General features: G+C 42.7%; 1 protein-coding gene across 1 annotated transcript; it reads right to left on the bottom strand.

Annotated features, from left to right (window-relative positions):
• Positions 1 to 25,976: 25,976 nt before the first annotated feature.
• Positions 25,977 to 111,550, bottom strand: EFNB3 (ephrin B3). The gene is made up of 5 exons (XM_063449711.1): positions 111,095 to 111,550; positions 69,777 to 70,072; positions 49,466 to 49,558; positions 31,487 to 31,585; positions 25,977 to 29,643 (listed from the first exon to the last, which is right to left on the bottom strand). Exons 1-5 carry the CDS (start codon positions 111,211 to 111,213, stop codon positions 29,255 to 29,257), a joined length of 996 nt encoding a protein of 331 aa, XP_063305781.1. The 5' UTR covers positions 111,214 to 111,550; the 3' UTR covers positions 25,977 to 29,254.
• Between the last annotated feature and the right edge of the window lie 8,145 nt (positions 111,551 to 119,695).

The following is a 119,695-nucleotide window of genomic DNA, read 5'->3' as shown; positions in this document are numbered from 1 at the left end:
GGGAGAGCGAGGTCAGAATGTTCAATGAGATTTGGCACATTTAGTTTAAAGTACAGTGAGCAATGGAACGGCTGGCACTGCCGCAGCCTGCACTGTACCTGTACTGTGTATATATATTATGGTGTAGTAGTGTGGTGCGAAGCTGGCATTGCCGCAGCATGCACTGTACCTGTACTGTGTATATATATTATGGTGTAGTAGTGTGGTGCGAGGCTGGCATTGCCGCTGTTTGCGCTGTACCTGTGCTGTGTATATATATTATAGTGTAGTAGTGTGGTACGAGGCTGGCATTGCCGCTGTTTGACCTGTACTGTGTATATATATTATAGTGTAGTAGTGTGGTACGAGGCTGGCATTGTCGCTGTTTGCGCTGTACCTGTACTGTGTATATATATTATGGTGTAGTAGTGTGGTGCGAGGCTGGCATTGCCGCTGTTTGCGCTGTACCTGTACTGTGTATATATATTATGGTGTAGTAGTGTGGTACGAGGCTGGCATTGCCGTCGTTTGCGCTGTACCTGTGCTGTATATATATATTATAGTGTAGTAGTGTGGTGCGAGGCTGGCATTGCTGCTGTTTGCGCTGTACCTGTGCTGTGTATATATATATTATGGTGTAGTAGTGTGGTACGAGGCTGGCATTGCCGTCGTTTGCGCTGTACCTGTGCTGTGTATATATATATTATGGTGTAGTAGTGTGGTACGAGGCTGGTATTGCCGCTGTTTGCGCTGTACATATATATTATGGTGTAGTAGTGTGGTACGAGGCTGGCATTGCCGTCGTTTGCGCTGTACCTGTGCTGTGTATATATATATTATGGTGTAGTGGTGTGGTGCGAGGCTGGTATTGCCGCTGTTTGCGCTGTACCTGTGCTGTATATATATATTATGGTGTAGTAGTGTGGTGCGAGGCTGGCATTGCTGCTGTTTGCGCTGTACCTGTGCTGTATATATATATTATGGTGTAGTAGTGTGGTACGAGGCTGGCATTGCCGTCGTTTGCGCTGTACCTGTGCTGTGTATATATATATTATGGTGTAGTAGTGTGGTGCGAGGCTGGCATTGCTGCTGTTTGCGCTGTACCTGTGCTGTGTATATATATATATTATAGTGCAGTAGTGTGGTGCGAGGCTGGCATTGCTGCTGTTTGCGCTGTACCTGTGCTGTGTATATATATATTATGGTGTAGTAGTGTGGTACGAGGCTGGTATTGCCGCTGTTTGCGCTGTACCTGTGCTGTATATATATATTATGGTGTAGTAGTGTGGTACGAGGCTGGCATTGCCGTCGTTTGCGCTGTACCTGTGCTGTGTATATATATAATATGGTGTAGTAGTGTGGTGCGAGGCTGGTATTGCCGCTGTTTGCGCTGTACCTGTGCTGTGTATATATATATTATGGTGTAGTAGTGTGGTGCGAGGCTGGCATTGCCGCTGTTTGCGCTGTACCTGTGCTGTATATATATATTATGGTGTAGTAGTGTGGTACGAGGCTGGCATTGCCGTCGTTTGCGCTGTACCTGTGCTGTGTATATATATATTATGGTGTAGTAGTGTGGTGCGAGGCTGGCATTGCTGCTGTTTGCGCTGTACCTGTGCTGTGTATATATATATTATGGTGTAGTAGTGTGGTACGAGGCTGGCATTGCCGCTGTTTGCGCTGTACCTGTGCTGTGTATATATATTATAGTGCAGTAGTGTGTTGTGAGGCTGGCATTGCTGCTGTTTGCGCTGTACCTGTGCTGTGTTTAGATAATGAGATGATAATAAATATGGCCTTTTTCCAACCACGCATTGTGAATACAGTCCGTTGCCATGGAGATATCCAGAGCGATTTTGCTGCTCCCCTGCAGATGATCTTACCTCTAAATGGTCATCTGAAGGTGCGCAGTCTCCGCGGTGCACAAAGCGTGCCCTTTGAGAGGTGACCTGTGAAACGTGTCCGGCTTGTGTAATGCTTTCACCCTTTCAGTGCCGGGTAATGGCAGGTATTAGGTTTGCTGTAAAATAAGCCCCCCAGGTTTAGCGTCAGATTGGGTGCCCCTAGAATGGTGCTGTTTACTCAGCAGCCCTAGAGCTGTCATAACAAACACTCTGATGTAGAAAAAACACTCAGTTATAAAAGAGGCGCAAGTGAAACATAATTAGCACTTATGTACAAAATAATCCCCTCCAAAAATAGGGAGCGGTGTTGCAACTTTGTGAAAACCGAGATATTCGGTAATTATTATTTAGCAATTTAGTTGCAAACGATGCATGAGAAAGATTAGTGCCCATTTTTAGCTGACTTTATTGCACTACAATTCCTTTCCATCCTGTATCAGGCGCAGTCTGCATAGTATGGGCACCTTTACTTAAACTAAATCCCACTGTACCTGCCATGTGTCCCGCTTTTTATCGAACAGTCCCACATCAGAACCTGTATCCTTCTTATTTAGATATGGGCACTGTGCCCTGGTGATGCTACCGGAAGTGGAGGTACACCTTTGGTAGCAGAGGGTTAATCTGCGTATGTGAAGTTTCAGGCACCATCACCACTTCAAATCACTGAAGTGGTTATAGTGCTTGGAGTAACCCTTTAATATTTAGCACAGTGCTATTAATCAAACTGTACATATAATGCAAAATAAACGTGTAGTCAAATAATTATTTAGAAATAATTGCCACTAGCTATGAAAAGGAAAAGAAAATATACAAACATAGTGAATATACAGGGATTTGATGAAGTAACATTTTTTTTTTAGTCCACAATCACCCATTCTGGAGCCCTCGGCTAGCAACTGAAATAATAGCTAGCCTTAGGTCGTAGGACAAACACTCCTTCATGGATGGGCTTTCACAGAATCCTACTCCTGTTGAAGTGGCTAAACCTCTCAGGGTTAATATACTCTTGTTTGTGTAAATCGTGTCCTGAATTGAATATAAAGTATGAAAATTATGAATGTAAACAAAACACAGCTCAGTCAGCCTCTTACATGAAACACTGCTCATAAGAGTGTCTAATTATCTCAAACCAACTCACAATAATCAAAGCATCACTGGATCATCAGAGGTGCAACGTGGGATGGATTCTATCTATGAGGGCACAGAGGTAGTTGATCAATATAATGAGATGGCTGCTCTTGATAAATTTGGGCACCTTATTAGGGCACCTTATACATAGTAAGACTGTCCCATAAGACAGTACCTGGTCAAAAAAAGACTGACCATGTGTACCTAGACATAATAAGACAGCTCATGTGTACCTAGACATAATAAGACTGTCCCATCAGTACCTGGGTAAAAAAAAAGCCTGTTCATGTGTACCTAGACATAATGAGACTGTCCATGGGAACCTTGTCATAATAAGACTGTCCATGGGTACCTATACATAAAACTTCCCATGGGAACCTTGTCATAATAAGACTGCCCATGGGTACCTAGACATAATACGACTGCCATGGGCATGCCCTAGAGCTGTCATAACAAACACCCTGATGTAGAAAAACACTCAGTTAGAAAAGAGGCGCAAGTGAAACATAATTAGCGGCTTCACTTATATACAAAATAATCCCCTCCAAAAATAGGGAGCGGTGTTGCAACTTTGTGAAAACCGAAAAAATTCAGTAATTATTATTTAGCAATTTAGTTGCAAACGATGCATGAGAAAGATTAGTGCCCATTTTTAGCTGACTTTATTGCACTACAATTCCTTTCCATCCTGTATCAGGCATGCCCATGGGTACTAAGACATAATAAGACTGTCCATAGGTACCTAGACATATTAAAACTTACCTTGGGTACCTATACATATTAAAACTTCCCATGTGTACCTAGACATAATAAAACTTCCCATGGGTACCCAGACATGATACGACTGCCCATGGGCATTCAGACATAATACGACTGTCCATGTGTACCTAGACATAATACGACTGTCCATGTGTACCTAGACATAATAAGACTGCCAATGTGTACCTAGACATAATAAGACTGTCCATGGGTACCTATACATAATAAAACTTCCCACGGGTACCTAGACATATTAAAACTTCCCACGGGTACCTAGACATAATAAAACTTCCCGTGGGTACCTAGACATAATAAGACTGTCCATGGGTACCTAGACATAATAAGACTGTCCATATGTACCTAGACATAATAAGACTGCCCATGGGTACCTAGACATGACTGCCCATGGGTACCTAGACATGACTGTCCATGGGTACCTAGACATGACTGTCCATGGGTACCTAGACATAATAAGACTGTCCATGGGTACCTAGACATGACTGTCCATGGGTACCTAGACATAATAAAACTTCCCATGGGTACCTAGACCTAATACGACTGTCCATGGGTACCTAGACATAATAAAACTTCCCGTGGGTACCTAGACATAATATGACTGTCCATGGGTACCTAGACATAATAAGACTGTCCATATGTACCTAGACATAATAACACTGCCCATGGGTACCTAGACATGAGTGTCCATGGGTACCTAGACATGACTGTCCATGGGTACCTAGACATGACTGTCCATGGGTACCTAGACATAATACGACTGTCCATGGGTACCTAGACATAATACGACTGTCCACGGGTACCTAGACATAATACGACTGCCCATGGGTACCTAGACATAATAAAACTTCCCATGGGTACCTAGACCTAATACGACTGTCCATGGGTACCTAGACATAATAAAACTTCCCGTGGGTACCTAGACATAATACGACTGTCCATGGGTACCTAGACATAATACGACTGTGCATGGGTACCTAGACATAATAAAACTTCCCATGGGCTCCTAGACATAATACGACTGCCCACAGGTACCTAGACATAATAAAACTTCCCATGGGTACCCAGACATAATGTGACTGCCCATGGGCATCCAGACATATTAAGACTGCCCATGGGTACCTAGTCATAATAAGACTGTCCATGGGTACCTAGACATAATAAAACTGCCCATGGGTACCTAGTCATAATAAGACTGCCCATGTGTACCAAGACATTATAATACTGCCCATGAGTATCTAGACATAATACAACTTCCTCTGGGTACCTAGTCATTATAAGACACTCCACTGGTTCCTAGACATAATAAGACTGCCCATGGTTACCTAGTCATAATAAGACTGTTCATTGGTTCCTAGTCATAATCAGACTGCCCATGGAAGCCTAGACATAATAAAACTGCCCATGGGCTCCTAGACATAAGACTGCCAATGTGTACCTAGACATAATAAGACTGCCCATGGGTACCTAGACATAATCAGACTGCCCATGGGTTCCTAGACTTAATAAGACTGCCCATGGGTTCCTAGACTTAATAAGACTGCCCATGGACACCTAGCCTTAACAAGACTGCCCATGGTAGCCTAGACATACCCATAGGTATATAGACACAATAAGATTGCCCATGGGTAACTAGACAGAATAAGACTGCCAATGGGTACCCAAGCACTCAAAATCTGGTGGACAGATTAGGGTTTTGTTCCCTTGGTCTTCAAAAATACTTTGTCCAGGAGAATAACCTACATCTCAGCTATCTGGAGTGTTGTCCGCTGTAGGGGTGAGAAGGAAACGATCTATAACATCTGCCGGTCAGTTGAACAATACTTCCATAGTTTTAGTCTTACCTAAGCATGTTATAGTATCCCTCTCAAAAGGTGAGCTGGCCAGGTAGGGATGAAAACATATTTTTACACTTTTTGAAGTAGATTCCTCCATATTAGACTCAAAATTGTGCTGAGAAGAAGTGTTTCCACTGAATTCGAAGTCCAAGTGACTCATTCCAATCTCAGTTAATGACTAGTTATTATCTGATGCCCCTTTCCAGTTTGGAGGCCAAGATAGACATCATGGGTCAATCAGTCCATATTCATTGTGTGGGTCAACTTGACTGGTTAAGACAATCTGGTCTCCACAACCTGCAATTTACCCTGCATATTGTCACGATTCTGGGAACCAAACACGCAAACACACACACAGAAAAGGTGCAGTACCGGACCTTAGAGTGGCCGGGCTAAGAACACAATGAATAGTCAGGAGACAAGCCGAGTAAGGGGAACCAGAAGACAGAATAACGAGAGACAAGCCGAGGTCAAAGGGTAGGAGAAAGTCGCAAGGTCGGATAAACAAGCCAGAGAGTACGTAACCAGAGAGAAACACAAGTAGATCAGCAATACTAGAAAGCAAACACAACAACAGGGCAGAGAGAGACAGGAAAGGTAAGTATGTAAACCCATTGATTCATTCTGATTGGATAATTTCCAATCAGAATTAACAATCACACGTGGGAGATATCTATACCTCCCACTGTGATTAAGGGCCTTTAACGCCGGGTCAGGTGGCTGACCCCGGCGTTTACAAAAATGGGCGGTCTCCCAGCGTGCAGCGTCATGCATGCTGCCGCTGGGGGACGAAGAGGAAGACGCGGGCGGCATCCGAGGCTGGGAGGATGCCGCTCGCCGAGCGTACGACGAGAAGGGGACCGCGGACGGCTGGAGGGTGAGTGCCGCGAGCGGACTGCAGCCTCCCCTCGCAGCCACCCGCGGGATCCTGACATTACCCCCCCCCCAGAGGGCAGGAAGCAGAAGGCTTCAAAGGAAACCGGGCATGAAAGGAGCGGACCAAAGAGGGAGCGTGCAGATCAGAGCTCAAAACCCAAGACTGCTCCTCAGGGCCGTACCCCTTCCAATCCATCAGATATTGCAGCCGACCCCTAGAAAGACGAGAGTCGAGGAGGGCAGCCACTTCGTACATGTCACTAGGGACAGTGCGAAGGGAAATGGGCCGTCTGAGGGGACGAGAGAACCGGTTACACAGCAAGGGCTTCAAAAGTGAGGCATGAAACTGTCAGGGTCTTACCTGAGTTGGGAGTCTGTAGCGCAGATATTTTGCTCACCCTTGCAGATAGCCACAGGCCAAGGTGGTCAGGTAAGAATTCACCCGGCCTGTGGGTCTGTGCACGGGGGCTGTGCAGGATGCAGTACCAAATACGCAGGACAGGCAAGGACGGAACCAGCAGCAGAGTAGAGGGATAGCCGAGGTCAAAGGATGCCAGAGGTCAGGAACAACGAGGAGTAGCCGAAGTCAAGGGATGCCAGAGGTCAGAATAAACGTAGTCAGAAGCCGAGGTCAAAAATACGAAGCAGATAAACTGGAACACTGGTACGACACAGGAACACTAGATCAAAGACTTGACACTGAGCACTGGGCGAGGCTGGGTTTAAATACCCTGCTGATGATCGATCAGAGTCAGGTGAGACACAGACAAGTCAAGGTGCAGCCCCCGGTGTAGTAGCCTTGCCAGGGTGAACAAGACCGGAATCAGTAGTCTCTGGTAAAGCTGCTGTGGCTCAGAGGCAGAAAGCAGGACTAGGATAGATAAGTTCCCCGGTTCAAGTCCCCTGTTGGGAATTCCAGGAGTGACCACGTCTGGCCGTCTGTCTCACAGGTGAGAACCCTGACAGTACCCCCCCCTTTAAAAACGACCTCTGGGCGTAAGTAGGTTCTCCATTGAAATAATCCGCATCTACAGAGTCACTATCAGAATACATTGAGTCCCCATAGTGAAAGTCCTCAGAATGGAATCCCTTATTAGGTCGGGATTTCCCAGTACCAGCTTCTGGTACGGCTGACAATCTGTCCAGGTTTTTTAGGTTCCGGGTACAGGTGGCAGGAACTTCCACAACTTCGGCAGGAACAGTGCTCGTAGCTAGCAGTGCCTTTTCGAACACTTCTAGGTCTTTTTTACAGACCGTAGTGCCATTAGAAGCAATGACACAATCCATAGGTAAGTCCTTTTCAAGAGGACAGGAAGTAGTGGTGGTACTACAGGAAGTAGCTTTGGTAGTAGATGCAGACGACTCTGGAGCAGGAGGTGTAGTATTTTCCATGGAAGCCATGCCTGGGCAGGAATAACGGCTCCCTTGTAGCTCTTTAGGCTGATATGCGGTGTACACTGGACGAAGGATATTATTACCCAGCCGGAGAGCTGGAGGTCTAGGAGGGCGAACAGGACAAAGCGTGATGAAGTGCCCACTTTCTCCACAGTAGAAACACAGACCATGGCTTCTCCTTCGGTCCCTCTCCCTAGGTGTGACTTTGCAGTGGGCAAGTCCAATTTGCATAGGTTCCTCAGGGTCAAGTGGAACACAGGATACCTCTGGAGTTTTCCTTGGAACTGGATCATAAGAGGACATCACTGGGGTGTGGTGATAGTACTCGGTTCCTTGGTTACGTAGACTCCGCAATTTTTTTAGTAGGTGGAGCTGGCTTGGGCTTAGTGGTCCTGCACTGTGAGTCCATAGCAATAATAAAGGACTCCCAGCTGACAAGGACAGGACTCTTCCTCTGCAACATTTGGTAAGACCAAACTTTGATGCGTCCAGACAACAGGTTGATAGCTGCTCTGACCCTGATGAAATCCGTGGCGTAAGTTCGAGGCTTTAAAGAAAACAATACCTCGCAATCCATCCTGAATGACTGAAAGGACGTGTAGTTACCATCAAATCTGTCGGCATGATGACAAAGGGTTCCGGAGCTGGATGTACTGCGCCTTTAAGAGAAAAAATTTCTTGCTGCAACTCCGAAACAGTTTGGGCCAGGCTGGACACTTGCTGGAGTGAGGGTGAGCACATTTCTGCAGACTCCATATTGGTCAAGTCTATTGTCGGGGTCTTACCTGAGTTGGGAGTCTGTAGCGCAGATATTTTGCTCACCCTTGCAGATAGCCACAGGCCAAGGTGGTCAGGTAAGAATTCACCCGGCCTGTGGGTCTGTGCACGGGGGCTGTGCAGGATGCAGTACCAAATACGCAGGACAGGCAAGGACGGAACCAGCAGGATAGTAGAAGGATAGCCGAGGTCAAAGGATGCCAGAGGTCAGGAACAACGAGGAGTAGCCGAAGTCAAGGGATGCCAGAGGTCAGAATAAACGTAGTCAGAAGCCGAGGTCAAAAATACGAAGCAGATAAACTGGAACACTGGTACGACACAGGAACACTAGATCAAAGACTTGACACTGAGCACAGGGCGAGGCTGGGTTTAAATACCCTGCTGATGATCGATCAGAGTCAGGTGAGACACAGACAAGTCAAGGTGCAGCCCCCGGTGTAGTAGCCTTGCCAGGGTGAACAAGACCGGAATCAGTAGTCTCTGGTAAAGCTGCTGTGGCTCAGAGGCAGAAAGCAGGACTAGGATAGATAAGTTCCCCGGTTCAAGTCCCCTGTTGGGAATTCCAGGAGCGACCACGTCTGGCCGTCTGTCTCACAGGTGAGAACCCTGACAGAAACGTGTTAGGCAAATCCAGGGAGTATGAAACGGGGTTAATCCTACGTAACACCTTGTAGGGACCAAGAAATCTGGGAGCAAACTTCATTGAGGGAACCTTGAGACGGAGGATCCTGGAGGACAACCAAACCCTATCACCCAGAGCATAAGAAGGGGCCGCACCCCTACGGCGATCAGCAAACTTCTTTTGAGCAGCTGCTGAACGAGACAGCGCAACATGGACCTGATCCCACATCTCCCGCAAAGAAGCGAGGTGCTGGTCCAAGGCGGGCATTCCCCTGTCGGAGAACGCACCGGGAAGGACAGAAGGCTGAAACCCATAAGCAACCACAAAAGGACTTAAGCCAGTAGACGAATGAGACACCGTATTCCTGGCAAATTCAGCCCACGGAAGGAGGCGAGACCAGTCGTCCTTGTGCGCATTAGTTGATCAGCGCAAATACAATTCCACAGACTAATTAGCACGTTCGGCTGCACCATTAGATTGCGGGTGATAGGAGGAAGAGAACGACAAGGAGACCCCCATCTCAGCACAAAAGCCCCTCCAGAACCGAGAGACAAATTGAGGACCCCTGTCAGATACGATATCCTGAGGTACCCCATGTAAGCGGAACACTTCCTTGGCAAACACCTGAGCAAGCTGAACTGCAGAAGGCAGTTTCTTAAGCGGAATAAAGTGCGCCATTTTGGAGAACCTATCCGTCACAGTCAATATCACTGTCTGCCCATCAGAAGGAGGAAGGTCTACAATAAAATCCATGGATAAGTGGGTCCATGGTTTCTTGGGTACAGATAGAGGCATCAGTAGACCCAGGGGTCTCACATTAGGAGACTTACACTGCGTACAGACCCGACAAGCCTGTACAAAATCCACCACGTCTCACTTAAGTGATGGCCACCAGAACTGTTGAAGGAGGCCCTTATAAGTCTTGGTAACCCCCGGATGACCAGCAGTTTTGGCGGTGTGAAATAAAGTTAACAACTTCTTTCTGTCATTTACTTTAACGTATAGTTTACCAACAGGCGTCTCAGGGGGTGCTTGGGTTTGGTATGTCTTAATACTATCAAGGAAAGGAGATGAAATAACCAAACGGGTAGCAGCTATTATCTGAGACGCGGCTACAATAGGTTCGGGAGTGAGGTTAACAGATTCTAAAGGTTCATACTGTCGAGAGATAGCGTCAGCGTTGGCATTACGGCAACCAGGTCTATATGTAATAACGTATTGGAAGCGCGGAAGAAATAGAGACTATCTAGACAACCTTCTAGCATCAGCTATATAGGAGAGGTTCTTATGATCTGTTATAACCATAATTTTGTGTCTAGAACCCTGTAATAAGTACCTCAATTCCTTAAAAGCTAACACAATAGCTAATAGTTCCCTGTTCCCAACATCGTAATTCTTTTCTGAATCAAACAACCTTTTTGAAAAGTAACAACAGGGATGGAGGGGTTCGTCATACAATAACCTCTGTGACAGTACTGCTCCCACACCTGATTCAGAAGCGTCTACTTCCATAACAAAGGGAAGAGAAGGATTAGGATGGTGTAGCACTGGGGCAGAGGCAAATGCCTTCTTGAGAGTTTCGAAGGCTGTGGCGAAACCGACCTCGCCACGTGTCCTTGGAGGGGGCTGCTTGCCCACCTCTTGCCTTTGGACTATGGCCCTGGGAGATTGGGCCCTTTTACAAAACGTATTCGGCCCTAACAGAGTGCATGTCACTCATTCTGGCCCTTTAAACACAGTGGGGCCATTCGGTACTTGCCCTGTGTGAGCAGTGATACCCCCAGATAGCTATGCCATGGAGCCTATTCATATAATGAAAGACTATGGGAAAGACTTTGGCTCCATGGCAATTAAACTGTACTTGTGTGGTCTGCGTGCCATTCACCTAATAATGTGCACGCAGACCTGAGCTATCTGGGGATATGTTACATGTCTGTGTTTAAGGTATAGAAAGCAACTTCATATATTTTAAAACATAATCCTGTATTTAGGTCCCCACATGTGTAATGGAGTTTTGTCTTTGACCTGGGAGATAATTGGATTACTTCTCCAATTATCTCCAGGGCAGAAGGGAGGAAACCAGGATGCATTGTGGGGATGTTTTTACTTTTACTGTTTGAGCCAGATTAAAATACTGCCAGCCAGGGGGAACAAAAGATACTTTTACTAACTTTTGAACCCCTGGTCTGATTCATGCCATTTTTTAATATGTTGTTCCCCTGAATGGATTGATTGTGGATATGTATTTTTATGTAAATGTGATGTATGGTTTTAAAGTTACAGAGTATGTGTGGAAACTGTATTTTTACTGTATGTAATAAATTATGTTAACTGCTTATCTGAGGGGAGGGGATGTGTGGGTTGTTCTATTACTTGATTGGTTGTTTTATGCCTCCCCCTGGGTGTCTCCTGTATGTGCACAACTGTAATAAAAAGCAGGCTGGGTGTTCCAGACCTCAGATTCTGCTTGACCCTCAAACCGATGTGTCGTCTTGTTTTGGGGGGAATTGGATTGTATGCTGACTGCCAGGAGTGTAAGCGGATTGTATGCTTTTCCTGTTCGGCTGATTCCAGGGTTCATGTGTTTCCAGTTCGGGAGTTTCCAGAATTTGTACAGTTTGCAGTTCGGGAGATTGGTGATTGCAGTAGCTGCTGGTCTATGGAAAAGGGGGATATCGACTAAACTGGGTTTTATCCTCTTGTAAGTGAAACGGTCCGTTACAAAGGCCTTAAGGGCTTCGGGCGTCCAAACCCTGGGGTGTAGACCTTTTTTAGTCAGCTTCGTGATAGGGAAGATAAGTGGTGAAAAGTTTTTTATGAATTTTCTAGAATAGTTGGCAAATCCTATAAAGCATTGGATAGCCTTACGTCCTTGGGGAAGTGGCCAGGACAGTATGGCTTCCAATTTAGAAGGATCCATACTGAAACCCTGTTTGGAAATAATATATCCTAGGAATTGCACAGAGGTCTGATCGAACAAACATTTTTCTAACTTACAATAAAGTCCGTTCTGTAATAATTTTTTACGCACCATCCTAACATGATTATGGTGTGTCTTCAAATCAGGAGAATGTACAAGTATGTCGTCAAGGTACACCACGGCACAGACATGCAATAGATCCCTAAGGACATCATTTATGAGGTCCTGAAATACAGCAGGAGCATTACACAGTCCAAAAGGCATGACCAGATATTCGTAATGCCCACTACGTGTATTAAACGCTGTCTTCTATTCGTCATTCTCCTTGATACGGACAAGGTTATAAGCCCCCCTGAGGTCTAATTTAGAAAAGTACTTAGACCCTTTAACACGATCGAACAACTCAGTGATGAGGGGGATAGGGTAGGCGTTTTTAACCGTTATATTGTTCAGACCCCTGTAGTCTATACATGGCCTTAGGTCACCCTCCTTTTTGGCAGCGAAAAAGAAACCAGTCCCAGCAGGAGAGGAGGACCTTCTGATAAAACCTTTACTTAAGGCATCCTGTATATATACTCCTCCATGACTTGGTTCTCTTTTTCGGAAAGAGGATATACCTTACCCCTAGGTGGCATAATACCCGGTAAGAGGTTTATGGCACAATCATATTCACGGTGCGAGTGCAGTTTATCTGCCTCCCTTTTTTCAAAAACCTTTGTTAGGTCTGCATACACAGGAGGGACAGAAACAGAAAGTGGTTTGGCTGTGGGCACATTAAGCAAGCTAACAGGACAAACACGGATTATACAATCTCTTTGACAAGATTTTCAAGTATTGGGTTGTGTTTAACCAACCAGGGGAAGCCCAAAACGATAGAGGCTGTAGGAGAGTCGAGTATTGGAAAGGACAACCTTTCCTTGTGCAAGGCACCCACAGACATAACCAGTTCTTGGGTCTCATGGGTCACCAGAGATTTTTCCAGTGGTCTACCGTCTATGGCCTCCACGGCCAAGGGAGTAACCTTTTGGATCAGAGTCAAAGATGCGGTTTTAGCAAAACTCTCATCCATAAGATTGTCAGCAGCCCCTGAATCTATCAAGGCTTTGGTAGTCACAGTAGTATTCCTAACTAAAAGGGTAACCGTAATAAACGGTCTAGCAATGGGGACATGAGGCCGACCCCTCTATAGGCCTTAGGTGCTGAAGTGTCCCTGCAATTCAGGGCAGGTTCTTAGAAGATGTCCCCTTTTCCCACAGTAAAAGCATAACCCTTCCCTTCTTCGAACACCCGAGGCCGACCCCTCTATAGGCCTTAGGTGCTGAAGTGTCCCTGCAATTCAGGGCAGGTTCTTAGAAGATGTCCCCTTTTCCCACAGTAAAAGCATAACCCTTCCCTTCTTCGAACACCCGAGGCCGACCCCTCTATAGGCCTTAGGTGCTGAAGTGTCCCTGCAATTCAGGGCAGGTTCTTAGAAGATGTCCCCTTTTCCCACAGTAAAAGCATAACCCTTCCCTTCTTCGATATGATTTTTCAACCTCAGTTAACCCAGTAGCACCCAATTGCATGGGTTCAGGAGGAGGTTGGCTAGAAGGGGGTAATGCTAGTAGCGCAGTATTTGGCAAAGCAGGTAACATCTGTGTATTCACACGCCTCTGACTACGTCTCTCTCTCTAATACGATTATCAATACGGATGATATAATCAATAAGATCATCCAGAAGGACAGGCAATTCCCTGGACTCTATTTCATCCAGGATGTAAGCGGCCAAGCCCTCCTGGAATGCTGTTACGAGAGCGTCATTATTCCAAATCTATCCGGGAAAGCTTTAGCATGGGCTAATCCCATATGGGAAAATACGTCCCCTACATCCTTTGCTAAGTTTTTGACAGCCTTTAAACGTACTTTCGATCTACCCGGTAGGGTTGCTTCTGCTGGCAAAGCTCTGCTTAGGGTTCGACAAGGGAACAGATCGGTAGCGGATTACACTATTGAATTCCGCACTTTACCCCACTCCCTCTAACATGTAAACTCACTGAGCAGGGCCTCAATCCCTCTGTTACTGTGTCACTATACCCCAATCCCTCTAACATGTAAGCTCACTGAGCAGGGCTCTCAATCCCTCTGTTACTGTGTCACTATACCCACTCCCTCTAACATGTAAACTCACTGAGCAGGACCCTCAATCCCTCTGTTACTGTCACTATACCCCACTCCCTCTAACATGTAACCTCACTGAGCAGGGCCCTCAATCCCTCTGTTACTGTGTCACTATACCCTACTCCCCCTAACATGTAAGCTCACTGAGCAGGCCCTCAATCCCTCTGTTACTGGGTCACTATACCCAACTCCCTCTAGCATGTAAACTCACTGAGCAGGGCCCTCATTCCCTCTGTTACTGTGTCACTATACCCCACTCCCTCTAACATGTAAACTCACTGAGCAGGGCGCTCCATCCCTCTGTTACTGTGTCACTATATCCCACTCCCTCTAACATGTAAACTCACTGAGCAGGGCCCTCAATCCCTCTGTTACTGTGTCACTATACCCCACTCCCTCTAGCATGTAAACTCACTGAGCAGGGCCCTCAATCCCCCTGTTACTGTGTCACTATACCCCACTCCCTCTAACATGTAAACTCACTGAGCAGGCCCTCAATCCCTCTGTTACTGTTTCACTATACCCCACTCCCTCTAACATGTAATCTCACTGAGCAGGGCCCTCATTCCCTCTGTTACTGTGTCACTATATCCCACTCCCTCTAACATGTAAACTCACTGAGCAGGGCCCTCGATCCCTCTGTTACTGTGTCACTATATCCCACTCCCTCTAATATGTAAACTCACTGAGCAGAGCCTCAATCCCTCTGTTACTGTGTCACTATACCCCACTCCCTCTAACATGTAAACTCACTGAGCAGAGCCTCAATCCCTCTGTTACTGTGTCACTATACCCCACTCCCTCTAACATGTAAACTCACTGAGCAGAGCCTCAATCCCTCTGTTACTGTGTCACTATACCCCACTCCCTCTAACATGTAATCTCACTGAGCAGAGCCTCAATCCCTCTGTTACTGTGTCACTATACCCCACTCCCTCTAACATGTAAACTCACTGAGCAGGGCCCTCAATCCCTCTGTTACTGTGTCACTATACCCCACTCCCTCTACTATGTAATCTCACTGAGCAGGGCCCTCAATTCCCCTGTTGCTGTGTCACTATACCCCACTCCCTCTAACATGTAAGCTCACTGAGCAGGCCCTCAATCCCTCTGTTACTGTGTCACTATACCCCACTCCCTCTAACATGTAATCTCTCTGAGCAGGCCCTCAATCCCTCTGTTACTGTGTCACTATACCCCACTCCCTCTAACATGTAAATTCACTGAGCAGGGCCCTCAATCCCTCTGTTACTGTGTCACTATACCCCACTCCCTCTAACATGTAAACTCACTGAGCAGGGCCATCAATCCCTATGTTACTGTGCCACTATACCCCACTCCCTCTAACATGTAAACTCACTGAGCAGGGCCATCAATCCCTATGTTACTGTGTCACTATACCCCACTCCCTCTAACATGTAAACTCACTGAGCAGGGCCCTCAATCCCTCTGTTACTGTGTCACTATACCCCAATCCCTCTAGCATGTAAACTCACTGAGCAGGCCCTCAATCCCTCTGTTACTGTGTCACTATACCCCACTCCCTCTAACATTTAAACTCACTGAGCAGGGCCTCAATCCCTCTGTTACTGTGTCACTATACCCCACTCCCTCTAACATGTATACTCGCTGAGCAGGGCCCTCAATCCCTCTGTTACTGTGTCACTATACCCCACTCCCTCTAACATGTAAACTCACTGAGCAGGGCCATCAATCCCTATGTTACTGTGTCACTATACCCCACTCCCTCTAACATGTAAACTCACTGAGCAGGGCCATCAATCCCTATGTTACTGTGTCACTATACCCCACTCCCTCTAACATGTAAACTCACTGAGCAGGGCCCTCAATTCCTCTGTTACTGTGTCACTATACCTCACTCCCTCTAACATTTAAACTCACTGAGCAGGGCCTCAATCCCTCTGTTACTGTGTCACTATACCCCACTCCCTCTAACATGTATACTCGCTGAGCAGGGCCCTCAATCCCTCTGTTACTGTGTCACTATACCCCACTCCCTCTAACATGTAAACTCACTAAGCAGGGCCTCAATCCCTTTGTTACTGTGTCACTATACCCCACTCCCTCTAACATGTAAACTCGCTGAGCAGGGCCTCAATCCCTCTGTTACTGTGTCACTATATAAAGTATACAATAGTGAGTAGGCGCTTCCAAAAATGGAATAAAAATGGATATACAGCAGTAGTGGATGATACAGCAGTGTTTCCCAGACACTAAATCAAAGTAAGTATAGATAGAAAATGTGTATCAAAAACCACATAGGGAGTGAAAGTCCCAAAAACAAATGTAATGGTGATAAGTAATCATAACATACAACCTGAAACATAGGCAGCTGGCAAAATGTAATCTACAAAATATAAAAAACAAAACATAACATAGTGTGTACTGTATAATACAAGTATATGCTGAAATAAAGGTGGACTGCCACTCACATTTGGCAGAGCCGTACCAGGCTCTGTATAATAAGCTCAAGGGTGCCAATTCAGGCTGACAACACTCCAAGAAATGGCTGGACAGGTTCCGTAGTAGAAAAAACGTATATTTATTTGAAGATCACTTTATATTTTTATCTTCAAATAAATATACGTTTTTTCTACTACGGAACCTGTCCAGCCATTTCTTGGAGTGTTGTCAGCCTGAATTGGCACCCTTGAGCTTATTATACAGAGCCTGGTACGGCTCTGCCAAATGTGAGTGGCAGTCCACCTTTATTTCAGCATATACTTGTATTATACAGTACACACTATGTTATGTTTTGTTTTTTATATTTTGTAGATTACATTTTGCCAGCTGCCTATGTTTCAGGTTGTATGTTATGATTACTTATCACCATTACATTTGTTTTTGGGACTTTCACTCCCTATGTGGTTTTTGATACACATTTTCTATCTATACTTACTGTGTCACTATAACCCACTCCCTCTAGCACGTAAACTCACTGAGCAGGCCCTCAATCCCTCTGTTACTGTGTCACTATACCCCACTCCCTCTAACATGTAAGCTCACTGAGCAGGGCCCTCAATCCCTCTGTTACTGTGTCACTATACCCCACTCCCTCTAACATGTAAACTCACTGAGCAGGGCCTCAATCCCTCTGTTACTGTGTCACTATAACTCACTCCCTCTAGCATGTAAACTCACTGAGCAGGGCCCTCAATCCCTCTGTTACTGTGTCACTATACCCCACTCCCTCTAGCATGTAAACTCGCTGAGCAGGCCCTCAATTCCTCTGTTACTGTGTCACTATACCCCACTCCCTCTAACATGTAAACTCACTGAGCAGGGACTCAATCCCTCTGTTACTGTGTCACTTCACCCCACTCCCTCTAACATGTAAGCTCACTGAGCAGGCTCTCAATCCCTCTGTTACTGTGTCACTATACCCCACTCCCTCTAGCATGTAAGCTCACTGAGCAGGCCCTCAATCCCTCTGTTACTGTGTCACTATACCCCACTCCCTCTAACATGTAATCTCTCTGAGCAGGCCCTCAATCCCTCTGTTACTGTGTCACTATACCCCACTCCCTCTAACATGTAAACTCACTGAGCAGGGCCCTCAATTCCTCTGTTACTGTGTCACTATACCTCACTCCCTCTAACATGTAAGCTCACTGAGCAGGCTCTCAATCCCTCTGTTACTGTGTCACTATACCCCACTCCCTCTAACATGTAAACTCAATGAGCAGGGCCCTCAATCCCTCTGTTACTGTGTCACTATACCCCACTCCCTCTAGCATGTAAACTCACTGAGCAGGGCCCTCAATCCCTCTGTTACTGTGTCACTATACCCCACTCCCTCTAGCATGTCAGCTCACTGATCTGGGCCCTCAATCCCTCTGTTACTGTGTCACTATACCCCACTCCCTCTTGTATGTAAGCTCACTGATCTGGGCCCTCAATCCCTCTGTTACTGTGTCACTATACCCCACACCCTCTAACATTTAAGCTCACTGATCTGGGCCCTCAATCCCTCTGTTACTGTGTCACTATACCCCACTCCCTCTAACATGTAAACTCAATGAGCAGGGCCCTCAATCCCTCTGTTACTGTGTCACTATACCCCACTCCCTCTAGCATGTAAACTCACTGAGCAGGGCCCTCAATCCCTCTGTTACTGTGTCACTATACCCCACTCCCTCTAGCATGTAAACTCACTGAGCAGGGCCCACAATCCCTCTGTTACTGTGTCACTATACCCCACTCCCTCTAACATGTAAACTCACTAAGCAGGGCCTCAATCCCTCTGTTACTGTGTCACTATACCCCACTCCCTCTTGTATGTAAGCTCACTGATCTGGGCCCTCAATCCCTCTGTTACTGTGTCACTATACCCCACACCCTCTAACATGTAAGCTCACTTATCTGGGCCCTCAATCCCTCTGTTACTGTGTCACTATACCCCACACCCTCTAACATGTAAGCTCACTGATCTGGGTACTCTACACCTTCTGTTCTTGCACGTCCAACTCGTCTTGTTATAAATACTTGTCTGTTAGTCCACTCATTGTACAGCGCTGCAGAATTTGTTGGCACTTTTATATATAATAGTAATTATATATGAAATGTGTCATGTTCGGTTTTTATTCTATTTTTCTGGCACTTTTCCTGTTTGTGCCAAAGTTCCTGTTTTTTCCAAATATTTCTTACTGCTCCTCTTTTTTCAGCTTGAAACATTTCTGCTGCTAATGTATAACAAAGAGTGCGCTAAATGTTTACGGCACTGTCAGACTGGCAGATATTCGGTGACGGGTAAGTACCTTTCAAGATCTTTATTTTTTGTGAAGCAATAAAAAAATCCTTCAAGTCAATGTCAATGCTCCTCCCCCCCCTCTTCCTCCAGACAAATAGCAACAAATTAAATGGAAGGGTACAAAGTAGCAGAGAGACAGACTATTCTGGAGCTTTACTGAAAAATAATATTCATCAATGTATACAGGTGGACTAACAGTTTGATATAAACGAAAATGGTTCATTCGCACAAAACCGATGCAAACGTGAATGTGAGTGTGATCATTTTTATAAAAAACAAACAAACAATGTTTCACTTTTTCAAATGTCATACATTTTTTAAGGCTGGTGAAGAGATCAGTCACTTGGGACACGAATAGTGGGACACTGTTTGCTGCCTTTCTCCCCTTTGCTGTTCTATTTCTTTGCTTGTTGTCTGTTGTTGTTGTTGTTGCCTTTTGTTTATTCACAGCTTGTGTTATTTCTCTGCCCAAATCAGTTTAAGGAATGGTTGCCCAGTCTGGACCTGTGGAGCAGAGGCTTGCAGTTGGCTGATGGCAAGGAACAGGCTTGCAGGAGCCCAGGGACAATGGTTACATTTACTGTCACCCCAGCAGCAGCACGCTCGTTTGGGATGAAATTGCTGCCTTGTTTGTTAATCTCAGACGTGACTTGGTAGTCATGTGTTGTTTGTGTGGGTCAACGGGTGATAGGTACATGTTACGAGTTGGAGTGGGTGGTCATTTACCATAAGATGGCTAATGATCCAGGAGTGAGTAAAACAGTTGGGGCCCATACACAACCGGGTACAGAAATATCCTTCTCAAATAGGCAGAAGAATATATTGATGATATTTTTTTAAAATAAACTAACTAGGGTGTTCCTCCATCACTTGTTAACAGTAACACACAGTTGCCTACATAGCCCAAAGAAACCTTCCCCATCATGTCTATCCGGGCTCCCAAGACACATAGCTAAATGTGAATTCTGATATGAAGGGGCAGTAGTGGGAATGTCTGGGGAACAGGCTTGTCTGTCACACAGTATAACATCACTGGTGACATGTGGTGTCAAGAGCTTCCAAAAATGACCGTTAGCCATACTCATCTGGCCGGCAATAATAGGCTGTGAGCGATGGGTGGCTTAGCCAGCTCCCAGAGTCCCATTGTGGGACTTCTTTTACAGAGAAGGCTGGAGTGAAACATTCCCATTATCCTGGTGGCAGCAGAGGGGCCTGGCTACGGGTGCCACTCGCAATGGAGGCATAGCCTAAGACTCATTGCACCATAACCACAGCTCGAAGCTGTTATGACTCTTAGAAAGTCCCTTAAATGTGAAGAGTGACCCAATGCACGGACTGACTCTCAGCCAAGTGAACCCAGTGCACGGACTGACTCTCAGCCAATCAGAGCAGAAGATGGGGTAAAGTAACAAGTGAAACCTTAAAGTCCCCCCATGGGCGCATATAAACACCTTGCTGTGCACTCTTTCCATATCTCAGACTCTGTATATTATTAGTTGGCTTCCCACTAATTTCTCTTTCTCTTCTCTCTTTGTCCTTCATATTCCCATCGGTATACCCGCCTTTATTTATCCTCTCGCCGCAGCCCCCACCTCTCCTTCTCTCACTATTTCTTCTTGACATGATTACATCTCTTTACTTTCTGTCGCCCCTCGTTCCCAGCACCGGGGGTCAGCTCAGGGACCCCTCAGCGTGTGTGTTTAGTAGCTGCACTTGACCCTTCCACGTCTCCCCCTCGAAATAACAGTTGCACAAACACAGGACACACACACACACACGGCTCCGGGTCTACGTGGCTACTTGGAGCCTATTGTTGTGTTGCCAAGGAAACCGGTTGCTATGGATACTACTCTGATAACACAGTGGCCATTAATCACTGTGGCATTGTGTTATTAACACACACACACACAACATTGTGTCATTCTCCCCTGGCAGCCAGAATCTCACTGACTCACAAAATTTGATTGCCAATCTAGTGAAATGTCATGTACACAACATTGTATGAGAACAAAACAGGGAGACAGCTCATAAAGCACAGCCGCTCACAGTCTCACCATTAGAAATAGCATTTATTTTTATTATTAATATTTTTGTTTGTTTGTGTATAACCAATCCACATGTTCTCAGACAGTCTCCCTCCCTGTACAATTATTTAAAAGACATCTTCCATAAAACCCTAGATACACAGATTCCCAAAACGGCTGTGAATGTGGAGAAACCTTTTATTATTTTGCAAATGCAAATTTCCCTTTATGAATTTTGAAGTCGGCACTGGTTCTCTCCATGTTATTAGCTATTATTTAAAGGGAAAGGACCCTTTTTTTTGGCTTTCTGGACAGCTGCTGTGTAGATTTCGGGTTTAAATAGTGGAGGCTTTTTTAGATCGCAGCACCCGTGATTGCTGTTTACTTGCGTTCAGAGCCCTTATCAGAGCATTGTGCTAGAAAATTGAATTATTTGTGTTAGATCCAGGGGGAGCGGACTCTTAATGAAGTCTTACAGAAATAGCACTAATCATGCTCCTCGATAAACTGGAATTAAGTTGATATTAACCAATAAAAACAACGAGCACCATACTGGCTTTTACAGCACGGTGTCTGATTCAGCCCAGATTGCAAAGATGTTCACGGCATTTCAAAGCTACAACTGGAGGCTGGAGGGTTCTCTCCAATTTTAGGAGATTTTTAAGAAAAATGGTCAGATTCCCAAGATGAGGACAGATTATTGGTTTTCAGGGATATTGTACAGATTATAAAGATTTAGTAGATGAAATTATCGGGATAAATGGAGAGATCCTGGTGTCACAGGTAGAATGGACAGATTATCGGGGTCTTAAAGGGTTTCCAAGCGAATGGGGCAGTTCTTCAAAGTAAACCAGAAAAGCCACAAGGTTAAAGCACAGATTGTCAGGGGAAATAGGCAAATTCTCAAGGTAAGGGGTAGACTGTCAGGTTGAAAAGGCAGATTATCAGGGTGACTAGGTATATTTTCAGGGCAAACTGCAAGGTAAATAGGCAGATTGCCAGGGAAAGTGCAGACTGTCATATTAAATAGACAGATTTCCTGAGTAAGGGGCAGATTGACAGTGTGAATAGGCAGCTTCTCAGGGCAGATTGACAGTGTGAATAGGCATATTCTCAGGGCAGATTGACAATGTAAATAGGCAGATTCTTGGGGTAAGGGACAGATTGTCAGGGTGAGTTGGGAGAATCTAAGGCTACGGGGAAGACTGACACCGTGAATAAGCTGATTCTGGGCGTAAGGGGAAAATTGACAATATGAACAAGCAGTTTCTTGGGGTAAGAGGCATATTGTCAGTGTGAATAAGCAGATTCCCAGGATATGGGGCAGTTTGACAGGGTGAACAGGCAGATTCTCAGGATATGGGGCAGAGTGACACAGTGAATAGGCAGGTTCTCGGGCTACGGGTCAGATTGACACAATGAATAGGCAGGTTTTTGGGGTATGGGGCAGAATGACACAATGAATAGGCAGGTTTTTGGGGTACAGGGCAGATTGAAACAGTGAATAGGTAGGTTCTCGGTGTATGGACACAGTGAATAAGCAGGTTCTCGGGGTACGGGGCAGATGGACACAGTGAATAGGCAGGTTCTCAGATTACGGGGCAGATTCTCAGGGTACGGGGCAGATTGACACAGTAAATAGGCAGATTGACAGGTTGGACAAGTAACATCTTGGAAGGAATTGGCAGTTTCTCAGTGTGAAGAGGCAGCCTATAAAGCCCAGTGAGGGTTCTATTTCCGAGTACAGCGAGGACCCCCAGAATGGGTTATATTGGTACTGTGCACAGAAACACATTCAGACTCCCTTTATATTAGCCCAGCCAAACAATAAATCCTCTCATTCTGCAGATTTAGAAACTCTCCCAGATTAAAGTTCGCTTGCAGGTAATAACGGTTCAGAAATAGTTGGCGTGCGGCAATACTATGACAGCCTCTAACGTCTTTAAACCAGTGCTCCATGCCTCACTTACATTTAATTAAATATATACAATCTCCTAGATTGTTTGAGCAGAGCCTTCGTCACCTCTTGTGTCTGTCCACATTATTTCTGTCTGCCAACTGCTCATTGTTAAATAAGCCCATTGTATACTTGTACAATGGGGAAAATATATTAAAATGCTAACATTTATAATATTGCAATATATTATTAGGCAGTGATTGATAATTATTTTCTGTGTTCTAAAAGTGCCTCTATATCCAAGTTAGAGCTTCCAAGTGCCTACATACTAGCTTACCTACCTGTCCAGGAGTGTTTTCCATCTCCGCAGGTGGTGTCTGCATGAATCTCGTTAACCTTAGGAAGAGGCTGTTAAGAAAATCTAGAATCATTGTGGCTCTTTCTGCTCCACATTGGACCCTACTGCTGATAACACAGAACTCCACAGCCTAATTCTGTCATTTATTAACCACATCTCCTTTACGGTTGAATACAATCGGGTTCGTATTTTGAGACACCTTCATGTAAGCTTACTAGACAAGACACAGAGTATAGAAATCCCCACTCTGCATTTCAAATACAAAGTGAGATCTTATGGTATCTGGAAATATGAGCAGGTCAGCAGCGGAGAATTCTTTCCATTCCTCTTTTCATAGGACAAGAAATGGATAGACCTCAGTTAAAAGGCAGAGAAAACAGACAGGTGTAGACACGTATTTGGGGCAAAAACCTGACATTCAAATGAAAGTGACGAGAGCTAAATACTGCTTCCTCTTGCCTATATTGTTAAGCCTTGGAGTCAGAGATATCTGCAGAAAGATGTCCAGGTCGACAAAAGCCATAATGTGTATAGGTACCATCACCCTTAGACCCCACTTTAATTAAAGGAAAAGCAAATTCTAGAGGAGTGTGAACTGCCTACTTTTCCCCTGTGATGCGGACACCCACACCTGGATAGCCTACCAAGAGCAGCCAAACAGAATTGGGCAGAGCAGAACATCACAACCTCTCGCCCTAAGCATTGCCCAAGACACAACACTTTTAGCTGATATACCTGAAGTCTCCCGTCCATTCCATTCCATTTTCCGCAGCCTCCAGGAACCAGGACAAATCAGAAGAGCTGCACCCTCCTTGACTGCTGATCAGATGCCAACCCGCTAAAGGAATCTGTCCATTCCCACCAACGCACAGAGGGAGAGCTCTGGTTAGGTGCCAGTTTCTTGCATAGAACACGTCAAATTGTTTTTGTTAGTTTTCCTCGCCAGGTCCAGCTCATTGTTTTGCTGCACTATATTTTGAGCTACTTTGGAAAAAGTTAAATAATATTTGTGTGTTATTTTGGAACCTTGTTTTAGAACCTACTAGCATTTTGCTTGTTGCAAATTGATGAAAGTAACACATCTACAGGAATTTGCCTTTGAAGAACTTGTACCATTTTTTTGACCATCTGGGGACAAAGAGAATGGTCTATTCAGTAGACGCCAAACAGCAGCTGAATGCTATATTATTGTCCCAATTCAACAGTTTCAACCCATTTAGCTATTTATAAAGGACAAATTCAATTATTTCGACCAAATGTCTACTTCCATTTGACTACACTCCAGCTGTCTGCGGGAATCAGTGGAATCTCGATATAACATGGGTGATTTGCCTATTCACAAACAGCCCGATTGCAACCGAATTGCCCTCATTCGTTTTTTCCAAGTCCTCTGATACAGACCAGGGACATTACACCTACAACTCTAAGCCCCCTAATTCCAAATCACTCTAATGTGCCCCAACACCCACCTGACCCCATAAAAACACCCCAAACCTAAATCCTACTTTTACTGCTACAAAAAACAATTGTAGCAGTAAATTACAGTTACAATTTAGCTGCAATTTGAGCTTTTCCCGAATAAATTTTACTGCAATGAGATCTATTTAAAAATAGAGATCTAAGCGGCTCAGTTAAGTTAGCATTCATTTGTTAGTGAATACAGTGAACTATGAGGAATTTTGACAACAGAAAGCAGGAGAATCGATTTCATATTAAATTACCGGTAACTGTAGCGGCGATAGCAAGTTCAGTATTGAGTAAATAGAGCCTATAGTCATATACCTAACTTTGAAATGAATTGACCTGCTCCCCTGATATGCACCTTGTTTTAGAAATGTTACGTTTTAGCTAAAACTCATATTTTGTTTTTAAAATATAATTCCTATATGCAAATAGAGGCAGGGTACTTTACAAGCCAATGCTCCAGCGATTCTGTCACGGATGATCAACATGTAGTTAGCTATTGTAGAAAATTGGCTCTTACCATACTTAGCCAATCTTTGGTCACCTCTTGGGTCAGTCGTTTCCCTGTGGTCCTTTTACAATGCTCTGATCGCTACATAAAAACCCACAAATAAAGGGGAAATTTAGTTTAAGCTGACCACATAATCTTGTCGTTTATGCTTATATTTATTTGTCATACATCACATGCATTTTTCTCCCCATTGTACAGGGCTGCAGAATATGCCCGTTCTTTACAGATATCAAATAATGAAATCATAACTTTTTATTTGCCATACAAACATATTTTAGTACATAGTTCTCAAGAAATGAAGACCACAAAATATTATTTTTATAAAACTTTTAATTTGTTTTTTGTTTTTTTTCCACAAAGAAGCAAAAAAAAAATCCCTTTGGAAAAAAGGGTAGATGTGCTAATTACATTTCAAAGGCGCTAACAATATTCTAATTAGTTCATAAATTATTTCTATCACTGGCTTTTTTTTTTCATGTTTAAAAATAATCCCCCTTCTAAATTAAAATCTTACAAAAAGACTAGTTTGTTTAAAAAAATCAAAAAATCTACAAAAAATGTAAAATATTTACAGATTTTTTTATTTTTGAGACACCATGGGGGGAGGGGGAGGATTTCAAAAAGGCAACAATACATATTTATTTTTTTATTTTTTAAAAATTTGTTATTTTATTAGGAATGATAAAAACACTTGGTTCAATTTTAATGAATAAATCCGACATCTAACCACATTTCCAAATCCACTGAAAATGACGTAATGAAACTTCGTCTGAGGGCGATCATTTTTGGGGCTGGTAGGAGAAATAGGTCAGCATGCACGTGAAGCCTTGAGCAAACAGATGTTAATCTTGCATAAAAACCTGAGCAAGTATTGTAGCGTTATTTTTTATTTTTTTAATGTTCATGTTTTAATTGTTTGGCTTGTGTGGAAGTTAAGGCATAAGGGTATTTATCTCTAGGTTACTACTGAACTGAGGCCTACTCGGTACCATGAAAGCCTGAGGGAAAAGCTAGAAAAATCTATTTTTTAAGGGAGGTAAAAGCCCAAAAAAGTTTGAGGCACAGGCTACTCCACTGTCATAAAGGCTTCTCTCAAGATGAAGAAAAACTAAATTCTCTTGTTACGGTCAAAACAATATATATAAAAAAAAAAATGTGTATTTTTAGTTTGTGAAGATTTGAGGGGAAAGCTATCTGGAATTGCAAAATATACTTTCGAATGAATAACGTGCATCAACGTTAATGTCATCGTTAATCAACACCGACTATTTTAGCTATACCCAGCAAAGTAATCTCCCAAGGGCGACACGTTGGTTTCCTTAATTTATAGTAAAACGTTCCCTTTGCATTCTGTTAAACAGCAGCGGCAGGAGCAAAATATAAATCTTGCGCAGTTTAAGGTGGTTGTATAATGTTTTTTTTCCCCACATTATTCTAAAATAGTAAGAATGAAATAATATACAAAGTTTAAATTGCACGCTTATTTGCTACCCCCACTGTCAACAAGATTTCCCACCTATTTTTAACGATAATGTGACTAAAATTAATAATGCGCTTAGACACAGTTTATAATAAAAAAAAAAAATAAAGCTCTAAATATGAAAATGATGTAAAAAGTTAAGAATTTTTCTTTTTTCTCTACATTTTCACATATTACATGATTTTCGGCATGATTTAAAATTTTCCTTATATTTTCCGTACCATATCTACGTGTGAACGAGCACAATATAAATATATGAGATGCCATTGGTTTAAACAAAGTAAAATATAATTATGCAGGGCTGTAATTTTTAGGGCATTCCCTATTCAAATGTAATAATGTGTGCTATTATTTTGCTAATTTCTTCCCATAATCCTTAGCTGCAGCGTCTGCCAGTCATCATAAATGAAAATAAAATACAATTAATTATATAATTAACGCAGTCATTTTTTTTCTATTTGCGTCATTTTGACAATTTGTTTTGGTCTCTTTTGTGGTGATTTAGCACATTCATGACATCACATACTATTGTCGTGGCAAAAACAAAAATACGGTGTTTGTGTTTTAATTTTTAGCCTCCTGAGGACACAATAAACTCAAAAACAGCAGATGTCACTTGGAGGGTTAAACAACTGCTCGCCATAAGGTGGGAGGGTGGTCCGAGTACTACGACGAAATTTATGAAAAATATTTCAGTCCGTATCTTATATTTTGTAGCATTTTAAATCACGGGACAGGTGTACATTACAATGTAGTTACTTGTTTTTTGTTTTTTTTTGTATACAGGCTGTAGACAATGAATTATTTTGACACATAGATAGAGACATCAAATTAAGAGGAATTTGGTGTAAAAACTTAATCAACGTGTTGGCAAGGCCTATGAAGCCAATATCAAACCCAGAACCAAACGTAGCCCTTTCTCTCCCACACAAACACGAGCCTCAAAAATCGAAATACTCAAGCTAAGTACAGCGTTGCCTCATAGATTTTAATATGTTTTAACAATTGTCCTGCAGGTTCTCAGGTTGGCGTGGGAGCTAAGGTTTGGTTCATTTTCACAGGCTGTGATTTCATTTGAAAGTGGGGGCTAGAGACCGTCGTCAGGCTTAAAAATGGACCTCCCGCCCTGCACGGCCCATCCTTTATCAAGTGTATTTACTTGTGCAGCTGACATCTTCAAATATCTCTCTAACACTGAGCCGTAAAACTACATCTCCCCCTTTTTTATCGCTCATTTTCGCTATCTGTCTCCCTGGCGACCGACACTTTAATGCCACGGCGAGGAGAGAGAGAAGCAGACATGGGGAGGAAAAGGGGGGAGAGAAGCTCAAGAGCAAGTAGGCCCGATCTGTCGTCATGGATACGAGGCCTATCTTAATTACGCTCCGTTTTCTGTTCATTCCCCCGTTTTCCTCTCCCTGTGCCCCCAGCCGAGGTGCCATATTTCAACATGTCCCAGCGCGCGGACACAGTGGGAGCGTGTATCTGTGAGCGTCTTATTTCTTTTCGCCTCACTCCGGTTATATTGTTTTCAATTTCGCTCTTAGAGAAACACAAATATAAAAGGACTTCAGAGGCCATATTATCTCAGGATTTTTAACTCTCTCGGAACAAAGAAACAGTTACAAGGGAAGGTGTTATCTTGCCTGTATTTAAAAGGCACACGGGGTCTAAACACGAATAAGGTCATTATTTCATAACGTGTGGGACATTTCAAAGAGGATTGGCCCTAAAACATTTGTGCAAACTTCGGGAGAAAAGGGAGCAAAGATGGCACATGTCACAATTTAAGGCGTTGGGCTGGAGATACAAAAATTGTTGAGGACAACAGAAGCTGCTATTTTGTTCAACGGTAGCTGGCCCCTCTTCGTCACGTCAACACGTGACACCAATACCAGCAATAACAAACCAGACATCTTCTTGTATGAATTTGAAATGGCTATTTTCAGTCTCTTGGGCACAAATATTTTCTCTTCATCCTCCAAAACGTTCTACAAACCGTGAGGTTTGACATAGAATATGGTAGCTGGCTCAGCTTATCCGTCCAGTCCAGCCACCATCTAACCCAATCCCTTCATGATGCTGAATGCTCATCTTCCATTTCAAGAAGAAGATATAGATGACCACAGCTTGACTGTCTTAAGCATGTCTGTTGCCTCTGAAAACATTAACGGACACACCTCACGACTAAAAATGCTGTGGAGGTTGCGCAGAGGGGAAATGCAAAAACTGGTGGGTTGAATAAGCAACCCTCTATCCTCTTCACATTTAATGGTAATTTTTCCTCCACCAAATCCAAAATACATCCTACAATAAGCCCGCAACCCTTACCAAAAAAAAATAAAACGCTACAAGAAGAACAGAAGGTGGTGGCTCTTTTCATACTTTGTAGTAGATATTGGCGGGGCTTTGGCTAGCCATGTCCTGCACAATATATACAGGGTGTCCGTAGTCTCCACTGACCTTCTCATAGTGAGGACAAAAGGCACCCCCTTCTGACGGTCGAAGAGGCATAATGATGTCGCTGGGTTCGTGACCATTGTTGTTACCTCCTCCCCGCTTTGGTGATGTTAACGAACCTAAGGAAAGAGGAGGGTGCCGGGTGTCACTGTGTTTTGCTTGTCGACGTCGGTGGCAAGCCCATCCAACCACTCCAAAGACCAGCAGTAGGAGAACGGCCCCACCAGCCGCTCCTGCTACAAGAGGAACATGGGAGTTCGGAAGGGGACCGTTTTCACCAGTTTTAGTTGCATTACCAGATGTTTCTCCTGGAAAAAAAAAAATGCAGTGATTTTATATATATATATATATACATAATAGATAAACAATAGTGTCTACCACACATTTTTCTTATGTATGTGTACCATGAAGGAACTACAAAATTGCCCTGCAGGGTGACACAGACAGAAGGAGCTATGAGTCTGTCCCTCCCCCTGCAGGGTGATACAGTGACACAGACAGAAGGAGCTATGAGTCTGTCCTTCCCCCTGCAGGGTGACACAGTGACACAGACAGAAGGAGCTATGACTCTGTCCCTCCCCCTGCAGGGTGACACAGTGACAGACAGAAGGAGCCATGAGTCTGTCCCTCCCCCTGCAGGGTGACACAGACAGAAGGAGCTATGAGTCTGTCCCTCCTCCTTCAGTGTGACACAGACAGAAGGAGCTATGAGTCTGTCCCTCCCCCTGCAGGGTGACACAGACAGAAGGAGCTATGAGTCTGTCCCTCCTCCTGCAGGGTGACACAGACAGAAGGAGCTATGAGTCTGTCCCTCCCCCTGAAGGGTGACACAGTGACACAGACAGAAGGAGCTATGCGTCTGTCCCTCCCCCTGCAGGGTGACACAGTGACACAGACAGAAGGAGCTATGAGTCTGTCCCTCCCCCTGCAGGGTGACACAGTGACACAGACAGAAGGAGCTATGAGTCTGTCCCTCCCCCTGCAGGGTGACACAGTGACACAGACAGAAAGAGCTATGCGTCTGTCCCTCCCCCTGCAGGGTGACACGGTGACACAGACAGGCACTCTGTGGTAGGTTTGAGATTCTTTGCTGCTCCTCGTGTGTATTTTGGTCCCGTCAGCCAGAATAAAATAAACAACTTTAATTAAGTCTAATTAAAAAGATGGAATCTGCACTTTAATTGGCGGAGCGCATTAAATCAGTGAGTTGCCAGGGGTAGTGAGAGAAACTGGTGGGGGAGCAGCCCAGTCTTGGAGACACCAGGCAAACTAGGCTTTTTTCATCTCTCTTGCTGCTTTGCCTTCTGTCCAAATTGCTGAGTTTATGAAAGGGTATCGTTCAAACTGACAGCTGTGTAACTCCCTGGCGTGCGTTGTGTGCAGGCAGCGCTGCCATAGCCCCTCAAACACCCTCCTCTGCCTGTCTCTTTTTCCTTGACTCTGCAGTGTATCCCTGTCCCAGCTGAGTGCGGTCCGCTAGTAATCAGCCCTACAGAACAAGATCTGTGCAGTGAACCCGCTCGAGAAAGATCACACTGTCCCTATCTCTGCGAGCCCCCCACTGTCCCTATCTCTGCAAGCCCCTCGCTATCATCTCTGAAATCCTTGCTGTCCAAATCTCTGTGAGACCCTCACTGTCCCTATCTCTGTGAGACCCCCACTGTCTCTATCTCTGTGAGGCCCTCGCTATCATTATCTCTGTGATACCCTCACTTTCTCTATGTCTGCGAGACCCCGATTGTCCCTATCTCTGTGAGACTCCCACTGTCCCCATCTCTGAGCTGTCCCTATCCCTGTGAGACCCTCTATGAGACCCTCACTATCACCATCTCTGCAAAACCTCACATTCGTTATATAAATGCAAGACTTTTCCTATTCTTGCGGGACCCCCACTGTCCCCATCTCTGCAAGACCTCAACTGTAACCATCCCTGCGAGACCTCACTGTCACTATCCCTGCAAGACCCTCACTGACCCCATCACTGCGAAATCTCACTGACACCATCACTGCGAGACCCTCACTGTCCCCCCCTTTCAAGCTGCCACAAATAAATCCAGAAAACCCCCAGTGCCAGACCCACACTGTCCTTACTAGACTACCGCTGTCAGTACCCCAGTAAGATCCCCATTGTCACATACAGGGTTGACATACCTCCTAGGTTAGGGTTGTCAGGGTTTGGCACAGACGGAGAGAGACCAGCATCCTTTCCTGAAGAGGACGGTTTGCGGGGTGGCGTTCCACCATCAGGACCTGTAAGATAAGAGTAAACTCAGACTCTGTAATGGATAGTGCAAAGCATGTGTCTCAAAATTAAACCGTACACACAGACATGATAGGCACAGCATGGACTACCATCACAGCATGGACTACCACAGCATGGACTACCAGAGAACTATCACAGCATGGACTACCACAGAGCCAGTACTATCACAGCATGGACTACCACAGAGCCAGTACTATCACAGCATGGACTTCTACAGAGCCAGTAACATCACAGCATGGACTACCACAGAGCCAGTACCATCACAGCATGGACTACCACAGAGCCAGTACCATCACAGCATGGACTACCACAGCATGGACTACCAGAGAACTATCACAGCATGGACTACCACAGAGCCAGTACCATCACAGCATGGACTACCACAGAGCCAGTACTATCACAGCATGGACTACCACAGAGCCAGTACTATCACAGCATGGACTACCACAGAGCCAGTACCATCACAGCATGGACTACCACAGAGCCAGTACCATCACAGCATGGACTACCACAGAGCCAGTACCATCACAGCATGGACTACCACAGAGCCAGTACCATCACAGCATGGACTACCACAGAGCCAGTACTATCACAGCATGGACTACCACAGAGCCAGTACCATCACAGCATGGACTACCACAGAGCCAGTACCATCACAGCATGGACTACCACAGAGCCAGTACTATCACAGCATGGACTACCACAGAGCCAGTACTATCACAGCATGGACTACCACAGAGCCAGTACCATCACAGCATGGACTACCACAGAGCCAGTACTATCACAGCATGGACTACCACAGAGCCAGTACCATCACAGCATGGACTACCACAAAGCCAGTACTATTACAATATGGACTACCAGAGAACTAGCACTATCACAGCATGTACTACCACAAAGCCAGTACTATTACAATATGGACTACCAGAGAACTAGCACTATCACAGCATGGACTACCACAGAGCCAGTACTATCACAGCATGGACTACCACAGAGCCAGTACTATCACAGCATGGACTACCACAGAGCCAGTACTATCACAGCATGGACTACCACAGAGCCAGTACTATCACAGCATGGACTACCACAGAGCCAGTACCATCACAGCATGGACTACCACAGAGCCAGTACCATCACAGCATGGACTACCACAGAGCCAGTACTATCACAGCATGGACTACCACAGAGCCAGTACTATCACAGCATGGACTACCACAGAGCCAGTACCATCACAGCATGGACTACCACAGAGCCAGTACTATCACAGCATGGACTACCACAGAGCCAGTACCATCACAGCATGGACTACCACAGAGCCAGTACCATCACAGCATGGACTACCACAGAGCCAGTACCATCACAGCATGGACTACCACAGAGCCAGTACTATCACAATATGGACTACCAGAGAACTAGCACTATCACAGCATTGACTACCACATAACTAGCACTATCACAGCATGGACTACCACAGAATTAGCACTATCACAGCATGGACTACCACATAACTAGCACTATCACAGCATGGACTACCACAGAACCAGCACATTCATAGCATGGACTACTACTGAGCCAACACACTCACAGCATGGACTACCACTGAGTCAGTATTATCACAGTATGGACTACTACTGAGCCAGCACATTCATAGCATGGGCTACCACTGAACTAGCAGTATCACAGCATGGGCTTCCACTGAACTAGCAGTATCACAGCATGGGCTACCACTGAACCAGCAGTATTACAGCATGGACTACCACTGAGCCAGCATGGATTACTACTGAGCCAGCACATTCATAGCATGGGCTACCACTGAACTAGCAGTATCACAGCATGGACTACCGCTGAACTAGCACTCTCACATCATGGACAGCCAGTAAGCCAGTATTTGCATTGCATGAAATACAGAGCTGCACTCTAAGGATAGAGAATGTCATGGAGGCAGCACTCTGGTGGTATGGCCTATCACTGCAGCAGGACTCTGATAATATGAACTACCACTGAGACATCCCTGTTTGACATGGACCTTCAGTGAGACAGAACTCTCTTTCCATGGACTAATGAGACTCTCATAATATGGTGTGTCACAGACATAGGGTATTTATAATGGATAATGCAACAAGAACAGCACTCTCAACAAGAGGATCTCTCTAACTCAGACACCACCAGAGCAGCAGTTCATCATGAACTGTCAGAGAGTCCGTGTTACCACGAGACAGCATGCCATACATTTATACATTTCTCTTATAAGGCAGAACGCCAATCAATCTCACTGCCAGAAACACAACTCATTACAACATACACAGGGGTCTGATACCACAAACTGCCTGCCACGGAAACCAATCCCCCCCCCCCCCCCGTAACACATTACCATTATCACTTATCTCAACAAAGCCCCATCCGCCACAAGCAGAGTGCGCTCATAGCATCGACTGCCAGAATTCCTCTATAACATCAAACACACCGAGACAGAGCTTTCATATCGTTTTATCAACTGTCAATGAAACCGCACTTTCACACTAACTACCACTGACTCCAATAATATCACTTTACATCCAGATATCATCTGCCACAGGCATAAACCTCGAAAATAAAACGGCACACCGATAGGGATCCGAGACACACGAGGAACGTAGAACTAAATAAAATATATTATAGCATTGCTTATATTATGATCCAAAATTGCAAAATATACACGCTCTTTATCTGAAGAGTCTACCACATTCCAAAACGGAGATATTAAGCTTTATTTCTTCAGTACTGGGACAGAAATTGACCAAATATTACTTTTTACAAATATATGGATTCAATTTACTCCCTGGTGTCTGTAGGTAGGTACCAGACACAGTTAAATAGTTTTAAAGTGCCACTGTCGTTTTTGTTTTTTCCTTTCAATTTGCCTTCGCTTATGTCCCTTGGAATTTTAAAATTACACCCACTTTGAGATTTGTATTTATTTATATTTATAACGTTTACTTCCTTCCACCAGATCCTAATACCTGGGTGACTCCACGTTGTTTTCCTCTGTCTATGATATGGGATTCCTTTGTAATTATTAATGGAATCGCGTAATCAATACAATAATAGCAAAATGCTATTGAACGTGGTCAAACTACTTCCAAGCTCCCTTTGCAAGGGGTTTTTCATTCGCTCTGAAGCAGCTGAAGTTACAATGCAACATAGTTACATAGCTGAAATGAGACTTGCGTCCATCAAGTTCAGCCTTCCTCACATATGTTTTTGCTGTTGATCCACCAGTGGTAAAAGTGGTAAAAGCATCAGCTCTGTTGGCTTCCAATATCACTTCTATGCGGATGACACGCAAATCTATCTGTCCTCTCTTGACATCTTGCTATCATCTCCTGCCTTGACTACTGCAAGGCTACTAATCCACTTCTCACTGTCCCGTTACAGTCTATAATGGCGGTGAGGCTCATCCTCCTGTCTGCCCTCATCTACCACCACACTCCCTCTGTCAGTTCCTACACTGGTTTCCTGTAAGATATTGAGCTCAATATAGAATTCTGGTACTTGTTTACAAATCTCTACATAACTCAGCTCCTACCTATCATCCCTAGTACACAAGTATGTCCATCTAGGCCCCTACGCTCTGCCAAAGGCCTACATGTTTGTACTCCTATCTCTGACACTCACCTTCGAAACATCTCTAGGGCCGCACCGTTCCTGTGGGAACGTCCCTTCCCTGCTCCACTAGACTCTCACCCAGTCTCCATTCCTTCAAACGATTATTAAAAACCTCACTTCTTTAGGAATGCTCTTTGTAAAAACATCGCCTCAGAGGGCATATGATAAAATTATACAAATATTTTTGTGGCCAATGCAAACCATCGTGTGGAAATCTATTTACAAACGGGACATTACATAGGACACAAGGCCATGCGTTTAGACTGGAAGAAAGAAGATTTCGTCTAAGGCAAAGGAAAGGTTTTTTTTTTTTTTACTGTAAGAACAATAAGGATGTGGAATTCTCTGCCTGGAGAAGTGGTTTTATCAGAGTCCATACAGATGTCCAAACAGCTACTAGATGCATACTTGCAAAAACAGGATATAATATTTCAATGTAGGGTAATAGCTGCTTGATCCAATGATTAATCTGACTGCCATGCTGGGGTCAAGAGGGATTTTTTTTTCCTAGTTTGTTGCAAAATTGGAAGTGCTTCAAACTGTTTTTTTTTGCCTTCTTTTGGATCAACAGCAAAAAACAAATGTGGGGAAGGCTGAACTTGATGGACACATGTCTCTTTTCAGCCTATGTAACTATGTAATTAAATTGTTAATAGCTTTTCCTACCCGCACTTTGGTAACCCACCTTACTCCCTCTCCTAGAACTGTGTCATCCTCAAATACTAAGCCTTCATTGTAAGCTATTCTAGTAACCTACTGTTCCCATACATGAAATACATCCTACCATTCCCACTTGTGTCTCTACCATTTACCCCACTGCCTCTAGAATTTAAGATGGTTTGATAAGGGCCCTCTACACTCTCTGTTCCTGTGCGTCCAACTCGTCTTGTTACACATACTTGTCTGTCCACCTATTGTACAGCGCTACGGAATTTGTTGGCGCTTTCTAAATAATAATAATAATATTTATAAATAATGTTCTATTCTATAACACAGCACCTAATCTATATGGTCGTATGTTTAAATTTGCGTCTGTACGAAATGAATTGAGGTTTCTCAATGGGTTTCACACAACAGAGCAAAATGGGGCGAATTTTCCAGAATGTTCTCTCAATGATTAGCCTTTTTTTTACTGTGCAGATAAATGGTCTGTGTGACTATCTTTATACACAATCTGCAATATAATAATGACATCATAATTAGATTGCTTTTCTATTTTGCCGCAACTGGCGCAGAAGGGCATATTTGTGGCGAGAATCCTTTTATACATAAACGCTGACACTAATTGTGTCGCCATTCCACCACTTTTCTCAGGAAATTTTTTTTATACAAAATCCTCCGATGTTGATTCACGAAATTACAACATCACCATGGCAACACAGCAGTTTTCACTAATGGAGTTGAATGTGATACGGTATCGCTGTATGCAAGTGTACATGGCACTGGCATTCAGGGGACAACCCCAGCTGTGCCGACTGTCCCTTGTTCAATGCACTGCATTAGAATTATGAAAACACAAATATTTAATGTTTAACCATAGAATACGGAGCCCTGTACAATCCCTACGTTCTCTCTGCTCAGTACTACGTCATTAAACAGTCCAGTACACCTGTCCTTGCTTTCAGAGCAAACCTAGGCGGCCACCATTTGCTTGTCCCCATTAGCAGGGCCGGATTAAGAGCCCATCGGGCCTGGTACTGACAGTTATGATGGGCCTAATTACAGAATCTCATCGACAGAAAACACTAAAACAGTTATACCTCCCAAGCGACAGGTATCTGATGGAGATGGTGCTGGAGGGAAACTCATAGGATGCCGCTATAAGAAAAAACATACAATCTCTCGCGTTCATATTTTAAGTAAATCCATACCCCTTAACAGCAGTGTCTGATGAAGCAGTATTTCAGTGGGCAGGGCAAAAGGATGGTCCACTGATGTGAATCACGTAACCAGGACCCAAAGGGCCGAACATGCCCCAAAAGGGGGCGTGTCTGCCTGAAGAATTAGATGGATGCACGTCAATATTGTGCAGACAGCACCCTGAGCTTGATATAAATGTCCAATGATGTTCTCGCTCTACGCTTTCTAAGGACTGTCCCCTAGCACTAGCTGGTCCTCTCGTCTCCTAACCTTCTTATTAGCAGGCAGAATCTCCTGTTATACATTCTGGGACAGAGAACAGGTGGGTGTAGTGAGTGTAGAAGAAAGGGAACATGCAACAGTGTTAGAGAGACTGAATTAACAAGACCATGCGTTTAACCCCTTAAGGAGACATGACATGTCATGATTCCCTTTTATTCCAGAAGTTTGGTCCTTAAGGGGCTAATCAGCAGGTGGATTTTGATGATGCCGTCTTGTAGCCATGTGACCCAGGGGAAAACAGGGTCCCTGGCTCCTTGCTAGCCCCCTCCTTCTGACATCTGTTAGCCAATGCTAAATCAGTATGTGTACACCTACTGTGTGAGCCACTAGGCTGCCCCAGCCATTCAGACTAACCCAATCATTTTCACCTGCACATAATAGGAGATCTCACTTCAAATATGTTTTTATTCATTAAAGTAACTTTTCTAATGAATATTTACTTTGTTTAGGATAACTCGAGCGCTGTAACATGTCAATGATACCACAGCACGTGTCGGTGCATGTAAAGAATATACATGTTGGTGTGAATACATGTATGATTCATGATGTGCATGTGTATGTCAAAATCAGTGTAAATGTGTGTATAAATCTGTATGCATTTATTTCTATATCCATGTACCTGTATATGTGTGCCTCTGTATTTATCACTGTATCCATGTACCTGTATGTGTGTGTCTCTATATTTATCACTGTATCCATGTACCTGTATGTGTGTGTCTCTATATTTATCACTGTATCCATGTACCTGTATGTGTGTGTCTCTATATTTATCACTGTATCCATGTACCTGTATGTGTGTGTCTCTATATTTATCACTGTATCCATGTACCTGTATGTGTGTGTCTCTATATTTATCACTGTATCCATGTACCTGTATGTGTGTGCCTCTGTATTTATCACTGTATCCATGTACCTGTATGTGTGTGTCTCTATATTTATCACTGTATCCATGTACCTGTATGTGTGTGTCTCTATATTTATCACTGTATCCATGTACCTGTATGTGTGTGTCTCTATATTTATCACTGTATCCATGTACCTGTATGTGTGTGTGTCTCTATATTTATCACTGTATCCATGTACCTGTATGTGTGTGCCTCTGTATTTATCACTGTGTCCATGTACCTGTATGTGTGTGTCTCTATATTTATCACTGTAGCCATGTACCTGTATGTGTGTGTCTCTCTATTTATCACTGTATCCATGTACCTGTATGTGTGTGTCTCTATATTTATCACTGTATCCATGTACCTGTATGTGTGTGTCTCTGTATTTATCACTGTATCCATGTACCTGTATGTGTGTGTGTCTCTATATTTATCACTGTATCCATGTACCTGTATGTGTGTGTCTCTATATGTATCACTGTATCCATGTACCTGTATGTGTGTGTCTCTATATTTATCACTGTATCCATGTACCTGTATGTGTGTGCCTCTGTATTTATCACTGTATCCATGTACCTGTATGTGTGTGTCTCTATATTTATCACTGTATCCATGTACCTGTATGTGTGTGTCTCTATATTTATCACTGTATCCATGTACCTGTATGTGTGTGTCTCTATATTTATCACTGTATCCATGTACCTGTATGTGTGTGTCTCTATATTTATCACTGTATCCATGTACATGTATGTGTGTGTCTCTATATTTATCACTGTATCCATGTACCTGTATGTGTGTGTCTCTATATTTATCACTGTATCCATGTACCTGTATGTGTGTGCCTCTGTATTTATCACTGTGTCCATGTACCTGTATGTGTGTGTCTCTATATTTATCACTGTATCCATGTACCTGTATGTGTGTGTCTCTCTATTTATCACTGTATCCATGTACCTGTATGTGTGTGCCTCTGTATTTATCACTGTATCCATGTACCTGTATGTGTGTGTCTCTGTATTTATCACTGTATCCATGTACCTGTATGTGTGTGTGTCTCTATATTTATCACTGTATCCAAGTACCTGTATGTGTGTGTCTCTATATTTATCACTGTATCCATGTACCTGTATGTGTGTGTCTCTATATGTATCACTGTATCCATGTACCTGCATGTGTGTGTCTCTATATTTATCACTGTATCCATGTACCTGTATGTGTGTGTCTCTGTATTTATCACTGTATCCATGTACCTGTATGTGTGTGTCTCTATATTTATCACTGTATCCATGTACCTGTATGTGTGTGCCTCTGTATTTATCACTGTATCCATGTACCTGTATGTGTGTGTCTCTATATTTATCACTGTATCCATGTACCTGTATGTGTGTGCCTCTGTATTTATCACTGTATCCATGTACCTGTATGTGTGTGTCTCTATATTTATCACTGTATCCATGTACCTGTATGTGTGTGTCTCTATATTTATCACTGTATCCATGTACCTGTATGTGTGTGTCTCTATATTTATCACTGTATCCATGTACCTGTATGTGTGTGTCTCTATATTTATCACTGTATCCATGTACCTGTATGTGTGTGTCTCTATATTTATCACTGTATCCATGTACCTGTATGTGTGTGCCTCTGTATTTATCACTGTGTCCATGTACCTGTATGTGTGTGTCTCTATATTTATCACTGTAGCCATGTACCTGTATGTGTGTGTCTCTATATTTATCACTGTATCCATGTACCTGTATGTGTGTGTCTCTATATTTATCACTGTATCCATGTACCTGTATGTGTGTGCCTCTGTATTCATCACTGTATCCATGTACCTGTATGTGTGTGTCTCTGTATTTATCACTGTATCCATGTACCTGTATGTGTGTGTGTCTCTATATTTATCACTGTATCCATGTACCTGTATGTGTGTGTCTCTATATGTATCACTGTATCCATGTACCTGTATGTGTGTGTCTCTATATTTATCACTGTATCCATGTACCTGTATGTGTGTGCCTCTATATTTATCACTGTATCCATGTACCTGTATGTGTGTGTCTCTATATTTATCACTGTATCCATGTACCTGTATGTGTGTGCCTCTGTATTTATCACTGTATCCATGTACCTGTATGTGTGTGTCTCTATATTTATCACTGTATCCATGTACCTGTATGTGTGTGTCTCTATATTTATCACTGTATCCATGTACCTGTATGTGTGTGTCTCTATATTTATCACTGTATCCATGTACCTGTATGTGTGTGTCTCTATATTTATCACTGTATCCATGTACATGTATGTGTGTGTCTCTATATTTATCACTGTATCCATGTACCTGTATGTGTGTGTCTCTATATTTATCACTGTATCCATGTAACTGTATGTGTGTGTCTCTATATTTATCACTGTATCCATGTACCTGTATGTGTGTGTCTCTATATTTATCACTGTATCCATGTAACTGTATGTGTGTGTCTCTATATTTATCACTGTATCCATGTACCTGTATGTGTGTGTCTCTATATTTATCACTGTATCCATGTACCTGTATGTGTGTGCCTCTGTATTTATCACTGTATCCATGTACCTGTATGTGTGTGTCTCTATATTTATCACTGTATCCATGTACCTGTATGTGTGTGTCTCTATATTTATCACTGTATCCATGTACCTGTATGTGTGTGTCTCTATATTTATCACTGTATCCATGTACCTGTATGTGTGTGTCTCTATATTTATCACTGTATCCATGTACATGTATATGTGTGTCTCTTAATTTATCACTGTGTCCATGTACCTGTATGTGTGTGTCTCTATATTTATCACTGTATCCATGTACCTGTATGTGTGTGTCTCTCTATTTATCACTGTATCCATGTACCTGTATGTGTGTGCCTCTGTATTTATCACTGTATCCATGTACCTGTATGTGTGTGTCTCTGTATTTATCACTGTATCCATGTACCTGTATGTGTGTGTGTCTCTATATTTATCACTGTATCCATGTACCTGTATGTGTGTGTCTCTATATTTATCACTGTATCCATGTAACTGTATGTGTGTGTCTCTATATGTATCACTGTATCCATGTACCTGTATGTGTGTGTCTCTATATTTATCACTGTATCCATGTACCTGTATGTGTGTGTCTCTATATTTATCACTGTATCCATGTACATGTATGTGTGTGTCTCTATATTTATCACTGTATCCATGTACCTGTATGTGTGTGTCTCTATATTTATCACTGTATCCATGTACCTGTATGTGTGTGCCTCTGTATTTATCACTGTGTCCATGTACCTGTATGTGTGTGTCTCTATATTTATCACTGTATCCATGTACCTGTATGTGTGTGTCTCTCTATTTATCACTGTATCCATGTACCTGTATGTGTGTGCCTCTGTATTTATCACTGTATCCATGTACCTGTATGTGTGTGTCTCTGTATTTATCACTGTATCCATGTACCTGTATGTGTGTGTGTCTCTATATTTATCACTGTATCCAAGTACCTGTATGTGTGTGTCTCTATATTTATCACTGTATCCATGTACCTGTATGTGTGTGTCTCTATATGTATCACTGTATCCATGTACCTGTATGTGTGTGTCTCTATATTTATCACTGTATCCATGTACCTGTATGTGTGTGTCTCTGTATTTATCACTGTATCCATGTACCTGTATGTGTGTGTCTCTATATTTATCACTGTATCCATGTACCTGTATGTGTGTGCCTCTGTATTTATCACTGTATCCATGTACCTGTATGTGTGTGTCTCTATATTTATCACTGTATCCATGTACCTGTATGTGTGTGCCTCTGTATTTATCACTGTATCCATGTACCTGTATGTGTGTGTCTCTATATTTATCACTGTATCCATGTACCTGTATGTGTGTGTCTCTATATTTATCACTGTATCCATGTACCTGTATGTGTGTGTCTCTATATTTATCACTGTATCCATGTACCTGTATGTGTGTGTCTCTATATTTATCACTGTATCCATGTACCTGTATGTGTGTGTCTCTATATTTATCACTGTATCCATGTACCTGTATGTGTGTGCCTCTGTATTTATCACTGTGTCCATGTACCTGTATGTGTGTGTCTCTATATTTATCACTGTAGCCATGTACCTGTATGTGTGTGTCTCTATATTTATCACTGTATCCATGTACCTGTATGTGTGTGCCTCTGTATTTATCACTGTATCCATGTACCTGTATGTGTGTGTCTCTGTATTTATCACTGTATCCATGTACCTGTATGTGTGTGTGTCTCTATATTTATCACTGTATCCATGTACCTGTATGTGTGTGTCTCTATATGTATCACTGTATCCATGTACCTGTATGTGTGTGTCTCTATATTTATCACTGTATCCATGTACCTGTATGTGTGTGCCTCTATATTTATCACTGTATCCATGTACCTGTATGTGTGTGTCTCTATATTTATCACTGTATCCATGTACCTGTATGTGTGTGCCTCTGTATTTATCACTGTTTCCATGTACCTGTATGTGTGTGTCTCTATATTTATCACTGTATCCATGTACCTGTATGTGTGTGTCTCTATATTTATCACTGTATCCATGTACCTGTATGTGTGTGTCTCTATATTTATCACTGTATCCATGTACCTGTATGTGTGTGTCTCTATATTTATCACTGTATCCATGTACATGTATGTGTGTGTCTCTATATTTATCACTGTATCCATGTACCTGTATGTGTGTGTCTCTATATTTATCACTGTATCCATGTAACTGTATGTGTGTGTCTCTATATTTATCACTGTATCCATGTACCTGTATGTGTGTGTCTCTATATTTATCACTGTATCCATGTAACTGTATGTGTGTGTCTCTATATTTATCACTGTATCCATGTACCTGTATGTGTGTGTCTCTATATTTATCACTGTATCCATGTACCTGTATGTGTGTGCCTCTGTATTTATCACTGTATCCATGTACCTGTATGTGTGTGTCTCTATATTTATCACTGTATCCATGTACCTGTATGTGTGTGTCTCTATATTTATCACTGTATCCATGTACCTGTATGTGTGTGTCTCTATATTTATCACTGTATCCATGTACCTGTATGTGTGTGTCTATATATTTATCACTGTATCCATGTACATGTATGTGTGTGTCTCTTAATTTATCACTGTGTCCATGTACCTGTATGTGTGTGTCTCTATATTTATCACTGTATCCATGTACCTGTATGTGTGTGTCTCTCTATTTATCACTGTATCCATGTACCTGTATGTGTGTGCCTCTGTATTTATCACTGTATCCATGTACCTGTATGTGTGTGTCTCTGTATTTATCACTGTATCCATGTACCTGTATGTGTGTGTGTCTCTATATTTATCACTGTATCCATGTACCTGTATGTGTGTGTCTCTATATTTATCACTGTATCCATGTAACTGTATGTGTGTGTCTCTATATGTATCACTGTATCCATGTACCTGTATGTGTGTGTCTCTATATTTATCACTGTATCCATGTACCTGTATGTGTGTGTCTCTATATTTATCACTGTATCCATGTACCTGTATGTGTGTGTCTCTGTATTTATCACTGTATCCATGTACCTGTATGTGTGTGTCTCTATATTTATCACTGTATCCATGTACCTGTATGTGTGTGTCTCTATATGTATCACTGTATCCATGTACCTGTATGTGTGTGCCTCTGTATTTATCACTGTATCCATGTACCTGTATGTGTGTGTCTCTATATGTATCACTGTATCCATGTACCTGTATGTGTGTGTCTCTATATTTATCACTGTATCCATGTACCTGTATGTGTGTGTCTCTATATTTATCACTGTATCCATGTACCTGTATGTGTGTGTCTCTATATTTATCACTGTATCCATGTACCTGTATGTGTGTGTCTCTATATTTATCACTGTATCCATGTACCTGTATGTGTGTGTCTCTATATTTATCACTGTATCCATGTACCTGTATGTGTGTGCCTCTTTATTTATCACTGTGTCCATGTACCTGTATGTGTGTGTCTCTATATTTATCACTGTATCCATGTACCTGTATGTGTGTGCCTCTGTATTTATCACTGTATCCATGTACCTGTATGTGTGTGTCTCTGTATTTATCACTGTATCCATGTACCTGTATGTGTGTGTGTCTCTATATTTATCACTGTATCCATGTACCTGTATGTGTGTGTCTCTATATTTATCACTGTATCCATGTAACTGTATGTGTGTGTCTCTATATTTATCACTGTATCCATGTACCTGTATGTGTGTGTCTCTATATTTATCACTGTATCCATGTACCTGTATGTGTGTGTCTCTATATTTATCACTGTATCCATGTACCTGTATGTGTGTGTCTCTATATTTATCACTGTATCCATGTACCTGTATGTGTGTGTCTCTATATTTATCACTGTATCCATGTACCTGTATGTGTGTGTCTCTATATTTATCACTGTATCCATGTACCTGTATGTGTGTCTCTCTATATTTATCACTGTATCCATGTACCTGTATGTGTGTGTCTCTATATTTATCACTGTATCCATGTACCTGTATGTGTGTGTCTCTGTATTTATCACTGTATCCATGTACCTGTATGTGTGTGCCTCTGTATTTATCACTGTATCCATGTACCTGTATGTGTGTGTCTCTATATTTATCACTGTATCCATGTACCTGTATGTGTGTGTCTCTGTATTTATCACTGTATCCATGTACCTGTATGTGTGTGTCTCTATATTTATCACTGTATCCATGTACCTGTATGTGTGTGTCTCTATATTTATCACTGTATCCATGTACCTGTATGTGTGTGTCTCTATATTTATCACTGTATCCATGTACCTGTATGTGTGTCTCTCTATATTTATCACTGTATCCATGTACCTGTATGTGTGTGTCTATATATTTATCACTGTATCCATGTACATGTATGTGTGTGTCTCTTAATTTATCACTGTGTCCATGTACCTGTATGTGTGTGTCTCTATATTTATCACTGTATCCATGTACCTGTATGTGTGTGTCTCTCTATTTATCACTGTATCCATGTACCTGTATGTGTGTGCCTCTGTATTTATCACTGTATCCATGTACCTGTATGTGTGTGTCTCTGTATTTATCACTGTATCATGTACCTGTATGTGTGTGTGTCTCTATATTTATCACTGTATCCATGTACCTGTATGTGTGTGTCTCTATATTTATCACTGTATCCATGTAACTGTATGTGTGTGTCTCTATATGTATCACTGTATCCATGTACCTGTATGTGTGTGTCTCTATATTTATCACTGTATCCATGTACCTGTATGTGTGTGTCTCTATATTTATCACTGTATCCATGTACCTGTATGTGTGTGTCTCTGTATTTATCACTGTATCCATGTACCTGTATGTGTGTGTCTCTATATTTATCACTGTATCCATGTACCTGTATGTGTGTGTCTCTATATGTATCACTGTATCCATGTACCTGTATGTGTGTGCCTCTGTATTTATCACTGTATCCATGTACCTGTATGTGTGTGTCTCTATATGTATCACTGTATCCATGTACCTGTATGTGTGTGTCTCTATATTTATCACTGTATCCATGTACCTGTATGTGTGTGTCTCTATATTTATCACTGTATCCATGTACCTGTATGTGTGTGTCTCTATATTTATCACTGTATCCATGTACCTGTATGTGTGTGTCTCTATATTTATCACTGTATCCATGTACCTGTATGTGTGTGTCTCTATATTTATCACTGTATCCATGTACCTGTATGTGTGTGCCTCTTTATTTATCACTGTGTCCATGTACCTGTATGTGTGTGTCTCTATATTTATCACTGTATCCATGTACCTGTATGTGTGTGTCTCTGTATTTATCACTGTATCCATGTACCTGTATGTGTGTGTGTCTCTATATTTATCACTGTATCCATGTACCTGTATGTGTGTGTCTCTATATTTATCACTGTATCCATGTAACTGTATGTGTGTGTCTCTATATTTATCACTGTATCCATGTACCTGTATGTGTGTGTCTCTATATTTATCACTGTATCCATGTACCTGTATGTGTGTGTCTCTATATTTATCACTGTATCCATGTACCTGTATGTGTGTGTCTCTATATTTATCACTGTATCCATGTACCTGTATGTGTGTGTCTCTATATTTATCACTGTATCCATGTACCTGTATGTGTGTGTCTCTATATTTATCACTGTATCCATGTACCTGTATGTGTGTCTCTCTATATTTATCACTGTATCCATGTACCTGTATGTGTGTGTCTCTATATTTATCACTGTATCCATGTACCTGTATGTGTGTGTCTCTGTATTTATCACTGTATCCATGTACCTGTATGTGTGTGCCTCTGTATTTATCACTGTATCCATGTACCTGTATGTGTGTGTCTCTATATTTATCACTGTATCCATGTACCTGTATGTGTGTGTCTCTGTATTTATCACTGTATCCATGTACCTGTATGTGTGTGTCTCTATATTTATCACTGTATCCATGTACCTGTATGTGTGTGTCTCTATATTTATCACTGTATCCATGTACCTGTATGTGTGTGTCTCTATATTTATCACTGTATCCATGTACCTGTATGTGTGTGTCTCTATATTTATCACTGTATCCATGTACCTGTATGTGTGTCTCTCTATATTTATCACTGTATCCATGTACCTGTATGTGTGTGTCTCTATATTTATCACTGTATCCATGTACCTGTATGTGTGTGTCTCTGTATTTATCACTGTATCCATGTACCTGTATGTGTGTGCCTCTGTATTTATCACTGTATCCATGTACCTGTATGTGTGTGTCTCTATATTTATCACTGTATCCATGTACCTGTATGTGTGTGTCTCTGTATTTATCACTGTATCCATGTACCTGTATGTGTGTGTCTCTATATTTATCACTGTATCCATGTACCTGTATGTGTGTGTCTCTATATTTATCACTGTATCCATGTACCTGTATGTGTGTGTCTCTATATTTATCACTGTATCCATGTACCTGTATGTGTGTCTCTCTATATTTATCACTGTATCCATGTACCTGTATGTGTGTGTCTATATATTTATCACTGTATCCATGTACATGTATGTGTGTGTCTCTTAATTTATCACTGTGTCCATGTACCTGTATGTGTGTGTCTCTATATTTATCACTGTATCCATGTACCTGTATGTGTGTGTCTCTCTATTTATCACTGTATCCATGTACCTGTATGTGTGTGCCTCTGTATTTATCACTGTATCCATGTACCTGTATGTGTGTGTCTCTGTATTTATCACTGTATCATGTACCTGTATGTGTGTGTGTCTCTATATTTATCACTGTATCCATGTACCTGTATGTGTGTGTCTCTATATTTATCACTGTATCCATGTAACTGTATGTGTGTGTCTCTATATGTATCACTGTATCCATGTACCTGTATGTGTGTGTCTCTATATTTATCACTGTATCCATGTACCTGTATGTGTGTGTCTCTATATTTATCACTGTATCCATGTACCTGTATGTGTGTGTCTCTGTATTTATCACTGTATCCATGTACCTGTATGTGTGTGTCTCTATATTTATCACTGTATCCATGTACCTGTATGTGTGTGTCTCTATATGTATCACTGTATCCATGTACCTGTATGTGTGTGCCTCTGTATTTATCACTGTATCCATGTACCTGTATGTGTGTGTCTCTATATGTATCACTGTATCCATGTACCTGTATGTGTGTGTCTCTATATTTATCACTGTATCCATGTACCTGTATGTGTGTGTCTCTATATTTATCACTGTATCCATGTACCTGTATGTGTGTGTCTCTATATTTATCACTGTATCCATGTACCTGTATGTGTGTGTCTCTATATTTATCACTGTATCCATGTACCTGTATGTGTGTGTCTCTATATTTATCACTGTATCCATGTACCTGTATGTGTGTGCCTCTTTATTTATCACTGTGTCCATGTACCTGTATGTGTGTGTCTCTATATTTATCACTGTATCCATGTACCTGTATGTGTGTGTCTCTGTATTTATCACTGTATCCATGTACCTGTATGTGTGTGTGTCTCTATATTTATCACTGTATCCATGTACCTGTATGTGTGTGTCTCTATATTTATCACTGTATCCATGTAACTGTATGTGTGTGTCTCTATATTTATCACTGTATCCATGTACCTGTATGTGTGTGTCTCTATATTTATCACTGTATCCATGTACCTGTATGTGTGTGTCTCTATATTTATCACTGTATCCATGTACCTGTATGTGTGTGTCTCTATATTTATCACTGTATCCATGTACCTGTATGTGTGTGTCTCTATATTTATCACTGTATCCATGTACCTGTATGTGTGTGTCTCTATATTTATCACTGTATCCATGTACCTGTATGTGTGTCTCTCTATATTTATCACTGTATCCATGTACCTGTATGTGTGTGTCTCTATATTTATCACTGTATCCATGTACCTGTATGTGTGTGTCTCTGTATTTATCACTGTATCCATGTACCTGTATGTGTGTGCCTCTGTATTTATCACTGTATCCATGTACCTGTATGTGTGTGTCTCTATATTTATCACTGTATCCATGTACCTGTATGTGTGTGTCTCTGTATTTATCACTGTATCCATGTACCTGTATGTGTGTGTCTCTATATTTATCACTGTATCCATGTACCTGTATGTGTGTGTCTCTATATTTATCACTGTATCCATGTACCTGTATGTGTGTGTCTCTATATTTATCACTGTATCCATGTACCTGTATGTGTGTCTCTCTATATTTATCACTGTATCCATGTACCTGTATGTGTGTGTCTCTATATTTATCACTGTATCCATGTACCTGTATGTGTGTGTCTCTGTATTTATCACTGTATCCATGTACCTGTATGTGTGTGCCTCTGTATTTATCACTGTATCCATGTACCTGTATGTGTGTGTCTCTATATTTATCACTGTATCCATGTACATGTATGTGTGTGTCTCTGTATTTATCACTGTATCCATGTACCTGTATGTGTGTGTCTCTATATTTATCACTGTATCCATGTACATGTAGTATGGGCATGGGCGACACAGTATAATCTTTAGAACGTGATGATACTTACTTTGTCCCACTTTTAATGTCACCTTCATGCCTTTGGTTTCACAAACACCTCCTCGAAGGTTCTCCAGTCCTTCAAGAGTCCCGTCAGAGGTGGCTAGAGACAGAATAAAACATTCAGATCAATCTGCCATCAACTACTACAGCGTCACTAATTGCTATATATAATAATACTGCGTATCTAAACACTGATAATAAACCGCTCTGTATAATAATAAGAGTATCTAAACACTGATAATAAACCGCTCTGTATAATAATAAGAGTATCTAAACACTGATAATAAACCGCTCTGTATAATAATAAGAGTATCTAAACACTGATAATAAACCGCTCTGTATAATAATAAGAGTATCTAAACACTGATAATAAACCGCTTTGTATAATAATAAGAGTATCTAAACACTGATAATAAACCGCTCTGTATAATAATAAGAGTATCTAAACACTGATAATAAACCGCTCTGTATAATGATACTGAGTATCTAAACACTGGTAATGAACCGCTCTGTATAATAATAAGAGTATCTAAACACTGATAATAAACCGCTTTGTATAATAATAAGAGTATCTAAACACTGATAATAAAACGCTTTGTATAATAATAAGAGTATCTAAACACTGATAATAAACCGCTCTGTATAATGATACAGAGTATCTAAACACTGATAATGAACCGCTCTGTATAATGTTACTGAGTATATATACACTAATAATGATCACACCGCTCTGTATAATGATACCAAGCATCTATACACTGATAATGAACACAGCGCTCTGTATAATGATACTGAGTATCTATACACTGATAATGAACACACCGCTCTGTATAATGATACTGAGTATCTATACACTGATAATGAACACACCGCTCTGTATAATGATACTGAGTATCTAAACACTGATAATGAACCGCTCTGTATAATGATACTGAGTATCTATACACTGATAATGAACACACCGCTCTGTATAATGATACCGAGTATCTATACACTGATAATGAACACGCCGCTCTGTATAATGATACCGAGTATCTAAACACGGATAATGAACACACCGCTCTGTATAATGATACCGAGTATCTATACACTGATAATGAACACACCGCTCTGTATAATGATACTGAGTATCTATACACTGATAATGAACACGCCGCTCTGTATAATGATAATGAGTATCTATACACTGATAATGAACACACCGCTCTGTATAATGATACTGAGTATCTATACACTGATAATGAACACACCGCTCTGTATAATGATACTGAGTATCTATACACTGATAATGAACACACCGCTCTGTATAATAATAATGAGTATCTATACACTGATAATGAACACACCGCTCTGTATAATGATACTGAGTATCTAAAAACTAATAATGAACACACCACTCTGTATAATAATACTGAGTATCTATACACTGATAATGAACACACCGCTCTGTATAATGATACGGAGTATCTATACACTGATAATGAACACACTGCACTGTATAATAATACGGAGTATCTATACACTAATAATGAACACACCGCTCTGTATAATGATACTGAGTATATATAAGCTGATAATAAACACATCGCTCTGTATAATGATATCGAGTATCTATACACTGATAATGAACATACCGCTCTGTATAATGATACCGAGTATCTATACACTGATAATGAGCACACCGCTCTGTATAATGATACCGAGTATCTATACACTGATAATGAACACCCCGCTCTGTATAATAATACGGAGTATCTATACACTGATAATGAACACGCCGCTCTGTATAATAATACTGAGTATCTATACACTGATAATGAACACACCGCTCTGTATAATGATACGGAGTATCTATACACTGATAATGAACACGCCGCTCTGTATAATAATACTGAGTATCTATACACTGATAATGAACACACCGCTCTGTATAATGATACGGAGTATCTATACACTGATAATGAACGCGCCGCTCCGTATAATAATACTGAGTATCTATACACTGATAATGAACACGCCGTGCTGTATAATGATACTGAGTATCTATATCCTGATAATGAACACACCGCTCTGTATAATGACACTGAGTATCTAAACACTGATAATAAACCGCTCTGTATAATAATAAGAGTATCTAAACACTGATAATAAACCGCTCTGTATAATGACACTGAGTATCTAAACACTGATAATAAACCGCTCTGTATAATGATACTGAGTATCTATACAGTAATAATGAACACACCGCTCTGTATAATGATACTGAGTATCTAAACACTGATAATGAACACACCGCTCTGTATAATGATACCGAGTATCTATACTCTGATAATGAACACACCGCTCTGTATAATTATACTGAGTATCTATACACTGATAATGAACACGACGCTCTGTATAATGATACTGAGTACCTATACGCTGATAATGAACACACCGCTCTGTATAATGATACGGAGTATCTATACACTGATAATGAACACACTGCACTGTATAATAATACGGAGTATCTATACACTAATAATGAACACACCGCTCTGTATAATGATACTGAGTATATATAAGCTGATAATAAACACATCGCTCTGTATAATGATATCGAGTATCTATACACTGATAATGAACACACCGCTCTCAATAATGATACTGAGTATCTATACGCTGAAAATGAACACACCGCTCTGTATAATCATACTGAGTATCTATACACTGATAATGAACACGCCGTGCTGTATAATGATACTGAGTATCTATATCCTGATAATGAACACACCGCTCTGTATAATGATACTGAGTATCTATACACTAATAATGAACCGCTCTGTATAATAATACTGAGTATCTATACACTGATAATAAACCGCTCTGTATAATGACACTGAGTATCTAAACACTGATAATAAACCGCTCTGTATAATAATAAGAGTATCTAAACACTGATAATAAACCGCTCTGTATAATTACACTGAGTATCTAAACACTGATAATAAACCGCTCTGTATAATAATAAGAGTATCTAAACACTGATAATGAACCGCTCTGTATAATGATACTGAGTATCTATACAGTAATAATGAACACACCGCTCTGTATAATGATACCGAGTATCTAAACACTGATAATGAACACACCGCTCTGTATAATGATACCGAGTATCTATACACTGATAATGAACACACCGCTCTGTATAATGATACTGAGTATCTATACACTGATAATGAACACACCGCTCTGTATAATGATACCGAGTATCTATACACTGATAATGAACACACCGCTCTGTATAATGATACTGAGTATCTATACACTGATAATGAACACGACGCTCTGTATAATGATACTGAGTACCTATACGCTGATAATGAACACACCGCTCTGTATAATGATACGGAGTATCTATACACTGATAATGAACACACTGCACTGTATAATAATACGGAGTATCTATACACTAATAATGAACACACCGCTCTGTATAATGATACTGAGTATATATAAGCTGATAATAAACACATCGCTCTGTATAATGATATCGAGTATCTATACACTGATAATGAACACACCGCTCTCAATAATGATACTGAGTATCTATACGCTGAAAATGAACACACCACTCTGTATAATCATACTGAGTATCTAAACACTGATAATGAACACACCGCTCTGTATAATGATACCGAGTATCTATACTCTGATAATGAACACACCGCTCTGTATAATTATACTGAGTATCTATACACTGATAATGAACACGACGCTCTGTATAATGATACTGAGTACCTATACGCTGATAATGAACACACCGCTCTGTATAATGATACGGAGTATCTATACACTGATAATGAACACACTGCACTGTATAATAATACGGAGTATCTATACACTAATAATGAACACACCGCTCTGTATAATGATACTGAGTATATATAAGCTGATAATAAACACATCGCTCTGTATAATGATATCGAGTATCTATACACTGATAATGAACACACCGCTCTCAATAATGATACTGAGTATCTATACGCTGAAAATGAACACACCGCTCTGTATAATCATACTGAGTATCTATACACTGATAATGAACACGCCGTGCTGTATAATGATACTGAGTATCTATATCCTGATAATGAACACACCGCTCTGTATAATGATACTGAGTATCTATACACTAATAATGAACCGCTCTGTATAATAATACTGAGTATCTATACACTGATAATAAACCGCTCTGTATAATGACACTGAGTATCTAAACACTGATAATAAACCGCTCTGTATAATAATAAGAGTATCTAAACACTGATAATAAACCGCTCTGTATAATGACACTGAGTATCTAAACACTGATAATAAACCGCTCTGTATAATAATAAGAGTATCTAAACACTGATAATGAACCGCTCTGTATAATGATACTGAGTATCTATACAGTAATAATGAACACACCGCTCTGTATAATGATACCGAGTATCTAAACACTGATAATGAACACACCGCTCTGTATAATGATACCGAGTATCTATACACTGATAATGAACACACCGCTCTGTATAATGATACTGAGTATCTATACACTGATAATGAACACACCGCTCTGTATAATGATACCGAGTATCTATACACTGATAATGAACACACCGCTCTGTATAATGATACTGAGTATCTATACACTGATAATGAACACGGCGCTCTGTATAATGATACTGAGTACCTATACGCTGATAATGAACACACCGCTCTGTATAATGATACGGAGTATCTATACACTGATAATGAACACACTGCACTGTATAATAATACGGAGTATCTATACACTAATAATTAACACACCGCTCTGTATAATGATACTGAGTATATATAAGCTGATAATAAACACATCGCTCTGTATAATGATATCGAGTATCTATACACTGATAATGAACACACCGCTCTCAATAATGATACTGAGTATCTATACGCTGAAAATGAACACACCACTCTGTATAATCATACTGAGTATCTATACACTGATAATGAGCACACCGCTCTGTATAATGATACTGAGTATCTATACACTAATAATGAACACGCCGCTCTGTATAATGATTCTGAGTATCTATACACTGATAATGAACACACCGCTCTGTATAATGATTCTGAGTATCTATACACTGATAATGTACACGCCGCTCTGTATAATGATACTGAGTATCTATACGCTGATAATGAACACAACGCTCTGTATAATGATACTGAGTATCTATACACTGATAATGAGCACACTGCACTGTATAATGATACTGAGTATATATAAGCTGATAATAAACACATCGCTCTGTATAATGATACCGAGTATCTATACACTGATAATGAACATACCGCTCTGTATAATGATACCGAGTATCTATACACTGATAATGAACACACAGCTTTGTATAATGATACAGAGTATCTATACGCTGATAATGAACACCCCGCTCTGTATAATGATACTGAGTATCTATACACTGATAATGAACACACCGCTCTGTATAATGATACTGAGTATCTATACACTGATAATGAACACACCGCTCTGTATAATTATAGTGAGTATCTAAAAACTAATAATGAACACACCGCTCTGTATAATTATTCTGAGTATCTATACACTGATAATGAACACACCGCTCTGTATAATTATAGTGAGTATCTAAAAACTAATAATGAACACACCGCTCTGTATAATGATTCTGAGTATCTATACACTGATAATGAATACGACGCTCTGTATAATGATACTGAGTATCTATACGCTGATAATGAACACACCGCTCTGTATAATGATACGGAGTATCTATACACTGATAATGAACACACTGCACTGTATAATAATACGGAGTATCTATACACTAATAATGAACACACCGCTCTGTATAATGATACTGAGTATATATAAGCTGATAATAAACACATCGCTCTGTATAATGATTTTGAGTATCTATACACTGATAATGAACATACCGCTCTGTATAATGATACCGAGTATCTATACACTGATAATGAGCACACCGCTCTGTATAATGATACTGAGTATCTATACACTAATAATGAACACGCCGCTCTGTATAATGATTCTGAGTATCTATACACTGATAATGAACACACCGCTCTGTATAATGATTCTGAGTATCTATACACTGATAATGTACACGCCGCTCTGTATAATGATACTGAGTATCTATACGCTGATAATGAACACAACGCTCTGTATAATGATACTGAGTATCTATACACTGATAATGAGCACACTGCACTGTATAATGATACTGAGTATCTATACACTGATAATGAACACAGCGCTCTGTATAATTATAGTGAGTATCTAAAAACTAATAATGAACACACCGCTCTGTATAATGATTCTGAGTATCTATACACTGATAATGAATACGACGCTCTGTATAATGATACTGAGTATCTATACGCTGATAATGAACACACCGCTCTGTATAATGATACGGAGTATCTATACACTGATAATGAACACACTGCACTGTATAATAATACGGAGTATCTATACACTAATAATGAACACACCGCTCTGTATAATGATACTGAGTATATATAAGCTGATAATAAACACATCGCTCTGTATAATGATACCGAGGATCTATACACTGATAATGAACATACCGCTCTGTATAATGATACCGAGTATCTATACACTGATAATGAACACACAGCTATGTATAATGATACTGAGTATCTATACGCTGATAATGAACACCCCGCTCTGTATAATAATACTGAGTATCTATACACTGATAATGAACACAGCGCTCTGTATTATGATACTGAGTATCTATACACTGATAATGAACACAGCGCTCTGTATAATTATACTGAGTATCTATACACTGATAATGAACACGCCGCTCTGTATAATAATACTGAGTATCTATACAGTGATAATGAACACACCGCTCTGTATAATAATACTGAGTATCTATACACTGATAATGAACACGCCGCTCTGTATAATGATACTGACTATCTATACAGTGATAATGAACACACTGCTCTGTATAATGATACTGAGTATCTATACACTGATAATGAACACACCGCTCTGTATAATGATACTGAGTATCTATACGCTGACAATGAACAATCCTGTGCTATATAAGGATACTGATTATCTAGTACTATAACAGATAATGTGCTTTGTTTAAGAGTTTATTTGCAGTATCTGTCCTGGAATCCATACTTGGCACAGTTAAGTAGCACAGAATCTCCGGGTCATGAACATGAAATGATATAATTGCATTGCCATGCTATATCAATGTTATGTTATATGGAGCAGCGCTATATAAAGTAACTCCATAGTATCTCCTAACAGGCTGTGACAGCCATCTTGGAGGCTGTTTTATTCAATCATATCCCCCACTGTCCCTTGTCACGAAAGGAGGGATTTCAGCCAATCAGAAGGCAGACTACGAAGGGCATGAGGGAGACAGAGAGGTGTATAATGACATGCCTATGGGGGACAGAGAGAGGGAGCAGCAAGGAGAAAGAGCGAATTGTGATTAAAAAAGGAGAAAAGACAATAGGGAGAGATTAGGAGAGACAAAGGAGAGAGACATATAGATAAAGAAAATAGGAAATAGAATGGGGGAACGGAATGGACAATATCAGCAGATATAATAACTGATATCATGGCAACACAGAGGGAGCTTATAGAAAGGGGGACACAATAAAAAACTGAGAATGAGACAGGGAACAAATAAAGAAAGACGAATGGAAGAGACAGAGTACCAGAGACAGTGGACAATAGAGAGAAAGGCACATTATGGAGAGAGAGGCATGGTATGGAGGGACAGGCACGGTATGGAAGGAGAGGCACAGTATGAAAGGAGAGGCACGGTATGGAGGGACAGGCACGGTATGGAGGGACAGGCACGGTATGGAAGGAGAGGCACAGTATGAAAGGAGAGGCACGGTATGGAGGGACAGGCACGGTATGGAGGGAGAGGCACGGTATGGAGGGAGAGACACGGTATGGAGGGACAGGCAAGGTATGGAGGGAGAGGCAGGGTATGGAGGAAGAGACAGGGTATGGAGGGAGAGGCACGGTATTGATGGACAGGCACGGTATGGAAGGAGAGGCACAGTATGAAAGGAGAGGCACGGTATGGAGGGACAGGCACGGTATGGAGGGAGAGGCACGGTATGGAGGGAGAGACACGGTATGGAGGGAGAGGCATGGTATGGAGGGAGAGGCAGGGTATGGAGGAAGAGACAGGGTATGGAGGGACAGGCACGGTATTGAGGGACAGGCACGGTATGGAAGGAGAGGCACAGTATGAAAGGAGAGGCACGGTATGGAGGGACAGGCACGGTATGGAGGGAGAGGCACGGTATGGAGGGAGAGGCACGGTATGGAGGGAGAGACACGGTATGGAGGCATGGTATGGAGGGAGAGGCAGGGTATGGAGGAAGAGACAGGGTATGGAGGGAGAGGCACGGTATTGAGGGACAGGCACGGTATGGAAGGAGAGGCACGGTATGGAGGGAGAGGCACGGTATGGAGGGAGAGGCATGGTATGAAGGGAGAGACACGGTTTGGAGGGAGAGACACGGTTTGGAGGGAGAGGCACGGTGTGGAAGGAGAGGCACGGTATGGATGAAAAAGTACAGTATAAAAAGACGCATGGCAAAAAGAGAGATGCACAGTATATAAAGAGATGTATAGTATAGAGAGAAGCATTGTAGACATAGTAAGAGAGAGAAGCACAGTATGGAGATAGGCAGATTATGGAGAGAGAGAGACAGTATGGGGAGAGAGACACGGTATGGAGAGAGAAGCATTGTTTTGAGAGAGAGACATGGCATGTACTATATGGAGGGAGATGTACAGTATAGAGGTAGATGTACTATGTGGAGGGAGATGTACAGTATAGAGGTAGATGTACTATATGGAGGGAGATGTACAGTATAGAGGGAGATGTACTATATGGAGGGAGATGTACAGTATAGAGGTATATGTTCTATATGAAGGGAGATGTACAGTATAGAGGTAGATGTACTATATGGAGGAAGATGTACAGTATAGAGGTAGATGTACAGTATAGAGGTATATGTACTATATGGAGGGAGATGTACAGTATAGAGGTATATGTTCTATATGAAGGGAGATGTACAGTATAGAGGTAGATGTACTATATGGAGGAAGATGTACAGTATAGAGGTAGATGTACAGTATAGAGGTAGATGTACTATATGGAGGAAGATGTACAGTATAGAGGTAGATGTACAGTATAGAGGTATATGTACTATATGGAGGGAGATGTACAGTATAGAGGTATATGTTCTATATGAAGGGAGATGTACAGTATAGAGGTAGATGTACTATATGGAGGAAGATGTACAGTATAGAGGTAGATGTACAGTATAGAGGTATATGTTCTATATGAAGGGAGATGTACAGTATAGAGGGAGATGTACTATGTGGAGGGAGATGTACAGTATAGAGGTAGATGTAATATATGGAGGGAGATGTACAGTATAGAGGTATATGTTCTATATGAAGGGAGATGTACAGTATAGAGGTAGATGTACTATGTGGAGGGAGATGTACAGTATAGAGGTATATGTTCTATATGAAGGGAGATGTACAGTATAGAGGTAGATGTACTATGTGGAGGGAGATGTACAGTATAGAGGTAGATGTACTATGTGGAGAGAGATGTACAGTATAGAGGTATATGTTCTATATGAAGGGAGATGTACAGTATAGAGGGAGATGTACAAAGTGGAGGGAGATGTACTGTATAGAGGTAGATGTACTATGTGGAGGTAGATGTACAGTATAGAGGTAGATGTACAGTATAGAGCTAGATGTACTGTATAAAGCGAGGCGAGAGGTAGTGTATGGATTCTATGAGTAAAGCTTTATACAGAGAGACAAATACGGGTGCAGACAGACCACGTGGGCTCTCTCTTTATCTCATGTTCATCCTCTGACACTCTGACCTACATTGTAATTAATAGCAGGTACCGGAGTCTGCCATGGAGGCTCCGGTACTCGGGGGGTTCTATTTACTGCCTGGCTCCTTCTCTCCATCTCACTCCCTCCTTTCTTTCTGACCTAAATGTCAACACTTGTTATTTCCGCTCAGTGACGGAGGAAGCAAGCGTGTCCCCAGAGGGGGGAGAGGGGGAAACGGAGGGAAAGCACTCACTGGGAGGGAGGAAGATAAAGGGGGGGGGGGATGGGAGAGAGGAGACCTGAAGGATGGAAGGGAGTGCTATAAATGGGGTGATAGAGATATAGAGAAGGGGATAAAACAAGGTCCAGTATTACAGGGAAGATTTATAGAGCAGGATATCAGGAGTCAGCGGGGATCCAAGGGGAGCAGGTTGGTCTAGTTCACAGAAGTGATGGGGTAAATAAATAGCAATGGAGGACAGGAGGGGGCAGACTGTTAGATTTTGAGAAGTGATGGGGTAAATAAGTAACACTGGGGCCAGGACAGGAGGGGGCAGATTGTTAGATTTAGCGAAGTGATGGGGTAAATAAGTAACACTGGGGCCAGGACAGGAGGGGGCAGATTGTTAGATTTAGAGAAGTGATGGGGTAAATAAGTAACACTGGGGGCAGGACAGGAGGGGGCAGACTTAGATTTAGAGAAGTGATGGGGTAAATAAGTAACACTGGGGACACGACAGGAGGAATGCGGTGCAGTAAAGGACATAAGCCGTAAATAATCGAGGAGGGGGCAGCGACACAATGGAGGTAGCAGCCTGTCTGGACGCCGAAGCCCCCCTGCCCAAGACTAACAGAACTGCAACTTACAGCATTACATCCGCATACCCCGCACCGACGACAGAAGCACCGGTTACACAGCCGCTTTTGACAACACCGCCTGCACCCAAGATGTACCCAGCACCATCGCCCACAGGCCGACCGCAGATCAAGGACTCCAACGCCGGGCCCTCTCCCACCATCATACATCACAGAGAACACCCTCACCGGACGACAGAAGGGCCTGGACGAGCCGACCTGAATTGCTGGACTGGGGACTTGGGACTAAATTTTGCAAGTACTATGCACGGGACACCACACTACACATGAGATCCGCCAAACGACCACGGACTGGGACACTGGAAAGACCACCGACCCCCACTACACAGAGACGGGACGAACCAAACCAACGAGACCCCACCACTCCCACCGTGCACCTGGACAGGCCATGGACCGGGGACACCCCCAACTCTGAAATTATGAGCCACAACAGGCCAGATACCCCAGCCCCACAGGGGCCACACGACAGTAAGGACAGATAACACCTCACTGGACGCGAGCTACAGCCACATGCACAGCCCTCGGCACCCACAGAATAAGTATAGGTGACCGGGATACCAGGGGACAGTACACCGGCCAGAGACATTAGCTACCAACCAGAATCAGGGCACGGACCCTAACTGGCCGGGACACTGCACAGGCAACAAGACTCAACCACCGACAAAGGGCCATAACTCTCACTGACCAAAGACTAGGTGAGCATATTCCCGCACAGCCCACCGACAACCATGACCACCGGACAGGCCAACATGGGATACAGGCAAAGGGACACGATAACCATAACGCACCAGGCAGGCAGCTACCACAAACCACGCTGCTTATCCCTTCCTCGCTTGGTGGCTATTCCTTGCTCATGGAAAATTGCTGTGTTCGCATATTTCTCCTCCGCTATCCTTATACTTTGCAGACAAATTGTTATATGGCTACCTGATTGCTTCCTTGTTACGGAGGGGGGACATATACAACAAAATAACATCAAAACAAAACCACAAAGAGGCTGCCGGAGATGGGACATACCACACTCAAATAAGCACAAACACCACCCACACGACCCCAACCTGAGGTGGGGAGCAGATCGAGGGGCCAGTGGCGACCATGGCATAAGCCAGACCGCCCAGGCAAACGGGGCGCTCCCAACACATCCAGGGCAACACAACCCAGCGCACAACACGACAACATAGCGCCCTAAAGCACCACAGACCAGAGCATACGCCAGAAAGACACTGCCACACAACCCGCTTAGCACGTCACGCTACCGTGGACCACCATCAGGGGGAACAAACACCAGACAGGGAGGGCCAGTTCAAGGTAGACCCTACCCATCACCACGCTTTCCCGAGCTCCCACCCCCCCATACAGTCCCACAAGGGGACTCCAAGACACAGCGAGCCATCGCACAAGACTCAACTCCACCCCAGACGCAGCAACCCCCGCACAACTCTAAGACCTCCGGATAACGGGACAGCGCTCTCAGGTAGCACAAAGTTACGGCACAGTTGCCAAAGTTCTAGACGCACCACAACCTGCAAATCCCACACACAAAGGCCACCAAATACACACCTCTCAGCAAATACAAAGACCCACCCTCCCTCCGCCCGTCTCCTTGTCCCCCTCCCCCCCTCCCCACTACTGGCTCAACCACCACAAATCCTTCAGAGGCAGGCCAAGGGCGAATCCTGCCACCGCTTGCGAACTCCTCCCTTACAGGCCTCTACTTCCCTGGGGACCGCCACACAGACCCCAGACCTTGAGACCGAACCCCCGCCTACCACACAACTGGCCATATAGATAAGTCCAGTTCACAACTCACCAACCCTCTGGGAGCGGCCTCCCGACCGACCGCGCCCGCGTGGGGGGAGGCCTAAACACCCTCTCCCCCTCCTGACCCCTCACCAAACTAACTACCTACTAACTAACCACCCACCCACCCCTCCTAAGGGTTCCACCCTCCTACAGCCCCCCCATCATCCGCCCCCTGGATTGCCATAAACACCAACTCGGCATGGCACCACAGAAGCTCACGATCCGCCTAACCTCACTCAACGTAAAAGGACTGAACTCCCCAGGCAAGAGGCACGGGATCCTCCGCTGGGCAAACCGCACGGGGGCGGACATCGTCCTACTCCAGGAAACCCACTTCACTGATCACAAACACTTCCCGTTGGCCAACAGACACTTCAAAAGATACTACTTAGCCAATTCCTCGGAAACAAAAACTTAAGGGGTCGCAATCTTGCTGCGCAACTCCTGCCCACTGGAAGACATACAAACCCACAAAGATCCAGCAGGGAGATTCCTCTTCCTCACCGGACGAATGGGCACGAGCCCGATAACGATATGTTCGTTATATGCACCCACCATCCCTGACACCACATTCTGGCCCAACTTTAAGGCCCACCTAACGAGCCTACCTACTACACATTTAATCATCGGGGGCGACTTTAACGCAACACACTCGCCTGTCATAGACCGCAGAACGGTACTGGGAAGCACGCCCGCCCCGACTAGAAATGACAAACTGTACGCCGATTTTCTCAACGACACTTCCCTGCTAGACGCCTGGAGAATCCAGCACCCGTCCTCAAAAGACTACACCTTCTACTCTCACACACACCGTTCATACTCTCGTATCGACGGCTTTTTAATCTCTCATGCTGTCCAACATTGGACCACCCATACACACATAGGCAACATTGCGTGGTCGGACCACGCGGAAGTCACGTTGGCAATACAAGTCCCACAACTAGCACGCCCCTGGCGCTGGAGACTAAATCCGTGGATATTAAAAGACATGGCAACGATCCACACGGTGACCGAGAACCTCAAAACCTATTTTGACCTCAATACCACGGACGACGTAACGCCGACAACAGTTTGGGCGGCCCACAAACCCACAATTCGAGGCAACCTCATAGCGATAGCCACGGCCCTCAAAAAGCAACGACTGGCAAAACTGACGGACGCCCTCGCAAACCTAACCAAGCTCGAAACCCTCCATAAACGCCATCCCTCAGAGGCACTAATGGCGCAACTCACAGAAACACGCGCACTCATTAAACAACTCTCGGCCGTAGATGTGGCAAGAAACCTCATGTGGTCCAAACAGCGATTTTATGAGAAGGGCAACAAAGCAGACTCGCTCATTGGGCATTGTCTTAAGAAAAGGCAAGATATCAAGAAAATCTCGAAAATACGAACCCGAACGGGGGAGATCACGACGACCCCAGAAAAAATAGCCCAAGAATTCCTTCAATTCTACACCAACCTATACAATCACACCGCACAATCACCCCAGGGGGATGGGGACCGAACGGAGGCTACCGCCGCCTTTCTCCGACCCCTTAACCTACCCTCCTTATCCAGCGCGGCGCAAGCAAGATTGGAATCCCCCATAGAAGCCGAAGAACTAGCCCAAGTCCTAAAGACCCTCAAACCGATGAAGAGCCCTGGACCTGATGGCTTCACAGCCCTTTACTACAAGACCTTTCAGGCAATACTACTCCCGCCGCTCTGCAAAGCTTTTAACTCACTGCTGGAGGGACACTCGCTCCCCCCAGACATGCTGTCAGCCGACATCTGCCTTCTGCCTAAACCAGGGAAAGAACACCTAGACCCGGGGCAATACCGCCCGATCTCCCTCTTGAATACCGACCTGAAAATCCTAACGAAGGCCCTGGCCAATCGCCTCAACCCATACCTTCCAACATTGATCCACCCAGACCAAGTCGGTTTTATCCCCAAACGCCAAGCAGCGGATAACACTAGAAGAGCATTCAACACAATCTGGTACTCCCAACACAGGCACATCCCGACAGTGGTGCTTTCGTTGGACGCGGAGAAGGCCTTCGATCGCCTCCTCTGGCCATACATGTATAGCGTTCTCGCGCACTTAAAATTCCCACCCGGCTTTTTAAACTTCAGAGCAATATATCATCAACCAACAGGTAAACTCTTACTTCCCAACATCGAAGCCCAAACGTTCAAGATAGCCAACGGTACCAGGCAGGGGTGCCCCCTCTCCCCTCTGCTCTTCGCGGTTTCCCTAGAGCCCTTATTACAGGCCATTCGCAACCACCCAGCTATCCGGGGGGTACAGATCAGACGCGAGGAGTACACCGTAGCGGCATTTGCGGACGATGTCCTGCTAACACTGACGGACCCCATCCCATCCTTGCAGGCCACACTCGACTTGATCGCCGAATATTCCATCATATCGGGATACAAAATCAACGTGTCTAAATCGGTACTCATGCCGATAGCACTGGAACCTACACAACTTAAACTGCTCCGCCACCTATTTCCCTTCCACATCACCACAACTTCTCTCACCTACCTGGGCATTAGACTAACACCTGCACTTGGAGACACATATAGCCTCAACTACAACCCGCTACTCGCAACAGCGCACACAGACCTCCAGCGATGGGACAAATTGGGGGTGTCTTGGCTGGGAAGAGTCACAACAGTCAAAATGAATCTCCTTCCGAGATTCCTTTACCTCTTCCAAACACTACCCGTCCCGATACAGAAACCGGACTTTAAACGCCTCCAAACCGCCATTGATAAGTTCATATGGAAAGCAAAACGACCCAGGATACGCAGGACAACGATGTATGTCCCCAAGCACAGAGGCGGACTGGGCTTACCCAACTTCCAACATTACTACCATGCCGCCCAATTGGCCCATATCCAACAATGGCACGCACCCCCGGGATACAAAAGGTGGGTGGACCTGGAGCACGATATCATGGGCTGGGACCTACCCTCCTCATACATGTGGGTGCCTCGCACATACCGACCACTCCCACCGCCCACCTCCCCGGCAATCACCCATACACTGACCCTCTGGGACAAACTCAACCCCAGATACGACTTATCCTCCTTCCTCTCCCCGGTAACTCCGATCTACCGCAACAAGCTTTTCCCACCAGGGATGACCGCAAAACATTTCACAGCCTTTGACCAGCGTGACATCTCTAGACTACTGCACCTATATAACCATGGAGAGATTCGCAAGTACCATGATCTCCCGAATGCAGACACGCTGACCACAGCAGACCATTTCAGATATATACAACTCAGAGACCTGGCTCAACAGCCAATGATTAAACAGGCAGGCACGTCCCCCCCAACGGCGTTCGAGAAACAATGCTTTGAGGCACCACTCCAAACAGGCCAAATCTCCAAACTCTACGACACTCTGACGACCCATGCTACTCAAATTAACCTCACTTACATCACGGCATGGGAAAGAGACCTAGGGCCGCCAGACGACCCGAGCGATTGGGCAGATATATGGGCAGCGACAAACTCCCTCACAATGTGCGTCACGCACAAAGAACAAGCTTACAAGACCATGTTCCGCTGGTATCTGACACCACACAGACTCCACAAAATGGGACAAAAGCCCAATGATGGGTGCTGGAAGCTCTGCGGGGAAACCGGCACCTACCTCCACTGCTGGTGGAACTGCCCCAAACTCAAACCACTATGGGCCGAGGTGGGCGACCTCCTCGAAACGATACTCGACAAACCGATCACCCCACAGCCATGGACCATGCTACTAAGCAAACCACTGGAGGTACTTACCAGGAATGAAAACAAACTGGCCGCCAGGATCACACTGGCGACGCGAAGGGCGATAGCGGAATTATGGGCCGATAAAAGGATCCCCAAGCTCTCGACCATAATTAGCAAAGTTAAAGAAACCCGGGACCTAGACGAATTAACGGCACAGATACACGACATGTACAACACATTTCACCGAATCTGGGATCTTTGGGATCTGAATCATACGAAAATAAACATAAAATAAAGCGCCAGCCGCTCTCAACTACCTATCCCCCACTCCGCCACCGAAGTCTCCACGCACAGGACAGACACAGCAGGCGACGAAAGCCACCACCGTCACAAAATTGGCGTACCCAGCCAAGACACTGCAATAAGGAACCTCTCCCCTTCCCTACACCCTTCTCTCCTCCCCATCCTACAGGGGCCGGGCTGGCGCGGGCGCGTAGGGCGGGAGGCCGACCCACACCCAAGGCAACCCACATCCCCTGGGCAGGTACCACACAAGACCAGGGTAGACAGGACTGGGATAGAAAGGGGCATGACCCTGACAGGTGATATCCCTAACACCAGAGCCTAAGACAAGCACATATAAGGGCCAAAGAACCAACCCCAGAACCACAACACCAAGGACTAGCACCGGAAACGGTCTAGCACAAAACCACCCCAGCAGGGGACGCGGACCTCCCGAACTCGAGCCCCTGACCGAACAACTCAGCTCCAACGGAGGGCCCCGCCCCTATCCACCCCCCCCCTCTTATATACCCAACAAAACAAGCTACACAACTCTCCGCTCTTCACTCTTCTCCCTCTCCCCCCCCCCACCCCCCCACAGACGAGCCCCGGACGTGGGAGCATCAAACTCCAACCGTGTCGGGCTCCAAACATACCATGTCACCCACATTAGCCCCCCACATCCTACAGGTACGAGGACACCCCCCCCCCCCCCCACACACAAGCACACACACACGCAACGTACCACACCACACGGCTAAGCACTACCACACCACAAGGACCACCAGGGCAACCCCAGGCCTACAGGGCCTCCAATAGGCAAACACCAACAGCCCAAATAGAACCCACAACCGGGAGCCCCGAGACCCGGAACATAAACCACACACCACAAAAACACTTTTACGAGGGTATAGAAACATGGAACGAGAACTAACATGTACTGCAATGCAAAAGCGAATATATCTGTTGCCCCTCCTCTTTTTACCTTTCTGCACCCCACAACTGCACATTGCACTACGTGAACGGAAAATACACAAACAAAGAAGTTACAAAAAAGGAAAAGGGTCAGGGAGGGAAGAGAGGATACAAGCGAACACGATAGACACCATGGTACACAAATCGTGAATACATGGACTGAACGAGAAACTACGCTACAACAAAGCTTGCTAATGTTTTCGATACCCTCTTTCTTTCTTTCTACTTCTCTTCTACAAAATAAAAATGTATGCATACCTAAAACGCCACGTGATTGTACTAACATAAACATGCGAAAAGAGCCTGCTAACGCTGTTGTGGCGACACAGGTACTGTTGTACATACCTGCATACCTTAAAAATAAAGAATTTACAAAAAAAATAAGTAACACTGGGGACAGGACAGGAGGGGGCAAACTGTTAGATTTAGAGAAGTGACGGGGTAAATAAGTAACACTGGGGACAGGACAGGAGGGGGCAGACTTAGATTTAGAGAAGTGATGGGGTAAATAATTAACACTGGGGCCAGGACAAGAGGGGGCAGACTATTAGATTTAGAGAAGTGATGGGGTAAATAAGTAACACTGGGGACAGGACAGGAGGGGCAGATTGTTAGATTTAGAGAAGTGACGGGGTAAATAAGTAACACTGGGGCCAGGACAGGAGGGGGCAGACTGTTAGATTTAGAGAAGTGATGGGGTAAATAAGTGGAGTGGTGGAATAAATTATAGACAGTCGGGAGGAGTGAGAATGAAAGTAGAAAATGTAAGAAAATGCACCACACTATGCATGATTCCTGATTTGTGTTAGTAATTAAAGGGTTAATCTGGGCACCATAATGACTGCATCACAGTCTTCTGGCGTGGTCCCCAAGTGAGTATTCAAACCATTTTCATCCTCAGTCCAGCCTCCTCTACAGATATCACTAAATTGGAAATTCCCCCTACGCAATAGATATAGTAATTTGCGCCTATTTGGAACTTCTACATCAGCAATATCAACAAAAGTGGAGGACCTACGGTAGTGGTTATGGTGTGCTGTAGTTGTTATGGTGCTAAGGCTATTTCTATCAATCTTATCCCTATTTGGACACTTTGGAGGCAGTATCTTTAGTATTTTCTAAATATTAACGGATTGATGCACTAAATTGTGGGAATTGTGGAAAATTGACAGGAATTTTAGACCACAATAACTACAATGAAATGATAATCAATTTGAAGAATGATTCTTGGTTATTCTGGCTTAACATTTACAAATTCCATCACCATTTAGTAAATAAACCTCTAAAGGTCTGGGCTGATATTGTGCCTAATAAAGATGAGGGGCTGTCCAGTTGTTTCAGAAAGGGCGGTGACTGAAAGAAACATGGAAAATCTGAATTGGGAACGAGAAATGAAAAACGGTGTATAGTGCTTCATCTAAGATAGTCAAAGGAACGGCATGGAAAGGTCAAAGTAGGGGAACAGACAAATGCTTCCTAATAACCGCACTGCATCTTTATAAAAGCCCCATGTGGCTATACGGAGCATAGCAGGGTAAATAAAAACCCAACAAAAACAACATTTTGACCTAAACATTGTTGTGTTCCCTAGCAAATTTATAAATCAGCACTCTTATAAACTGGGGTTACACCTGGCTACTCCTCACCCAAAAAGCAAGCTGAAGTGCTGTTGGGGTGTGTAGTGGTCCTTTAAGCCAATAGCCAATATCACACCACATCCATGACACTGTACCGGCATGTACTGTGATCAGATATTCTGTCCTATCAATATTCGGGCATCATACATCAATACTGTATCTTATAGCAGCCAGGAAGTTCATTACTTCACAAAGACGCACAGCCAGGTTAACCATGGGGCAACCAAAGGCAGCCGCCTAGGGTCCAGGGATTAGACAGGAAACCAAGAGTCATATAGATATTTTTCTATTTACCATCCCTGTAGGAAGAATGATGGGTGCCCACATTTCTAAGCAGCCTTTGGCCCTGTGGGATTTTGCTAGCAGTCTACTTTAGTCCATGCTCCTCAAAGGCAGGAAGAATGGCTGGATTAACCTTTCAAAATTTACAAGTTTAAATGGGAGACAATCTTGCTCACAAACACATTTTTAGGGACAGCAGAAGACTTTGTTGTCCACGGTTACTACAAAATACTGACGATAGAGCGTTTTTTACATTGAGTGCAGAATCGTAGTAGCCTAGTAGGCAACTAAATCATCTAGGCTATTTAAGCCCAACTTTTGTAATTTTCGATTCACTGCCGTTTTGGATTTAGTGGATTTAGCACATCCAATCCAGTTGGAGCTGACAATGTAACTATAAAAATTGTCTGTGATAGTTCCTGGCATGTATCAGTAGAAATCTCTATTTTTATGAGCCCAAGTGGATCTGGTAAAATGATGTGAATACGCCAACTCGCAGAACTGAATTTTAGACATTATAAAATACAGATCAGAGGGTGTAAGTAGGGGACAATTAGAGTGGAAGAAGCTGGATCACAAGGATGGCTAGGTGGATGAATGGGTAGGTAGATGCATGGATGAGTAGGTGGGTGGATAAGTTTGAAGGAAATGGCATGGTGCTTGCAGACCTGTCTGAAATCACATTAAAAAAAAAAAACAATACGTTTAACCCAGAGATCTGGAGCATGCAGGAACTATAAAGACATCTCCAAGCCACGACTAGACATGCAGCTTTCCTGGTCCAAAGCTCTCACCAATTATGTAGTAGTCCCTCTGAGATTTGAACTCATGTCCCCATAGGTTTGGGCTGTACTCCTGAAACTTTATTGTAAAGCGGAGATCCTGTCCCGGCCGATCGCAGGTCAGGAGGAGATTGGGAGTTCGTAGGATGGAGCATGTTAACACCTCATCTTCTGTGCCCACCAGGTAAAGCTTGTAGTATTCATAAGATGAGGAGGAAAAGGGTCCACGGGGCTCTGAGCGAGGGCATAGCAAGTCCAATCTGTCGCCAATCTGAGGGTACAGCACATATCCTTCTGAATCCTGAAATCTGTAAAGAGACAAGGAGTGGATTACACAGTGCATCATGGACTTGTGTTAATCATTGACAAGTTCTACATTGTAAAAGCACATCATCAGAGTACACCAAGTCTTCACTGGGGAGTTTGCCAAGTCAGAACAGGTTTTATATCGTCAATCCTACTAGTAAAAAGTTTCCATATTCTGTATATGCAAATACACAAAAACAAGTCCTGCGCTCAAACTCCCAATACTCTCGGGCGGCAGCAACGATCATAATACACATCAGCCCCAATACATACAGTAAAAAACTAATACAAATATTCTGTATCTGCCCACTAGTTTTATAGTCTGGGTTAATCTAGTCTTTACACGTCTAGATATGCCAATCTATCAATAGAGTTGTCAGTCTATCCATATCCTGTACTATCCCAGACATACCAGTCTATCCATATCCTGTACTATCCCAGACATACCAGTCTATCCATATCCTGTACTATCCCAGACATACCAGTCTATCCATATCCTGTACTATCCCAGACATACCAGTCTATCCATATCCTGTACTATCCCAGACATACCAGTCTATCCATATCCTGTACTATCCCAGACATACCAGTCTATCCATAGCCTGTACCATCCCAGACATACCAGTCTATCCATAGCCTGTACCATCCCAGACATACCAGTCTATCCATATCCTGTACTATCCCAGACATACCAGTCTATCCATATCCTGTACCATCACAGACATATCAGTCTATCCATAGCCTGTACCATCCCAGACATACCAGTCTATCCATAGCCTGTACTATGCCAAACATACCAGTCTATCCATAGCCTGTACCATCCCAGACATACCAGCCTATACATAGCCTGTACCATCCCAGACATACCAGTCTATCCATAGCCTGTACCAGTCCCAGACATACCAGTCTATCCATAGCCTGTACCATCACAGACATACCAGTCTATACATAGCCGGTACCATCCCAGACATACCAGTCTATCCATAGCCTGTACCAGTCCCAGACTTACCAGTCTATCCATAGCGTGTACCATCCCAGACATACCAGTCTATCTATAGTCTGTACTATCCCAGACATAACAGTCTATACATAGCCTATACTAGTCTATTCTATTCATAGCCTTTACTGTCCCAGACATACCAGTCTACCTATATCCTGGGCCATCCTAGACATACCAGTCTATCCATAGCCCGTACTATCCCAGACATACCAGTCTATACATAGCCTATACCAGTCTATTCCATCTATAGACTGTATAAGTTCTAGGGATGCTAATCTGTTTACAATCTGTACCAGGATCTGAGAAAACAAACTCATAGACACGTACACAGTCCCAGACATGCACACATGGATACGCTCTCCTGGACACACGTTCACAGATATAGTTAAACATTCCCAAACAAAGAGAGAGACGCTCACACAAAAGATTTCCCACCTATATAAACAGATAGGCACACACATTCCCAGACATACACTGCCACACAGACACACTCAGTTACACACATTCCCAGACATACACTGCCACACAGATACACAGACACACATACACACAGACACCCACAATTAGACACACATGCAGACATAGATCCATATTTTAGCCCCTCCAAGTGCATGGTCAGCTCAGCCGGTCTATTGCAGCCCGATGGATAGGGTAAGTAAGGTCCTCTTATCATTATATATTTCTATCTACACATCCTCAAAATGGGATGGAGGTGGGCAAGCAGGAGAGCAGGCTACACGGAGGAGTGCACATACCTGTGAAAGGGACTGGTCTTCAAAAATATAGTGGGCAAGGCGTCTGCCCCCTGTCTCAAGGCAGACCATGTAGAGAGCACTTCTGAAATACTCAATGTATTGTATTAGTGATCCTTCCTAGTCTCCGGGATAAGATCAATAACATCCAACGTATCCAAATACGTAGATACCCACCTCCAACCCATTGTTAAATTATGTCCATCATACTTGAAAGATTCCATGAGCCTTTTAAATATTTTAAAGAATTTTAAATGGGACAAAGATTTTTTATTAGTCACATGTGATGTTGCCAGTCTCTACACATGTATAGAACACTCCAAGGGATGTGTAGCCACTCATTTTTTTTATGCAAACCAATACTACTTTTACAGAAGACCAAATAAATGTTATTCTACAGAATATTTTTTTTTGGTTTCAATGTTATTTTTTTTCTTACAGTGTAGAGGCACGGCTATGGGGACTAGGTTTGCACCCAGCTATGCAAATCTTCTTATGGCTCATTGGGAATTTTTTTTTATACATTCACAACATACCTGGACTGCAAACCTGTTTCTATATAAACAATACCTCAACGATATCCTTTTTATTTGGTAGGCAACAGGGCCTCAATTTTAGAATTGTTATCCTTTTTAAACACTAACTTGTGGAACATTAAGTTGACTCATGCGATCCATGAACAAAGAGTCAATTTTCTGGATCTAGAGATTTATATTGAAAAGGATAAAATAAAAACTCGAACAGTCTTTAAAAAGGTGGATGTGAACAGTTATATCCACCCCTGGCTAGACAACATCCCAAAAGGACAATTCCTCAGATTGAGGAGAAATTGCTCGGATGTTGCCCAATATAACGTCCAGGCCAATTTTTTAAAATGAGGATGTCCACCTGATATTTTAAATGAATAAACCTCAAGAAGTTAGGGAATTGGATAGAGATAACCTCTTAGTGTATAAGTTCAGGAAGGACACAAACAGACAAGGTTCCTTTAATTTTTTAATTATAATCACAATTATACGGAATTGAGACATATCTTAAAAATAAACTGTCATATTTTAAAACAGGATTCTGATTTGACCCCATTCTTGGAGGGTAAACCTAGGATAAATTTCAGAGAGGCTCGTAACCTGAAACAGATTTTAACCTCAGGCTTTATTGATAATAGGAATACTGATTTTATTAGTACACACAGAGGACAGATAAAGGGCTTCCACTATTGTGGTAACTGTTGCCTGAAAAATTCTAAACCTAAAATTAAGAAAATTGAAGGCTTTAAATCATTTCAGGACAAGAAAATTCCAAATAGGATCCTTCATCACTTGCCATTCTAAAAGTGTTGTGTATGTGCTCACGTGTCCTTGTGGTCTCCAATATGTGGGCAAGACTTCTACATGCCCGAAAACAAGGATACATGAGCATATTTATAACACAAAGAGAGTTTTTTTTTTTTTTTACCATAATGTGTCTCTACACTTTTTAAGTGCAGTTCTTCGGCATCCAGAATGGACGCAGACACTGGAGGGGTGGCGATTTGGAGTTCATGTTGAGCAAATGCGAGATAAGGTGGATATTTGATTTAGACATTTTTGATTTTGATTTTGAAATGGCAGTTTTAATTTAATTTCATCCTCTTATATGCAGAGACGAATTGTAAGGTCCCCCTTGATATAAGTATTTCACATTGTGTGGTGGTGTTTTTAATTGCGCACCCTGTACTTTGTACTTGTTTTTGCACTTTATGTAGTGTCTTCTGAGTGATTATCGACACTAGGGTTGCTGCTGCATCTCTCACAATTTAATAGCGTCAATCCACCCATATCCTATTGTTTTTATTTGTACTTCCTAGTGTATGGGTATCACTGATACCCATACACTATATCACTATCCATACACTATATACAACTCTATCCATCCACTATATAACTGTATCCATACACTATATACAACTCTATCCCTACACTATATACACTATATACAACTCTATCCATCCACTATATCACTTTATCCATACACTATTTATAACTCTATCCATACACTATATACACTATATACAACTCTATCCATACACTATATGACTGTATCCATACACTTTATACAACGCTATCCATACACTTTATAACTCTATCCATACACTATATCACTCCATTCATACACTATATCACTCTATTCATGCACTATATACACTATAAAACTCTATCTATACAGTATATATCTCTATATACAACTCTATCCATATATCACTTTATCCATGCACTATATACAACTATATAACTGTATCCATACACTATATACAACGCTATCCATACACTATATACAACTCTATCCATACACTCTATCTAAACACTATATAACTCTATCCATACACTATATACACTATATCACTATATCCATAAAACTCTACCCATACACTATAAACACTATATAACTCTACCCATACACTATATAACTCTATCCATACACTATATACAACTCTATCCATACACTAAATACACTATATAACTCTATCCATACACTATATATAACTCTATCCATACACTATATACACTATACAACTCTATCCATACACTATATACAACTCTATCCATACACTATATACCACTCTATTCATACACTATATACACTATATAACTCTATCCATACACTATATACACTATACAACTCTATCCATACACTATAAACACTATATAACTATATCTATACTCTATATAACACGTAACAAAGACAAACCGTAACAACGTATTACCGGGTCTTAGAATGGCCGGATTTAACGTAATAGAATAAACAGTCACGAGCCGAGGTCAGGAATACAGAAAGGAAATATGATAAGATAAATAACCCAGTAAACCCTGCTAATGGCTGTTTTGGGTCCCATGACCCCAGAACGTGCATGCACGGACGAAAACGTGATGCCGCACGCACGTTCACATCACTAGTGACGTCATTGTGGGCGGCGTTATTATATAGTGACGCCTTGCAGCGGCCGGTTTCCTTCCTAACGCTGGACCCGGCCGCTGTATTGAGAACTGCACAGAGGGAGAGGCTCTGGATGTAAGGTCAGTAACCTCTCCCTCCTTTAGTGTGACCGCACTGATCAGATGCGGTCACATCGGGGTGCCGATCGGGCACTGCGATAGTGTTACCGCACCGATCTGGTGCGATGACACTGAGGTGCCGATTAGGAACCATGACAATATACAACTCTACCCATACATTATATTCACTATATAACTGTATCCATACACTATATAACTCTATATACAACGCTATCCATACACTATATATACTATATCACTCTATCCATACACTATATACACTATATAACTATATCCATACACTATATACACTATATCACTCTATCCATACACTATATAACTGTATCCATACACTATATACAACTCTATCCCTACACTATATACACTATATACAACTCTATCCATACACTATATCACTTTATCCATACACTATTTATAACTCTATCCATACACTATATCCACTATATCACTCTATCCATACAATATATACACTATATAACTCTATCCATACACTATATACACTATATCACTCTATCCATACACTATATAACTCTATCCATACACTATATACAACTCTATCCCTACACTATATACAACTCTATCCATACACTATATCACTTTATCCATACACTATTTAAAACTCTATCTGTACACTATATACACTATATACAACTCTATCCATACACTATATGACTGTATCCATACACTTTATACAACGGAATCCATACACTTTATAACTCTATCCATACACTGTATCACTCCATTCATACACTATATCACTCTATTCATACACTATATACACTATAAAACTCTATCTATACAGTATATATCTCTATATACAACTCTATCCATATATCACTTTATCCATGCACTATATACAACTATATAACTGTATCCATACACTATATACAACGCTATCCATACACTATATACAACTCTATCCATACACTATAAACACTATATAACTCTATCCATACACTATATACACTATATCACTATATCCATAAAACTCTATCCATACACTATAAACACTATATCACTCTATCCATACACTTTATAACTCTATCCATACACTATATACAACTCTATCCATACACTATATACACTATATAACTCTATCCATACACTATATACAACTCTATCCATACACTATAAACACTATATAACTCTATCCATACACTATATACACTATATCACTATATCCATAAAACTCTATCCATACACTATAAACACTATATAACTCTATCCATACACTATATAACTCTATCCATACACTATATACAACTCTATCCATACACTATATACACTATATAACTCTATCCATACACTATATAACTCTATCCATACACTATATACACTATACAACTCTATCCATACACTATACAACTCTATATAACTATATCTATACTCTATATAACATGTAACAAAGACAAACCGTAACAACGTATTACCGGGTCTTAGAATGGCCGGATTTAACGTAATAGAATAAACAGTCACGAGCCGAGGTCAGGAATACAGAAAGGAAATATGATAAGATTAATAACCCAGTAAACCCTGCTAATGGCTGTTTTGGGTCCCATGACCCCAGAACCTGCATGCACGGCGAAAACGTGATGCCGCACGCACGTTCACATCACTAGTGACGTCATTGTGGGCGGCGTTATTATATAGCGACGCCTTGCAGCGGCCGGCGTCCTTCCTAACGCTGGACCCGGCCGCTGTATTGAGAACTGCGCAGAGGGAGAGGCTCGTGCGATGACACTGAGGTGCCGATTAGGAACCGTGACAATATACAACTCTACCCATACATTATATTCACTATATAACTGTATCCATACACTATATAACTCTATATACAAGGCTATCCATACACTATATACACTATATCACTCTATCCATACACTATATAACTCTATCCATACACTATATACACTATATAACTCTATCCACACACTATATAACTCTATCCATACACGATATACACTATATCACTCTATCCATACACTATATAACTCTATCCATACACTATATACACTATATCACTCTATCCACACACTATATAACTCTATCCATACACGATATACACTATATCACTCTATCCATACACTATATAACTCTATCCATACACTATATACACTATATCACTCTATCCACACACTATATAACTCTATCCATACACGATATACACTATATCACTCTATCCATACAATATATACACTATATAACAAGGCCAAAACACATGGAAGTGTTTTCGGCTACTGCCTCATGTGCGGTCAGTCAAATATCTACTTCCACCTAACTCCGGAACCCCTGGTCCGATCTGGGTGATTTTTTAATATGTTGCTCACCCAGATCCGTGCTGTCAGGGGATATATCATATAAAATTGTACCTCGCATATTTGGGGTACATCTGAAAACCGGGTAAAATACTGTATTGTATAAGTGGATTATGTGTCATACTGAGGGGAGGAGATGTATGGGAGGTGACAAGTAAAGGATTGGCTACTGTACTGATTATTGTGGGTATCTTCCTTGCATGGAAGAAATGCTTAAAAGGAGGATGTGTGAATTAAAAGTTAGTTCTTCTCCTGATGCTGTGTGTCGTCCAGTCATTGGGAAACGTTATGGGATCTTCTTGGATTATTTTATTTGCTGTGGATACTGTAGCGGATTGGTACCGGGCTGTCCCACGACATGTATGAGAATAAGTGTATTTGGTCATATGGCTGGTTTAATGTGTATGTACATGTATAGAAAGCATGGTATCCGGGTATAATGACAGTTAAATGTATGTAAAGAATTGTATTCCTCTAGTTGTTCGGTAGAATCATTCAAATAAAACAAGGGAATGAAACTACCGAACAACCAGACCACCCAGGAATGAGTGTGCCTCCAATTACCGTTTGCAACAATGTTGCAAACAGGTAATTGGCAATCAGTGCAGTGTGGTCTTTGTCCTCTGGGTGGCCGCCATTCGGGAAACAAACACGTGGCGGCGGCCATCTTAAACTACCGAACAGCGGTGTTTTGCCGTCGAGTGTCTGGAACTAAAATCGGACACTTGACTAGGCAAACACCGCTGAGACCTCCATACTTCCAGAAATTCGTATGGAAACTACCGAATGACCCGCCGTTCGGTAGAAAGAGCCCCATAAACAAGGGAATTCATTCAAACCCTCTCCAGGCTCTATAACACAGGCAATTCGCCTGTTTTCATTCCCTTGTTTGTGACCGACCGCAGGGCCAAAATGCATGGAACTGTTTTCGGATACTTTACCCATGCGGTCGGTCAAATCTTTGGAACCCCATATCTCACGAACCATTCATCCGAATGGGCTAATTTTTAAGTATGTTGGTCCCCCAGAATAGAGCTATCTGGGGATGTTGGATTTGTGGATGTACCCCAAGTATTTAGGGTACATCCAAAACTCGGGGAAAACTGTGTACACAATAAGGGGATTATGATGCTAGAGGAGGGGAGGAGATCTGTGGGAGGTTACTACTTAGAGATTGGATAATGTCTTAAGTGATAGAACCTCCTCCCTTGCATGGGAGAGGGCTTTATAAGGAACTGTGGAATAAAGCTTGTCAGACTACTCCTGAAACTGTGTGTCGTCCAGTTATTGGGATTGCGATGGGGATACTGCTGTATTACTTTACCTGCTGGAAACCTTGCCTGTGGACTTAACATCACCTTGTTCCTGAGCCTCACTGGAATCTCTAGTGGAGAATAGCTGTGCAAGATCGGCTCTCCGCTACATTGGTTGGCAGCGCTGGGATCCAAACTCACAGAGGAACAAGCGTAAATGGAGTACGGATGGAGATTGATTTTTCTGCGCTAAAACGCTCCACGCTAAAGGACCTCCTAGAGGCAAGGGGTATACAAGCCAGCAATAAGAAGAAAGCAGTACTTGTTACAGAACTCATGGCAGAGTACAGAATGGAGGGCGATTCAGTTCCGGCACAGAGGGAGCCGGGAGGAACACCACAAGGATCGGAATTCCAGAGGCAGGTTCAGTTCAGGCTATCCTTTTATGGGGAAAACCCCCCAACAGAAATTGTTACCAGGACAATGGCCGAGGTACAAGAATTCATCCTAAGGACACAGGCACCAGAACAAAGCTCTGCAATTAATGTGCCACAGGAAGGTAAGCCTAAAATACCATACCAGGCTTTTAAAACATATGTGGAGGCAGAGGAAGATATAGACGCTTTCCTGCAAGACTTTGAAAGACTGTGTGCACTGCATAAAATTAACGCAGAGGACTGGGTACCTATTTTGGCCGGAAGGTTAACCGGGAGGGCAGCAGAGGCATATCGGACTGTACCTAATGACGAAATAAGGAATTACAGTAAAGTGAAAGAAATTATACTCGCCAGGTATGCTATAACACCCGAGGCATACCGGCGGAGGTTCCGGGATCTAAAGAAAACAGAGAAGGACTCGCACGCAGAGTGGGCATGCCGATTACAGGGGGCAGCGCTCGGGTGGGTGCAAGCTAGCAAGGCACGTTCTATGGAGGATGTAATACAAATGTTGCTGATGGAGCAGTTCTATGAGGGAGTAACCAATGAGGTCCAGGAATGGGTAAGGGACAGAAACCCTACTTCCCTTACCGAGGCGGCTAGGAAAGCGGATGACTACCTGGATGCACGCAGGTCACAAAAACCTGCAGCTCCAAAAGCAACCTTTAAAACATTCGGGGGAAACAACTACACCCCAGCTCCACCGAGACCGCTACCACCACCTCCACCACCCGCTGCACAGCCCCGGTTCCGACAACCCACCGCTGGCCCCTGTCATCACTGCCAGAAGTGGGGACATTATAAAAGGGAATGCCCACAGCTACGGGACCGTTCCACCTGGATTCGTCCAGGCCCACCTCCACCCAGGGCGGCCGCAGCCCACCACTACCAGGACCTAGTCACCACCCCATATGGTTCCGCAGTCCCCATTACTACTGTGGAACAATGGGAGGTACTGCACGAGGCAGATCCGGTCCAGGCCAATGTGGATAATCTACGGCACCATCGACAGACGGTATATCTGAATGGTACAGCAGTCCGGGGATTACGAGATTCGGGAGCCACCATCACTTTGGTACAGAGCCACCTGATTTCAGATCAGGCAAAACTGAACAAAACTGTTGCCGTCCGGGTAGCTGGGGGAGCAGTGTACCGGCTACCTACAGCAAGGGTACATTTACATTGGGGAGCGGGGGCAGGGGAAGTGGAGGTGGGGTTGATGCCACATTTACCGGCGGAGGTTTTATTGGGGAACGATCTGGGGAGGCTCACTTCTGCTTTTGAGCCCCAGTCACCCACCACAGGAGAGGTCAACCCTGTAGTCACCCGACAACAGGCCCGCACCCAGGACCACAACACACTGCCGGAGGTCCAGGTAAGCAACCCTACCCCCCCTCTAGAATGTGTCCCCTGGGCTCCACCTAATGAATTTGTAGCTGAAGTCGCAACAGACCCCACGCTTCAGGTGTATAGGGACAAGGTTGGCACGGGTTCCCCCGGGGCGGAGGGAGAGAAGTTTATCTGGGATAAACAACTTTTATACAGGGAAACAACCAAACAGATTACGGGGTTAGACCCGATAGCGAGGAGACAATTAGTGGTACCACAGCGGTACCGGGCTGAATTACTCCGGATAGCGCATGATATTCCGCTATCCGGACATCTAGGGGTTAGTCGCACCAGGTACAGACTAACCCAGAGTTTCTTCTGGCCAGGGATTAGCCAGGAAGTACGCAGATATTGCACGACTTGCGATACCTGCCAGAGAGTGGGAAAAAGGGGGGATCGCAGGAAGGCTAAACTTCACCCCTTACCCATTATAGAGGAACCTTTTAGCCGAATAGCGGTGGATCTGATAGGCCCCCTCAATAAAGTTAGCCCGTCAGGAAAACGGTATATTTTAACGGTCGTAGATTATGCCACCAGGTATCCAGAGGCAGTGGCTCTGACCAACATCCACGCTGAGACGGTCGCGGATGCCCTCATGCGGATATTCTCCCGGATGGGATTACCCAGGGAGATTATCTCGGATCAGGGTACCCAGTTTACCGCAGAATTCACCCAACACCTCTGGAGGATCTGTGGCATTAAGCCTATTATCAGCGCCCCTTACCACCCCCAGACGAACGGGCTCTGCGAACGATTCAATGGTACCTTGAAGCAGATGCTCCGAACCTTCGCAGAGACCCACAAGGACTGGGAACGATTCCTGCCGCACCTCCTATTCGCATACCGGGAGGTGCCGCAGGAATCCACAGGGTTCTCCCCGTTTGAATTATTGTTTGGAAGGAGGGTCCGAGGCCCATTGGATCTTATTAGAGAGCATTGGGAGGGAGACCGGAGCACAGATGGCACTCCCATCCTACCATATGTGTTGGCCTTTCGGGACCGCCTAGAAGCGTTGACCAAGACGGTACGGGAAAACCTTCAGGAGGCCCAGACCCGCCAGCGTACATGGTATGATCGGGGAGCCAGGGACCGTAGCTTTCAGGTCGGGCAGAAGGTACTAATTTTAAAACCTGTCCGACATGATAAGTTACAGGCCGCCTGGCAGGGCCCATATAAGGTGGTGGAGCAAAGATGCGATACCACCTATATTATCGGCCCCTGCACAGGGACTGGGGGGCGACGCATGCTCCATGTGAACATGCTGAAGCCCTACCACGAGCGTACTGAGGAGGTAACCGCCATCTGTGCCCCTAACACGGAAGAGTTTGACAGCTTACCCCTCCCCGATTTGCTGGGGGATGGGCAGCTGTCCGGAGATTTAGGGGAGGTTACGCTGGGAGATCGGCTGAGCCCACAGGAGCGGATCGAGGTACAGCAACTATTGGAAGAGAAACGCGACACGTTCTCTAATGTACCTGGATACACGCCTCTGGCAACTCACCGGGTCGAGACCCCAGGGCAACTACCCATGCGCCAGACGCCATACCGCATTCCAGAAGCGGTACGGGCAAACATGCGTAAGGAGATCGACGAAATGCTCCAACTGGGGGTGATTGAACCCTCAGACAGTCCTTGGGCATCTCCTGTAGTCCTCGTACCAAAGCGAGACGGTACGACCCGCTTCTGCGTGGACTATAGGAGATTGAACGAGAAGACTGTATCTGACGCCTATCCGATGCCCCGGATAGACGAGTTACTGGACAGAATGGCCAGGGGCCAATACCTCACCACTATTGACTTGTGTAAAGGGTATTGGCAAATCCCCCTGGCCCCAGACGCCATCCCGAAGTCGGCCTTTGTCACCCCATTTGGCTTGTACCAGTTTAAGGTCATGCCATTTGGGATGAAAAACGCCCCAGCCACCTTCCAAAGGATGGTGGATCGACTCCTAGATGGATTCCAGGACTATACATGTGCCTACCTGGACGATATTGCTATTTTTAGCAATACGTGGCAGGAACACTTAGCTCACATCGGAGCTGTACTAGATAGGATAAGGGAAGCAGGTCTGACCTTGAAGCCGGCCAAGTGTAGTATCGGCATGGCTGAGGTACAATACCTGGGACATAGAGTAGGGTGCGGTAAACAAAAACCCGAACCCGCCAAAGTAGAGGCTGTAGCCCAGTGGCCCACCCCTAGGACTAAGACCCAGGTTTTAGCGTTTCTAGGGACAGCAGGGTATTACCGGAGGTTTGTTCCCAATTATAGCGCCCTGGCCAAACCCCTCACTGACCTGACCCGTAAGAACCTTCCCCGCCAAGTAAACTGGACCCCGGAGTGTGAGCAGGCATTCCAACAATTGAAAAATGCACTGATAAATGCCCCTGTCTTGGCAGCTCCCAATCCAACTAAACGTTTTCTTGTTCACACAGACGCTTCTATGTTTGGATTGGGGGCAGTACTGAGTCAAGTCGGGGCCGATGGCGGGGAACATCCAGTGGCTTACATCAGTCGCAAACTGTTACCTCGAGAAGTAAGCTACGCCGCCATCGAAAAGGAATGCCTGGCTGTGGTGTGGGCCCTAAAGAAGCTACAACCCTATTTATATGGACAGCCCTTTTCCTTGCTCACGGATCACAACCCGTTAGTCTGGCTGAACCGGGTGGCTGGAGACAACGCCAGGCTGCTGCGCTGGAGTTTGGCGCTACAGCCTTTTGACTTTAATATCCAGTACCGGCCGGGTAAGCAGAATGGAAATGCTGACGGGTTGTCAAGACAAACTGACTTAGAGAAATGATCCGTGAGCCCCCGGACATCCCCAAGCCGATCCGTGTTGGATCAGACTGTGTATGCCGGCTTGTGGGCAAGGGGGAGCAGTGTAGCGGATTGGTACCGGGCTGTCCCACGACATGTATGAGAATAAGTGTATTTGGTCATATGGCTGGTTTAATGTGTATGTACATGTATAGAAAGCATGGTATCCGGGTATAATGACAGTTAAATGTATGTAAAGAATTGTATTCCTCTAGTTGTTCGGTAGAATCATTCAAATAAAACAAGGGAATGAAACTACCGAACAACCAGACTACCCAGGAATGAGTGTGCCTCCAATTACCGTTTGCAACAATGTTGCAAACAGGTAATTGGCAATCAGTGCAGTGTGGTCTTTGTCCTCTGGGTGGCCGCCATTCGGGAAACAAACACGTGGCGGCGGCCATCTTAAACTACCGAACAGCGGTGTTTTGCCGTCGAGTGTCTGGAACTAAAATCGGACACTTGACTAGGCAAACACCGCTGAGACCTCCATACTTCCAGAAATTCGTATGGAAACTACCGAATGACCCGCCGTTCGGTAGAAAGAGCCCCATAAACAAGGGAATTCATTCAAACCCTCTCCAGGCTCTATAACACTATTCTCTTGGGATTTATTACTTGTTCCTGAGCCTCACTTGGATTACTAGCGGATATATGCTGTGAGAGACCAGCTCTCCGCTACATACACTATATCACTCTATCCATACACTATATACACTATATAACTCTATCCATACACTATATACACTATATAACTCTATCCATACACTATATACACTATATACAACTCTATCCATACACTATATACACTATTTAACTCTATCCATACACTATAAACACTATACAACTCTATCCATACACTATATACAACTCTATCCATACACTATATACACTATATAACTCTATCCATACACTATATACACTATATAACTCTATCCATACACTATAAACACTATACAACTCTATCCATACACTATATACAACTCTATCCATACACTATATACACTATATAACTCTATCCATACACTATATACACTATATAACTCTATCCATACACTATATGCACTATATACAACTCTATCCATACACTATATACACTATTTAACTCTATCCATACACTATAAACACTATACAACTCTATCCATACACTATATACAACTCTATCCATACACTATATACACTATATAACTCTATCCATACACTATATACATTATATCACTCTATCCATACACCATATACACTATATAACTCTATCCATACACCATATAACTCTATCCATACACTATATACACTATATAACTCTATCCATACACTATATACAACTCTATCCATACACTATATACACTATTTAACTCTATCCATACACTATAAACACTATACAACTCTATCCATACACTATATACACTATTTAACTCTATCCATACACTATATACACTATACAACTCTATCCATACACTATACACACTATATAACTCTATCCATACACTATATAACTCTATCCATACACTATATAACTCTATCCATACACTATATACACTATATAACTCTATCCATACACTATATACAACTCTATCCATACACTATATACACTATATAACTCTATCCATACACTATAAACACTATACAACTCTATCCATACACTATATACAACTCTATCCATACACTATATACAACTCTATCCATACACTATATACACTATATAACTCTATCCATACACTATATACAACTCTATCCATACAATATATACACTTTATAACTCTATCCATACACTATATACACTATACAACTCTATCCATACACTATATACAACTCTATCCATACACTATATACACTATATAACTCTATCCATACACTATATATAACTCTATCCATACACTATATACACTATACAACTCTATCCATACACTATATATAACTCTATCCATACACTATATACAACTCTATCCATACAATATATACACTTTATAACTCTATCCATACACTATATACACTATACAACTCTATCCATACACTATATACAACTCTATCCATACACTATATACACTATATAACTCTATCCATACACTATATACACTATACAACTCTATCCATACACTATATATAACTCTATCCATACACTATATACATCTCTATCCATACAATATATATACTTTATAACTCTATCCATACACTATATACACTATACAACTCTATCCATACACTATATACAACTCTATCCATACACTATATACACTATATAACTCTATCCATACACTATATACACTTTATAACTGTATCCATACACTATATACACTATACAACTCTATCCATACACTATATACAACTCTATCCATACACTATATACACTATTTAACTCTATCCATACACTATAAACACTATACAACTCTATCCATACACTATATACACTATTTAACTCTATCCATACACTATATACACTATACAACTCTATCCATACACTATACACACTATATAACTCTATCCATACACTATATAACTCTATCCATACACTATATAACTCTATCCATACACTATATACACTATATAACTCTATCCATACACTATATACAACTCTATCCATACACTATATACACTATATAACTCTATCCATACACTATATACACTATATAACTCTATCCATACACTATATACAACTCTATCCATACACTATATACAACTCTATCCATACACTATATCACTATATAACTCTATCCATACACTATATACAACTCTATCCATACACTATATACACAATTTAACTCTATCCATACACTATAAACACTATACAACTCTATCCATACACTATATACACTATTTAACTCTATCCATACACTATATACACTATACAACTCTATCCATACACTATATACAACTCTATCCATACACTATATACACTATATAACTCTATCCATACACTATATAACTCTATCCATACACTATATACAACTCTATCCATACACTATATACAACTCTATCCATACACTATATACACTATATAACTCTATCCATACACTATAAACACTATACAACTCTATCCATACACTATATACAACTCTATCCATACACTATATACAACTCTATCCATACACTATATACACTATATAACTCTATCCATACACTATATACAACTCTATCCATACACTATATACAACTCTATCCATACACTATATACACTATATAACTCTATCCATACACTATATACAACTCTATCCATACAATATATACACTTTATAACTCTATCCATACACTATATACACTATACAACTCTATCCATACACTATATACAACTCTATCCATACACTATATACACTATATAACTCTATCCATACACTATATATAACTCTATCCATACACTATATACACTATACAACTCTATCCATACACTATATATAACTCTATCCATACACTATATACAACTCTATCCATACAATATATACACTTTATAACTCTATCCATACACTATATACACTATACAACTCTATCCATACACTATATACAACTCTATCCATACACTATATACACTATATAACTCTATCCATACACTATATACACTTTATAACTCTATCCATACACTATATACACTATACAACTCTATCCATACACTATATATAACTCTATCCATACACTATATACAACTCTATCCATACAATATATATACTTTATAACTCTATCCATACACTATATACACTATACAACTCTATCCATACACTATATACAACTCTATCCATACACTATATACACTATATAACTCTATCCATACACTATATACACTTTATAACTGTATCCATACACTATATACACTATACAACTCTATCCATACACTATATATAACTCTATCCATACACTATATACACTATATAACTCTATCCATACACTATATACAACTCTATCCATATCCATACACTATAAACACTATACAACTCTATCCATACACTATAAACACGATATAACTCTATCCATACACTATATAAACTATATAACTCTATCCATACACTATAAACACTATATAACTCTATCCATACACTATATACACTATATAACTATCCATTCACTATAAACACTATATAACTCTATCCATACACTATATACACTATAGTTTACATGGTGTGTTCAATAAAAATATGGCAACATTTCATTCTTTGTGTGTTATTAGTTTAAGCAGACTGTGATTGTCTATTGTTGTGACTTAGATGATGATCAGATCACATTTTATGACCAATGTGTGCAGAAATCCATATCATTCCAAAGGGTTCACATACTTTTTCTTGCAACTGTATATCTATACTCTATATATAATCTATCTATATACACAATATGTAACAGATCGACGGGCACCCCGACTGGGTACCTCCGTTGAAGAATGCTCCTAGCGCTTCCTGAGGACTCCAAGCACTGCAGCAGACACCACAACCACCGTAGACTCCTCCAGAGAGCAAAGCAGGAACAAGCTCTTACAAGAGCTTAGTAGTGATTTAGCAAGGGAGTATGACAAGCATAGCAATCCCTTGTAGCAGATTCCCCCAATAAGAGACAGCACTCCAAATTGAGGGTGAAGTAGAACTGAGGTTTTTAATGACACACTCTGCTTTTATGCAATCAGACAATTATGAATTACCCAATCACGCACTGGTTACATTCCACACATCTCCTCCCCTTAGCCCGAGAGGTAACACAATTAGCCGTACAGTTTAAAACATACTTTTTACCCAACTTTCACAACTCTAAAACTATACATCCAATATTAATAAAAGTCACATATTTCAAATACAAACATACCCAAAAATCATTAGAATCCGTTCGGGAGATAGATATAAGTCACCTTTGACCGACCGTAAGCACATTTTCATGCCCAAAACTGTTCCAGAGAATCAGGCTGTTCGGTCAGTCTATTTCCCATGTTAGAGTCAGTTCAAACAGACGAACGACAACCATTCGAATTGTCAAACTGTCGAATGAACTGTCAAACGGCGTTCGAACTGTCAAATGCATTGAAGTCTGGAGAAGGTAAAACTTCAGCTGAATTAAAGATGGCCGCTGCCACGTGTTCGTTTGTACGCAGGGCCGGACTGGCCCACCGGGATACCGGGAAATTTCCCGGTGGGCCGCGGCACCTGGGGGGCTGGAGATGGAGAGGGAGCCCTGCTCCCTGTATTTTAATAATATCGCGGCCGCCGGCGGCACACTATGAGGTGATTACTCACCTTGCGGCCGGCGGCCCCATCTCCTGTGCTGACAGCTATGCTGCTGTCAGTATCAGTGAGTGTGCCGGGCGGCCGCCTAAGCGATCCGGCGGCACACTCACTGATACTGACAACCGTGCAGCTGTCAGCACAGGAGGACTGAGGGAGGGGGCGGAGCTAACTACCATGCTCCCTCGCGGTTCCCATGATTCCCAGCATCTACACATCATAGAGTTGGGATTACTCTATGATGTGTAGATGCTGGGAATTATGGGAGCCGGGAGGGAGCATGGTAGTTAGCTCCACCCCCTCCCTCAGTCCTCCTGTTGCAGCAGGTACAGAGAAGAATAGGGGAAGGGGACAAAAAGAGGGGAAGGGGGGACAAATAGAGGGTAAGGGGGGATAAATAGAGGGGTAATAGAAACACAGGGGAAGGGGGGACACAGAGACTGAGGGGTAATAGAGAGACAGGGAATGGGGGGGGCAAAGAGAGGGGTAATAGAGAGACACCAGGGAAGGGGGGACAAAGAGACAGAGGGGTAATAGAGAGACAGGGGATGGGGGGACAAAGAGAGGGGGTAATAGAGAGACACCAGGGAAGGGGGGGACAAAGAGACAGATGGGTAATAGAGAGACAGGGGATGGGGGGATAAAGAGAGGGGTAATAGAGAGACAGGGGATGGGGGGATAAAGAGAGGGGTAATAGAGAGACAGGGGATGGGGCGACAAAGAGAGGGGGTAATAAAGAGACACCAGGGAAGGGGGGCAAAGAGACAGAGGGGTAATAGAGAGACAGGGAATGGGGGGGCAAAGAGACAGAGGGGTAATAGAGAGACACCAGGGAAGGGGGGGACAAAGAGACAGATGGGTAATAGAGAGACAGGGGATGGGGGGATAAAGAGAGGGGTAATAGAGAGACAGGGGATGGGGGGATAAAGAGAGGGGTAATAGAGAGACACCAGGGAAGGGGGGGACACAAAGAGACAGAGGGGTAATTGAGAGACAGGGGATGGGGGGCAAAGAGATGGGGTAATAAAGAGACACCAGGGAAGGGGGGGGGCAAAGAGACAGAGGGGTAATAGAGAGACAGGTAATGGGGTGGACAAAGAGAGGGGTAATAGAGAGACACCAGGGAAGGGGGGGACAAAGAGACAGAGGGCTAATAGAGAGACACGGGATGGGGGGATAAAGAGAGGGGTAATAGAGAGACACCAGGGAAGGGGGGGGGGGGACAAAGAGACAGAGGGGTAATAGACATAGGGGTTGGGGGGACAAAGAGATGGGTAATAGAGAGACACAGGAGAAGGGGAAACACATAGACAGGTGGGGTAATAGAGAGACACCAGGGAAGGGGGACAAAGAGACAGAGGGGTAATAGAGAGACACAGGGGATGGGGGTACAAAGAGAGAGGGGTAAGAGAGAGACACAGGGAGGAGATGGGGAAGAGAGACTCAGGGAGGAGAGGGGGAAGAGAGACAGGGAGGAGAGGGGAGAAAGAGACACAGAAGGTTTGTTGGCTGGGGCTAAGAACAATGCAAAAGGGGCTAGGGAAAGAGAATTACAGAGGCTGGAGAAGGGTAAAAAGAAACACACAGGGACTGGGATGAAGTAAAAGATGCACAAGGGTCGCTGTAAGTGAAAAAAAGGAGACAATTGGAGACAAGATACACTAAACGAGGTAAAAGTAGTAGACGTAAATTGATGTGATCCTGATAGTAATACACACATATATATATATATATATATATATATATATATATATATTGATGTGTGTATTAGTAACATATAATTATGCCTATAATATTTACACATATAGTAATATACATTTATATATGCATAATACACACATAAATGTCATTAATATATATATATATATATATGTAATGAGCACGTATTGGCCCAGTCTTGTTGTTAGTTGCATACTCATGCACCATAACATATTTAAAGTTTAGAGCGCACCCATAGAACTTCAAAATTAACAAGCTAACTTAATTTTTGTTTAGTTGTGCAATTGCAGACATTCAGCATTTCAGTATCATTACTAAAATGTCCTTAATAGGCCAAAGTAGGTGTACTGAAACATTGATTACATGCAAATGTACGTCTACTTAACCCCTTAACGCCGTTACGGCGTTCTATGCCGTCGCGGCTTTAAAGGGCTTTAAAGCCGTTGCGGCGGCATAGAACGCCGTAACGGCTTGCAGCCCAGGAGGTCCGGCGGTACTCACCTCCGCCGCGATCCTCTTCTGGGGGGCTGCCTCAGAGCCCAGGCAGCCCCCCCACGGCAAATCAGGCCCCCGGGGGCCATGTGATCGCTCTCAAAGAGCGATCACATGGCCCCCTATAGCTGGCTGTGGATCTGCCAGCAGGGGGGCTGTCTGAAATATCAGACAGTCCCCCTGCTGGTGGGAAGAATTAAAAAAAATAATTAGACATGTGTAAAATTAAAATAAATGCATTTTTATATATATAATATATGTATATATATTATATATATAATATATATACATATTATATATATGTAACGTCATGCGTAATGTATTTTAATAGTAATATTAGTATATATATTAGTATTAAAATACACTTAGAGTGACGTTACATATATATAATATGTATATATATTATATATATAATAGATATATACACATATATTATATATATACATATAATTACAATAATAAATAAATAAAATTATTAAATAAATAAATAAAATATTGAAACAAAATTTAAAATAAATTATATATTCATATGTAATTTTATTCTAACTGTATTTTGTTATTAAAAAATATATATTGGTAACAAAATACACTTAGAATGACATTCTATATATATCTATCTATATATAAAATCCAAATAACCGCAAATATATATAGAGAGATAAATACATATAATTACATAATAGATTACATTAGTATACACGTAGAATTTAAATACCTATAAATGCATATATATTAAAATTCTACGTGTATATTTAAATAATCTTTTAACATAATTATGTCATTTGATTAATTAAAATTTGATTGGCATGCCTGACAACACAGGGAGAAAGTGCAGAGAATTTAATTCGCAAGCACTATATTTGACCCTGTAACTCTCCAAGACATCATAAAACCTGTACATAGGGGGTACTGTTTTACTCAGGAGACTTCGCTGAACTCAAATATTACTGTTTAAAACTGGTAAATTATATTACAACGATGATATTTTAAGTAAAAGTGAAGTTTTTTGCATTTTTTACAAACAAACGGCACTTTTATGGACTATATTATTGTTGTAATATGTTTTACTGTTTTAAAACACTAATATTTGTGTTTAGTGAAGTCTCCCGAGAATAACAGTACCCCCCATGTACAGGTTTTATGGTGTTTTGGAAAGTTAGAGAGTCACATATAAGGCTTGCATTTCATTTTTTTCACATTGAAATTTGCCAGATTAGTTATGTTGCCTTTGAGACCGTATGGTAGCCCAGGAATAAGAATTACCCCCATGATGGCATACCATTTGCAAAAGTAGACAACCCAAGGTATTGCAAATGGGGTATGTCCAGTCATTTTTAGTAGCCACTTAGTCACAAACACTGGCCAAATATTAGTTTTTTGCTTTTTTCACACAAAAACAAATATGAACGCTAACGTTGGCCAGTGTTTGTGACTAAGTGGCTACTAACAAAGACTAAACATAACCCACGTTCAATAACTTGGGTTGTCTACTTTTTCACATGGTATGCCATTATGGGGGTAATTCTCATTCCTGGGCTACCACACCGTCTCAAAGGTAACATTAACGTTCTATATTTGACCCTGTAACTTTCCAAAACACCATGAAACCTGTTAATGGGGGGTACTGTTGTACTCGTGAGACATGGCTGATTACAAATATGTGCATTTTTGTGCAGTAAAACCTAACAGTATTATGACATTTACAGCTAAAATGTGAGGCGGAACTACACATTTTTTAAAAAAATTTAACATTTCTCACAGTTTTTTTTATTTTATTCATAATAAATTAGGTTTCATATATAAATATTTGATATGGAATGAAAGCCCTGTTTCTCCTGAACAAAATGATATATAATAAGTGTGGGTGCATTTAATATGAAAGATGGGAACTATGGGTGAACAGACATATAGCGCAAATACCAGTTTTTGTTTACGTTTTGTTTTGATCAGAACGTGCACTATTGACTCCGTCCTGAAGGGGTTAAAATAAAGGCACTCTTTTGTTTATTTTGAAGTCCTATATGCGTTCTTTCGTTGGAGTAAGAGTTTTCAATTTCAAGTTATTTTTTCACCCTCTATATCAGCACACTATGCTGGCGCGACGCATTATTGGGCTGGTATAGAATTTTTTTCCAGGGCTGCTTTTAGTTTCCAGTCCGGCCCTGTTTGTACGAACGGCGGCCCCTCAGCGGACGGCAATTTACCTACAGCAAGCTCCCAGCCTGGGAGGTACATTGCCTGCACACTTCCACTTCTGGGTGGTACTTGGTTCAGTAAGCCCCATTTACTGAACCAAGTGGGAGAAAGCCAGGAACACAGTATATTAACAGTCTGGGGACACTGGGGACAAAGTCTGTAGCGGAGAGGTAGTATAATCCACAGTATCTCCGCTGGGTAACAGGAACAGCATAAAATAATCCAGGCAAATGAATACAGCATGCAATAATCCCGGTAGCGTTGTAAGAATCCTTCCTTCCCAAGAACTAGACGACACATATGCTGGGAGTCAACTGACCTTTTAATCACAGTATTTATGGGATTCCCCATGCAAGGGGTTTCCCTACTGACATTACAGGGGTTGTACAGTAGGGGACTACATGGGGAACTGAACAACCTGGATATTTCTCCCATCATGCACTGCTGTATGAGAGGGATACTCCCACTAGAATATACAGTTAAGTGGATTATCCCTCCGTGCAGCAGAACCAATATTTTACATGAAAATGCATAACTTTAACATTATTCCCTTTATTTAAATGAATGGACGTTCGGAAGATAGCTGTGGTCTGAGCGCACATTTCGTGAAAGTACCGCTCAGATCCCAGCATAACTAACCGAACTCCGCACGAAATACATATTATTTCCAAGTTATGTTCAAAGTACCGATTGAATGTATGGGAACAAACTACCGAAGGACCGGGGCTCCCGAACGGCTTGGAAGTCCAGCGGTATTCGTGCCGTCGAGTAGCCGATTTTATTTCCAGGCGCTCGACAACCAAATACCGCTGGGCTAACAAAGGATCCAAGGTGGCCGACCGCCGCGTGGTCGGTAGCCGAACGGCGGCCACCCTGAATCTCTCTAATTACCGATTGCAACAATGTTTCAATATTTAATGGGAGCCACATGACCTCCTGTGTGTGGTCTCCCTTTCGGCAGTTTGTTCGTTTCACGAACAGTGTTGAAATTTACTGTTCGTGAAACTACTGTATGAATGCTGGTGGCTTTCATGCCGCCAGCGTACGAATGCTTTTGTTCGCATGAAATACATATACCTTAATACACTTGGTTCTAACAACCTTAAAGCTACAGAAACGCATTTAAGCAAATACAGTCTTAAGTGGCTAGTTTTGCCACAAAGTCTTAAAGGAGCATTGTCCCAAATAAGTCTGGGGACACTGGGGACACCGTCTTAAAGGGGCATTGTTCCCAAAAGTCACAGTATGTCCCCAGATGGTTCTTAAAGGGCCAGCAGCAGCATAATAAAATACATATATGCCCAAATACTGTATTTAAAGGGCCAAATCTCCCAGGGGCCATAGTCAGCAGGCAGGCAAACAGGCTTCTCCAATGCCCAGTGGCGAGGTTGGTTTCGCCACACTATATCACTGCATATCTCTATCCATACACTATATACAGATTAAAGGACCACTATAGTGCCAGGAAAACATACTCGTTTTCCTGGCACTATAGTGCCCTGAGGGTGCCCCCACCCTCAGGGTCCCCCTCTCGCCCGGCTCTGGAAAGGGGGAAAAGGGGTAAAACTTACCTTTTTCCAGCTCTGGGCGGGGAGCTCTCTGCCTCCGATCCTCCTCCATTCCGCCCCGTCGGCTAAATGCGCACGCGCGGCAAGAGCTGCGCGCGCATTCAGACGGTCGTATAGGAAAGCATTTACAATGCTTTCCTATGGACGCTTGCGTGCTCTCAATGTGTGCTCTCATGCCCCTGCTAATCTACTAGGCAGTGATATATAGTGTCTGCTCTTAGTGCAAATCTCCAGTATAGCCCCGCTGGAAAAGTAACATTGTCTGTGCCTTTAGAGGACAAACAAATTATATCTCTTTCAGTATAATGATACTGAGTATCTACATACTAAGAGTAAACTGTTTGCTGTATATACGCCAAGCTGTAATACAGAGGTTTTTTATTGCTCCCACACAATTTGCACATTTTGTTGGGCAGTGATGGAAAAACACTGGCAAGCAGAGCCTGGCATCATACCCATGGCGAGGCAGCCCACACACCTGGGAGAGCTGAAGACCGTAAATAGCGGGGGAAACTGAAGAAATATGATTAGAATCATGTGAGGATAATTCTGCATTAATGTAATAGGGAAGCAAGCTTGTATTTTGGAAAACAAAATGATTGATAGGGGACAGCGTGAACACGTACTCGAGAACTGTGTATACCAGGGAGTCATGTTAAAAGGATGCATCTCTATGAGGAAATGCTGATTGGCCAAAATGGTGTTTGGCCCTGCCCCTTGCCGATTTTATCCAATTCACTGCTTTCCCCAAAAGCATTGGATTGGGTAAAAGTCAGCAATTCTGATGATGTCACTAAGGGGGAGCCAGCGCTGTGCAGAATGAGGTAAGTTTTAATTCCTTTTAAGGGGGCAAAGGGGGGGGGGGGTGGCAAGCCACCTAAATGGTGGGTTTTGCACTATAGGGTCAGGAATACATCGTTGTGGTGCTGACCCTATAGAGTTCCTTTAATGCAAGGATGTCAAACTCACGTCTCACGGCCCGCATGCGGCCCTCAATTAATTTCATTGCGGCCCAGCCAATCAGGGGGCACAAAAATCAATTGTCAGACTGACAAGTGATTTTTGCGCCCACCTTTGCCTGCGTTTCCTCTGCCCACAGACAGCGTGCGGCTCCATAAGGGAACCACACGCACAGTACACTGGGAGGAGGAGAGCCACCCCTCTCCCATTCTGAGTAGGAGCGCCATGTGTCACGTGACAGAGATGTGGGGGAGAGATATGGAAGGAAGGGAGAGATGTAGGGGGGAGAGATATGGAAGGAAGGGAGAGATGTAGGGGGGAGAGATATGGAAGGAAGGGAGAGATGTAGGGGGGAGAGATATGGAAGGAAGGGAGAGATGTAGGGGGGGAGAGATAAGGAAGGAAGGGGGGAGAGATATGGAAGGGAGGAGAGATAAAGAAGGGTGAGATGTGGGGGGAGAGATTTGTATTTGGGAGCGAGCGGAGTGGACACTTCAGACAGTGGCATTACTACTGAGATAGTAAGTAACTTGAGGTGAAGCTTTTGAGTGAATTATATAAATGTACCCAGGATTACATATTGTTTCATGGGAATGACAGAAGTAATTTTAGTTTGTGTTGGTCTAGGTCAAACTCTTTTTTTTTTTTGCAGCCCACATAAACTTGAGCCTTGTTTATTTGGCCCGAGTTAGCTTGCTTGCTTTAATGTGTACCAGTGAACTGCATGAGAGCGTGCGGGGCATAATGAATGTGTTTAGAAATCAGTCTGTGTAAATAAGTTACATTGTTCTTATAAAATACACTTTATATAAGTTGTTATTAGTAAATAAGCAACATTTCTTCACACTAGCCCCGCCCCCTGGTCCCACCCCACCTCGAAAATTAAAGTGTCCCTCTTGTCCCCTGAAAATGTTGAGTTGTATGGCAATGTTATCCATGCCTTAACTGGTCCGCTGGTATATTCTGAAGTAAATAAGACCCCCAGAACTCTGCATGAACGGTGTAATGGGAGTTTATTCAGCCATTAAAAAGGGTACGCTACGTATCAATAACATAAATGTCTTTATGAAGCATTACGCAGAGGACATTTTCAGGATAGTATCTTCCATTACACCCCCGGCCGGACCACCAAATTAGGATCACTCCTTTCGGCTTCGAGACAGCCGAAGGAGAGAGACGCTTTACATGAAGATATACATAGGACACACATAAAACACAAATTGTACCTATATATATATATATAATGTAACAGCATGTAACACACTATCTCATAGGATTATTCACTGAATCCCAAACTGTAACCAAGTTCTGAGATTTTCATTTACAAAAACTTGGAGTTTAGAGAATAACTGATTGTTTTCCACTGTTTGTTCTGCTGCCAAATTATAGCCCATTAATATATCCAGCCTGAAGGAGTGCAGTCAGAAACTTAAAATAAACAAAATAGCGTGTTTAGTTTAAGAAATACAGCGTACAGTAGGTGTTTCTGTCCTACCCCAAACTTTTCACAGTACGTCAAAGAAACTCTGCTGTACGTGTCGGCTTAAAGAGACACTAAATACCTCTCAGTGACGTGGTCGTGTTCTTTTAACCCTGCAATGTGAAACGGATGTAACACACCTCTCGTGGCAGTCTTCCTGACAACCACTAGGGGCGCTTCCACTGAATAGATCAGACTCGATTATTCAATCAAATGCTGCTCTAGCCTCCCAGTGGGTCCCTATGGGAAAGCTTTGGATTGGCTGAGATCCAACAGGGTAAAAAGGGTAAATAAAGAAAAAAAATAATTTTAAACCGTCACTGGGAGATCAGACACCTAAATAGGATGCGTTAGGATGCTACCGTGTTCCATACATTTGTTTAGTATGAAATATTTTGCCAGCCCTCTTTCACATTAGAGAATATTGTTTTATTTTAACAATGCATTACAGAGCTGTTTGTAAATATTTCTATTGGGCACTTTTTTACCAGCTCAGCCCTCTGGAGAATGAGCAAGAATGTGAACGCAGAAGGTTATGTGTCTTAAAGAGAAAGGAAAGGAGGCAAACTTACCCATTGTATACAGGGCAGGGCGTGTGGCCCCCGGGAGCAAGTTTCACATACACAGCCTTTTATTTAGTGACCAGTCTGTATATTATCGGGAAGCAGTCTATATACAATCAGGAGGAAATCTGTACAAAATCAGGAAGCGGTGTGTACACATTGAGGAAGCAGTGTGTACACATTGAGGAAGCAGTGTGTACACATTCAGGAAGCAGTGTGTACACATTGAGGAAGTAGGGTGTGCACATTGAGGAAGTAGGGTGTGCACATTGAGGAAGCAGTGTGTACACATTCAGGAAGCAGTGTGTACACATTGAGGAAGTAGGGTGTACACATTCAGGAAGCAGTGTGTACACATTGAGGAAGTAGGGTGTACACATTGAGGAAGCAGTGTGTGCATGTTCAGGAAGTAGTGTGTAACCAATCAGGAAGTCTATAAACAACCAATGATCGGTCCGTATAATCAGTGAGCAGTCTATAAACAATGATCGGTCCGTATAATCAGTAAGCAGTCTATAAACAATGATCGGTCCGTGTGATACACCTATACACCGCCATACTTTAGGTCATACTGCCTTACATTGGAAGGTTGTCTGTAAAAGCCACTGTAATTCTATGTATTCTCGGCCGTAATTCTATGTAATTCTAGGCCGAAAGCCGCTAGCATTCATATGGTAGTTTCACGAACAGTGACTTTACACACTGTTCGTGAAACGAATAAAGTACCAGCTCCCATTAACCGATTGTAACATTGGGTGGCCGTCGGGTGGTGGTCGGGTGACCACGTGGCGGTCGGCCATCTTGGATCCTTTGTTAGCCCAGCGGTGTTTGGTCGTCGAGCTCCTGGAACTAAAATCGGCTACTCGAGCCCCGGTCTTTCGGTATTTTGTTCCCCAATCGGTATTCGGTACTTTCAGGAGAATGTAATATAAAGTGTGTTTCGCGCGGCGTTCGGTTATTTATGCTGGGATCTGAGCGGTACTCTCACGAAGTATGCGCTCAGACCCCAGCTATCTACCGAACGGTCATTTATTCTAATCCCACGAATAATGTTAAAGTACGGAGGGATAATCCAATTAACAGGATATACTAGTGGGAGTATCCCTCTCGTACAGCAGTGCATGGTGGGAGAAATGCTCTGTATATTCAGTTCCCCATGTAGTCCTCTACTGTATAACCCTGTAATGTGACTAAGGAAACCCCTTGCATGGGCAACCACATAAATACTGGATCTGTGAATAAAATCGTCAGTTGACTCCCAGAACTGTGTTTCGTCCGGTTACTGGGGGATTGGGGATATTGCCGTATTTTCCAGCGCTTTATGTGGATTACTTTCTGTACCAGCGGAGATATTGGGATTTAATATTGCAGCTCCGCTACAGTCCGTATAATCAGTGAGCAGTCTATAAACAATGATCAGTCTGTATAATCAGTGAGCAGTCTAAAAACAATGATCGGTCCGTATAATCAGTGAGCAGTCTATAAACAATCAATGAGCAGTCTATAAACATCTGGAAGCAATCAATTCTAGGCAGCTACATAACTGGGGGATGGGACATAGTGTGTCACCCCAATTGTACCAAGTCAGCCCTGAATCCTAGCCAAGACCGGGACTAGTGGTCTCTATTAGGGGCAATCGGCCTCTCTGTGCTGGTCTTCATGTAGTGATGAATCAATCTCTATAAGCAGATGGCAGCCTTTACAATCTGGTGAGCAGACTCTAAATCTATATACTCTCTCCGCTGCAATCATAATTAAGAAAATCCTCATTAGCTAATGACAGAATTGTTTGAGATGACAGCCAATAACTCTAATTAATGCAAACTAATTAAACGCAATTGGTAGAAAGGAAAATTATATCTTTAATAAACTGGGCGCATAATTAGAAGTGTTAACAGAGATTTGCAGATTAGTAAACATATTAATGTATGCTCACGTGTCGCTTTCAATTAATAGACATGCACGCCTTTACCTGTACTGCCACTTGTGTAATCACACCTATATACCACCATACTGAGATACACCTATACACCATTGTAGCGGAGAGGTAGTATAATCCACGAGATCTCCGCTGGTAAACAGGAAAAGCAGGTAATAATCCACATAGGCAGGTACAGCATATAATAATCCCGGTATCGTTATAAGAATCCTTCCCTCCCAAGAACTAGACGAAACATAGGCTGGGAGTCAACTGAGTTCTTTATTCACAGGTCACAGTATTTATGGGATTACCCATGCAAGGGGTTTCCCTACAGACATTCCAGGGGTTGTACAGTAGGGGACTACATGGGGAACTTAACAACCTGGACATTTCTCCCATCATACACTGCTGCACGAGAGGGACACTCCCACTAGAATATACAGTTAAGTGGATTATCCCCTCGTGCAGCAGAACCAATATTCTATATAAAAATGCATAACTTTCACAATATTCGTTAGATTTGAACGAATGGACGTTCGGTAGATAGCTGGGGTCTGAGCGCACATTTCGTGAAAGTACTGCTCAGATCCCAGCTTAAATAACCGAACGCCGCACAAAACACACATTATTTCTAAGTTACATTCAAACTACCGATTGACCATAGAGAAACACATTACCGAAAGACCGGGGCTCCCGAACGGCTTGGAAGTCCAGCGGTATTCGTGCAGTTGAGTAGCCGATTTTAGTTCCAGGCACTCGACGACCAAACACCGCTGGGCTAACAAAGGATCCAAGATGGCCGACCGCCGCGTGGTCAGTAGTTGAATGAATCCTCTTAATTACCGATTGCAACAATGTTGCAATCCTTAATGGGAGCCACACAACCTCCTGAGTGTGGTCTCCATTCGGTAGTTTGTTCGTTTCACGAACAGTGTTGGAATTCACTGTTCGTGAAACAATTACCTGAATGCTGGCAGTTTTCATGCCGTCAGCATACGAACGCTGTAGATCACCAGAACCCTGTTATACATAATACACATACGCTTGGTTCTTTAAAGTGGTATACACATACGTAATAACATGAGACATACAGGAATAACAATATACAGTGGCTGTGTTTGCCACAACCATCATACTGAGATACACCTATACACCGCCATATTGAGATACACCTATACACCGCCATACTGAGATACACTTATACACCATCATACTGAGATACACCTATACACTGTTATACTGAGATACACCTATACACCGCCATAAGTGTTATGTCCATTCCTACAATTCCTGCGTAGAGAAAAAAAAATGGATGGTGCTAAAATTGTAGCGTATTTCACATTGTTTGCAAAACCCAAGTGTGTGATATCATCCAAAAAAATAATATTGGACAGGATGCTCTATCATGGTAGCGGTTAGTGTTCTTGAGCCCAAATGACCTATCAAATAAAATCTGTAAACAGATCTGAAAGTACCTGGATCCCATTATCCCAACTCCGAAAAGGTTTGACATTAGATTGGAAGGATTAGATCCAATCACTGTAGAGGAAGAATGCCCAGTGATGCAATGTGTGTCACTAGTAAGCAAGGTGACATGCGCACAGTCCTGCCATCCAGCCAGCTAGCCAGGCCTGCTCATGCGAAGTGTGCTGTGCAAACTCAGTTAAAAAGCAGAAAACACCAACAATGGTCTCATAATGCCATCAGATTGTTGATGACACTTTCACCATGGGTCTTTTCGAATTCTTCTCTTCCACTGGATTGAGAACTTTCGGGGAGAATCCGTAACCTGGTGATGTCATAGAGCATTTAGATCCTTACTTTAAAATATTATCTGGTCACCAGGATTAAGGGCAACCCTGTATGCAGACACTAAATGCCACTGGAAAGGCTTCCAGTGCCTTGGTGGCGCCATCATTGCTCTAGAAGATGGGATTTTGCACATTTGGTGCTTGGAGGGTCCCATACAGGCTAATTATCCAGACCGTTCGTAATATCAGTATATGTAGGTGGCATCTGTTGGTGGTGCCAGCACCTCCTCCAGCAGGATCCAGGGCTATCCATGAATGTAAATATCAAACATGGAAGATCATGGCGTGACCGTAATACATTTAAAATCCTATGTGGGTGCTTGCTTGGACTCATTCCTAGTTCTGCTTATAATTAAACCATGAATCACCGGGTGTCACACAGCTGACCACATGGCAGCTATAAATTAGGGGGACAGTTACATCAATATATTAAGACAATCTGAGACATCGGCAATAAGGTTTCTGAATCCGGCGCGTAAAAGCAGCTTTTATTTGTGTGATTTAAGAAGACGCGCACGTTGGGGATTACACAAAATATTAATGCATTATATTGATAACTCTCTAAAATGATTTATCTACAGAATTTGCCATTAAAGTCTATGTTTGTTTGTTTTTTTGTAGAATAATCATTTAGAAAGCGTATAAAAGCCTTATAGAGAGATCTGGTGAACTTTAACCGCTAACTGAATGGTTAGTGAATGGAAGTGCAAATTTAGCTGAATTAATTGAATTGACCCTCTGCGAAGAGTCACATGGGATTCATATAGCAACCTCAGGCCTTCCATCTGTCTTAATTCTGGAGGGAAAGTCCTGATTTCCTGGTCCTGTCCCACCTTCCCGACTTTGATCTCTTATGTTATGCTTTCCGGGACACCAGGCAACTGTACCCAGAAATTATTAGACTTGCTCGCTCTACATTGAGGACTCCAGGACCTTAAAGACAGCATTTCAATAGTGACCCCTGTATGGTCTGCCCTTAGCTTCTGGCTGCACCATATCTCAGTATGATTTTGTTTTCTGGCTGCACTATGTCTGTGTATGATTTTGTTTCCTGGCTGCACTATATGTGTGTATGATATTGGCATACTATGTCTCTGTATAATTATGACTCCTGACTGTACTATGTTTGTGTATGGTTTTGTCTATTGGTTGCACTATGTCTGTGTATGGTTTTTGCTCCTGACTGCACTATGTCTGTGTATGGCTTTGTCTATTGGTTGCACTATGTCTGTGTATGGTTTTTTCTTCTGGCTGCACTATGTCTGTGTATGGTTTTGTCTATTGTTTACACTATGTCTGTGTGTGGTTTTGTCTCCTGGCTGCACTATGTCTGTGTATGGTTTTGGCTCCAGGCTGCACTATGTCTGTGTGTGTTTTTGGCTCCAGGCTGCACTATGTCTGTGTATGATTTTGTCTTCTGGCTGCACTATGTCTGTGTATGGTTTTGTCTATTGTTTACACTATGTCTGTGTGTGGTTTTGTCTCCTGGCTGCACTATGTCTGTGTATGGTTTTGTCTATTGGTTACACTATGTCTGTGAGTGGTTTTGTCGCCTGGCTGCACTATGTCTGTGTATGATTTTGTTTCCTGGCTGCACTATGTCTGTGTGTGATTTTGTCTCCTGGTTGCACTGTCTGTGTATGGTTTTGTTTCCTGCCTCAACTATGTCTGTGTATGACTTTGTCTCCTGGCTGCAGTATGTCTATGTATGATTTTGTTTCCAGGCTGCACTGTCTGTGTATGGTTTTGTCTCCTGGTTGCACTATGTTTGTGTATGGTTTTGGTTCCTGGCTGCCCTAAGTCTGTGTATGATTTTGGCTGCTGGTTGCACTATATTTGTGTATGAATTTGGTTCCTGGCTGCATTATGTCTGTGTATGGTTTTATCTCCTGGTTGCACTTTGTCTGTGTATGGTTGTGTCTCCTGGCTGCAGTATGTCTGTGTATGATTTTGGTTCCTGGTTGCACTATGTCTGTGTATGGTTTTGGTTCCTGGCTGCCCTATGTCTGTGTATGATTTTGGCTGCTGGTTGCACTATGTTTGTGTATGTACTACTGTTCATGTCTGTTTATCTGTATGTGTGTCAACATTTGTATGAGTGTCATTGTGCTTATCTGTGTGTCAGAGAGCTGCAAGAGAAGGAAGCAGAGGGGAGTGGGAGAACCTCTGACTCTGAACATCCTCAGGCAGCTGATTGGACTACAGGGAAGCCACCCTCCTGTACCCAGAACTTAGTAAACAGGAGGGTGGCTTAAAATGTGTACATTTTGCCTCTTGTGTGTCTGTGTGTCTGTACGTGTCTGTCTGTATGTGTGTTTGTGTATCTGTATGTGTGTCTGTCTATCTATCTGTGTGTCTGTGTATCTACCTGTGTCTGTATGTGTGTCTGTGTATCTGTTTGTGTTTATTTGTGTGTGTATCTGTATGTGGATCTACCTGTGTGTCCGTGTGTCTTAATGTGTGTTTGTGTATCTGTTTGTGTGTCTGTGTATCTACCTGTGTGTCTGTATGTGTGTCTGTGTAGGTAACAGGAGAGTGGTTAAAACATTTGTACATTTTACTTCTTTGTGTGTCTGTGTATCTGTATATGTCTGTGTGTCTATGTGTGTTTGTTTATCTGTATGTGCCTGTGTATCTATCTGTGTGTCTGTGTATCTGTTTGTGTTTATGTGTGTCTGTTTGTGTGTGTGTGTGTGTTTGTGTATCTGTATGTGTATCTACCTGTGTGTCTGTATGTCTGTCTGTGTGTCTGTGTATCTACCTGTATGTTTGTGTGTCTGTGTGTTCACCTATTAACGTATCTGTTTGTGTATCTGTATGTGTGTCTGTGTATCTATCTGTGTGCATCTGTATGTATCAGTGTGGGAGAGCACCAGAGGGCTGTAGTGGTTGTGGTGCTTGAAGTGTTATTTTAACACAACAATAAGGGACTAATTTAAGTAACGTGCCAGAAGGTGACTTAATGAATATGAAATATGTAAATATAATAAAAATGCAAAACCCATAATTAATAAATGTATCCATAAATCTCATGTGATGGCTCTGGTATCTTTTCAGGGGATCCAGTGGGTCAATGTATTTATTTCTGGACTAATGCGGAATTTGTTTTGAAAGTGTGATTTCATTAACGCTTGAGTTAGTCTATACTATCGAGGCCTACAATGGTTGCATTTTGTATCAATTCAGAGTTTATTTCAATTCATTTTTGGATTTGAGTTTGCACAACTAGGAAGGCAACAAATTAATTGAATGTGCCACAAAATTGTTCCTGAAATCAATTTTTTGGTAGAAAAAAAAAATACAATTAATGCACAATAACAAACTAAATAATAAATAGAAAATCCAACATTTATCTAAATCGTATAATGTATGCCCCCATTTCAGAATGCAAAATTATTAATTAAGAATTCGAAGTTGTAAAAAAATTAAATAAAATTTGCAATTACTTCTAAAACTTACATATAACCCTGGACCCTAGAATAGTAAGTACCCTGTGGATAAGAATTAAATAGGCTTTTCCATCATTAGCCTGGAGAGTGTTTATCAAGAGAGTAATTAAATGTATTTCCAGGTATTAGCCTTTCTTGTAAAACAATTTTTTCAATTTTTTTTGTAAAACAATTTTTTATCAGTCATTAGGTGGCCGTACGGTTGCTAACCCATATCAATCCCCATTACAGACCTTTCCCTGGCCGGATGGTTAACTCGTTAGGCTCTCCAGAGGTGGTCAGTGCTTTAATTGGTCCTCTGGGGGCACACTGGGTTAATGGTAAGCCTCCAAAAATTTACTAGCCAAAAAGGCAACATTAGAAAGCCAGCCTCATCACCAAAACTGACAAATCTCCATTAATAGATGACATAGAATAAAGTCATATATCTGTCCCCTAGATCTGTCACTATGCATACATCCATATGAGCCCCTGCTGACACATATCTGTCAGAATATGTATGTCCCTAAAAGTCCCTGCTGATTATTGTCTGATTATAACAGCATATACCTGCTGTGGCTGATATGTCCCTATCAGCCTATCTGTGTACTTGTCAGTATGTGTGTTTGTCTCTTTGTATCCTCTGTCAGTAGGTGTGCATAGGCTGTGCATGCATTTTCTTTGTATCCGTCTCTTTATCACTGTGTGCTTGTCAGTATATACTCCGTCACTGTCACCCATCAGTGTTCCTGTCTGTCTGTTTGTCATCTGTCAGTATGTGTGTGTGTGTGTGTGTGTCTCTCTATGTTTCTCATCAGTGTAATTGTCTGTCTGTGCATCACCTGTCAGTGTGTGTGTCTTTCTCTCTTTGTTCCTCATCAGTGTGTTTGCGTCTCAGTGTCAGATACAAGTGTGTCTGTCCCTGGTTCACCCATCAATGTGTCTCTCCATCTCTCTGTCTCTGTGTTTCCTATCAGTCTGTTTCCCCATCTGTCTCTTCGTCCTCATCAATGTTTCTTAGTCTCTGTGTCTCCATTAGTGTGTCGCTCCATCTGTCTTCCTCTGTCACTGTTAACACTTTCACAATCACGCTGTCAATCTACATGTTACAGTCACTATTTGTGAGCCCTGCTCAGTCTGTTGATAGTGTTAATATCTGCCTCTTTGTGTGTGTTACCTTAAGTATTTGCCTGTATCTCTGTTTGACCTTCTCAGTCTGTTTTTGTTTTGTTAGACTTTCTAAGTTTTCTTGTGTATGTCTGTATCTACCCTCGTTGCCTCTGGAAGATCTCATTCTGTTTGTGTTACTGTTAGACGCTCGTGGTCAGCTTGTGAGTGTGTTACCTTTTATACTTACAACCATCACTTAGACCCTCTCAGTCTAACAGCAAATATTGAGACCCTCTTAGTGACGTTGTGTGGGTTTTAAAATGACTGGGGGTTTTTTTTGGCCACTATCCGTGAGACCTTCTCAGTCAGTATCTGAGACCATCTCAGTCAGTATCTGAGCCTATCTCAGTTAGTATCGGAGACCTTCTCAGTCAGTATCTGAGACCTTCTCAGTCAGTATCTGTAAGACCTTCTCAGTCAGTATCTGAGACCATCTCAGTCAGTATCTCAGACCTTCTCAGTCAGTATCTGAGACCTTCTCAGTCAGTATCTGAGCTCATCTCAGTCAGTATCTGAGACCTTCTCAGTCAGTATCTGAGACCTTCTCAGTCAGTATCTGTAAGACCTTCTCAGTCAGTATCTGAGACCTTCTCGGTCAGTATCGGTGAGACCTTCTCAATCAGTATCTGAGAGTATCTTTGTGAGATATTTTCAGTCAGTCTCTGTGACACTTTCTAAGTCAGTATCTGTGAGATATTGTCAGTCAGTGTCTGGGAGACCTTGCAGTCTGTGTCTGTGAGACCATCTCAGTCAGTATCTGAGACCTTCTCAGTCACTCTCTGTGAGATATTGTCAGTCAGCCTCCGTGAGACCATCTCATTTAGTATTTGTGAGATCTTCTCAGGCAGCATCTGTGAGACCTTGCAGTCTGTATCTGTGAGACCATTTCAGTAATTTATCTGTGAGACATTCTCAGCCAGCATCTGTGAGACCTGTAGTGTGTAACAGTATGACTGTTTAATTTTGTACATTATCTGTGAGATCTTCTCAGTCAGTTTCTGTAAGACCTTCTCAGTCAGTACCTGAGACCTTCTCAGTCAGTATCTGAGCTCATCTCAGTCAGTATCTGAGACCTTCTCAGTCAGTATCTGTAAGACCTTCTCAGTCAGTATCTGAGACCTTCTCAGTCAGTATCTGAGCTCATCTCAGTCAGTATCTGAGACCTTCTCAGTCAGTATCTGTAAGACCTTCTCAGTCAGTATCTGAGACCTTCTCAGTCAGTATCTGAGCTCATCTCAGTCAGTATCTGAAACCTTCTCAGTCAGTATCTGTAAGACCTTCTCAGTCAGTATCTGAGACCTTCTCGGTCAGTATCGGTGAGACCTTCTCAAACAGTATCTGAGAGTATCTTTGTGAGATATTTTCAGTCAGTCTCTGTGACACTTTCTAAGTCAGTATCTGTGAGATATTGTCAGCCAGTGTCTTGGAGACCTTGCAGTCTGTAGCTGTGAGACCTTCTCAGTCAGTATCTGAGACCTTCTCAGTCACTCTCTGTGAGATATTGTCAGTCAGCCTCCGTGAGACCATCTCATTTAGTATTTGTGAGATCTTCTCAGTCAGCATCTGTGAGACCTTGCAGTCTGTATCTGTGAGACCATTTCAGTAATTTATCTGTGAGACATTCTCAGCCAGCATCTGTGAGACCTATAGTGTGTAACAGTATGACTGCTTAATTTAGGACAGTATCTGTGAGATCTTCTCAGTCAGCATCTGTGATACTGTCTTACTGTGTCTGTGCGTATGCCACTATCAATGCATTTAAGACCCTCTGTTTGCATGTGTGTGTGTTAGTGTCAGTATGTATGTGTAACTGTCTGTATCAGTCATACTTTCTCAGTCCATGTCTGATACCCTCAGTATCTGCAATACATTCTAACTCTGTCTGTCCCTGTCGGTATTTACAAGACTTTCTTAGTCTGTTTGTCAATGTGTTTGCATCTCTGTGACTCTCACTGTTTATGTGTGTCACATTTGGTATATGTGACACCCGCCAGATGTTATCATGTGAATCATTATAAAACATAAGACCTTTTTGGTTTGTGTGTGTGTGTTTGTGGTTTACAGTTTGTGTCTGTGAAACCCTCTCAATCTGTCTGTGAATGTCTTACTCAGTATATGTAAGACTCTTAGTCTCCGTATGCATGTGTGTGTGTTTGCTACAGCCAGCATAAATGGGACATTATTAGTCCCTCAGTCTATGTATGGGTGTGTTGCAGCCAGTACATGTGAGATACTAAGTATGTGTGTGCACTTTTGTGTGTTAATTTCATTAAGGCTCTTTTAGTCAATGTGTGTGTTTGTTTGTTTGTTTGTGTGTGTGTGTGTGTGTTGCTATATGTGAGACCCTCTCAATCAGTCTGTGTGTGTTAGTATCTGTGAGAGCCTCTCAGTCAGTGTGTATGTTTGTGAATATCTGAGATCATCTCAGTCAGTGTATGTGGCATAATGTGGGTGTTAGCATTTGTGAGACCCTCTCAGTCAGTGTGTGTTAGTATGTGTGAGACCCTCTCAGTGTTTCTGCATGCTTGTTAGTATCTATAAGACTCTGAGACCCTCTTAGCCAGTCTGTGTGTTAGTATTTATGAGATCCTCTCAGTCAGTCTGTTTGTGTTAGTAACTGTGAGATCCCCTCAGTCAGTTGTGTGTGTTAGTTGTGTGTGTGTTAGTAACTGTGAGATCCTCTCAGTCAGTCTGTGTGTTAGTAACTGTGAGACACTCTCAGTCAGTCTGTGTGTTAGTACCTGTGAGACACTCTCAGTCTGTGTGTTAGTAAATGTGAGACACTCTCAGTCAGTCTGTGTGTGTGTTAGTAACTGTGTGACACTCTCAGTCAGTCAGTGTGTTAGTAACTGTGAGACCCTATCAGTCACTCTGTGTGTTTGTACCTGTGAGATACTCTCAGTCAGTCTGTGTGTAAGTACCTGTGAGACCCTCTCAGTCAGTGTGTGTTAGTAACTGTGAGACCCTCTCAGTCAGTCTGTGTGTTTGTACTTGTGAGACCCTCTCAGTCAGTACATGTGAGATGCTCTGTTAGTCTGTGTGTGTTAGTAACTGTGAGACACTCTCAGTCAGTCAGTGCGTGTTAGTAACTGTGAGACACTCTCAGTCAGTCAGTGCCTGTTAGTAACTGTGAGATCCTCTCAGTCAGTCTGTGTGTTAGTAACTGTGATACCCTTTCAGTCAGTCTGTGTTAGTAACTGTGAGACCCTCTCAGTCAGTCTGTGTGTTAGTAACTGCGAGACTCTCTCAGTCAGTCTGTGTGTTAGTAACTGTGAGACACTCTCAGTCAGTCAGTGCATGTTAGTAACTGTGAGATCCTCTCAGTCACTCTGTGTGTTAGTATCTGTTAGGCACTCTCAGTCAGTCTGTGTGTTTGTACCTGTGAGACACTCTCAGTCAATCTGTGTGTTAGTAACTGTGAGACACGCTCAGTCAGTCAGTGCGTGTTAGTAACTGTGAGACCCTCTCAGTCAGTCTGTGTGTTAGTAACTGTGAGACCCTCTCAGTTAGTCTGTGTGTTAGTAACTGTGAGACCCTCTCAGACAGTCTGTGTTAGTAACTGTGAGACCCTCTCAGTCAGTCTGTGTGTTAGCAACTGTGAGACACTCTCAGTCAGTCAGTGCGTGTTAGTAACTGTGAGATCCTCTCAGTCACTCTGTGTGTTAGTATCTGTTAGGCACTTTCAGTCAGTCTGTGTGTTAGTAACTGTGAGACACGCTCAGTCAGTCAGTGCGTGTTAGTAAGTGTGAGACCCTCTCAGTCAGTCTGTGTGTTAGTAACTGTGAGACCCTCTCAGACAGTCTGTGTTAGTAACTGTGAGACCCTCTCAGTCAGTCTGTGTGTTAGTAACTATGAGACCCTCTCAGTCAGTCTGTGTGTTAGTAACTGCGAGACCCTCTCAGTGTTGTTACTTTGTTTATATGTGCAGATCTACATCGATATTTGCCTTTTTGTCTCTGTATGTTTGTTAATGCTTGCATTTATACACTTGCAAGAGCACCCACTAAGGACCATCTAAGTAAGTGTCAGCCTTGTTGTTGGTCGATCTCGGTCCGATACAGACAGATCTGATAGATTTTTGTATCTCTCTATCTGTCCTTCTATTTCTAATATTGGAAAGCGCTGCGGAATAAGTTGCTGCTATATAAATGCAAAAAATAATAAATAATAATATGGACTTATAAATTCTCCCAGCCCTGAGCAGCCGCTGCTTCCTCACTCGCAATCGCACCCCATGTACTCTAAGAATACCCAATCTGTTCATAAAAGAAATTCTGAATATGTGTAGGAAGGTATGACACATACACACACACACACATATATATATATATATATATATATATATATATACACACATGTGGTTTATAGAGTGACGTAAACCCTCCCATGAAATACCAATATACACGTATAGTACATGGTGTTGATTATTTAAATTCCCATGTGCACCCAGACAGAGACACAGTAGATTGCTAGCTCTTGGGGGAATCAATGGTCTTTGCTTGTGACATGCACCTTATTAGGTTAATTAGGTTTGTTCAATACAGAGTGCTAAAATACACAGCAAGAGGTGAATAACTACTCGGTCACTTAACTGCACAGGTGCCTCATTTAGCAATCAGCAGGAACAAATGTGCGGGCTTTGTAAGGTGCATGGGGCAGCTGGGGCAGGAGACAGAGGGCAGGTATAGCCTAATATAACCCTCTGGGGCAGGAGATAGAGGGCAGGGATAGGAGATTGGGGGCACTGAAAATCTAATGCACACATAATATGATAGATAGATAGATAGATATGCACACACACACACACACACATATATATATATATTTTTTATATACTGTACAGCACAACAGAATATGCTTGTGCTATGTAGATATAATGATATTAACATTAGACATGTTATATAATATCAAGGGGGGATTTGCAAATGTATTTAAATACTCCTTTTCTTGTATGTGAAAACAAATACGAAAACCAAAATCTCATCATTCTTATAACATTTGTATGATTTTACTACAACCTGCGTTTTTTGGGTCCTAATCAAATGGCTAAATTACAGTAACCGCACAACCGCCCTTTAAATCACGGTCCTTTAAATCGGGTATTGGAGAGAAAAGTTTGATATTAATTTTTTATATGAAATTAGCGAAACACGCGACTCGAGTGTAAAATACATTAAATATTAATAACCCCTAAAACGGTGAATGTCACACGAAAACTGATATTTGCCGAATGAGACACCAGCGTTTATTTAATTGTTTTTTCTTGCAAAAAAATCTATAAAAATAAGAGACTGCTAACGAATAAAAAGATGGATTTTACGCATTTAGTTAAATATTTCTCCAAAATCTGGGAAAATGCACAAAGGAAAAGTATTTTTCTATAAATGTACCTTTTTTTAACAATGCAAAAAATAAAATTCATCTGCAAACCCCAAAATACTGAATGAAGGAGGGACGGAGGGTGGGGGGTTTAGCTATAAAGTTAAAGATGGATAAAATTGTCCCCAAAATACTAACCTTTTGTTGGAGCTGTTCCAGTAGATTGGATCCAGGCTGAGGGCAGATATAATGCAGAAATCCCACACTGTAAAAACCATCCTTAGATACAAGGCTGCAGGGCATTCTCTGAGAAACATTGTTGCAGAAACGTTGGCTATTGTTTACACTGAAAATCCTAATAGTTTGGTTAGCAAGGCTGAATGCAAGACAGTGTCTTTGTTGCTTGCTTGTGGCTAGAGGGAAAGTTTAGGAGAAGAAGTTCTGCCATATATGTAGGGATTGCAGGAGCCAGAACGAATGTGGTTTAGGGTTTTGTGGTCTTTTTAAGGGAATTTGGGTCATTTTGAGCAGTGTTGCTGGTGGGGGAGGGGAGGAGGCATGGAGAGGCAGAGTGGGGCTTTTTGTCCTCTTGTCCCTATATCTCCCTCAGTGTTCTGTGTATAGTGCAGGCTCTGCTCTGGGTATAAGGAATAAATCTCTTCCAGGCTGGAGGAGGAGTGAGAGGGGCTGGCTGGGGGGAGAGAGGGGGGAGATGGGGGGAGGGAGGAGGTAAGATGCTCTGTGCTGTGCAGGGTGTGTGTGTGTGTGTGTGTGTGTGTGTGCACATTTAGCCATGAATATGCACACTTAGTGAGTGTCTTCCTACTAAGCACGGCACAGGTAAACACACACACACTGCAAAGGATTGCAGCACACACACACACACACACAATATGCCACATCAGATTAGCACACACACACACAATGCCACAACAGATTAGCTTACACACACACACAATGCCACATCAGATTTGCAGACCCCCAGGGTCACCCAGACACCCTGCTCCTTTCACTATCCTGCATCCCCCCCATTATTAGGAGAAGGGGATGGGGAGATGTGTGCTGTATTGTGTATCTAATGTGCAGAGTGCCTGCTTGTGTCTGTCATTGTGTCTGTGCTATGTGTACAGGGATTGTGTGTTTATAAGTACATATTAGTACATATCCTGTGAGCTGGAAGGGGGTTACAGAGCAGTGCTAAACCACAGTCTTTGCAATGTGTGTGTTTCACAAATCTGTGATAAGTGCGTGTGTTTCACTAATGTGTGTGTTTTACTAATGTGTGACAAGTGTGTGTTACACTGTGTGATAAGTGTGTGTTTTACTAGACCTTCCTATTGACAAACATTATATCTATAAAGCCCTAGGGCCAGCGTTTGACTTATATAGATTCAATACGTTTTCAATGGTGTTTAGACCTGATGATTGGTAATGCCATGGCGGAAGACACGTAACATCCACCGGAATGCGTTTAGCATTATAGAAACATAGAATGTGACGGCAGATAAGAACCATTCGGACCATCTAATCTGCCCAATTTTCTAAATACTTTCATTAGTCCCTGGCCTTATCTTATAGTTAGGATAGCCTTACACATTATCACACGCATGCTTAACCTCTACCACTTCAGCCGGAAGGCTATTCCATGCATCCACTATCAGCTCAGTAAAGTAATACTTCCTGATATTATTTTTAAACCTTTGCTCCCTTATTTGGGCTTTCATCATTATTGAATAATGAAACATTTAAGACACCACCCTTTAACCCTAAAGGGTTCATCTGGTCCTGTAAAATGACCTGATATTTATTGAAGATTATGTGACCATCCAAAACTATCATTGGACTCTGTTGACCAGGGCCGGCCCGTCCAAAGACCGCGCAGGAGCCACAGCTACAGGTGGCACTTTGACTGCGGCTGCATTTTACCGCCCCTGTCATAATCTAAAACAGGATTTCCCAACCCATGGCAGCAGTGCAGCAGCACCGCATGGGTTGGGAACCTGTGTGAGGGTGTCGGCTTGTGCAATGAGGTGCCGGCTTTTGCGCTGCGGTGCTTTAACAGCACGACCAGGCCCCTTCCTATCCGCATGGAGAGTTGGGAGGAAGTGATAGCATATAGCTGTCACTTCCTTCCAGCTCACACAGAGCCAGCCACGCGGAAGGAGGAGGAGGGAGCTGCGAGACTGGGGCGGGATAGGCAGAGCAGGCCTCCAACTCCAACCAGCCACAGCCAGCAGAAGGTAAGAACCTGCTGGGTGGCTTAATTTGTTTAAATGTATGTGTGTTTGTGTGTATCTGTTTGTATGTGTGTAATGTGTGTGTATCTGTATGTAGTGTGGGTATCTGTGTTGGTGTGTGTGTAGTGTATGTATCTGTGTGTGTTTGTATGTGTGTATCTGTTTGTATGCGTGTAATGCGTGTGCATCTGTATGTAGTGTTGGTATCTGTGTATGTAGTGTGGGTATCTGTGTATGTGTTTGTATGTGTGTATCTTTATATGTGTAGTGTGTATCTGTTTGTATGAGTGTAATGTGTGTGTATCTGTGTATGTGTAGTGTGTGTATATGTCTGTAGTGTCTTTGTATATGTATGTGTATCTGTGTAATGTGTGTATCTGTATGTAGTGTGGGTATATGTGTGTTTGAATGTGTGGAATGTTTGTAGTGTGTGTATTGCGTGTGTTTGTGTGTATCTGTGAACGTGTAGTGTGTGTGTCTGTATATGTGCAGTCTGTGTATACTGTGTGTAATGTGTATCTGTGTGTAATGTGTATCTGTATGTCTGTGTATCTGCATATGTGGCAGTATGTGAGTGTATCTGTATGTGTCAGTGTCTGTGTATCTGTATGTGTGTCAGTATCTGCATGTGTGTAAGTTTTTGATACATATACTGACACACATACAGTTGCACAGACACACTGATACACACGCAGATATACAGACAAACAAACATTGCCACACATGCAGATACATAGACAAACAGATACAATCACTGACCCACATACAGCATACACACATACACATACTACATCCCCAGCACATACATAGACACACAATTCATCCTCAGTATACACACAGACACACACTACATCCCCAGCACACACAGAGACACACACTTCATTCCCAGCATACACACAGACACATAATACATCCCAAGCACTCACTGAGACACACACTTCATCCCCAGCATACACACAGACACATACTACATCCGCAGCACACACAGAGACACACACTTCATCCCCAGCATACACACAGACACATACTACATCCCCAGCATACACACAGACACATACTACATCCCCAGCACACACTGAGACACACACTTCATCCCCAGCATACACACAGACACATACTACATCCCCAGGACACACAGAGACACATACTTCATCCCAATATACACACAGACACATTCTACATCCCTAGCACACACTGAGGCACACACTACATCCCCAGCATACACACAGACACATACTACATCCCCAGCACACACAGACACATACTACATCCCCAGCACACACACAGACACATACTACATCCCCAGCACACACAGAGACACACACTTCATCCCCAGCATACACACATAGAGACACTACCATTGTTGTTGTTTTTTTTTGGGGGGGGGAGGGGGGTGGGGGGTGGGTGCAGCATTTCTTACTTGGGTCGGCCCTGCTGTTGACTCTAACAATATGGTGCTCCATAAGATTATGAAATCTACTCCATGTCCAGCTTTGGACAACTGTTATCCGAAAAAGCACTGTATGTTTGGCATTTCTCCAGTCATCAGCCTTTAAGCATGTACTAAATAGGGTTCTAGATCCCAGGACAATATAATCTTACCCCTTCGCTCAGGTATTCTGTCCTTTACACCAGATCATGCTTTTAGCGTTGGCCTTGGATACGACTATTTTCTCAGTGGCAGTCCTGCCATGAATTCCTGCTTTGTGAAACTCTTTGTGTACATTATTTGTTGATAGTGGGTCACGGAGGTGCTTATTCAGTCCTATTTTTGAAGCTGTATTTTTTGGCATTTAGTAGCTTTCCTGTGATGTGTCCGTGTACCCCTGTTGGCAGGCTTTGACGTGTGCGTATTGTACCTTTATATCGGCGTGTGGCATATGCGGTCATTATTTTTGAGACCGTTTTGCCATTTTTTGTGACCTCTTCACCTGCAATTAGAGCATTGAATTTTTGAACTTTTCGAGACTCTGTTTGTCGCTTCATATCGTTCTGAGAACACAGACACGTCAATGTGCTCATTGTCACATCTCTCTATAGTGAACTTGTACTGGAAATTCACAGTCAACCTAATATAAATCACCTTTGCGGCTGCCTTCCAATTTATGATTTGGGTATTTCAGAGTAAACTCCTTTTTCATGTAGCGTTTCCAATATTATGTCCTATAGAAAAAAGTAATTCCAAAGTAAATTTAAAAATAAACATTATTTTGAAGTTTTTATAGACAGAAACTTGTTGCAAGTTCTTTGCGTTTGATGACTTCTGAAGACAGTGACTAGTTGGCGACCTTGGCCTCACCAGACCTTGGGTTTACTCTGAGGAGCCTAGACCTCAGCCTACTACAGTCTGAGTTTAAACAATTTCCAGGTTTGCATCAGCAGAATGCTTGGTGGATCTATCATGCTTCAAGGTCAAGTCATCTTCTTAAACATTCTAAGACCTTTGATTTGATATGAACAGATACAGTGTTTCTCTACATCCCAGTGTAACAGAACCTTACAATTACCTGGGAATATTTGTTGCCAAGCCAGCCCTTTTTCAGAGACTATAATCACCCTGGAATGGATTACCTGGTTCATGTGGAATAATCAGGAGAATTCGTTTATTTTATGCCATCTGAACGAACCAAACTACCGAACACCGGACCACCCTGCTGTTAATTAGGTGGTATTTTACCTCTCAGGTCGACATTTGCTATTTGTTTGCAAACGCACAAATTCCCTGTCTCACATACTAGGTGGCCGCCATTTCGGGACTTTTACACGTGGTCGCGGCCATCTTAGTCCCGAACAACGGTTATTTGCCGTCGAGCGTCTGGAACCAAAATCGGACATTCGAGTAGGCGAACACCGCTGAGACCTCTATAACACCGGGAATTCGTTCCAAAACTACCGAACCCCCTGCTGTTCGGTAGAAAGACTTAATAGACTATGGGGATTCTAGCGACCATCAAGAACCGAATGGATGGCAAGATTTTCGTGCCTTTTTACCGCACGAACGAGGACCGACCGCAAGGCCAAATCTTATGGAACTATTTTCGGCTAGTGTGTCTGTGCGGTCGGTCAAAACTTTGAAGCTCCATATCTCCCGAACCCCTTTACCGAATGGGATGATTTTTGACTATGTTGTACCCACAGACTAGGGCTATCTGGGGATACTAAATTTATGAATATAAGGAAATATGGGGGGTTTAGGGACATTTGGGGGTGACTAAGGGGTCAATTGGATGTAGTGGAGGCAGGAGGGGGGTTAAAAAAAAAACGGGATTCGGCATGACAGTGCTGCTTTAAAGCGCCCTCGTGTCGCTCTTCTGTTATTCTTTATTATTGACACGTTGTCTTATACATGTTTCCCTCCTTGGCAGGGTTATAGAGCGTTTCATTATTGAGACACACAGTTCCAGTGGAAACAAGCATGCAATTATTAGCTGTAGCAATTCCTATTATTAATTACTAGCAAACTAGGGTGTGTAGTACATCATAGTCCTCATCATAGTCCTCATTATAGTCCTCCGTTGTGCCTCATACGCCATACCTCAGCATAGGCATTCAACCTGACTACTCGTCCTTGTTAATAACTCTGATATTGTCAGTCACTGCCCTTGCACTATAGCCTGCTATCTCTTTAAGGTTTACTGACATGTGCCTTATCTTGTGCTCTCTCGTCTACATACAAAAATTGTGCTCATACCTCAATTGCCTCACTGCTACTATGATATGTGTTTTTTAATCTTTGATCTTGCTTCTGCAGTTGGGGCAACGCAAGACTGTTTGTTATCTACGCACAACAAAAAATAAAGAATATAAAAAATTAAAAAATCAGTTCCTTTCTTTCTAAGCGCTTTCTCCTTTGTATTATGGATTATGTTAATTTTCATTGGACCAGGAGATTTTTCGCAAAATTTTAACAAAATATAACCTGTCTTTTCTGTTTTCGACTCTTACCAATACCTGGCATATTGTGGTGGACCTTCCGAGGTTATTATACTGGTGGTTTTTTTTGTGTTTTTTTTTTATAGTTTTCTCACACATTTATGTATTTCAGAGGTTTGGAAATTAACCCATTTGCGATGGATATAGCAGGTACAGTCTGATTCTCACCATCTGCTTTGTATCAAAAAATAGCTTTATAGACAGGAAAATGCAAATATGCTATGTGAAAGATCATGGAAGCACTGGAAAATGTAAAAGGAAACATAATCTCAGGTAGGAGTTATGAGTCACTCATCCCTGGGTTTCTGCCTTACTAGAACGCGGCTAGAATGTAGGGTTGCCAAAACGCCAGATTTAAGTCGGCCATTTTAGAATTCTACTTTCTTTCCAGGAGGATGTTAAATGTTCAGAAGCTCCTGGCTGAAGATCACTTCCGTAACCACTGCAGGTAATTCGGAGATTAGTTAATTTAAGTCAACCTGGGAGAACATCGGCCATAAATATTGGTTAGCACTTTTAATTCCTGGAAGACTGAAAGTCAGTTTGACTTCTGGCGATTTGCCAGGCCTGAAGCTGTGAAAGTTAGATCTCTTCCTAGAATTTTTATTAGATGAGGTAGCACAGTCATTACATACACCTACCGGTAGGTCCTGGAGAGTGTTCTTCACCTGTCAGGCCGTTGACAAGGTTTTCTCCCCTTTACGACTGCAGGTATGTGTTGGACATCCGTTGTACGGCAGGGCTCTTGCTGTTGCTAAGCTCCCCAACATGTTCTTGATTTCTGACAATGTATCACACAGCGTATTGTTACACACCTAATGTGTAGGTCTCTCAAAGGTTGATTTTCATATAGTTTGGGTTTTTTGAATGTAAATACTCTACCGTTAATGCTGACAGATTGCATTATCTTTTACTTATTGATTTCCCATGTAACATAATGCAGCTTGGAGCAGGGGTTCAGTGATATAATTATTCCAGGGCCGTCCATGCCTTTATGGCCAGTCGCCGATATTCTGTGTATTTAAAGTTTCGACAAAGCAACACAATTTCTGCAAAAAATATGTCAGTAACAGAACTGCGGTACCCGAGTCTACCAGTGTGAATGGAGGTGTTTGTCAGTGACCACAGGGTCACATGAGACGGTGATCATGACATCACATAACACACCGGTTGTCACTGATAATAATGAAGATCTCTGTGAATGCTGCTTCATACTGTGTAGGTCAGACTAGAAATTTCTCTGCTAGTACGTCCATAGACACTCTAGAAGCTTGGAGTAACAGAGATACTTCCTCTGCTTCTGGGATAGAACAAGAACTCATTCACTGAGACATTTAACGTCAACAGGACCAGTGGATGCATCACCTGTGTCTTGCGAGATCTGGCCAATCAGAGCTTTGCCGCAGGTTACCACGGCAACGCTCTCACTGGGTCTCGCGAGATATATGGTCTGCATGTTATCACCACCAGGCTACCAGGGAGCACACCGGACCACCAGGGATCCCACTGGATTACCAGGGAGCCCACACTGAACCACCAGGGAATGTAAAAAGGTATTTAGTGTCCCCTCCCTCACACCATCTCCCACACATTATTATCTTCCTTCCTTCACACCATCACACCCCCTCCCTCACACTTTCACCCTCCTCCCACACATTATTACCCTTACACCGTCACCTCCCCTCACTCACACCATCACCCACCTCCCACACATTATTACCCCCTCCCCCACACCATCACCCACCTCTCACACATTATTACCTTCTCCCTCACACCATTACCCCTCTCACCATCACCCCCTTCCTCACACCTTCACCCCCTCCCTCTTACCATCACCCCATCCCTCACACATCACCCCCCCTCCCTCAATCCATCACTCCCTCCTTCCCTCCCATTGTCCCACACAGTATCATCCCCTTCTCTCACAGTATCACCCTCCTCCTATACAGAATCACCCCCCCCCCCCCCATACACAATCACCCTGCTCACACGCAGGATCACCACACCCACAATGTCACCCCCTCCCACACACAGTATCCCCCCCACACACAGAATCACCCCCTCACACACACTGTCACCCTCCCTCATACACACTGTCACCCCTTCACTCACACACACACACTGTCATGCCCCCACACACTGTCACCCACAACAATGTTGTGTCACCATACTCCCACACACTGTCAGCCTCCCCAGACACACTGTTAGCATCCTCTCACACTGTCACCTACCCACCCATTGTCACCTCTCCCTACACTGTCATCACCACCACACTGTCAGCCTCGTCATGCACCCACACTCACATTAACCACTCCTAATCCTGTTAATCTCACCCCCTCCAAACTCACCTGCCCTCACCCTGTCAAATTAACCCCCCTAATTCTGTCACACTCACCTTCTCTCACTCTGTCACACTCTCCACCCAAACCCTGCCACACTTATCTTGTCACATTAATGCCTCTAATCCTGTCAACTCTGCCACTCACCTTGTCACATCAAGGCCCCTTAATCCTGTCACACTCGTCCCTCCTACCATGCCACAATTGCCCTGACAAACTTACCTCCACTTGCCCTGTCACACTCCCTCATCAAACCATGTCATACTCCCTTTCCCTCATTCTCTCTCATA

The sequence above is a fragment of the Pelobates fuscus genome, chromosome 3 (genome assembly GCF_036172605.1).
Source record: "Pelobates fuscus isolate aPelFus1 chromosome 3, aPelFus1.pri, whole genome shotgun sequence".
In the NCBI taxonomy this organism is placed as follows: domain Eukaryota; kingdom Metazoa; phylum Chordata; class Amphibia; order Anura; family Pelobatidae; genus Pelobates; species Pelobates fuscus.
The sequence above is the reverse complement of the archived record's forward strand: the minus strand, read 5'-3'. Positions and strand labels throughout refer to the sequence as shown.

Coding starts and splice junctions, on each gene's coding strand:
- EFNB3 (XM_063449711.1), bottom strand. CDS start 111,213: ATGTTTCTCAGAGAATGCCCTGCAGCCTTGTATCTAAGGATGGTTTTT. Junction 31,586..49,465: donor GACATTAAAAGTGGGACAAA/GTAAGTATCATC, acceptor CTTATCTTACAG/GTCCTGATGGTGGAACGCCA. Junction 29,644..31,486: donor TGACAACCCTAACCTAGGAG/GTATGTCAACCC, acceptor TTTTTTTTCCAG/GAGAAACATCTGGTAATGCA.